Source organism: Corylus avellana, chromosome 7 (assembly GCF_965113065.1).
Source record: "Corylus avellana chromosome 7, dhCorAvel1.hap1.2, whole genome shotgun sequence".
Taxonomy (NCBI): Eukaryota; Viridiplantae; Streptophyta; class Magnoliopsida; order Fagales; family Betulaceae; genus Corylus; species Corylus avellana.
In genome coordinates this window covers 18,340,117-18,481,774 of record NC_142496.1, presented here as the reverse complement: position 1 = coordinate 18,481,774, position 141,658 = coordinate 18,340,117, and the positions used below count along the sequence as shown (strand labels likewise).

Here is a 141,658-nt window from a genome sequence, read left to right as displayed (position 1 = left end):
TTATTTGGTTCCAAGAATTATAACTATTTGAAAGGTACCATTTATTATATTTCTATCGACCCAAGGTTTTGAGTTTTGACTCCTATAAATCAATGTGAGGAATTATCTTCTAGTTATAATAATGAATCACATGCAATTCATCGGTTCTTACATGTTACAAGTACACTTATTAAGATTCTAGACTTTAACAATTCTCCATTACTACACCTTACAAAATTTTCTACTTCAAGTGATTTATTTTTAAACTCATCATTAGATCAAAATTTAATAGTGATTTATTACAAATTTAATAATAATAATATATATATAAAAAAAGACATCTAGTATATTACTCGTTTTGATAAGGTAGGAATAATTAAATATTTAAATACATGCACAACCAAAGAGGAAGAGATTCTACTTAGTCAACGAAGCCCAATATTTAATAAATATATCTAGGCAAATTAGTCTACTGCATCAGTCATTTGATTCTAGAGGTTAGAGAAGGTGCATGTGTAAGTGTTACATATGCATGCATGTTCCATTACGATGGCATGGAACCATGCATACATTGACCATTATTCTAAGGGTTAAATACTAAATTAGTTCTTGGGGTTTCTCCACTTTATTTTTTTCTCTAGAGTTTCATTTTTATCACAGGAGGTCCATGGGGTTTTGATAATAGACCAAGTTAGTCATTCGTCAGTTCACTTAACAGAAAGCCACGTAAACCAATCAAATGTTGACACGTGGCACCTATTTAAATTTTTTTTTTTAAATTAAAAAAAAAAAGTATTTTCTAAAAAAAAAAAGGAAAGCTCCAGTGGGGTGGCCGAGCCACCCCCAGTGGGTACTGGAGGTGGTTTCGGCCACCCCCATCAGGCCACCCCCATGGCCAAAGGGGGTGGCTCCAAATGGTCGAGCCACCCCCAATTTTATTTTATTTTTTTTATTTTTTTTTAGGAAAATACATTTGTTTTTTTAATTTTTTAAAAAAAAATTAAGTAGGTGCCACGTGTCAACATTTGATTAGTTCACGTGATTTTTCGTTAAGTCAACTAACGGTCAACTGACGGAAGACTAACTTAGTCTATTATCAAAATTACAACGACTTCCTATTATAAAAATGAAACCATAAAAAAACTAATAATAATAATAATAAAACTCATAAATATCCTTACTCTAATTCCAATCTTCTTCCTGATATCGAGGACGAGGCTGACGTAAATAGATACCATTTGTCTGCATGTTGACAACAATATTTGATTCGTATCTGCGGAAAATCAAAGTGTTTGTCAAAATTCAGTGATTTGATTTGATTTTATTTTATTTCTTCCAGTCTTTACGAAACTGGGGGTCATTGTCAATGCTCCATGCTTCTGCAAGTCTTATGTAAAAGATTGACTTGAAAGGTTCAATTTGAGAGTCGGAAGACTTCAAAAGTCACTGCGCAATTAGATATTATGGAAGAGAAAAATAACGACGTTTCTTGTTGATATTTTTCTGTATACTCCAAAATCAGCTGCAAGGTTTGAATATATTTCCCCCCTTAAAATTAGAGTAACCGTGCAATAAAGACGGCCTTATTTTTGATATTTTGGAAAATTTTGTATCCAATGAATGAGATGTGTTTCACTCGAGTGATGCTAAAAAGAGGGCTAGAGTTCTCATTGTATCGTTTCAAATATAACATGATTTTAAAATTATTAATAAATTAAAATTTAATAATAATAATTTTAAATTTAATAGTAATTTTAAAAGTCCGCCAAGTCATATTTTGGAGGAATCAACAAAAACTCTAATCTTCCTTAAGCATTAATTAATTACTCGTTTCACTGACATACAAGGTACATGCCTTTCCAAGAATGGAGATGATCATCAAGAATTTCTTATTTGGTATAAGTAAGAATTATGTAAAGGAACAACATAACTCTAAAGCAATGAGTAAAAAGTTTTCAACAAATATCTATTAAAAAAAAGAAGAAGTTTTCAACAATCATTTTCTCCGTTTCAATCTAAATAAAAGAAGACAAAAATTAGTATTTTCTCTAGATTAAAAATTATATAAAGATCAAATCATTTTATTAGAAAGCTCCAAAAGGCCTTTCATTCTTTTTATCCTAGACAATTCTCTTCCTCTTTTCTCACGTTATACTCATATTAGGTGAATTTCGAGTTAAGAAAGCCTTATGGCCACTTGCCCCATAATGGGTTTATATAGAGTTAGGGAAGGGCCTAATTAATGAGATATAATTAAACCCTAACCTCTGCAATGGACTAGGCTTACCTGCAGTAAACCAAACTGCCGCATATCTGTAGTAGTTTGGTTTGAAGGCTGGGATTTCACGTTAAAGTCTTTTAACCCCAAAGGAAGTGCCGTCAAGAAATTCCGTATAACTTCTGTCAAGAAATACCCAAACCGTCTTCTCCTGTTTTCCCACTTACCCAAAACCGACAGACTTGGTCTTCCACCTTGGGAGGTTCTACAGTTTTCTCTTCGGTTTTGAGAGTTCTAGTTCTTTCGCAGCAAAAGAAGAAGCAGGAGGAGCTAATTTTTTTTTTGGCGGAAAGAGATCCTGGGTCTGAATATCATTTCGGTAATCTTCAATTTCTCGGCCTTGGGCTTCTCCGGCTCCTCTACCACTTCGGCACTTCCTCAACTAGACCCGGCTTCTCCACCTCCGGCTTCAGTTTCAGAACCGGCGGCTCTTTCTCTGTTGTGGGTCAGACACCCACCACCTCCTCCGTCGCTGGCTTTCGGTGTTCTTCGGCCTGAGTCGGCCATGAACAAATAACAAGGAAGACTCTCTCTGTGTTTGCGTTATTGCTCGAGAGAAAAAGAGACAAACAAACAGACAAACTACGTGCTTGTGCCTGTGCTTATGCTTGTGAGTGTGTATATAAAAAGAACCGAGGTTGTTGGCGGACAGTGGAAGGGATTAGAGAAATGGAGGCGATGGTTGTTGATGCATATGGGAAGAACCAGTCTTCTTTCTCTGTTTTTCTTTAATTAAGTAAAATTAGTTATGCATGCTACATTGCCAATTTTTTTGGGCCACCATGCTGCTACTACCATTTTATCACCTCCATTTTTCCACTGCCCGTATGAAGCTGCTGCTATAGCTTCCCCGTTAACTACTGCACCCTAATCACCAACCTGGTGATAGCATTGCCACTACAAACAATTTATTACCTGCATCATGAGGCTGCCACCACCACCACCCATTATAATTGCACATCGATTATCATTTTTCAGAAGATAAATTGAGAAGACATTTTGGATAGAAAAGAAGAAGAGAGAGGTTTGAGAAGAATTTATTGACGGCACTTTTGGTTTCACGTTAGCCTCTGAGGGGTTAACAGAATTTTTTGACGGGAGTTAAACATAATTTATTGACGGCACTTTTTTAAAAATTCACGTGAAATCCCAGCCTTCAAACCATACTACCGCAAATATGCGGTAGTTTGGTTTACCGCAGGTAAGCCTAGTCTCTTTGGTTATTAATTTCGACACCAATATTTGCATATCCCCATAAATGAGGCTGAACGAAATAATCACAAATTCCACGGCCTCGTATCGAATCGAAATGGTAATGGTGACGATATTGAGGGATTACACTGTGACGTACATGTTTGATAACCCCTTTCTTTATTAAAAATATTTTGATATAACATAAATATAAAAGTTCATTTGAATTTTTTGTGAGTGTTTCGTAAACTGGCCTCAGAAATTTATTATGTCATGTGAAAATTTAGTACATTGTGATAGTTATGTGGAATTCTTATCAAGAAATAAATGCACAGCTAATTATATTCCTGCTAGCAAATTTATTGGCGCACACATACCTCTCCACACATGAACTTTTGCAACCACTTTGCCTAAAACTGGTAGACATATATGTGATTTATGAGCCTAGTAATAAATCATTCTTCGTATTAAATTAGATTCTTTAAAATTCTTAAGATATTAAGGGTCTGTTTAAGATTGCGATTTCAATAAGTATATTTTTAAAAATTGTGTTTTGAAATCGTTACTTTTTAAAATCGTAAAAGCATTTGGTAAAACATGTTAAAAAATACTTTTTATTAAATATTTGTAATGAGAAATGGTGATTTTGGTTTAAACTTGCGCATTTTTAAATAAGCACCCCTAGCCTATTTATAGAGATTGCAGATTTTTTTTTTCTATTTTAAATTAAAGTGTTTTTTAAATCGTAATGCCAAACACTTATGTTTTGCGATATCTTTTAAAAACGTAGATTATTCTTGCCAAATCACAATCTCAAATGCACCTTAAGAATTCGACATTTAACTCCCACAGCAATAGCTATCATATCCATTCATATTTTAATATCGATAAGCTGATATGATAAAATTCAAATCATTTAATTTGAAAATAATATTTGAAATTTGAAGAAATATACTTGATAGGGATTAATGCTTGTTAAATATATTGAAGATGAGAGAAAGGAGAGAGAGAAGAGAGTGGAAGTTTAAAGAGAGTTTAGGGCTACATCTTTACTATATTAAATTGCTTTAAAAAAAAAAATTGTGTTAAACAATATTATATGAGCTTTTATTTATAGAGTAACAATAAGTAGTGAGAAAGAAACCCAAATAAACCTTAAAATACATAAGAAGGGAAAATAAACTAAGGAACATATAAAATATTATAACAAAGGAAATAATATATTTTAAAGATTCTAATATATTCTAACAATGCTTACCCTTGCTGCCTAGCTAAAAGTTCATCACATTACAATGAATTTGCTTATTATACTATAAAACAATTTTCGTCTTTCAACTTGCCTGAACTAGCAGCAAATTGGGCAAGCCTCAAAAGACTAGTTCAAACTACCCCTATGAAAACAAATTGTTCTCTGTTGATGCTCCACAAACTTCCATAGTACAGGAAATATAAGATTACAAATTTGACATTTTATTCATCATTTGTTCAAACTATCTTTCCTCGGAAATGTATGTTAAAATATCACCGATTATTTCAAAAGGTTAAGCTTATAAGAAGAAGTCAATTTAATTATTCATGACATCCTCACAACTAGAGAGAATCTGATGAGGAGAAAAATTGTGGATGATTCATGGTGTCCGGTTTGTGGATTGGAGCCGGAGACGAGTTTTCATATTTTATGGGCATGTCCTTCCACCAAGGATGCTTGGGGGGCTAGCTGTAAAAAATTCCAAAAGAGCACTTTGATGGGTCCCAATTTTTTTAATATAGTAGAGGAGGTATTGCTTAATGGTAAGGAGGAGGATATAAAACTGTTTGCTGGTTTGTCACGGCAATTATGGCTGAGGAGGAACATGTTGCTTCATGAAGGAGTTTTTATTCACCCCAACACGCTGGTCCAAAGGGCTGTAAATGGTGCGGCTGATTTTGGTAAGGCCATGGGCAGAGAGTATCGCGAAGGGGAGCCAACGGGGAGAATGGACGTGGAAAAATGGAAAGCACCTCCTGCTGGCTGCCTGAAGGTAAACTGGGATGCTGCATTAAATCTCACAAGGGGAAGGATGGGGATGGGTGTGGTCATACGGGATCATGATGGGCGTGTAAGGGCTGTCAAATGTAGTCTCAAACAAGGACACTTTGACCCCACCGCTGCAGAGACAATGGCAGCCATTCATGCTTTGAAATTCTGTATGGCACAGGGTATGCTTAATATATGTATGGAAGGAGATGCTAAAAATGTGGTGGATGCTTTGAACTCAAGGGAGGAAAATTGGAGTAGGACAGGACATCTAGTAGATGAAGCAAGGAATTTGCTCAATGGGTTTAATAATTGAGACTTCAAATATGTAAATCATAACGCCAATTGTGCCGCTCACCATATTGCAAAAATGGCGGCGAACATGGGTATAGAAAAGGAATGGTTGGGAGAAATCCCTGATTGTATCTCGGAGATCATCTGAGAAGAGCAATCTGTAACTATTTGATTGATTGATTAATAAAGCCTTAAATGGTCTTTTCAAAAAAAGAAAAGTGTTAGTTCTTGCGTTGGCTTAATTCAGTTCCAAAATGAAGAGGCTACTGTTCACTGACTCAAACACTGATATAGAATGCTCAGAATCAAATCTCCACCGTTCATAATGTAGATTCGTGTGTCATGAACGTCTCTACAAAATTTCAACTCAATCGGACCATCAAGGCCCATCGATCGGAGCTATTAATTAAGACTGGACAACATTTTCAAAATGCTGTTTCACTCATTGCATGCCGGGTCCGGACCGGCCTTCCCCGTGTCCGGACCGCAATTCCAGAAACCTTATTTTTGCTCCGCAAGGCCGTGTCCGGACAGCCCATTAACCTGTCCGGACACCCCGTACCTATTATGCCCAAAAACATGATTTTAGTGGGCCTAGGTTTAGGGTTTAATGTATTGATATATATACATCATTATAGAAGAGAGAGGCACGGATTTTCACCCCTAGAGAGTTCCTCGACGGTTGTGCTAAGAGAGATCATATGTGGTGAGCGTTAAATTGAATCTCTTAGAGTTTTAGTTATTTCTTTGATAAATCTACGGTTGAGAAGTCTATCGGAGTTCCGGTAAAAGGAAATCATATAGAAGAATTGTGCCAGATGTTCTCGAAAGGGCTACTGTGGTAGAAGTCAAGTGGGTCGCTTGTCGTGTAGCACCCCAGATTTTTAAAGTCTTATTTTAGAGATATTAAATTGATGCTATGATTATATCAATATTCATATTAGGTAATGGCATTTACTTTGAGGTTGAGATATTTATTGATGATATTAGGTAATAATATTTATTCTTGAGGAATTTATTAAATCTTATGAATATTATTGGAATGAATATTGATTTGAGGTTATTATATCATGATGATGATTTTATATTGATTATTTTATTGGGAGATTTAAGAGATATGATAATTGATGATTGATTGGTATAATTTGGAGTATGATTGTAATAATTGGTGAAATAATAGGATAGTAAATGGTAGGTATAAGGATGGTAGAATGAGAAGGTAGAATAGTATAGGGTTGGTAGAATAGTATAGGGTTGGTAGAATAGTATAGGGTTGGTGAAATAGTATAGGGTTGGTAGAATAGTATAGGGTTGGTGAAATAGTATAGGGTTGGTGAAATAGTATTTGATTTTCTCCTATAAATAGAGCTCTTTTCCTTCAGTATTTTCACCACTCATCTCCTCTCCCATCTCTTGCATATATTCTTACTTCTTCCGCTTTTTACTCGGTCTTTCTTCTTTCTAAGAGTGTTTACTCAGAACAGAGAGAGAAAGGGCGAGACCAAGCGCTACAAGAAAGAAAGAACACAAGAGATAGCGGACTTTAGAAAGTAGTTTCAAAAGATATACTAGTGGTGTTAGTCATATTGGAGCAACTGGATTCCTTCATACCACTTTTTCAAAGCTATTTAAATAGATTATTTTGATAATGATGTTATTTTAATATCCATTGTAGCTAAGGATTTTAATTCTTGGGAAATTTATGAGAGTAGTAATTAGAGAATGGTAATTGGTGAAATAATAGGATAGTAAATGGTAGGTATAAGGATGGTAGAATAAGAAGGTAGAATAGTATAGGGTTGGTAGAATAGTATAGGGTTGGTAGAATAGTATAGGGTTGGTGAAATAGTATAGGGTTGGTGAAATAGTAAAATGAGGGTATAATTGTAAATTGAAGGTAGAATAGTATTTGATTTTCTCCTATAAATAGAGCTCTTCTCCTTCAGTATTTTCACCACTCATCTCCTCTCCCATCTCTTTCATATATTCTTCCTTCTTCCGCTTTTTACTCGGTCTTTCTTCTTTCTAAGAGTGTTTACTCAGAACAGAGAGAGAAAGGGCGAGACCAAGCGCTACAAGAAAGAAAGAACACAAGAGATAGCGGACTTTAGAAAGTAGTTTCAAAAGATATACTAGTGGTGTTAGTCATATTGGAGCAACTGGATTCCTTCATACCACTTTTAGCTTCAGTCTAGAGGTAAGTAAATTCACTACCCCTTCTAAAGTTACTTCATGTCATGCTATTTATTCATTCTTTATTAAATTGTAAATGATTATTTTATTTACGTATTATGAAGTTATGTTGCATGCATGAAGGATTTCTAAATGAATTATCTAGAAAGTTTCTATTTCTTTAAACGCTTTCTAAGTACAACAAGTTTATATTTGAAAAGGTTTTCATTTTGAGAAAAGAAAGTTGAGAAATGATGATGTTTATAAGAAAGAAAAATGATGATAAACCCTCCTACATGTTGCCCTAAGATGCATCAAAAGAAGTACAAAGAAAAGTACAAGAGATGAGATAAATGTTTATGAAATGAGGGCGCATGTATGGAGGAGAGTATTTTTGGCCCCAAGATAAGTAAAGATGAGAGGAGTTCGGTACCGATACTCGGATGGAGGCGAAACCACTGAAGGAGGCTATGCCAGAAGGTGGTATTCCATCAACAAACCGTTGAGTGCACCAAGAAAAAGAGTTAATTGACGGTCGGGCATGGCTGAGGCCACAGTTCAGTGCCATGGTCACAACGACCCGCAACCCTCGTGCACAGGGGTAATAGTGTACATGGGCCCTATTATGAGAAAATGATACTATATTTTCAACGATGATATGCTATGATGATTTACAAAGATTATTTATAATGATGCATTATGATGATGATTTATAAAGATGATTTACAACGATGATCTATTACTAGATGTAATAGTATGTATATGTTACGGGAGATGCAACCGTACATACAGATATTATTATGGCTAGAATTATATTTATTTGCGAAAACGATTTTCAAAACTGAGAACAAGGAGTAAAACTATTTATGGTGGTGGATTTTACTTGCTGGGCCCCCTTTGGGCTCATTCAGTTTTATTTCTTGTTTTCAGGTAGAAAGGATGCTGGAATAGGAGGCCGGAATGGGGTGGGAATAATTATTAATTTTCAAAGTCTTTTCATATAAGTTATTGTAATGATATGATGTTCCGCAACTAAAGTTTAATGTTTTCTAATTTCGCTTGTAATAAAATCTCTTGAATAATGTTTTATACATTTTTTCGTATCCTTTAAAATCAAGTACTTTGATAGACCTTATAGATCTTTGCAATAACTTTTGTTGTAAAAGAAGAAAAGTGGCAAACTCAGCCTTAACGGGCTGGGGATGTTACAAGTAACTTTTACGCATTTATTGTATCAGTAGTGAAAGTCTTGTAGAACAATCACTCAACAGAGGAAGCTTCATGGGAACTGGAAGAAAGCATGCGTAACAAATACCCTCATTTGTTTGAATAAGTTTCCTGTAAAGTCTTATTTTATGGTTGAAGTACGTAGAATAGCATAATTATTAATTGATTGATGAATATGATAGAATCTAAATTCATGGATATAGTGATAATTAAAGTTTTAATTTCGAGGACGAAATTCTAATAAGGAGGGAAGATTGTAGTGCCCCAGAATTTTCAAAGCTATTTAAATAGATTATTCTGATAATGATGTTATTTTAATATCCATTGTAGCTAAGGATTTTAATTCTTGGGAAATTTATGAGAGTGGTAATTAGAGAATGGTAATTGGTGAAATAGTATAGGGTTGGTGAAATAGTAAAATGAGGGTATAATTGTAAATTGAAGATAGAATGAGGGTATAATTGTAAATTGAAGGTAGAATAGTATAGGGTTGGTGAAATAGTATAGGGTTGGTGAAATAGTAAAATGAGGGTATAATTGTAAATTGAAGATAGAATGAGGGTATAATTGTAAATTGAAGGTAGAATAGTATAGGGTTGGTGAAATAGTATAGGGTTGGTGAAATAGTATAGGGTTGGTGAAATAGTAAAATAAGGGTATAATTGTAAATTGAAGGTAGAATAGTGTTTGATTTTCTCCTATAAATAGAGCTCTTCTCCTTCACAATTTTCACCACTCATTTCCTCTCCCATCTCTTGCATATATTCTTCCTTCTTCCGCTTTTTACTCGGTCTTTCTTCTTTCTAAGAGTGTTTACTCAGAACAGAGAGAGAAAGGGCGAGACCAAGCGCTACAAGAAAGAAAGAACACAAGAGATAGCGGACTTTAGAAATTAGTTTCAAAAGTTATACTAGTGGTGTTAGTCATATTGGAGCAACTAGATTCCTTCATACCACTTTTAGCTTCAGTCTAGAGGTAAGTAAATTCACTACCCCTTCTAAAATTACTTCATGTCATGCTATTTATTCATTCTTTAGTAAATTGTAAATGATTATTTTATTTACGTATTATGTAGTTATGTTGCATGCATGAAGGATTTCTAAATGAATTATCTAGAAAGTTTCTATTTCTTTAAACGCTTTCTAAGTACAACAAGTTTATATTTGAAAAGGTTTTCATTTTGAGAAAAGAAAGTTGAGAAATGATGATGTTTATAAGAAAGAAAAATGATGATAAACCCTCCTACATGTTGCCCTAAGATGCATCAAAAGAAGTACAAAGAAAAGTACAAGAGATGAGATAAATGTTTATGAAATGAGGGCACATGTATGGAGGAGAGTATTTTTGGCCCCAAGATAAGTAAAGATGAGAGTTCGGTACCGATACTCGGATGGAGGTGAAACCACTGAAGGAGGCTATGCCAGAAGGTGGTATTCCATCAACTAGACCGTTGAGTGCACCAAGAAAGAGTTAATTGACGGTCGGGCATGGCTGTGGCCACAGTTCAGTGCCATGGTCACAAGGACCCGCAACCCTCGTGCACAGGGGTAATAGTGTACATGGGCCCTATTATGAGAAAATGATACTATATTTTCAACGATGATATGCTATGATGATTTACAAAGATTATTTATAATGATGCATTATGATTTATAAAGATGATTTACAACGATGATCTATTACTAGATGTAATAGTATGTATATGTTACGGGAGATGCAACCGTACATACAGATATTATTATGGCTAGAATTATATTTATTTGCGAAAACGATTTTCAAAACTGAGAACAAGGAGTAAAACTATTTATGGTTGTGAATTTTACTTGCTGGGCCCCCTTTGGGCTCATTCAGTTTTATTTCTTGTTTTCAGGTAGAAAGGATGCTGGAATAGGAGGCCGGAATGGGGTGGGAATAATTATTAATTTTCAAAGTCTTTTCATATAAGTTATTGTAATGATATGATATTCCGCAACTAAAGTTTAATGTTTTCTAATTTCGCTTGTAATAAAATCTCTTGAATAATGTTTTATACATTTTTCGTATCCTTTAAAATCAAGTACTCTGATAGACCTTATAGATCTTTGCAATAACTTTTGTTGTAAAAGAAGAAAAGTGGCAAACTCAGCCTTAACGGGCTGGGGATGTTACCATATGAGATTATTTCAGCGTAACATTCGTGTTTATCTACAAGATAAAAGAAGAGAAATATCGGGATGTTACAAATGGTATCAGAGCCACCTAGTAACGCCAGGTCATGTGGTATTAAAGCACTGCATGATGAGAAGAAGCCCACATTGAGTGGGTAGTTTATAGAGATAGTCATGGGTGCTAAGTCCCACATTGCCTAGTTACTAGGTGAAACTGGGCTTTATAATGAATTCTAGGGAAGCTCCAAATTGACTAGTCCTTTTGGGGTAATAGCGCAGATGTGGCTAGCGCTTTTCCCTGGGATGTTACAAATGGTATCAAAGCATTACCTAGCCTGAGATGGTGGGAATGTGCACAAGCCTATGAGGGTCGCTAGTGGACACACGTTGGTGATGCCAAAAGTGGGTTATATTATAATGGTGTCAGTTAAGACACAATGAAATGTATAAGGGCCAAAAGTTAAGGGCCGAGAATGAAGAAATTCCCTGAGGATTGCCAACGGTGACACTGGTGCCCAAGAAGAGTGCTTGTAGAATCTCACATCGCCTGGGTATGGAATATGTTATGATATTTATTTATGAACAGATTGAATTTAAAAATTTTTATAGTAACTTGAGTAAGTTATGATTCAAGTATGATTTGTTTTTAATTTGGGTTGCTCAATTTGAAGATAGGTGGTAATTTATGGTCTTTAATTTCGAGGACGAAATTCTAATAAGGAGGGAAGATTGTAGCACCCCAGATTTTTAAAGTCTTATTTTAGATATATTAAATTGATGCTATGATTATATCAATATTCATATTAGGTAATGGCATTTACTTTGAGGTTGAGATATTTATTGATGATATTAGGTAATAATATTTATTCTTGAGGAATTTATTAGATCTTATGAATATTATTGGAATGAATATTGATTTGAGGTTATTATATCATGATGATGATTTTATATTGATTATTTTATTGGGAGATTTAAGAGATATGATAATTGATGATTGATTGGTATAATTTGGAGTATGATTGTAATAATTGGTGAAATAATAGGATAGTAAATGGTAGGTATAAGGATGGTAGAATGAGAAGGTAGAATAGTATAGGTAGAATAGTATAGGGTTGGTAGAATAGTATAGGGTTGGTAGAATAGTATAGGGTTGGTGAAATAGTATAGGGTTGGTAGAATAGTATAGGGTTGGTGAAATAGTATAGGATTGGTGAAATAGTATAGGGTTGGTGAAATAGTATTTGATTTTCTCCTATAAATAGAGCTCTTCTCCTTCAGTATTTTCACCACTCATCTCCTCTCCTATCTCTTGCATATATTCTTACTTCTTCCGCTTTTTACTCGGTCTTTCTTCTTTCTAAGAGTGTTTACTCAGAACAGAGAGAGAAAGGGCGAGACCAAGCGCTACAAGAAAGAAAGAACACAAGAGAAACCGAGAGTGAGATGGGAAATTTAAGACAGAGAGCTGAAGAGGAAGAAAGAGAGTTTAGGCGAAAGAGAGAGAGAGAGAGAGAGAGAGAGAGAGAAAGTCAGTGAAGGGATTGTTATGGGTATGGACCAACTGCAGCAGAACGGGTTTCAAGTAATTACCTTTGATGATCCATTCATGTAATCCACTGTAAGTATTCTTACTTACTGAGTATGATATTGATATCCAATAATACGGATTTTTGTGGTTTTATAACTTGTCTAGCATTTTGATATATATGATTCAACAATGATTTATATTGTCGGAAATCAATTGACTCACTACTTCACAGTTTTTTGTAGTGCTTGCAGGAATGGAAAATCAAGGTAATTATGCAGTTGTGATTAGAGATTCATATTGAGATGTACAGAGAATCCAAGTTGGTTAAGTTTTGTCTAGAGTTTAGACTGTCGGATAGATTTGTATAAATGCCTTGTACGACATAGCTTTGGGTATTTTTGTATAAAGAAAAGTATTTTAACAGTATTTTTTTGTATTGATAATTACAGTTTTTCCGCTATATGAGATCGTTACATGTCGTGTGCAAGGAAGTGTCAATTGCAAAGGTTTTGTAATCCTTCTTGTATTCCTTATTCTTCTTATAGTGGATTGATTTCCTAGGTTTGACTGCCCTGGAGAGGTTTTACATTTAGAGAGTTCTCTAAATAGTTTCCTCTTCGTAACCAAATATCTGCGTTCTTGTTTTTCATTACATATTTGTATTTGGTTGATTATTATTTGTTAGGTCAGATCTTATTTCGCTTAATATTTGTGAATCACCTAGACATTTGAATAGGTGTCGTTTGAAGTCGTATTTTAGAATTTTCAAAAAGAAAAAAAAAAGAAATGAGGGTAAATGACTGAGTCACGATTCAATCTTGAGACATTTAGCTTCGATACCATGTTAAATTACTAGTTATCCAAAAAACTTAAGGTTATAGGACGAAATAAATTTACAACTTCTATTTCCTCTAACTTTTAATTCTTTTGCTTTCAATTTTAAATCTTAGAAGTTATATATCTTAATCCCGACACAAAGCCTCGATGCAAAAGGATTAATTAATGCTTCGACGATCAATTAATAATTAGGGAAAAATATAAAATGGCCCCCCAAACTACCAACCATTTGTAATTTAGCCCCCCAATGTTCAAAATGTAATAAACTAGCCCCCCAAACTACCAACTAGTTACAATTTGACCACTCCGTTAGTTAACACCGTCAAAATGGATGGAAAATGCAAAACGACGTCGTTTTATTGAGGTTAAGTTACTAAAATACCCTTTTTAAAAAAAAAAATCAAATTAAAAACAAATCCGACTAAACGTTGTCGTTTTGCTTCCAAAAGAATCTATTGCACGCAGCATATCGTACTTCCATCCATACTGTTTCTCACTTCATTTTCTTCGTCTTCTTCATTCCAGTTCGTCACTTCTAGCTCAAAACGTTCTCCTCTCCGGCTCACAGCTCGTCAACGATGGTTTTCAAAATTTTGGGTTTTACGAAATAAGTTTCTTAGGGTTTATTTGTGAATCGCGGCCGTTCAATCTCTCGATTCCAAGTATCTCTCTATCCGTCTCTTCTATCTCTCATCTCTCGCCCTCTCTCTGTATTTTTATCTCTCATCTCTCTGTTTTCGTTTGCTAAAATCTGCTGAAATCTGAAGGAGTTGGCCTATTGAAATCAAACTGAAATCTTGAAAGGAACAAATTGCACGTGAAAGGAACAAGTGGCTAACGAAAAAGATCCAATACCTGCTGGACAGGGGATTCTTTTTGCTGGACGGGGGTTATTTGTTGGATGGGGTTCTTTGCTTGAGAAAGAAATCAACACGACGACGTTTTGTGCAAGGGGGTTTGTTGCTCGTTTAGTGGGCTTTTTTTTTTTTAATTTGACGGCGTGATGAATTGAAATCTTGAAAGGAACAAATTGCACATGAAAGAAACAAGTCGCTGATAAAGAAGAGGAAGTAGCTGCTGGACGGGGGGTTATTTGCTGAAAAACTTGAAGCCGTGCAACATATCCTTCTACATAAGCGGTAAAATCTGGACTAGCTTTAAGATCTACACACCTAGAAATTCCAAAACAAGAACAAACTCAGCAGGGACCACCAAAAGCACTACAATCCCCAATAAAAGATTCTTGTGAAATTCTTTAAGAGGGATACAGTCCACCAGATTCTGAAAAGGTGAAGTCCACGGCAAAACTTGATCAAGCGACTGTAAATAAGAAACGGGGCTCTTTGCTTGAGAAAGAAATCAACACGACAACGTTTTGTGGAAGGGGGTTTGTTGCTTGAAAGACAACGTTTAGTGGGTTTTTTTTTTTTTTTTTTTTTTTTTTTTTTTTTAATTTGATTTTTTTTTTTTTTTTTAAAAAAAAGGTATTTTAGTAACTTTACCTCAACAAAACGACGTCGTTTTATATTTTCCATCCATTTTGACGGTGCTACTTAACGGAGTGGCCAAATTGCAACTAGTTGGTAGTTTGAGGGGCTAGTTTATTACATTTTGAACATTGGGGGGCTAAATTACAAATGGCTGGTAGTTTGGGGGGTCATTTTATATTTTTCCCTAATAATTATTATTGACTTTGCTGCTACAAGAGATGTTCTGTTTCTAGTTGTTAATTTTAGGGCATTACCTTAAACCTTCTCAATGCGAAATTATCACTATATGTTGGGGAAGAATATAGTCTTCTTGAGTGACAAGCTATCAGGAGATTGAATGTTTAGCCCCAATTCCACTGTAATTTTGTGTTTTCCGGTGCTCAATTTTTATTTCAGAGCAACTTAAAACAAAAGACTTTAGAACAGACTCTTTATATGTGGTTTCTTTTTTTAAATTTAGAAAAAAAATGTTAAAAAAATCACAAAAAGCCACTCACAACGGACTCTCTATATCTCCCTTAGACATTAGGATCGCTATAGTATAACTCAATGCATAGGGTTGCACTGTAACAATCCTTGTGCTTATTAAAAAAAAAAAAAATCATTGTCTCTCCTGAATCATTAAAAAAGTAGAGAAATAAAGAACAAAAAAAATAAATAAGAGTAAAGAAATGAAATTTAATTAGTATAGGAAATGATAAAAGGAAGCTATTGTGTAGTATATATAAATAGAAAAGTAAAATGTAGTATTGATCCTTAAATGTTGGGAAAATATCAAGAAAACTGCTGGGAATGCTATTAATGATTAAAACATTATAAACTTAATTGTTTAACAACCATCTTCTTTCTAATTAAACATTTCAATTCGAACCACTGTTTATAAAATCTTATTAAAGAAACAAACTATGTGCCACTCAGCACTTATTCTACTCTTACCGATATCCGATCTCCTCATTGGTTACAACTTAGTACTCTGACTGATTAAGTATTGCTCAACAACATCTAGAAAGGGGAAGAAAAATGGATGAATTTGAAAAAAGTTAGTAAATAAACACACAAATAAATAAAGAGAATTGTTAGAATATATGAAAAATATATTATATTTTATGTATATTTAATATTAGGTTGATATTAAATATTATTTATTTATGGGCTGATTGTAATCAAATATTGGGATTGTAATCAAATTAAGGGGATTTGATTACTATATTTGTATTTATGTAGTACCCTATAAATAGAGACATTTGTATTGTAGACAAATTAAGTTAATGAGTACAATGTAGTCCTTATGAGTTATTCAGTGTGGTGGACGTAGGTGTCTAATACCAAACTACCCATAAATTCTTTGTGTTCTTTCTCTATATTGCTTCCGCTATTATTTTCACCTCATCATTATTTCCATGAAAATAACTCTGAACTTATCTAAAATACTTGTGAAAACATCTTATCAAATCCTATGAAAAAAAGTTCTTGTACCTTTTTAAGTTTCAGATGATGTGACGCAACGAAAGACTAAAGTAACTAACTAAAGAATAGCGTCTTTGATTCTGTAAGGAGAAACGTCTTCGTCTTCTACCCAAAGATAAGATCTTCATCTCTGATTTGATAATAATTCAATTGAGTCTTATATCATAAGCTAGCCTATTTATAAAAGAGAAATACTTGTAGATAAAGTAAACATAATCCTAGTAGTAATAGCAAACCTAATCCTAATAAAGAAATAAACATAATAAGAAAAAATAAAAATTCTATTTCAAACATGCATATGAATAATATTTAACATTGAAGATTTCATCTTAATCATCTTAATCATGTAGGTCATTGAAAATTGTCTTTAAAAAATAAACAAAAGAAATAAATTGAAACTAACTATTCCACATTAATTTAAAAGATACTTTCATAACTGACCTCACACCATAAGCTGGGAGATTGAGATTGGTTTATGTTAGGTTTACAATTCAATTCTGGGTGATAAAAAGGGTTGTTTTTTTATTTTTAATTATTATTGTTCTGAGCCTACATTAAAGAGTTTAGTTGGCATGCATATCCAAACAGGAAGGAAATGAGTTTGATCTGAAGCAGAACTCCAGAGAAAGGAAGCCAGTCTATACAATTAGAAAGTCACCTATAAACCCGATCTATCCAAAAACAGAATCAACTAGTCATAGTTAGGGAAGGGAAAAAAAGATGAAAGAAATAACAAAGCTAAGAAACTTCGATTTTGTGATTTAGTTTCCGATTTCAAGAATAAGGTGTTTTATTTTTTCAAATTTCAAACAGGTCGTATGTCACTTTACTTTTAAATTATCCGTTTCTTATGTATATCTCATTTGACATGATGATGCAACTAAAGTACCATTCTACACGTTGAAATTGTTCAGGGCCTGGAGGCTTTTTGGTAAGTTTGATTAGGTTCGTCCGTCAAATGGGTTAAAATTGACGGTCAACGGTCATGTTCAAGTTATGTGCTATTTTAAATTTTTTTCTTTTACTTTTACCCTCACTTTAGACCAAGAAAATGACTCTTATATCCTCCTAAACCCTAATCCAACACATGAAGACAATTTAAAATGAGGGCAAAAGTGGAAGAAAAAGAATTTAAAATGGCACATGACTTGCACATGACCATTCACCGTTAATTTTAACCATTTTGACTGACGAAATAGGACTTTTTGTCATAAGATGATAGTTTGATGGAGTCAAGTGTCATAGTTGATAGTTCATGAAGAAAAAATGTTAAGAGCATCTCCAGCAGTGTAGCTAAAAGAGAGATATTAGCTACATTTAGCTATTTTTGTCATTTTTTTTGCTCTAACAGAATAGCTTCATATTAGCTATTATACCTTAATTGCTACAGTGAATAGCTTCATATTGCTATTCACTGTAGCACACTAGATTGTTAAATATAATATTATTTTCACATTATTTTCTCTCTCTCCCTCAACGTTTCTCTCTCTTCTATCTTCTCTGTTCATGAATTTATGATACAAATTCAAGTCTTTTTTGAATCACTAAAAACTCCCTCAAAAAAATTGAATAGCATGCATATTGACAAACTAAAAATGGAAAAATAAAAATAACATACAGGTATGCTGCGTGAATCAATTCTATTGCGATTTACAAGATGATGCAAAAACGGTCGTGGATCAAAAAAAATAAAACGAAAGATTAAAAAATAATTAATAAAAAAAAGAATGAAATAAAGAATCTGCTGAAGTTAGTATTAAAAAATGAGTAGCTAAAATAGAGAATTGTGCTTTTTGACTAAATAGAATACCTCTTACTGCTGGAGATGTTCTAAGGCATGTAGTTCATGGGGCAAAATGTAATTACCCCTAAAAATAAAACATAGGATAGGATTATAGATTTATAGGAACCCCAACACCATAAAAAGGACCAGTGAATACATTATCAGTATCAATAAAAAACAAAACAAATGAATATGTATCAAAGGTTTGGTCCAATAAAATTATCTCCCTATTTGGGATTGGGTTAATGAATTTAAAAAAGTGTTTTTAGTATTAAAAAAACTCTTAGACAAAAATTGTTTTATTTGTTAAAAAAAAAAAAACTTCTTTGCTCTAAAAAGTTGATAAAAAAAGTTTAAAAATGAGGTTTTTTTGTTGACAAAAGCTTTATTTCTCAATGGTAAACAACCAATAAGAATGGTTTTTTTTTTGTTTTTTACCATTAAAAAGTTGATTCTGCTTACATTTAGAAGAATGATGCGACTCAAAAAAAAAAAAAAAAAAAGAAAAAGAAAGAAAGGATGATGCGTGAGGTACATGTATCAACTTATTTTCGTGTGAAAAATGATTGGTGTCAATATTTTGCTTATATTTTTTTCATATCATCTTATAAATTAACTATTAAATTTGTAGACTTATGTAAACTCCATATAAGTCAAAGGTGGACTCCACAAATCTAATAGTTGATTTATTGAATTGTGAACTTATATGAACCACATATAAGTCAATAATAAATCCCATAAATTTAATAGTTAATTTATTAAATTTATAAAAAAATATAAAAAATATATATATGTATATATTGACAAATTATTAATACTAATCATTTATCTTTTTGTGTGCACATATGCGAATTCCAGTTGCATTTGCGTGCAAAAGGTATTGTCATTGCTTTATGTGTTGGATCATATTATGCATTTAAAAACTCAATATGAACACCTTTGAAAATAAAATCATTCTCTTTTTCTATTGAGTAATTCTCAGCCATACGATATTTACGTTATTTATAGAGATAAATAAAGTTTAATATGAAAATAAGCGTAACAAGCAACCAATTGTCCCTAGAAGGAAGAGACGTGTTATAGGTTCTATAAATGGATCATACGAATGATTTTGAAAATTGTAACGATGAGGGACCAAAAGAGAAAAAGAATCAACTCAGAAGATTTGGAGATATTTTCGAGATCCTATCATCACAGAATGAATGCTAATTCTAGTATGTTGCAAAATACAACTCGTTACAATTTTTTTTTTATTTTCGAGGAAATACAACTTGTCGTGTAAATCTAAAGGAAAGTCGGAAACTGCCGCAAAAGTACATGAATTTTAATTTTGACCAAGTGACTAGTTTTTCTCTAAAAAAAGAGAGGAATAACTATTTCTTGAGCGAATAAGTTTTCCAAAAAAAACTCATTATTATTATTATTATTTATTTTTCTGCAAATAAAAAAAAAAAAAAAAAAACACCTGAAAAAGAACTTATTTTTAATTTCTAATACATAGTAAACAAAACAAAATCATTCAAGATCCGGTTGAACTAATATATTCAAATAAAAACCATTTTAATTTCTAAGTTGAAACTAGAACTAGAAGGACCCGAAACTACAATAAAACATATTGCTTTTTAATAGGGAAGAACATCGTTCCTCACGTCTATTTGCAAAGACTCTGCTAATTAGCCCAATCACGTAGAGAACATTAAACAAGAACTATTTTAATTTATAGGTTAAAACTGGAACTAGAAGAGCCTTAATTTACACCGAAACATATTGCTTTTTAACGTAGATGAACATCATCCCTCACATCCATTCACAAAGGCTCCGCTAATTAACCCAAAGAAAGAATACCGAAAATAAAGACATAAAACCATGTTGAAAGCAATTTTTCCAATTTTTTTATTTAAAAATTATGATTATTACTTTATTATATATATTTTGGGTTTTTTAGTAATTTTAGTACAATTCTAATGAGAGAAAATGCATGTGTTGTCACCAAATTAAAGAATAGAATTAGATATTCCATTCTATCTTCTCTCATTACCCATAATTGCTATTATTTTTCCATGTCAAAAAAAAAAAAAAAATTGCTATTATTTTTCTTAATATAATAGTCATTTCGCGTACCAAACGAAGCATTAATAAGGCATTGTATATATATTTTTGGTCCAATTTTTAACAGCATAAATGCCAATTGACATTTCATCATGTAAGTTCAGTATGAATTTCATCGGTTTATCATCATGCCACATATGCAAAGTTATGCCTAAAAGATTCAAAAAATAATAATAAAGAAGTGAAAAGAAACTAAACAGACTTCCACCGCCCTTGTCTTAGTCGTCCCTTAAAATGATTATTTACATGTATTTTATTTTAATCAATTGCTTACAATTCAAAAAAGGAGCACAATCGGAAGAGGGATGAGCCAAGAAATTTTCCAAACACAGTAAAGAAGATGGCGACGAAGGTTAAGCCAACGATACAGTTGGCAATGGCAAGATCAAAGGAAGACATTACCACAGCATATGTGCCCGTGACAAATGCAAGTACCATTGCTACCATTGCCCCCAAAATGAGGATGATGGCCAGAACGACAAGTTTCATGCGACGCTTTTCATCATTAATATCCTTGTCGAAAAGAAATGACATCAATAGGTGAATGAAGAGAGCAGAACTTGACAGCACCATCACCACAAAAAAAACAAGGTTTAGCGACATGGTTATTTGGGGCATTTTTTGCCAAAAAAATGTCCCTATTGATTTCGCAACGCTTGATTAGGGGCACTTGGGACACGTCGGTTTTTATGGCGACTAGAATTTAAGATTGAGACATTTTTTTACTAAAGAGCGCCTCAAAAAGGGGACGTTTGGAACAAAGCGCCCCCTTTTTAAAAGGGGGCGCTTAGTTGTGAAAAACGCCCCCTTTTTAAAATGGGGACGCTTCCTAGGCAAGCGCACCCTTTTTTAAATGGGGGCACTTCCTAGGCAAGCGCCCCTTTTTTTAAATGGGGGCACTTCCTAGGCAAGCGCCCCCTTTTTTAAATGGGGGCACTTTCTAGGCAAGCGCCCCCGTTTTTAAATGGGGCGCTTCCTAGGCAAACGCCCCCATTTAAAAAAGGGGGCGCTTCCTAATCAAGCGCCCCAATTTTAGAATGAGGGCGCTTCCTAGGCAAACGCCCCCCTTTTTTAAAAGGGGTCGCTTGCCTAGGAGGCGCCCCTTTTTTAAAAGGGGTCGCTTGCCTAGGAAGCGCCCCTTTTTTAAATGGGGGCGCTTGCCTAGGAAGCGCCCCCTATTTTAAATGGGGGCACTTGCCTAGGAAGCGCCCTCATTATAAAAATGGAGCGCTCAGGTGGGCAAGAAAGGGGGCGCTTGTGTGTAAAGGGCCCCTATTTCTATATGGGAGCACTTCCACGCCGCAAAGCGCCTTCAATAATTAATATATAGAGAAAATATTTTTCCCATGCAATCCATATATATTTGTTATATTCTCCTGATATACAATACGCAATACAATATTGTATTGCGTATTTTCTCCATAAATATTGAATTAATCCATAAATATTTTCTCCATTCATCAATCTCATACAATCTTATATATATATATATATATATATCTCACAATACATATCTAATCCATATATACAATCTCATATCTCATAAGACATCTAAATCCAAAATGATGATGTCATAAACACAAAGTGTACCACATCTTAAAGAGTTAACAAGAATTGTACCATACATATGAAATAAAATAACCAAAACGATATCATAAACACAAAGTGTACCACCTCTTAAAAGAGTTCACAAAAATTATATATTGCTCGTAAACGGCCAGTGTATTCTGCATTTTCCATGACCTTGTCATAAGCGTCGTCAGTTGCCCAATTTATTGATCCATGTGTCAAGCTTGAGCTTACTACAGTGTCTTGTGAACTCAGAGCCCTCATCTTTTCCTATATTTATATAGAATATGGAAAAGTGTTAGGCACCAACTAATCGACTCATAAAGACTTACAATATTATAGTGTTTTTGAAAAAATAAACACATGCATACACAAATTAAATATACAAGTTAATCACATACAACTTTGTCCTCAATGTTTGTATTGAGGAAACTGCTATGTTACATGGTGAAATGCTTAGAATTTAATTTTTTGGAGCAAATAACTTTTTGGGAGGCATGTCTTACTCTTACTAATTATTATTTGAGACACCTTTTCCTTAGATTGCAAGATTGATGATTAGCTAAGAGTTTAGATTTGCCTTATTTGGTTTTGACTCTAAAATAAATTTTCTTTACTGTTTTACCTAGTGCCCATAAACAAATTTCAAAATGATACAATAGTCAAAATTTAGCAGTAGAAAGGGACTTCAATGGAGTAGATCACTATTGATGATGCTATATATTTTTCTACCCTTTTCAACACATCCGTGCAAAGTATTTTCTCCTAATGAAAATATTATTTGATTTCAAATTTCTAGCTAGTATGTGTGAAAAGATTTTTATTAGTTGAAAGTGGCACCTTAATTATCATGAGAAAAATACTTTAAAACTTATTTTTTTTCGAAAATCAGATGATTGACTAATAATTTCCTGATGATAAGATAAATTTTATGGCAAAGATAAGATCTATCTGGTGGATAAGACAATTAAAATTCAAAAAATGGCACCAATCTCGACGAGTAATTTTGGATAGTAAAGCAGACTATTTTGGCACTACCAATGAAGAGGAAAAACAAAGGAACATGCTAATAAAGGATAAGGAAAAACAATAAAATAAAAGAAAAAAAAGAAAAAAAAAAAAAAAAAGAGAAGGTATTACGAACGAACTGCACAGTGAAATCAAAACTGAATTAAATCTGAAAGAACACTACAAGACAACCACGGAGATTCTTCAAAATTGTGATTGCTGCATTCAACAAACCAACTACACCCTAAAAGCAGAGAAAAAATTGCTGGATTTAAAATCTCTAATTCTCCTAAAAATCATAATACATCAAAAATCTGACTATTAGAATCATAACTCGACAACTTAAAGAGATAGCAGATACAAAGAAAAACAGAGACAGAGAGAGACTCACTAGTACAGGAACGTAGAGAGAGGCAGGCCGGTTTCGACTAGAGAAGATGGCCGGTGGGTTGGCCAACCGTGCGAGTCACTGGGCGCCGGAGAGAGAGATAGGAAAATCGAGATTGAGAGAGGGGCAACTGGCGCTGTAGAGAGAGATATGGATCGATATATATTGAGGGAGAGGGGAGAGGCTAGGGATCAAAAATATATATCAGGATATATATATATCCTGATGCAGAGAGGGGGGACTGGCGGGCCACTCAGGGAGAGGTTAGGGAAAATATATATTGAGGGAGAAATTAAGTCTTAGAGCGGGAACTGAGGAATCAAAAGGAAAATTAAGTTCCCACTCGCAAAAACAAAAAATATGAATATATTAAAATTAAAAAACACTTATAAATTTATTTATAAAAATAAACAGTAAATACAAAAATTAAAATACATTTAAAAGAGACTTAAACTAAAAAATATATAAATGCAAAATCAGTTAATGTGGTTGTCTAGATTAAAAATGCATCTATGTGATATGAAAACAAAAATAATACTAATTCAGAAATTATCGGGATAGGCCACAATAATAATTTAATTCCTGTAATCAATTAAATTCTGTCAAAGTAGTTAACAGATTCCATTAGTGTATCACATCATTACCAATAAATACATGTCATTCTTATTTAAAAGTAAATAAATATATTAAATATATAAATTAATTTTAATATTAAAAAAACAATGAGGGCAGGGATCGGAGGGGGTGGCCAACAAGCCACCCCCAGAAATGGCCGAGAGTGGTGTGCGGCCACCCTTAGCCACCATGGGGTGGCCCGCGTCCCACCCCTTAGGTGGGGGTGGCCTTTGGGCCATCGTTGATTAATTTGGTTGGGGGCTGGGGGTGGTGCACGGCCACCCCCAGCAAAATCTGGGAGTGGCTCGACGGCCACCCCACCTGCGGAGTGGCACGCAAGGCACCCCAGGGTGGCCAAGGGTGGCTGCGCGCCACCCCAATGGGTCGAGGGTGGCGGCAAGCCACCAGGATGGCTCCTTGGCCACCCCTGTGGCTACCAACCGGCAACCAACCCATATTTAAAAAGAAAAAATAAAATAATAATAATAATTTGTAAATTTTATGGGTATTAATTATCATTTCCCCCCAATGAACTACGACCACTCGATTACCATATACCCCTATCAACTACCAACTTTACATTACAACCCCGACCATCAAATTAAACTATATCCTTTCGCTACTAAAACCCACATTCCGTCCGCCAAGGTTGTTTAGTCGGACGGGATCAGCCGGCCATCACGTACGTGCTACTAGTTCATAGGTAGGGATTCGGTGGTGAGTGGGTGGGCGTTGGGTTAGAATTAACGAAAAATTTCATAAGATTTATTTGAATTAAAGATACTGTACGGGGAGAGGGAAAATATTGAAGGGAAAATTAAGCTCGCGCACTAACAAAAATAATTTCGGTGCACCTACTATCTAGGCGCCCTTATTTAAGTGCGCCGGCTGGCAAGTATCCCTAATTAGGGGCGCCTACCAGCTCGGCACCCTTAGCAAAGGGCGCCTAGCTGGCAGGCGCCTCTAATTAAGGGTGCTTAGATGGCAAACTCCCCTAATTAAGGGTGCTTGCCAGCCAGGTGCACTTAATTAAGGGCACCTAGTTGGCAGACGCCCCTAATTAAGGGCGCCTAGATGGCAAGCGCCTCTAATTAAGGGCGCTTGCCAGCCAGCTGCATTTAATTAACGGTGCCTAGCTGGCAGGCGCCCCTAATTAAGGGCGTTTGGATAGCAGGCGTCACGAATTAAGAGCGCTTGCAAGCCAGGTGCCCATAATTAGGGGTGCTTGCCAGCCAAGCGCACTTAATTAAGGGCGCTTGCCAGCCAAACGCACTTAATTAAGTGCGTATAGCTGGCAGGTGCCCCTAATTAAGGGCGCCTGGATAGTAGGCATCCCGAATTAAGGGTGCTTGTCAGCCAGGCACACTTAATTAAGGGCGCCTAGCTGGCAGGCGCCCCTAATTAAGGGCGCCTGGATAGCAAGCGTCCCAAATTAAGGGCGCTTCCCAGCCAGGCGCCCTTAATTAGGGTTGCTTCCCAGCCAGGCGCACTTAATTAAGGGCGCCTAGCTAGCAGTCGCCCCTAATTAAGGGCGCCTGGATAGCAGGCGTCCCGAATTAAGGGCGCTTGCCAACCAAACGCCCTTAATTAGGGGCGCTTGCCAGCCAAACGCACTTAATTAGGGGCGCCTACCAGCTAGGCGCACCTAATTAAGGGCGCCTAGATAGCAGGCGTCCCGAATTAAGGGCGCTTGCCAGCCAAGCGCACTTTATTAACTAAATTGGGGCATGTCCTATTGGAATGTCCTGAATTAAAGGGACGTTTTTCTGCGCAGGCGTTGCTAATTTTATTTTGTGTCGTTTACACAATAAAACGTCCCTATAAGGGGATGTTTTATTAAAGCGCCTCTATTCCAAGCGTTACTAAACCTTGTTTTTTTTGTAGTGCATGGATATGGTATCCGTAATAACAAATGCATTAAAAGCAACACTTCTCCTTAAAAGTGCAGAGCCTGAGTCTGAGCATTCTCCTCCAACGAATCCAACAGGCATGGTTATACATGTTGCAAAGGTTACTGTTGCAATCAGTGCAGCTACTACCAAATGGACTTCCGTTGCTTTCTGCAACATTGATAACATTGATTTCCTCTCTTCTATTTTTCTGTCCCTTAACCTCTGTGTCCACGAAGGCCAGCTTGTGGTTTCGGCTTCGTAATTTATTACTCGTCGAGGTAGTTTACCCAATGCTTTCGAAATTTCAACCATCTGTGTAATATTTATACTGGTATTATTAGGAATTTTTATATAGCTTGTAATAAAAATAACATGTATAATTTTTTTTGTTTATTTTATAAGGAGATTTAGTATGAATTTTTTATTTGGGTGAATTTTCTTTTGATGATTTATTTTGGATTTTTATATGCCTCATGTTCAATAATTTTTTTTTTTTTTTTTTTTTTGTCATAATATGAAATTTGTTGCTGATTTATGTGTCAGAGTTTAATTTATTTCTCAAAACTATTAGTTATCGTAATTCAATTTTTGGAGTTTTAAAACATTAATCGATGATGTGGTAGATATATGTTATATAAAGATTCTCTTATAATGTTGATGCAGCAAATGAAGCTATACAGTATTAAAGCCTCTACTCTAAATATAGAAAATGAGAATATATATGTAGAAACATGTTATTTAATCAATAAAAAAAATAGTAAAACAAGTAGAAACTATTATAGTCCCCAATGTACATTATCGATCAGTTGTTTTCATAGATTTTTTTTTTTTTTTTTAAGACCAACAAATTAACATACAGTCATAGCCTAACCGTTAATATTAATCAAACATATGAAATGATTTTTCATTGTGGAGATTCGACTCTACACCCTAATACATGCCTTGATCACTTGAAAATTTTCTTAAACTATTGAACCACCGCCCTATATCCTTTATACTTTTACATTTTTACTCTTAAAGGTGAGGATGCTTAAGCCATTTGACTTGTGTTGGTTCATGACATGCGCCTTATGACAAAGTCAATTATACTTCTCAAATGACGCAATCATCCCTTTCTAATTAAAATTATGAAATTAGCCCTTAACAATTCCACCCTTTATCCGGTATAAATGGCAAGCTGAACTGGACTGCCAGTTTGGAATTGGAAAGGGTTGGAAAAGGGGCCCACGACTCAAATTCTTTTAAGCAATGGCCCAATGGGACGTCCATCATCGTGAGTAGCCCATGGGCCAACCTAATCCAACTTTCTTTTAGGGCCCATTGGTAAAGGCTCATTGGTAAAGGCCATGTCACATGGAAGCTGGAAAACAAATGTTTTATTGATATAAATTTTACGGTGCATTTGATCCAGTAATTTCACTCATTTCTAAATAATATTGTAGTCTTGTAAATGTCCAGTTTTGCAGTGCGTTAAAAAAAAAAAAAAAAAAAAAATTACAAAGGTGAAAAAGGAATGTTTGATAAAGTTTTTAAGAAGTGTTTTGACTTAAAAACAAATAATAAAACAAGTGTATTGGGTTTTGGAAAAAGTAAAAATTGAGAATTAATTTAGTGGGTGTTATACTTGAGAAGAAAAAAAAAAGTTGAGAATTGGTTTGGTAAAGTTTTCAAGAGTGTTTTGTAAAAATTAAAAATTGAGAAATATTTTTTAAGAATAAAAGGTAAAATAATAATTAAAAAAAAAAAATGGTGTTGTACCATGATAGTAGTGTTGTCACAATGATGGTAATTTGGCAGCCACTACGGAGCCGCAACAACTGTGTGGCCATTGCGCGGTTGGCAAAATCGTTGGTAGCCACTGCACGGCCACCAAACCAAATCACAATTTTAAATGTGATTTTAATAAAAGGTTAACTGTATTTTTAAAATTTTCATTTTTATTAACTGTATTTTGAAATTATTATTTTTTCAAATGGCAGTTTTTGAAACCACTAAACTCAATTGACACTTAATTTAGTAAAAAAAGACAGACACGCTATTCAAGGAAGAAAAATGATTATTTAGAATGTGTTTGGCAAACAACATTGCACTGTTTTTGTTTGGTGAGGAAAAAAAATGAGTATAATAATTAGTATAGAAAAGTAAAAAAGTACTATTGAAAAATGAAAAAATTTTGTTTTGTAGTAATTTTTTTATTTAAATAGTAGTAAAAAGTATATGATATAATATAAAAAGTGAATGATGTGATATAAAAGTGAGAATGTTTTTATGTTGATTTTTTTTTGGGAATGAAATGAATTGTATTTGGGAATGTTAGTGTTGTTTAACAAACAAGGCCTTAGAGTTAAATTAGATAAATTTGTAAAAATAGTTTGACATTTACTAATGTTTCTTTAAATAAGATCGCTAGATAAAAAAATTATGTTTAGAGATTTTAAAATACATTAAATTTGTTTAACAATACTTTGATTTGAAATTTTCATGTATAATAATTCTATATCGACTTAATTATGGATTTGTTTTTTCTTAATTAATTCATAAGAAACTAAAATTTAATTCGTGTTTGAGCCCACACGTGAGGAGGAGTGTTAAATTAATGGTTAAGTAATTAAATTTACATCTTCCTATCAACTTAAGTTTTTGAGATTACTGGTAGTTTAACATGCTATCAGAGCCAAAGGTTCAGAAATTGAACCTTGACTCTGTCATTTCACCCTCCATTTTAATTAAATATTCTTGGACCTCTCCTATTAAAAGAAAAAGGGAGTTTGAGCCCACACATGAGGGGGAGTGTTAAAGTAATGGTTAAGTTATTAAATTTATTTCTTCCAGCTTTTGGGATAACTGGTACTTTAATATCATGTAAGAAAAATGAGAAAATTAATATTGAATATACGTACAAATTTTTTAGTTTTCCCCTAAAAGCACATAGTTATATATGCTTAATCAATAAATAAATTTGAACTATATTTCTGAGAGAGCATATAAATGAGTGATTTTATCCATAATAATTTAGAGGTTATTTCATATTCTTTTATAATTTTAGATGTAATTGAACACTTATAGTAAATTTAGAAAAAGAAAAAGGAGACTGATTGTGATAGAGGAAGAGAGGCAAAAAGTGATAGTTAGTTACCAGTTCGATGGTCCTCAAACAAAAACTAAAGAGATTTGCTTGGTGATAAATTGACGAATACAATTAGGTAAAGGATTTGGTACCGTTTGTTAGTGATGGTGGTGTTGCCCTCTCTTGGGATGGGGGTCGGTACATTGTGACAAATAATTAAAATAGAGGGGCCGGGGTTTTCAAAACTTAGATTGCCCCTCCTCAATAACCAAAAACGCATAAAAATAAAGCAATATGTAATTTTTTTCTTTTTTTTTTAGATGCAAGATGAAATTATGTGTTACCTCTTTATGTGAACGTTTTATAGGTTTTTTGGATCTCCCACGCGTTGAGGTGTTGTTTGTTGAGGGTCATCTTGTCGACTCGAGGGTGACTAACCAACTTCTTTAACTTTAATAATGATTTCGAAGAAGTGGCATATTTGGAATAGAAATGAAGAGATGTATCCCCATCCGCATTCTTCTCATTCAAAAGGTTGTTGAAAGACTAATTTTCTATTATAATTGTCATGATTTTCTCTAGGAACCATTTGTCCCCTCCTTTGATAGCAAAATGGAGTACATTCCAACCTCTGTTATCAACCAGTTCGCAACAATCTGGACACCTTCCTACAATTGTCTCCATCATCCGATAAAAACCACTTTGGGCTGCAATATGAAGAGTTGTCCTACCCTTTGTGTCTTTCATGTATGCTACTTCTCTATCTTTATCCAACAATATCTCTATTGTTGAGCCTGAATAGTAGTAGTATGCAGCCAAGTGAAGTGGAGTCCATCCGTTATTGTCCACTTCTCTACTTATACCTTCAATGTTTTCAAGAATTCTTCTGACCATACCTAAAATAATTTAAATATGTTAAATTTAATGATTCTCTAAATGACACAATTAATCCGCAAGACTTGTGAGGATATTGAAAAAGGTACTTTATGATGATAATTGAATCTCAACGTAATTTATTAATGTTTAGTTTCTACTTTCTTCATAAATTCAAATTAACAATATCCTCATATATAGTCACATGCATTATTGATCAGTCCTTATGCAAATAACTTGTATCTACTCCCTTCCATTATATCTTTTTCATGAGTTGAACTGTAACAGGCAAATGCAGAACATGGATTACATCAAGTTTCCATTTAATCTCCTAGGCCTTAATTTAATTGATAAATAGTATTAAATAATTTCTCTACAGCTAACTAATGTGGCTTTCGTAGCAATTATATATATATATATCATTTGGGTTATTCTCTCAATTTCAATAAAATGCGATCAGAACATATATGGATAGACCTTATAGTGGGGTCTCGAAAAACAAGTAATTTCTGCTGGGCCTTTATCCTTTTTTTAGGTTCATTAGGGTTTTTATTTATTGGAATTTCCAGTTATCTTGGTAGGAATTTTATATCTTTATTTCCGTCTCCACAAATAATTTTTTTTTTCCACAGGGGATCGTGATGTCTTTCTACGGGATTGGGGGTATATATATATATATTAAGTGGAGAGGTAATTTCTTCTTTTAATAAAAGTATATATAATTAATCTGTTTTTCTTTTTTCATGTTGATTCATCAATTAATTAGCAATTACCAAATGTCTCTAGTACTTGAAGCTAATAAGGTTGTTTCGTCATTATTGTAGAATGACTTTTCGTTAGATATATAGGTTTATACTCAAATCACCAACAGTCTTAGAGTTCAAAGGAAGATAATTTAGATTGAGCCGATAGAGTGAAATAATAAGGGAAAGGAAATTCTCATTTGTTTTTCACATTTATCATATCCTAAGCACACACAAAAATCCATAATAAAGTACACTAATCTCATTGTTTATAAAAAAATTATTATAAAAATAAGTTAGTTAAAAACTTATAATTAAGAGGGTTGAATTGTTATTCCACACAAATCAAGCGTCCTTATTTTCTTTAATTTTTTTATTTTGGTCCACCACATAATTTTTATCAAAATTATAACAAAATTTAAAGAATTAAAGCTGCATTACTCATTAATTACTAAATTAACCATGCAAGTAGAACATTGAGAAAATAAATAGGTAATACCTTCATCACTATGTATCACGGCAGCAAGCAAAGCCGTTCTACCAAGGGGACCCCCATGCATTGGTGATTTGCATTTGTCTAAAATTTCGAACAATACATCTTTAAACCCTCCCTCAGCAGCTATGTAAAGTGGAGTCTCATCAGCATCATTAGCAGAATATGAAAAATCTGGGTCTTCTTTAATCAACAATTCCACCACCTTAAGGTGATCATAACGTACAGCCTCGTGTAAAGCCGTGTCTTTTTCTTTGTTTGTCATCCTGAGCATTTCCTTTATTGGTTCAATCCCACCTTCAAGGTCTTTATGGAGAGTTTTGACTATAACTTCCATTATGTCATCATGTCCATACCTTGCCGCAATATGCAATGGAGTTTCACCTTTGGCATTGGCTTGCCGGAACAATGAGGGACACATGTCAATAATTTCTTTCACAAAGTTGGTTCTTGATTCTGATTGTGCAACGAGGGTTTTTGATTCTTCTCCGGCGGCCTTGAGCGTTGTTGTTGATTCTGATCCTGCATTGAGAGTTGATTTCGATTTTGAATTGAGAGTTGTGAAGTAAATATGGAGGATTGTGTTTTTATTCGGAGTTCGTAGGAGGTCAAGAGGGCGATCGGTGATAGCTAGCTTTGAAGAAGTCGATATTTCCTTTTGCTGCCGCATTGTAGGAATCACAACTCATGCAAGTGATGGTCTCTGTTTGGTCAGGTTGATTAGTATTAACAAATGCTTGAGATTCCAACTAATTGGAGGGATCCATTCTTTTTACCGAGTCTTATAAATATCTCTCCACACAAGTGATGGTCTTTGGACTAATAGTACTTTCTATATATGCCTCGCCGTATACTCTTTGTTCTGCATTTCACAAATATCATGAAATAAGCAATAAGGTCACGTGAAACGCAACTAGTAATCCAAGGAACTTAGAAAAGAAGAAGTGCACGGAAACCATAAGTTTTGTTCATATTACTTAATGACGTCTAATTTGTTCATCTAATTCCTATTCCTCTTGGTCCAAATGTCGCCGGTGTAGCACATACTCCAAATAGTACCATTCGTTTGCTCTCATGACAACTGGTGATGACACAAAGTATATATGCATATTAGGGAGTCTTTGACATATTTGAATGAAAAATATAACGGAAAATGTACAACACTATAATATAGAAAGCCTAACACTGCCACCGATCTGAATCAGGCATCATACTCTTATTATTTGCAAAATTTTCACACCTAAACCCCAACAACCAAATGAGAGAAAAAGCTCAAACATTCTAAGTAATTGAGTAAAACCAGTGAGATATGGTGAAATTACCGAGTTGAATCCACCGTGAAAATGGCGGTGATGACAGTGTCGTAAGTCACGGCTTCTATCGAAAAAGTAATTAACTTCAGGTGGATATGTCCAGATAGAGCAACTATGTGAGAGAGTGAAGAGTGAAATTGGGAGATGAAGATGAAAGGTAATGAGTGTGGAGTGAGGCAACGTTCCCAAATATATATATATAGGCAAATGCTTTGAACTTTGAAGATTAAGACTCGATAATTAGGCAAAAAAGAATAAAAGAAGTATATATATATATATATATATATATATATATATATATATATTGTTGGCATCAACATTAATTAATATGTTACTTTGCTATTGATCATGATATATAGTCTTCCAACAATGTCCTTGCATGCGGATCCAATCCCCATGGATGGTTGCATGGATTCACTCTCCAATTAAGTGCAAGAAACTCACAAGCCAAAGCCAAATTCGTCTATAATTTGTATCCCCTCCCTGTTTAAACATCAGTTCAATAACATTAATTTGAATAACACATATCACATGTTGATCAAAATAATTCAACTCAATACTTTATACTCTTCATTATGCATTTCATGAGTTCATGTGAAACACAAAATAGTATTTCAACAAACTTTAAAAAGGGTAAGTGTTCATTGTCCCCCCTTTGTCAGACAAAGCATAAATTGATCATATGATTGGTATTTTTTTATTTTTTTATTTTTTATTTTTTTTTCAAGAAGACACTGTAAGTTGCGGTCATCTTAAAATATAGTAGATAGCTTGTTAAATGACCATTTTTGTGAGCTTTTTTCAAATTTTTAGAGAAAAGCCAAAGTTGAAGAGATCAATAAGAATGCTCTAATTTGCTTATAGTTGAGACAAAATAATTGTAGGGATTCCCAATTAAGTAGAAAATAGCATAATAGAAAATAACATAATTATATAAAACATCAAGATTTATGTGGTTTGGTTTAACAAGCCTACATTCATCGGCGGAAATAACCTCGATAAAATTTACTATCAAATCTCACATAAAAAAGAATTAAATGCACTCAAATCTTGCATAAAAAAGAATTAAATACAAAAGAAAATATACTCTCTTAATTCTCTAAACTTTGATGCCCCCCAAAAGCGAGATAACTCAAAAACAGAAATGGTGTACGTATCTCTCTAGATCTCTCACTCGAATCCATGTTGCCACCTTCTTTCTTTTATAATGACCAAATGTCTTCAATATAAAGTGGCCAAGTCGGTCAGAGCTTTACCATGAAGTAATTAAAGTGAAACAAAACTTCTCCATCAAATATAATAAAGAGACAAAACTTGGCTAAAGGAAAAAACCACAAACCTGCAGCCAAAAATAAAAGGGGCCTACAACACTTATTTAACTCGAGCAATGTTATAAGTCTTTTGGAGTCTTTTAAAAAATAGCATTCTTCTAAAAATTCTGTGAGCCTTATTTGTCTGGGCCCGGCCATGTGGATTACGCGTATGTCATCCTTTTCTTTCTTTCATTTTTGCAGTGCCAATCGATGAATCACATCAAGGTGGCTTTTTGCTTGGTGAAACATGTATATAAGAGAAGTGAAAATTGATTGTGGAACTCACCAAATGTGCCCCCCATCTTTTTGCTTTTTTCATTTTTGCACCAACCAACCACAAATTACTTTGCTTGGTAAAACGTAATCTGGCAACTGGAAAGCGTAGCAGAAGTAATGAATCAAAGCAACTGCGAAAAAGATGTTATACAGCGAAAGACATTGTTATGGTCCTACAGTACACGGGTCACGGGGCTTTAATCCTTGCACATCTTAGGTATTGCGGGGCCTACACGTACACCACTTTTGTCCCCTTGAAATGAATAGTTTTAGACTTTCTTTCCACCACTCAATACCGTTTTAGTTAGGATTTTTTTTTTTTTTTTTTTTTCTTAATAAGGAACATTTGGAATTTTAAGATTTGTATCTTTTAAAATAGTCTAAATATTACAGGAATTTCAATCTATTTTTTGGATTGAAAGTGGACTCAACTCAAATATGGATCTTAAATTTAAAAGACGCGTGCAATTATGGTTGTTTTGAGTATTTGAAGTTTGCACTGAGTGTAAATTTTATAGAAAAAGATAAAACTTTGAATTTTTTAAAGTAATAAAATTCTAAATTTTCTTTTGAATTTGTTAAAAAAAAAAAAAAAAAAACACACACACACACAAAATTGCTTCCAAAACTAGTGGTAAGGCTAATTTGACTTTTAAAAATTAGCCTTACCCCTAGTAGAACTTTTTCGCATATCCTAGTTGCCCACCCTCAATTAATCATTAGGGGCATCAACATTACTATGAGGGCAAGCGAAGAGAATGTTTACTCGTTTCAAATTTCAGACTTTTGGTTGCATAAATGAGTTTTAGAAAGTTAGGTTAAGACACATACTCAATGGAGAAGACAATTAAAATGGGGCATTTAAATTGACAAAGAAAATGATTGAAAGTCTAAATATGATGTTTCATTAAATCATCATTTAAAGGCATCATTTTATTAAAACTTGGAAAAAAAATAGAAGGTAAAACATTTTAAAGGCAATCTTCAGCTATTTAGCGTCAGTCATAACTCTTTTTTTTTTTTTAAACAAATGCTTTATTTATCAATGCAAACCACCACTAAGAATGGCTTCTTCTTTTCTTTCTTTTCATTTTTTTTTTTGGTATCATTAAAAAGTTAATTGTGCTTACATTTAGAAGGATGATGCGACTCACAAAAAAAAAAAAAAAAAAAAAAAAAAAAAAAAATAGAAAAGAAAGGATGATGCGTGAGGTACATGTATCAACTTATTTTTATGTGAGAAATGATTGGTGTCAAATTTTGGTCATATTTCTTTCCTATCATCTTATAAATCAACCATTAGATATGTAAACTTATGGACTCTATATAAGTCAATGATGAACCTCACAAATCTCATGATTAATTTATTAAATTTGTAGATTTATGTAAACGTCATATAAGTCAATTGTACATACCACAAATCTAATAGTTGATTTATTGAATTTGTAAGAGAATATAAAAAAAAAAATATCGACAAATTACTAATACTAATCATTTCTTTTTCTGTGTGCGCACATGCAAATTCCAGCTGCATTTGGGTGCAAAAGGTTTGGTCATTGCTTTATGTATTGGATCATACTATGCATTTGAAAACTCAATATGAACACCTTTAATTGGAAACAAAATCATTCTCTTTTTCTATTGAGTAATTCTCAGCCATACGACATTTACATTATTTATAGAGATAAATAAAATTTAATATGGAAATAAGGGTAACAAGCAACCAATTGTACATAGAATGAAGAGACATGCTATGCGTCCCACGTATGGATAATATAGATTTAATAGTGATTTTGGAAAGTGTGAAGATGAGATAAGGACCAAAGGATACAAGAAGGTTTGGAAATATTTTCGAGATCCTATCATCACATAATGAATACTAATTCTAGTATGTTGCAAAATACAATTCGTTACAACTTTTTTTTTTTTTTTTTTTTTTTGAGGAAACACAACTTGTCAGGTAAATTTAAAGGAAAGTCAGAAACTGTCTCAAAAGTACATGAATTTTAATTTTGAGACAAATAGGGCTCAAGTTTTTAATTTTGAAAGGATCTAAATTTTGACCAAGTGATCTAAAAAAAAAAAAAAAAAAAAGAGAGGAATAGCTATTTCTTGAGCAACTGAAAAAGTTTTCCAAAAAATCTCATTATTATTATTATTATTATTATTATTTCTGCAGACCTTAAAAAAAAAAACCAAAACAAAAACAAAAACAAAAAACCTGACAAAGAACTTATTTTTAATTTCTAGTACATACACTACAAAAAAATTATTGTTTATTGACGGAGGTTTACTGACGTGTCAGGTGACCTGACACGTCAGTAAACACTCCTGACGGGGCTTTCCTGACGCGTGTAAGGCGTGAAGAATGTGGGTGTCAGGAAATGAGAATTCCTGACGTGCTAGGGATGGCACGTCAGGAATTCCTGACGTGTCAATTTTTGACACGTCAGAAATTCTCATGCAGTAAACAAAACTAATCATTCAAGACCCATGCAGTTGAACTAATATATTCAAATAAGAACCATTTTAATTTTTTAGTTAAAACTGGAACTAGAAGAACCCAAAACTATATTAAAATATATTTCTTTTTAATAGAGAAGAACATCGTTCCTCACGTCTATTTGCAAAGACTCCGCTAATTAGCCCAATCACATAAAGAACATTAAACAAGAACTATGTTAATTTATAGGCTAAAACTGGAATTAAAAGAGCATTAATTTACACTAAAACGTATTGTTTTTTAACAGATGAACATCATCCTCACGTCCATTCACAAAGGCTCCGCTAATTAACCCAAAGAAAGAACACCGAAAATAAAGATATAAAACCATGTTCAAAGCAATTTTTCCAATTTTTTTATTTAAAAATTATGATTGTTACTTTATTATATATATTTTGGGTATTTTAGTAATTTTGGTACAATTCTATTGAGAGAAAATGTGTTGTCACTAAATTAAAAAATAGAATTAAATATTTCATTCTATCTTCTCTCATTCCCAGTAATTTTGCTATTATTTTTCCTAATATAATAGTCATTTCGTGTACCAAACGAAGTGTTAATAAGGCATTTTATATATATATATATATTTTTTGTCCAATTTTTAAGAGCATAAATGCCAATATAATTAACATTTCTTCATACAAGTCCAGTATGAATTTGATAGGTTTATCATGCCACATATGCAAAGTTATGCTTAAGAGATTAAAATAGTAATAATAAAGAAATGAAAAGAAACTAAACAGACTTTCAGTACCGCCCTTGTCTTAGTCCCTTAAAATGATTATTTATATATAACTTATTTTAATCAATTTCTTCCAATTCAAAAAAGGAGGAAAATTGGGAGAAGGATGAGGCAAAAAGTTTTCCAAACACAGTAAAAAAGATGGCGAAGAAGGTTAAGCCAACGATATAGTTGGCAATGGCAAGATCAAAGGAAGGCTGCCCGTGACAAATGCGAGTCCCATTGCTACCATTGCCCCCAAAATGAGGATGAAGGCCAAAACGACAAGTTTCATGCGACGCTTTTCATCATTAATACCCTTGTCGAAAAGAAATGGCATCAATAGGTGAATTAAGACAGCAGAACTCGACAACACCGTGGATATGGTATCCGTAATAACAAACGCTTTGAAAGCAACACTTCTCCTTAAAAGTGCAGAGCGTGGGTGTGAGCCTTCTCCACCAACGAATCCCACAGGCGTGGTAATACATGCTGCAAAGGTCACTGTTGCAATAAGTGCAGCTACTACCAAATAGACTTCGGTTGCTTTCTGCAACATTGGTAACATTGATTTCCGCTCTTCTTTTTCCATGTCCCTGACCCTCTGTGTCCACAAAGGCCGGCTTGTGGTATCGTCTTCGTAATTTATTACTCGTTGAGGTAGTTTACCCAATGCCTTCCAAATTTCATCCATCTGTGTAATATTTATACTGGTATTATTAGGAATTTTTATATAGCTTGTAATAAAAATAACACCTATAATATTTTTTTTATTTCATAAGGAGATTTAATATGAATTTTTTATTAGGGTGGATTTTCTTTTGATGATTTATTTTGGATTTTTATATACCTCATGTTCATTAATTTTTTTTTTCTTTTGTCAAAATATAAAATTTGTTTGAGAAAAAAAAAAAAAGTTGGAGAATTGGTTTCGTAAAGTTTTCAAAAATATTTTATAAAAATTAAAAATTGAGAAATATTTTTAAAAAAATAAAAAAGTAAAATAATAGTTAAAAATAAAAAAGTGTTGTACCATGGTGGTAGACTGGTAGTGTTGTCACAATGGTATTAATCTGGCGGCAACTGCGGAGCTGCAATAATTGTGTGGCCATTGCGGGATTGTCAGAATCGTTGGTAGCCATTGCAACGCCACCAAACAACGGTCGTCGCCATCATGTAGTCACAGCACCACCTCAATTTTTAAAATATTATTTTAACTCATTTTTTATTGGTTTATAAAAAATAAAATAAAAATAAAAAATAAAAAATAAAAAATTGTACATAGACAATTTGAACCCTTGAAAAATACAATATTTAGTTATTTTTTTTGAGAAAATTGTGTGTTTTATTATCGCGAAGAGTGTTTTGAAAAGTTTGCTAGGGACCACATCTGAAAATTCATGTGGTAGAGTTTGACATTTACTAATATTTATTTAAATAAGATCGCTAAATAAATAAAAAAATATATATGTTTAGAGATTTGAAAATGCATTAAATTTGTTTAACAATACTTTGATTTGAAATTTTTATGTTTAATAATTCTATATCAACTTAATCATGGATTTGTTTTTTCTTAATTAATTCATAAGCAACTAAAATTTAATTCGTGTAAGAAAAAGGAGAATATTAATATTCAATATATGTACAAATTTTTTAGTTTTCCCCCCAAGGCAGATAGTTATATATAAATAAATAAATAAATAAATTTGAAGTATGTTTATGAGAGAGCATATAAATGAGTGATTTAATCCATAATTTAGAGGTTATTTCATATTCATTTATAATTTTAGATGTAATTGAACACTTATACTAAATTTAGAACAAGAAAAATGAGACTGATTATGAGAGAGGCAAAAAGTGATAGTACTCCATGGATGGTCCTTAAACAAAAACTAAAGAGATTTGGTTGGTGATAAATAGAAGGAGAATACAAGGTAAAGATTTGGTACCGTACCGTTTGTTAGTGATGGTGATGTTGCCCTCTCCTGGGGTGGGGGTGGGTACATTGTGACAAATAATTGAAATAGCGGGGCCAGGGTTTTCAAAAATTGTTAGATGGCCCCACCTCAATAGCCAAAAACACAGAAAAATAAAGAAATATGTATTTTTTTTTTTTATTTTTTTATTTTTGAGATGCAAGATGAAATTATGTGTACATTGAGAAAACAAATAGGTAATACCTTCATCACTATGTATCACGGCAGCATGCAAAGCCGTTCTACCAAGCGGACCCCCATGCATTGGTGATTTGCATTTGTCAAAAATTTCGAACAATACATCTTTAAACCCTCTCTCGGCAGCTATGTAAAGTGGATTCTCACCAGCATCATTAGCAAAATGTGAAAAATATGGGTCTTCTTTGATCAACAATTCTACCACCTTAAGATGATTATAACGTACAGCCTCATGCAAAGCCGTGTCTTTCTCTTTGTTCGTCATCCTAAGCATTTCCTTTACTGGTTCAATCCCCTTTTTTAATGGTCTTGATCATGGCGATTTTGGGCACAATATTTGGTTAGAACTTCCACTATGTCACTATGCCCGTACCTTGCCGCAATGTGCAATGGAGTTTCACCTTTGGCATTGGCTTGCCGTAATAATGAGGAACGACACATTTTAAGAATTTCTTCCACAATGTTGGCTGTTGATTCTGATCCTGTATTGAGAGTTGATTTCGATCCTGAATCGAGAGCGGTGGTGTAAATATGGAGGATTGTGTTTTTATTTGGAGTTCGCAGGTGGTCAAGAGACTGATTGGGGATGTATTTGAAGAAGTTGATATTTCCTTTTGCTGCAGCTAGCATTGTAGGCATCACAACTCATGCAAGTGATGGTCTCTGTTTGAGATTCAAACGAACTGGAGGGTTGATTAGTTGATTCAGATCCTGAATTGAGGGTTTTGATGTGAATATGGAGAACTTTCTTTTCATTTGGGGTTAGTAGGAGGTCAAGAGACTGATCGGTGATATCTTTGAAGACCACGATTTTGCCCTCTGCTGCAGCGTAGTAGGAATTACGATCCATGCAACTGATGGTCTCGGTTTGCTCGAGTTTATTAGCATTAACAAATGCTTGAGATTCAAAGGAATTCGAAGGATCCATTCTTTTTATAGAGTATTATAAATATCTCTCCACTCCACACAAGTGATGGTCCGTCTACTAATAGTTTCTATGCCTCGCCGTATACTCTCTGTTCTGCACTTCACAAATACCATGAACTAAGCACAAGGTCATGTGGAAAGCAAATAGTAATTCAAGGAATTTAAAAAGGAGAAAGTGCGTACATATCTTCCCCTTGAAGACATTGCATAAATTGATCATATGAAAAATAATAATAATAAAAAATTATTTGGGCGTCTATAGATAGGCTATATATAGGAAGCCATAAGTTTTGTTCATATGACTTAATAACGTCTAATTTGTTCATCCAATTCAATTCCCCTTGGTCCAATTAATGTTGCAGGTGTAGCACATACTCCAAAAAGTATTGTCTGTTTACTTTAATGTAGGGGCCGGGTGAAAATTCGGTTAACAATAATCTCCAGTATCAACTCCCTTCAAAAGCGATTAGTAGTTAGGGTGGTTGGCCTGCCCGCTATTTCAGCTCTACTCTAATGACAACTCATGATGACAAAAAATATGCATATTAGTACGGGTGTACAAGCGGTTGCAGTTAGCTTACCTTTAATTGCTAATTGCAACTGCTTTAAAGAGTTGTTCAATTTTCGTAACTATAACTGTTCCGCCTTAGGTGCAGTTATAAATAACCATCAGTTAGTGGCAATTGAAACTTATAAGCGCACCGCATAATTTCTTTTTTTTTTTTTTTTTTAAAAAAAAGGTATTTTTAGCCTATTTTGGTGCCTCGGGCCTTAGTTGAACCTTTTTTTAAGACTTGTTTTAGATGATTTTTGGCATTTTCTATATAATTAGATGGCTTCAAAATAATCTAGCTTAAGAATATTATTATTATTTTGAATAAAGATCAATATCATTAAACTTAAAATGGAAACATTACATCAAACGCATGAAAATGAAGTCGTTTTGTATATGATTTATATATATATACGGTACGGTTAGCAATAATTAACTGTCCCGCCCTAAGTGATTAACGATTTTTTACACCTAACACTGCCACCAATCTGAATTAAGCATCAAACTCACATTACAAATTCTTTTGCGAAATTTCATAGCTAAACGGCAACAACCAAATGAGAGAAAAAGCTCAAACATCCTAAGTAATTGAGTAAAAACGGTGAGATATGGTGAAATTACCGTGGTGGCGATGACAGTCGTAAGTCGTGGCTTTTGGCGTGAAAGTCACTGGTCGTTATGTCCAGATTGAGCAACTACGTGAGACAAAGAAGAGTGATATGGGGAGACGAAGATGAAAGAAAAACAAAGAAATGATCACCGGAGAAAGAAAAAAGAAAAAAAGGCGGGTAAGATGGTTATGAGTAGTGTGGAGTAAGAGCATTCCCAGCAGACTTCCTATAAGGGAGTCTATTCCCTAAGTTTAGAGAATATGTCTAAAAAATCGCAAAAAACATCTCACAGCAGACTCCCTAAATGAACCTGAATATTATGATTACTACAGTAGAACCCAATGTTTTGATTTCCACTATTAAAATCCTTATGATTATTAAAGAAAAAAAAAATTTCTCTCTCTTCTCTACTCTCTCATCTCTCCTCTTTCCTCTTACAATTCTCTCTCCTCTCTCCTCTCATATATATAATATAATTTTAAAAAATAAATATTTTAATGATATAGTGTTAGAGTATATTTGAATGACCCTAAAGTTAGAGATTTGATGAAGATTAGATTAGCCTAATTTAGGAGATTTGATTATGATTTGATCATCATAAATTAAGGGATTTGATTAAGATTACATTTATGTATAAGCTCTATCAATATAGCATTCTGTATTGTAAACAAATCATTTAATAAGAGCTTAATGTAGCCCTTTGGACTTTATCTGTGGATGTAAGTCGTTGACCGAACCACGTTAAAATCTTTATCTCTCATTTATTTTATTTCCGCAGTTTATTTATATTTCTATTTCATTATGAATTCTATCATGGTATCAGAGCAATAGGCTAACTCCATTGTACGATCTAATTGTCCTGGGAATTTCTTTTTCCTTCAATTTATTTTTATTTCTTGAAAAAAAAAAAAAAAAAGAAGATTTGCACAGCTGCCACTTTGCCGCTGCCCCTTCTCCAACATGAGGTGAACGCTGCCAGCCACCGTCTTCCATTCCCACACACAGCCCAGCGGTTCCCACGTGTAAAAGATAAAGACTCTCACAAGATAATCTCCAGTCTTATCTCAACAGACTCAAGATAACAAGCTGCTATTGAAACACTTTAAATTAGGATAATTACACATTTGAAATTGTATAGATAGATTACATTATCTCAAAAGAATTTGTATATTTGAATTTGAATTGTAACTCTTCATATTATATATATCATCAGCCTATGCTAGATTACAGTAAGGTGGAAAATATTAAATTCTTTGAATTTACATGATATCAGAGCTACTGAAAGACTAACGTCAAAATCTCCTTCCGCATAATTTTTTTTCTTACATTTATTTTTTTTCTTTCTTTCCCTCATGTCATTCACTTGCTGCTCATCAATGGCTGCCGAACCCACTCCTTCTCAGCTTGTTACCTTCTCCAACTTCAACCTCAACAAACTCACTCAAGACAATTACCCTACATGGTTGCCCCAAGTCATTCCCCATCTCAAAGGAGGTAATCTTTTTGGGTATGTTGATGAATCTATTCCATGCCCACCGCCCTCCATCACCACCGTGAAGGAGCACATCTCCTCCACTACGACGAATACGGCCTGTCTCCACTGGGAGATGCAAGATCAAATCATCCTTGGCTTCCTTACCTCCACCATATCGGAAATGATGATATCTCATGTTGCAAACTGCAAAATGTCCAACCAAGCCTGGACCAAATTAGAGACCCTCTTTGTGTCTCAATCCAAAGCACGTATTTTAAACATGCATTTTCAGTTGGCCACTTTGAAGAAAGCCAACCTATCCATTGTTGATTATTTCCACAAGTTTCAGACTCTTATCGATGCCCTTGCAGCTGTCAATAAACCTCTCAGTGACCTTGAGAAACAATCGTTTCTCCTTGCGGGACTTGGTTCAGAATACACCCCTTTTGTCACCTCTGTTACAACAAGACCTGACACCCTCTTCATTGAAGAAATTTATGGTCACCTATTGGCCCATGAGCTGCGTCTTGAACATACTCAACCAGCCATGGATGTCTCAGATATAGCCGTGCATCTTGCCTCCCGAAATACACCTCACCGTGGTGGTCGTAGCAATCGTGGGGGCTACTACAACAACTCCGGCCATGGCTCCTCCTTCAACCGTGGAGGCTACCGTGGTCGTGGTCGTGGCCGTGGCTCCTTCCCAATTGGCCGTGTCTCCTCCAATCGTGAATCTTCCTCCACACGTCCTATTTGCCAGATCTGTAATTGTTTGGGCCATGTTGCAATTGATTGCTACCAACGCTATGAAGAGCATACCCCTACCCAAGAGCCTCATCCCCTCATGGAAGCCAACTTCTCCGCTCCATCAGGCGGCCTAGACCAAAATTGGTATCTCGATTTCGGCGCCACACACCACCTCACATCCGACTTACACAATCTTAACCACCGCTCCATCAACTACACCGGATTTGACCCAGTCCATATGGGTAACGGTACTGTTTAACCATTCAAAACACGGGTGACACCCTTCTATCCTCTCCTAATATCTTTTTCCTATTGCACAATGTTTTACATGTTCCTTCCATTACAAAAAATTTACTGTCTGTTCATAAATTCACTAGTGAAACCAATACTTTTATTGAGTTTCATCCTTGGTATTTTTTTGTGAAGGAACAGGGGTCAAGGAAAATTCTACTTCAAGGCCTGAATGATCGTGGGCTATACAAGCTCCCAGTCAAGGTCTCTCCTAGTCATCCACCTTCATGTGTCACTCCGTCCGCCAACCTATCTTATTCATCTTTTGTGTTGCCCAAATCTACTTCTGCTCATATTGGAGAACGCACATCTCCTCAAAATTGGCACGCACGACTTGGACATCCAGCTTTCCGCATTTGTTTTAATGTTTTGTCTAGATTTAATTTACTAGTTTCGTCGAATAATCAACTTTTGACATGCTCGGCCTGTCACATGTCAAAAAGCAAACAGCTTCCTTTTTCTTTGTCATCAACATGCGTTAATCATCCTCTTGAGTTGACATACACTGATGTTTAGGGACCAGCTCCTATGTTTTCCACAAATGGCAATAAATTCTATGTTTCTTTTTTAGATGCCTATAGTGGCTATACGTGGTTATTTCTAATCTCTCACAAAAGTGATGTTTGTTCTATTTTTCTGCAATTTCAAAAATATGTTGAACGGTTTTTTAATTCAAAAATAAAAATCATTCAATCTGATTGGGGAGGCGAATATCGCTCCCTCAATAAAATTCTCACAAAATTGGGTATTTCTCATCGTCTCTCTTGCCCACACACACACCAACAAAATGGTGTTGTGGAGTGCAAACATCGACACATAGTCGAAACAGGCTTAGCCCTACTCACTCATGCCCATGTTCCATTTGAATATTGGGAACAAGCTTTTCAAATTGCATGTTATCTCATTAATCGCATACCTACACCTCTTTTGAAAAATTCATCTGCATATGAAATTTTATTTGAAACTTCTCCGGATTACACACTATTACGTATTTTTGGGTGTGCATGTTGGCCAAATCTTCGTCCATATAATTCTCATAAACTGCAACCTCGATCTGTGCAGTGTATTTTTTTGGGTTATAGTATACGTCATAAGGGTTATCAATGTCTCAATCTAAAAAATGGTCGTCTTTACATCTCAAGAAATATTGTTTTCGAAGAAACCATATTTCCCCTCCAAACTCCTCTACCCAATGAAACACAAAATCGTCTGGATAATACCCAAACCTACCCAACACCTCATCCTATTATCCCACAAATCTTATCCCCATTTCCTATGCATGACACACTCTCTCATGCACACATCTCTCCAACTAGAATCCAAAACTCACATGACAATGCACCCCTAACTAGAATCCAAAACTCACATGGAATGCACCTCTAGCTAGAATCCAAAACTCACCATCAAGTGAAACACTAGTTGTACCCTTATACTCAAACACACCCACGTCACCTATAACTTTATCTCCTACCCATCAATCCTCATCTCTCACGCCACACTCTCACATGCTGCCACCTACACAAACCAACAATCAAGCCTCCTCTAGTCATATTGTCCAACCCATCAGAAATCCCACACCCCAAGTACCTGTGCCCCCTACACACACGTCCCCATTGTCTTCTCCAATAGCCGAAGCTCACCCAAAGCCTCAATTTGAAAATTTCCAGATTTTCTTCTCCTTCATCTGAATCACCCATACCCATCAATACTCACCCCATGCTCACATGAGCAAAAAATAATATCACCAAACTAAAGCTTTTTCCTGATGGATCCACAAAATACCCCTCTCCACATGCTCTCATGGCTGATAGTGCTCTCAATATTACAGAACCCACATGCTACACTCAGGCATCTATGGACCCTCATTGGAGAATAGCTATGAATTCTGAGTTTGATGCACTCTTACAAAGTAATACTTGGTGTTTAGTTCCTGTTTCCACAGCCAAGAATTTAGTTGGATGCAAATGGGTATTTCGCATAAAAAGGAAGGCAGATGGTTCAATTGATCTCTACAAGGCCCGATTAGTGGTGAAAGGATTCCACCAACAAGCTGGAATCGACTACTCAGAGACCTACAGCTCGGTAATTAAACCAACAATGGTACGTTTCGTATTGTCTATTGCAATTTCATCTGGTTGGTCACTTAGGCAAATTGATATTCAAAATGCATTTCTACATGGTAATTTATTTGAGGAAGTTTACATGTCACAACCCCCTGGTTCTACTCACCCTCAGTTTCCTAACCATGTTTGTTGTCTTAAGAAAGCCCTCTACGGTCTTAAACAGGCACCAAGGGCCTGGTTCTCTAGACTGAGCAATAAATTACTAGAGTTTGAATTTAGAGCTTCAGAATCAGACACCTCTTTGTTCATATATAAATTTGCTGCTTGTACTATATAGGTTCTTATATATGTTGACGACATAATTATTACTAGCTCAATTACTTCAGAAATTGTTAATTTACTTCATAGTATGGCATCTGAGTTTGCAGTCAAGGATTTGGGCGAGTTAAATTTTTTTTTGGGCATAGAAGTGGCAAGGCTACATGATGGTATTCATCTTTCTCGGCATAGTTATATGCTAGACATTTTACGGAGAACAAAAATGGTTGATGCAAAACCTGTTTGCACTCCAATGTCTACTTCAGTTATTTTATCTGCCTTTGATGGTGAGGTATTTTCGGATCCCACACTGTACCGAAGTACAATCGGTGCTCTACAATATCTGTCTATTACCTGACCTGACATAGCCTTTACAGTGAACAGATTGTCACAGTTCATGCACAAACCCTTACTACCTCACTGGCACGCTACCAAAAGGCTATTGAGATATCTAAAAGAAACTATTCATTTTGGTCTTAAATCTGCAGTCCACATCTAATAGACTGCAAACATTCACTGATGCCGACTAGGCTGGGTGTCAAGACGATCGTCGGTCTACAGGAGGGTATTGTGTCTTTCTTGGGAAGAATCTAATTTCTTGGAGTTGTAAAAAGCAAGCAACAGTGGCTTGGTCAAGTACGGAAGCAGAATACAAGGCACTAGCAAACACAGCAACAAAATTCTCATGGCTACAATCCCTTTTATGCGACCTGGGGATCACTATCTCACATCCTCCAGTCTTGTGGTGTGACAACATAGGCGCCAAGCATCTCTCATCCAATCTAGTCTTTCATGCTCGAACCAAACACGTGGAAATTGACTTTCATTTTGTTAGGGATATGATAGCCTCAAAATCTCTAGACGTTCGGTTTATCTCATCCAAAGATCAAGTTGCAGATATCTGCACCAAGCCTTTATCCTCAATCCGGTTTTCAAATCTATGTGACAAGCTCAGAGTTGTTTCTCCCCCACTAAGCTTGAGGGGGAGTGTAAAAAATAAAGACTCACACAAGATAATCTACAGTATTATCTCAACAGACTCAAGATAACAAACTGCAATTGAAACACTTTAGATTAGGATAATTACATCATGCTATGTCTGGCCTTCCACGGCTCCATCCAGCTCATTGCCACCAAGCTAGTCGAAGACTAGCCCGTCGCCGCCCAGCCGTCGCACCTTTCTCAGCACCAAACATAGCCTTGTAGAACTGCACGACATCATTCGCCTTTGGAGTCTCCACCAACACCCAGCAGTCCAGCGGCCACCGTTACTACCGGATCCGGCATCCCAGCCCCGTTTCCTGTTCGCCCCATCCAGTCACTGCCGCCATCCAAGCCCGTGAAGCCCTTACTCTCTTTAGCTGCACAACAGCCTTCCAACGCCGCCTACCACTATTCCAGCCACACTGTTGATCTTCCAAAATCCATTCCGTTGATCTTGGTTTAGAGAGAAAAGAAGAAAAAGGCCCTATTGTGAGATAAGAATTTGAAGAAGATGAAGTGTGTTTGGTTCCAGGTGTGAGTTATCCTCACTTTAGTGCGAAGTTATTCATATTCTAGTTTAGGAATATGATATTCTTGTTTAGTTGTTATATCAAGAGCTGTTTAGTTACGGGAATAAGGTTATTCTTATCCCAACTTATGTAAATAGAGTCCTTTTCAAAAAAAAAAAAAAAAGAAGCCTAAGTTGCCCACCAAAAGAGGCCCAAGTTGCCCATTTTTCTTTCATATTTGGCCATTGGCCCATTATTTGTAATTTGACATTTGTGGTATTGCCCATTCCAAATGTTGGTCTTTGTGGTATTGTTTAAAACCCAGGCCCGGCTTTTGTGATATTGTTTCAAACCCAGGCTCATTTCAGCCCATTGTTGGCTTTCATATTTGGCCATTGGCCCATTACTTGTATTTTGGCATTTGTGGCTTTGACCATGCCCATTCCGGCCAAAAGTTGCCGATGTTCAAAATCCGATCTCGGCCTTCGTCACTGATCAAGATGTAAACTCAAGGTTTCACAAGTTCCCACCTTGAGTTTGAGGGAGGATGTTAGAGTATATTTGAATGACCCTAAAGTTAGGGATTTGATGAAGATTAGATTAGCCTAATTTAGGAAATTTGATTATGATTTGATCACCCTAAGTTAGGGGATTTGATTAAGATTACATTTATGTATAAGCTCTATAAATAGAGCATTTTGTATTGTAAACAAATCATTCAATAAGAGCTTAATGTAGCCCTTTGGGCTTTATATGTGAATGTAGGTTGTTGACCAAACCACATTAAAATCTTTGTCTCTCATTTATTTTATTTCCGCAATTTAATTATTTATATATCTTTTTCATTATGAATTCTATCATAATGATATAGAGAATGATTAAGGGAAGTTATTGGGGTGTATTTTGACATAAGAAAGTAAAAAGTAATTTAGATCCTTAAATGTAAAAAAAATGACAAAAAAACTGCTAGAATGCTCTAAGGCAATGTTGTTACCTTTATAGGCAAAGTCGATAACAACTTGAGGATAAAATTGAATTTCGTACTAGTTTCAGAGAGTTTTACCTCGGTAAATAATTTGAGCAGGTACGAACAAATTGAAGGAAAAGGGAAAAAGTAAAAGAAATGATAGGATGTAAGACAAAGACAGTGGCGTACAAAAAGATTATCTACAACGTGTTACGTGCAGTGGGGAATCCCGTCTAGGGGTGTCAAGGCAGTTACGGTTAGCGGTTATTGCCAATAACCGCTAACCGTAACCGCCTTAGCGATTAGTAGATTTCACTAACCGCAACCACTAACCGCTTAGTGGTTAACGGTTAGCGGTTAGTGAAATAGATAACTGTCCGCTAATCGCTTTTTAAAAATTGGGCTTTTTTTTGGGCTTTTGGGGCATTCTTTAGGGCTTTTTGGGCTTCTTCTTTTGAGCTTTTTAGGCCTTTTAAAGCTTTTTTTTACCTTTTTTTTTTTTTTTTTTTTTGGTATTTTTAGTGTCTTCTTGGGTCCAATTGCTATAAAAAGAGCCCATATTGAAAAATCAAAAATATTTGACCCAAAATTTACATTTACTTGTACTTTAAAAAAATTTCCTTAAATATTAAATTATAACCGGTTAACTTTTTTTTTTTTTTTAAAAAAAAAAAAAAAAAAAAAACAACAACATATAAAAAAAAAACCTTCAACACAACATATAAAAAAAAGTTAAGAATTCAGACAACTGTCACAACATATAATGATAATATTTGGTTTATAAGTAACACATTGGTCATTGTTTAATCCAATGTCAATTACTTAATTTGATATTATACGAATCATATCATCATTGTACATTAATAATATGATTCACTTGAAGTCTTGAATAAAGTATTTGAATTGTCATTGAATCATATGATTAAGTATTGATATTATACATTGATATTATTCATATGCATATGTAGACTTATATAGACTTATAACATATATAGACTTATAAGTTTATAACATACATTGAAAATAAGTCTCTAGATACTTAATTGTTGTATTAGTATGAATTGGTATACTTATGAGTTATGTCATATTATATATGTATAATTTGTTATTATATAATCAAATGATTTAATGATTAATTGATCATGTGATATAATCATATAAATTATAGTGATAATATATTAATACTCAAATTGTGATTTAATTATTTTTTAAAAAAAATTGTGATTTAATGATCAAGTGATTATATGATATAATCATATAAATTATAGTGATAATATATTAATACTCAAATTGTGATTTAATTATTATTTTTTAAAAAATGTGATTTAATGATCAAGTGATTATGTTATTATATAAATATTTTTATAATTATAATTATAAAAATATATTATATAAAAAAGCGGTTAGCGGTTACGGTTAGTAAACCCAATAACTGCTAACCGCTAGGCGGTTATAGCGGTTAGGCAGTTAGCGGTTAATACGGTTAAGCGGTTAAATAGTTAGCGGTTATGGCGGTTAGCGGTTAGCGAGCGATTTTTAACCGCTCGCATTGACATCCCTAATCCGGTCGAGGGCATTCGTTTTTTTTTACCACATATTGCTTTTTCTTTCGACGTGTTTCATGTAGATTTTCGTGTCATACACTACTTTATTGATGTCCTCTGTAAATAATTTGAGCAGGTATGAACAAACTGAAAGAATGGAAAAAGTAAAAGAAAGGAATAGATGTAAAGACAGGAGACAAAAGACAGTGGTGTATGAAAAGAATATCTACGACGTGTTACGTGCCACGTGCAATAATTTGTATCATCCAGTACTTTCTTTCAGACTTTGTCCCAAACTCCTTTGGTTAGAGACCTAGGCTTTGTTTGTTAAACCCCTTTCACATTTATTCACATTCCACCACACTATTCACTTCATTTTTTTTGAAAAAAAAAATTCTTACTTTTATATAAAATCATTCATTTTTTATATCACATCATTTATTTTTTATTATTATTCAAATAAAAAAATCACTACAAAACAAAATTTTTTACTTTCCAAACAGTACAGTGTGGTGGGGTGTTGTTTAACAAACACCCCCCTAACCACAACATATTGCACTGACACTGTCATGTTTCAGATTTTTTTATTTTTTTCTTTCAAATTCCACATGTTTCATATTTTCATGTCATCCATTACTTTATTGTCCTCAGGCCTCATCCATTACTTTATTGTCCTAACGCTCTGCTTGATAATTGGTTTTGTCATGATTTTGGCTCTACACTATTCATCTCACTTTTTTATTTTTTCAATATTCTCTTACTTTCTTACATCACATTAATCATTTTTTTATTATTATTCAAATTAAAAAATCACTACAAAACAAAAAAATTTTATTTTTCCATACCAAACATTCTTACTTTTCTACTTTAAAAAAAAAAAGGAAAAATATAAAAAAGCCCCCCCAAACTACCAGCCGTTTTCGATTTAGCCTACTAATGTTCCAAAAGTGATAAAGTAGCCTCCCAAACTACCAAACTATTTCATTTTGGCCACTCCGTTAGTCAAAACCGTCAGTTTGGATGGAAACTGCAAAACGACGTCGTTTTGTTATGGGTAAGTTACTACAATGCCCTTTTATGAAAAAAAAAATTTGGGGAAAAATATAAAAAAGCCCCCCAAACTACCAGCCGTTTTTATTTTAGCCCCCTAATGTTCAGAAAGTGATAAAGTAGCCCCCCAACAAAACGACATCGTTTTGCAGTTTCCGTCCAAACTGACGGTGTTGACTAACGGAGTGGCCAAAATGCAATAGTTTGGTAGTTCTGGGAGCTACTTATCACTTTTGAAACATTAGGGGGCTAAATCGAAAGCGGTTGGTAGTTTGGGGGGCTTTTTTTATATTTTTCCCAACAACAAAAAAAACATCACATCAATCACTTTTTGCTATAGTATCGAACCAAAACTAAAACAAAATCGTTTATCAAACGAACCCTTAATGAGCTATTAAGTGTTGTAGCATGGACCAAGTAAGAACTCATTGTGCTAAGAAAAATAAATAATAATGGTAGAAAGTGTTAATATAAAATATAGGAGAATCAAGAAAATGTAGAATTTTGGGTTGGTTCTACATTAAACACTTACTTTCACCATAAGAAAGAAAGAAAAAAAAGGTGTCCTAACAACATGTTGAAAATATTAAAATATAAAATAGGTAAAATATAAGAAAGCGAAAGTAAGAGAAAGAGAAGACACAACTTTAGAGAGTGATTCAAACTTAAGAAACCGGCCACTAGAAAGTGATCCATCGAACTACATCTTGTTTGTATTGAGTACTTGTTTGATAATACAATAAAAATGCCTATTTATAGGCCATGTAAATGTACAATATAAGAGATGTAAACCACATGATAATTATCAGATTTTGGCATTATTGCATAATGATTAGATTCTGATATCATATGATAAGAAAAATATATAATTTTGATATCATAAAAAGGCTTAAAACTGCCACTAAGAATGGCTTGTTCTTATTCTTTCTCTTCATTTATTTGGGGGGTTGTCATTGAAAATTTGATCGTACTGACATTTAAAAGGATGGCAAGTGATTAGGTAAATATTCGCCGAATTGATCATCAACTCATTTTTGTGTATACACATGCGAATTCTATGCTGTATAGTATTATATATGTATTGGATCATATTGATGCATTTGAAAACTCAAGATAATTAAACACCTTTGGATACAAACAATAGCATTCCTATTTCACCTCTCTCTCCCAAAAACTAAATTTAGAAAACACAAGTAAAGTAAATATCCTGAGTTTATGTAGTTTTTGGCTAACTTGTGACCCACCCCTTAAAAGGCCATGCTTTATTCATCTTAGGAATAAAGCTTCGAATTCGAACACATATTGAAAAAAATGTAAAATTTCTGGTATTGGCCGGTTTTCTGGAATTTATGGAAGTTGAGTGAAGTACCAACAAAGGAACAATTTGTTTTCATTCACTGGCGAGGTTCAGTTTTGAGGCCTACAAGGTTGGTGGTTCAGGCAAGCAGAAAAACAAAAATATTTGTTCGATCATGCATGGGCCCAAACAAGTAATTCCTTAGATATCAATATCCATAATACGGATAAATATTTTCTAAATGAGAAAATGATGATTATTTAGAATAAATGAGATAGATATGTAATAATGTTCATTTAACTAAGATCACTAAATAGAAAAAAAAATATTTTGAGATATTTTAAAATACATTAAAACTTGTTTAACAATCTCTAATTTGAAATTTTCATGTATAATATTCCATATCAATAAATTATGGATTTGTTTATTCTTAATTCATAAACAACTAAAATTTAATTCTTTTAACAAAAAGGAGAAAATTAATAATCAATATAAGTACAAGTACTTTTAGTTTGCCCCAAAAGAAGATAGTTATAAGTGCTTAATTAATCAATAAATCAATTTGAACTGTTTTTCTCAAAGCGCATAAAAATGAGTGATTTTATTCATTTCATATTTTTAGATGTATTTGAATACTTACACTAAATTGAGAAAAAGAAAAAGGAGACTGATTATGAGAGAGGAAGAGAGAGGCAAAGTCATGCTACAGAGAGGCAAAAAGTGATAGATACTAGAAGTAATTCTAAATAATTATTTTTCATCCTACTCTCATACCATAGAGTCATATTAGCTTAGTAGTGTGGATGTGTGACAGAAGATGAGTATTAAGCATTACTAGCTCAATTACCAAATGGTCCTTTAAGACGACTTGTTACACAAATTTATTAAATTTTAGAAGCACATGGGAGAAGAAAGCAATGAAGGTTAAGCCAATAATACAGGTGGAATTGGCTAGATCCGAGGAAGGTACTAACACAGCATATGTGCCCGTGAGAAATGCCAGCGCCATTGTTACCATGGCCCCCAAAATGAACCAAAAAGCCAGAAAGAGAAGATTATCGCGATGCTCTTCGTCAGAATTCTTGTCCAAAAGAAATGGCATCAATAGGTGGATAAAGACAGCAGAACTCGACAAAACCATAGATATGATATCCATAAGAACGAATGCTTTGAAAGCAAAACTTCTCCTTAAAAGTGCAGAACCTGCGTGTGAGCCTTCTTTACCCACAAATCCTCCGGGCATAGTAATACATGTTGCAAAGGTTACAGTTGTAATGAGTGCAGCCACTACTAAATGGGCTTCAGATGCTTTTCGCAATGTTGATCTCCTCTCTTCGCCGTCCTTGTCCTCTGGTTTGTTGTTATCATCTTTGTAAATTATTACTCGTCGAGGTGCTAAACAACCCAGTTGATCCACAAATTCATTCCACTGTGTAATATTTACATCCATATAATTAGGGATTAATATATAGCTCGTAAGAAAAAGAATATGTATATTAGTTTTTATTTCAAAAGGGGGTTTAATATGGATTTTTTTTATTAGGGAGAATTTTCTATTGATCATTAATTTTCTAGGGAATTTTATATACATCCAAGAATGATGTAGCTCTTAAAATCACTATTGGGCTTGTGATTATTTATTATTGAATTTTGATCAAATGGTAATTTTAAGAGCCACATCATTCTTGGAGTGACACAAAGTGACTTCTAGAATTACTCTATATTTTTAGATGCAAGATAAAATATGTGTTACCTTTTTGAATGACATTACTCTATCAGATAAAACCATTTGAGCCGTGGTGAGGTTCCGTTTGTTGAAGGCCATCGTGTCGACTCGAGGGTGACGAACAAATTTCTTTATTGATTTCAAAGAATAAACAGAACAATAATGAAGAGGTGCATCTCCATCGGCATTCTTCTCATTCAAGAGGTTGCTGAGAGATGCATTTTCCACGATAATTTTGATGATATGCTCTAAATGGTCGCTGCCTCCTTTCATGGCAAAATGGAGTACATTCCAACCTCTATCATCAACCAATTCGCAACAATCTGGACAGCTTGATACAATGCGAGACATTGCAAAAACATGACCACGTTGGGCAGCAATATGAAGAGGTGTTCTACCCTTTGTATCTTTCATATATGCTACTTCTCTGTCTTTATACAACAACATTGTTGCTAAGTCTGAATGGCCCAGGTATGCAACCAAGTGAAGTGGAGTCCAACCGTTATTGTCGACTTTTCTACTTATACCTTCAATTTTTTCTAGAATTCTCCTGGTCATAACTAAAATAATTTAAACATGTTAAATGTAACGATTTTCTAAATGACACAATTAAGCAAGATTTGTCAGTAGATTGAAAAAGTTGTCACAATTGAATCTCAATATAATTTATTATTAATATTTAGGAAAAAATAGTTTTTATCCCCCAAAGCATGATATTTTAGATTCAACTGATAAGAGTGAAATAGTAACGAAAAAGAAATCACCATTTATTTTTCCTATTTATCATCTCCTAAGCAGACAAGCAAATCCATAATAAAATACACTAATCTCATTGTTTATTAAAAAAAATTGTTATAAAAATAATTTGGTTAAAAACTTATTTGTTGAATTGTCATACCATACATATCAAGTATCCTTTTATATTTTATCTCAAAAAAAAAAAAAAAAAAAAAGTGTCCTTATATATATTTCATGAATTTATTATTTTTGGTCTACTACATAATTTTTATCAAAATTATAATAAACTTTAAGAATTAAAGTTGCATTACTCATTACTAAATTATTTGTGCAAGTACAACGTACATTGAGAAAATAAATAGGTAGTACCTGCACTGTCCAACATTATGGCAGAATGCAAAGCCGTCCTGCCAAGGGGCCCCACATGCATTGGTGAGTTGCATTTGTCTAAAATTTCAAACAGCACATCTTTAAACCCTCTCTCGGCAGCAATGTAAAGTGGAGTCTCACTAGCATCATTAGCAAAATATGAAAAATTTGGGTCTTCTTTGATCAACAATTCTACCACCTTAAGATGATTATAACGCACAGCTTCGTGCAAAGCCGTGTCTCTTTCTTTGTTCGTCATCCGGAGCATTTCCTTTACTGGTTCAACCCCATCTTCAAGGTTTTGATGGAGAGTTTGGGAACAATGTTTGATTAGAACTTCCGCTATAGCAGCATGCCCGTACCTTGCCGCAATGTGCAGTGGAGTTTCACCTTTGGCGTTGGCTTTTCGTAACAATAAGGGACACATTTTAAGAATTTCTTCAACAAACTTGGTTGCTGAATCCAATTGTTTACTGAGGGTTGTGATGTAAATATGGAGGATTGTGTTTTTATTTGGGGTTAGTAGGAGATCAAGAGACTGATAGGTGATATCTTTGAAGACCTCTACTTTTCCTTTTGCTGCAGCATTGTAGGAATCACGATCCATGCAAGTAATGGTCTCTGTTTGGTCGAGCTCATTAGAATTAACAGATGCTTGAGATTCAAACAAACTGGAGGGATCCATTCTTTTTACTACTCCTATAAATATCTCTCCACACAATAAGCTCTTTGGACTACTAGCTCCAATGCTCGTCGTATATATACTCTTTATTCTGCACTTCATGAAACCATGACTTATGCGCAAAATAGTAATCCAAGAAATTTTAAAAAGGAAAATTAAAGTACATAGAAATTAACAAGTCCTCTCCTCAAAGACGGTTAAATTATTAATTAATTTAAAAGCTTAAGTTGATAAAAAATTATTTATTTAATCATTTTAATTAATATTTTAACACTCCATTCACGTGTTAAAATATTTTTAATTAAAATTAAAGATAAAAAATGGAGATGAGATTTTGACCTACTTGAATGAAAAATGTAATGGAAAAGAACATGATAATATAGAAAGCCTACCACTAACACTTCGCATGCAGACATCAAACTCCCTCTATCAACGCACCCCAAAACCCCAAAAATAAATACTAACAACTGCATCCTAAACCCATCACAAATTCCTCTGCAAAATTTTAACTGCTAAACACAAACAAACATCCCAAGTAAAAAGGAACATATAATCAATAGGTAGTGGAGTAAAACAGGTGAAATATGACGAATTAATTACTAAGTTGAATCTATCGTGAAAATGGTAGTGATGACAGTCGTGAGTCGTGGCTCTCGTTGCGAAAGTCACTTGAAGTCGATATTTTCAGATTGAGCAATCGACTATGTTTGTGTGTGAGAGAGAGAGAAGAGTGTAATGGGGACATGATGGAGACGAAGGGAAAAGAAAGAAATAAGCATCAGAAAAAAGAAAGGAAAAGGGGGCGTGTGAAATTGTTATTAGTGTGGAGTGAGGAAACGTTGCTCCCAAATATATAGGCAAATCACAAATGCAGTAACAACTTGAAGATAAATTTGAACTTCGCATGAGTTTCAGAGTTGACTCTCAAATACAAGGAAAAATAAATTAAAAAAAAAAAAAGATAAAATGTAGAATGAAAAGCCACAACTTTTCTTTCCTTTCTCTCTCTCTCTCTCGCTTTTAATTCTTTGTCTTGTCTTTGTCGCGACCAAGTCAAGAAAGGGCTGCTGCCATAGGAGGACCACTCAATAAGACCGACTTTGTCAAACTGTACAAGAAAGGGCTCTTATTATTGGACACAAATTTCTTCCAAGCTGGGGGGAGAAAATTTCCTGTCACCTACAAGAGTCTCTTTCCTTAGTTGTTCATATCTCTCCTCTCCTTCACACATGGTCTGAAAAATTGGGCACGTATCTTGTTTCGTGGAAATGTTGTAAGTGGGTCTCAAGCTTAAGATTTGCTGAGGTACGTCAGTTTGGGAAGCAAAAGGTTACTCACCTGAAAAGATTTTGGTGGGAAAAAGTTGTGTTCAAGTGAAAAGGCTCTCCAAAAACTATCGATTCCTAAAAAGGTCTTGAGTTTTTTATTTTATTTTATTTTATTGATTTGATGTTGGTAAATGAAAATTTTCACTGGTTATATATAGTACGATCATAAAGAAAAAGGCGGGTGCATGAAATGGTTATGAGTAGTGTGGAGTTAGATAATTTTCACCAGACTCTCTATAAGGGAGTTTGTTCGCTAAATTTAGAGAATATGTCCAAAAAATTACAAAAAACATTCCACAGCAGATTACCTAAATGAACCTTAAATATTAGGATTGCTATAGTAGAACCTAATGTTTTGGATTCCACTATTGCAATCCTTATGATTATTAAAATAAAAAAATAAAAAAGGTTTCTCTCTCTTCTCTACTCTCTCATCTCTCCTATTTCTTCTTACAATTCTCTCTCCTCTCTCCTCACATATATATGATATAATTTTAAGAAATAAATATTTTAATGATATAGAGAATAATTAAGGAAGCTATTGTGGTGTATTTTGACATAGAGAAGCAAAAAGTAATTTAGATCCTTAAATGTAAGAAAAATGACGAGAAAGCTGCTGAAAATGCTCTAAGGCAATGTTGTTCCCTTTATAGGCAAAGTCGGTAACAACTTAAGGATAAAATTGAATTCCGCACTAGTTTCAGAGAGTTTTACCTCGGTAAATAATTTGAGCAGGTATGAACAAATTGAAGGAAAAGGGAAAAAGTAAAAGAAATGATAAGATGTAAGACAAAGACAGTGGTGTATGAAAAGATTATGGGGAAACTTCAGAAAGCCCCCCTGAACTTTCAACCGTTTTAACATACCCTTCCTGAATTTTCAAAACTCTCACTTAGGCCCCCGGAACTTTGGTTTTTTTCTTATTTTGGACCTTTTTAACATTAAAGTCAAATAATTTGACTTCTTATACCCATTTTACCCTCCCAAAACTACGTCGTTTTGTGTCCTAAAACTACAACACCTACCCAGCCCAAAACGACGTCGTTTTAGACATTAATTTTTTTTTAAAAGAAAAGCAAAATAAATAAATAAATAATTTTTTTTTTTTTTTTTAAAAAAAAAAGAAATCGGGGGTGGAGCCACCCCCTTAGCCAAAATGGGGTGGCCGGACCACCCCATTTTCGGCCAAGGGGGTGGCTGGAGCCACCCCCTGGCCGATCTGGGGCTGGTCGAACCACCCCCTTGGCCAAGGGGGTGGTCCGGCCACCCCCCCCCCCCCCCCCCTTGCCCAAAAAAAAAAAAAAAAGGGGGATCGGGATGTTTTTGGGGTGGTCTGGGCTGGGGTGGTTTCGGCCACCCCATACCGGCCGTATGGGGTGGCCGAAACCACCCCCAGCCCCTTGCGGGTAGTCCGGCCACCCCCAAATGCACCCAATTCCCCCCCCTCCCCCCCCCCCCCCCCCCCCCCCCCACTAGTTTGTTTTTTTTTTTTTTGGGCCTTTTTGGGGTGGCTCAGCCACCCCCTTGGCTCACAAATGGGGTGGTTCGGCCACCGCATTTTGGCCTTTAGCCACCCCCGATTTCGTTTTTTTTTTTATTATTATTATTATTTTATTATATTATGCTCAAAACGACATCGTTTTGGGTTGGGTGGTAATGTAGTTTTGGAGTCCAAAATGACATCGTTTTGGGTTGGGTGACGATGTAGTTTTGGAGTCCAAAACGACGTAGTTTTGGTTGAGGGTAAAATAGGTATAAAAAATTAAAAAGGTCCAAAATGAGGAAACCAAAGTTCAGGAGGCCTAAGTGAGAGTTTTGAAAATTCAAGGGGGGTATGTCAAAATGACTGGAAGTTCAAGGGGGTTTTCTGAAGTTTCCCCAAAGATTATCTACAACGTGTTACGTGCAGTGGTGATGCAGCTTGACTGGATCCCGTCAGGGGCATTTGCACTCTGCATGCAGGCACCAAACTCCCTCTATCAACGCACCCTAAAACCCCAAAAATAAATCCTAACTGCATCCTAAACCCAACACAAATTCCTCTGCAAAATTTTAACAGCTAAACACAAACAAACATCCAAAATAAAAAGGAATATATAATCAATAGGTAGTGGAGTAAAAATGGTGAGATAAGACGAATTAATTACCAAGTTGAATCTACCGTGAAAATGGTAGTGATGATAGTCGTGAGTCGCGTCTCTTGTTGCGAAAGTCACTTCAAGTCGATATGTTCAGATTGAGTGATCGACTATGTTTGTGTGTGAGAGAGAGAAGAGTGTAATGGGGAGACGACGGAGACGAAGGGAAAAGAAAATAAGCATCAGAAAAAATAAAGGAAAATGGGGCGTGTGAAATTGTTATTAGTGTGGAGTAAGGCAAACGTTACTCCCAAATATATAGGCAAATCACAAATGCAGTAACAACATGACGATAAATGTAGAATGAAAAGCCACAACTTTTCTTTCCTTTCTCTCTAACTTGACGTTGCTCTCTCTCTCTCTCTTGCTTTTTATTCTTTGTCTTTTTTCTCAAAAAGTCACGCATATAAGCATGACTTGCTTTGTCGCCACCAATTCAAGAAAGGGTTGCTGCCATAGGAGGGCCACTCAATAAGACCGACTTTGTCAAACTGTACAAGAAGGGGCTCTTATTTTTGGACACAAATTTCTTCCAAGCTGTTGGGAGGAAATTTCCTGTCACCTACAAGAGTCTCTTTCCTTAGTTGTTCATATCTATCCTCTCCCTCACACATGGTCTCAAAAATTGGGCACGTATCTTATTTGGTGGAAATGTTGCAAGTGGGTCTCAAGCTTAAGATTTGCTGAGGTACATCAGTTTGGGAAGCAAAAGCTTACTCACCTGCAAAGATTTTGGTGGAAAAGTTGTCTTCAAGTGAAAAGGCTCTCCACAAACTATCGATTCCTAAAAAAGGTCTAGGTTTTTTTTTTTTTATTTCTTGATTTGACGTTTGTAAATGAAAATTTTGACTGGTTATATATAGTACAATCATAAAGAAGTTAACAAGGATTAATTGCAGCTGAATTTCCAAACACTACTGCATATAATTACAAATCCAGTCGTGATGAATTAATCACAAATGTGAAATGAAGACTCTTGGTCTCGAGATATATGTGACAGGTCTTTATTGAAAAAGTAATCACGAATTAGTTGGTCTTTGATTGACTAGTGTTATTAATTTCAACACCAATATTTCCATACACTCGCTTCTGACGTAGTGCTCCTGGACTTCCCTAGCGTCCAACGAAGACTGAGTCCTTAACAATATTGTTTTAAACTTAATATAATAACTTTTATATTTTGTTGGTGTTGTGTAATAGACCAAAAAAATAATACAAACCAATCATATATGAGAATACAAAATAAAGTATTTAAGTGTTTGATAACCCTTCTTTTTTAGAATGTATTTTTTTTTTATTGAAAACTTATTTTGATATGACATAAATGTGAAATTCATTTGACTTTGTAGTAAATGTTTTGTGGTTAAAATTAATGTTTATTTATTTTTTTTTAAAAAAAAAAAAAAAAAAAAAAAAAAAAACTTTCTTGATAGCAAAAAGAAAAGACATGGAAGAGGTTAGCAAACGGCCTTAAAAATTTCCATGACTCATCCAACCTCAATAACATTATTATGTCATGTGAAAATTTGATAAACATCAACATATATAGATGGTCATGCCTTTTCTCGACAAAAGACTACCTTTGTCAGCGATGCAATCCTATTTTCCTCGAAGAAAGCAAAACACGACCGGTAAAAAAAAGAAATAAAGTCTTAATTAAAATAAAATAAAATAAAATAAAATCTTCAGTAAATAAGATCTTAACTTATTAACATATTGAATTCAAGTAATATCTAAAGGAGTGAAAGTCTCCTCTAGGGTTTCTCTGGGAAACGGCTAGGTTGGGAGGTTTTGTCTTCTACCGGCTACAGCAGGGGAGAAGGTTGAAAACGGTTGTCAACTAAGACGGCGGGACATCGTGATCGTTCCTATAATGGCGGACGAGTTGGAGAAACTGTGTGGCAAGTTTAACTTGACTGAAGGGGAGAGGAGGGGTGTGGTAATCTGTGAGGGGGAAATAGCTAATGGCCGTGTAAAAGGGGAGCGGTGCCTGGTGGGAAGGATTGGTGGGGAGCGTAGGGTCAACAAGGAGGCATTCCGTTCGGTCTTATCCCGGATATGGCGCTTGGCTGGTTCGGTGGTTTTCAAGGAGGTGCTTGATAATGTTTGGGTGTTTGAGTTTGAGGAGATATCGGACAAAAGACGGGTACTAGAGGGCAGACCATGGTCATTCGATCGACAAATATTGGTATTGCAAGAGTTCGATGGGAGCACACCACCATCGCAATTAGTGTTCTCTCACTCGCCGTTTTGGGTTCAAGTCCATGAAATGCCTTTATTATGCATGAACAAAACAGTAGGGATCAAAATTGGTGAGTCACTGGGCTCCGTTGAGGAAGTCGATGTAGCTGGAGATGGAGAGGGATGGGGGCGTTGTTTACGTATTAGAGTGAATATAAACCTCCATGAGCCACTGGAACGAGGCCGAGCACTGCAGTTGGGAGGAAAATCATATTGGGTGATTTTCAAATATGAAAAACTCCCTATGCTCTGTTTTGACTGTGGGAGGATCTTGCATGGTGTGAAAGGGTGTCCGATGCAGGCTCATACCAAACAGACTAATGATGGCAGGGCAAAAGAGTGGGGAGTTTGGTTGCGGGCTGAAGATTCACGACGGAGCAATGGAGGTTCTCGGGAGGGCGGAATAAATTTCTCGGCAGAGCAGGCCAGAGACGGCGGTTCCTCGTTCAAAGAGTGGGGCAACACGGCAACTCATTACCCACAAGGAAACCCTAGCCGTTACAATTATGACAGTGAAGAAGCCAGCAGTCAAAGATCAGATTCTTGCCATAAGGAGGAAGCGAGATTGGGGGAAAGGAAATTAGGGGCGGAAATCAGGGGACTTGATACGGTGCAATTGGGAGGGATGAGCAAAATAGATAATTTGGCGCCTCAAGCAGAATGGGATGTCAATGTGGAAAAAGAAGGGGCCAAGAATAAGGGTAAATTTGGAGGGCCCAAGCAGGTCCCTGTTGCGAAACCTAATATGGGATTGACAGATATGGAAAGTCCGCAAGGTGGGTCCACCCTGCCAAAGGAAGGTGACGTGGAAAAAATTTTTATCGGCAGAGTTACTACGGACGTGCGTTCGCATAGAGTGGACCTTGAGGACGATTGTGATGTAATGGAGGAGGTATCACCGACCACAATGGTGAGGACTGAGGAGCCGAAAACAAACCTGAGGAGATGGAAAAGAAAAGCTAGGACTCCAAAGGATGGGAGAGAGGGTGCATCACAGTCAGTTTCAGAGAAAAGAAAAGCCAAAAACCAAGAGATAAGGGACGATGGAGACAGGAGCATTAAAAAAATCTGCCTTGTTGAGGAGGGAACGAACAGTGAGAAAAAGGGTGTGGCGGCGGCTGCTCTGCAGCCCCGCCAATCTCAATGAGTCTCCTTAGTTGGAACTGCCGAGGGCTTGGGAACCCTCGGACAGTTCGAGACCTTGACCAAATGGTCAAGGAAAAGAAACCCAGTTTTTTGTTTCTAATGGAAACTATTAGCAACAAGAAACGCATGGAAAGGTTAAGAGTGAAGTATGGTTTTGAAGGGTTGTTTGTGGTGGAGCCGGTGGGGAGGAGTGGAGGTTTGGCTCTTCTTTGGAAGGTGGCGGGGGAATTAGAAATTCAAAACTATTCTCGTCGCCATATCAATGCAATTGTTAAGATGCCGGACAATGAAGTGCCCTGGAAGCTTACGGGGTTTTACGGTCACCCTGATCCTACTAAAAGAATGGAATCGTGGTCCCTCCTATCAAACTTAAAAATTTTTGCTCCGGCCCCGTGGTTGTGTGTAGGAGATTTCAACGAGATAGTTCACCAATCTGAAAAAGCTGGGGCGAACCGACGACGTGAGGGACAAATGAAGGCATTCCGGGTAGCTTTGGAGGATTGCAATTTGGGAGATTTGGGGTTCTCGGGCCCGAGCTTTACATGGTCAAATAAACGCCAAGATGCCTCTTTCACGCAAGAACGATTAGACCGAGCTATCGGCAATAGTGGATGGTGCAATATGTACAAAACAGCTGGGGTATATGTCTTGGCAGCACGTGCTTCGGACCACAATCCACTATATGTTTCGTTCTCTAACACACAGCCGCGGAGTTTACAGGGCAGGAGAGGTTTTAAGTTTGAGGCGAGCTGGATTCCCGATGAAGATTATGGAGCTATTATTCGTGAGGCTTGGGAGGCGGGTGGAAGTGGGGAAGAAGGGGCAATGATGAGGGTGAGAAGGGGCTTGGACCGGTGCAGATCACGACTAAAGGGCTGGAGCAGGGAAAAATTCAAGCATAATGAAAATATCGTGAAAGAAAAAACTGAATTGTTGGCAAAACTTCAAGGCCAAGAGGGACCCGGTCAAAATGAGGCCATTAAACGGCTTCAAATGGAGATTGATTCACTGCTGGATTTTGAGGATACTCGGTGGAAACAGCGAGCAAAACGGAATTGGTACCGGAATGGAGATAGAAACACAACCTTTTTTCATGCCTGGGCCAATCACAGACGGAGAGTAAACACGATAAAGCGGGTAGTTGATACTGAAGGACGGGAGTGGTCCGAGGTGGATGAAATCAGCCATGCTTTCGTGGATTTTTACCAGGATTTATTCACTTCTGGAGGGACGAGGGGAAAGGAGATGCTCCTAGAAGGGATGCAAGCCAGGGTTACAAATGAAATGAACTCTCGTTTGCTATTTACTTTTGAGGCGGTGGAGGTGGACAAAGCATTGTCGCAAATGCATCCGCTAAAATCGCCGGGCCCAGATGGTTTCTCTGCTTGTTTCTATCAACACTCGTGGAGTACGGTACGTAACGAAGTTTGCAATGCTGTTCTTGATTTTTTAAATAATGGGGTTTTTGATGCAGCTATAAATCTCACCCATATAGCACTTATTCCCAAGGTTAAAAATCCTTCTCGGATAACGGAATTCCGCCCCATCAGCCTATGCAACGTTATCTATAAACTAATTGCAAAGGTGCTGGCCAATAGACTGAAAAGGGTGTTGGGGGAGATAATCGCACCAAACCAAAGTGCTTTTGTCCCGGGGAGACTCATCACGGACAATGTCCTTATTGCATTTGAAGCTTTACACACCATGGACTCTTGTATGGTGGGTAAGGAGAGTTATTTGGCCTTGAAGCTCGACATGAGCAAGGCATATGATCGAGTTGAATGGGACTTCTTGGAGTTTGTGATGAGAAGAATGGGGTTTGCTGATAGATGGGTGTTTTTGGTGATGACTTGTGTCCGAACGGTAAAATACTCGGTCCTTATAAATGGGCAGGCATATGGGCAAGTAATTCCGACACGGGGTTTGCGACAAGGGGACCCTCTTTCGCCATATTTTTTCATAATGTGTGCGGAAGGGCTCAGTTTTGCCCTACATAGTATGGAGAGCAGGGGAGGATTTTCAGGTTTGCCTATTACTCGTGGGGGCACGCGGATAAATCACCTTTTCTTTGCAGACGATAGCCTTCTGTTTTGCAAAGCAAAAGAGACCGAATTACGAAGTCTGCAAAAAGTGTTGGAGGATTATGAGAGAGCGTCGGGACAGAAACTAAATAAGGAGAAGACCTCCATTTTCTTTAGCCGCAATACTTCGACAGGGGATCGAGAATTAATTTCACAAGTTATTGGGGTTCCGATTACACAAAGATATGAATCTTATTTGGGTTTGCCTGCTCTTATAGGAAGATCAAGACTACGGTCGTTTGAAGGATTAAAAGCTCGTGTCTGGGATAAGGTTCATGGTTGGAAGGAGAAGTTCCTGTCCCAAGCGGGTAAGGAGGTGCTCCTCAAATCAGTGATACAAGCAATCCCGACATACACCATGAGTGTTTTCCAACTGCCAAAGTCTTTGTGTCGGGAGATTAATACTATGATGTCAAAATTCTGGTGGGGGCACAAGGACAATGGAAATAAAATAGCATGGATGAGTTGGGAGAAGTTAGGGCTGGCAAAGGAAGCGAGGGGATTGGGTTATCGCGATTTGGAAAGTTTTAACTTGGCACTGTTAGCTAAACAAGGTTGGAGGATACTAAACCATCCGGATTCTTTAGTGGCGAGAATTTTTAAAGAAAAGTATTTTCCCCACAGTTCTTTTTTGGAGTCCCCGGTGGGAAAGAGGCCATCTTATGCGTGGCGAAGCATTTGGAACGCAAAAGTTCTTCTCCGGGAAGGTTTAGTGTGGCGGGTTGGTGATGGAAAATCCATTTCCATTTGGGGTGATCGTTGGTTACCCGTCCACTCCACTCATGCGGTACAAACCCCCATCTGGCTTTTAGAGGGAAACGCAAAGGTGGAGGCACTCATTGATAACACTACTAGGTGGTGGAATGTTCCTTTGGTGGAAGCCATTTTCAATCCTGACGAGGCTAGCTCGATTTGTGGCATTCCTATATGCCCAAACACCCAGGCAGATAAAATGATTTGGGGCCCAACAAAACATGGGAAATACACTGTAAGAAGTGCTTACCATGTTGCGGTGGAGGCCAAGTCTAGGCAGGTGGGAGAGTGTTCGGAAAGGGGTCCAAATCGGGCCTTGTGCAGAAGATTATGGCGTCTAGGAGGCCCAAGGGTGGTGAAGATGTTTATGTGGCAGGCATGCAATAACATTTTGCCAACAAATGAGAACTTGCACAAACGAAAAATTATGAAGGACCCGCTATGCCCTATCTGCCGATTGGAAGCTGAGACTGTAAGCCATGCTCTGTGGACATGCCCAGCGGCACAGGATGTCTGGCATGGGAGTTTGAAAAAGCTTCAAAAAAGTATTACGGCTGAAAGTAATTTCCTGGATATTGTGGTTGGATTATTGAGTCGGCTGGATGAAGGTGAAGTAGATTTTTTTGCATGTACTGCCCGGCAGATATGGCTACGGAGGAACAAATGGGTTTTCGAAGGAAAATTCTCCCCCCCTGATTATCTGTTGCAAACGGCTTCTGACCAAATTGAGGCAGCAAAATCTGCAGACACCGGCAGAAAAGAGGAAGATCAGCGAGGCTATCAACGACCACTGGTCCGTTGGAGATTACCACCTTTAGAATATGTGAAGTGTAACTGGGATGCAGCGATTGATATAGAAGGGAAAAGAATGGGTGTGGGAATCGTAATAAGAAATCATGGTGGGGAGGTGATTGCAGCCAAATGCTCCTCTAGGCCACATATTGTTGATCCCATGACAGCATAAGCTATCGCAGTGTGGACAGCAGCTCACTTCATTCGCAGTCTAGGCGTGGAGAATGCTATACTTGAAGGGGATTCCCTTGGGGTGGTAACGGGACTGCAAGGTGATGATATGTGTTGGGCAACGGTGGGACCATGGTTGGAAGACACGAAGTTGATGATGGGAAGCTGCAAGTCCTGGCAAGTGGTTCATGTCAGGAGAGAAGCAAATTCAGCAGCGGATAAGTTGGCAAAGGCGGCATTGCAGTTGATCGAGGAACATCAATGGCGGGGTTCCACCCCTCTATGCATTCGTGATATTGTATCGGATGAAAAGTGTTTTGATTATTGAATGAAATTTCTGAGTTCCACTTCAAAAAAAAAAAAAAAAAAAGATCTTAACTTAGCGGTGATTCTCATCATTAATGTGCCAGTTGTGCTTTTTCATCTTGGGCTATGCATGTTAACCTTTGGTATGAACTTTTGGATTGGAATGGCTCGGGTTACCTTTTGGCGATCATCCATCGGATTTGGATTCTCGGGAATGATCTCTCGAAAAAATCTCTAAGGATGAAGTCTCAAGAATTATTTCTCGGAAACTCTTCCTAGAATAATCTCTCCAAAACTCCTCCCCGGACTAATTTCTTGGGTGTGTCCTACATCATTATGTCATGGGAAAATTTGGTACAATGTGATAGTTATGTGGAATTCTTATAAATATGATTGAGAAATGCAAAGCCAATATACCTCGTAGCAAATTGAATATTTTTTTATTTTTTATTTTTTAATCAAAGCGAGAGAGAGGAAAAGGGGAAAAAAGTAGAAAAGTAGCAAATTGATTGGCACACATATATACCTCTCGACACATTAACTTTTGCAACAAATTTTGCCTAAAACTGGTAGACATCTATGTGATTCATGAGCCTAGTTATAAATCACTCTTCGTATTAAATTAGGATTCTTTAAAATTCTTAGGATGTTAAGAATTCAACATTTATTCCCTCAACAATAGCTATCATATTCATTCATACATTAATATCGACAAGCTGATCATGATAAAATTTAAATCTTCTAATTTGAAAATAATATTTGAAATTTGAAGAAATATACTTCTTGTGTTAGATTCTAATTAAACATGCATGGATAACACGTCGTTCTTCCAAGTTGATGAACTTTGGCTGTCAAGAAGTTGGAGCAATTATCACAATATATAAGTCAGACCTCGTCTTGACAGCCTCCAAAACCCTGAAATATCAACCTTTTGTTTAAAAAAAAAAAAAAAAAATTGTTAAAAAGATTTTGAAATCTTTAAATTTGTTTAAAAAAATAGTTTGTCTTCTTTTTTTGGCCATTACATTTTTTTTTTTAATTTGAATTTCTAGTTCCGTCCTTACAGCTTATCAGTTTTATTTTGAAATTCAAATGTTTTGATGTTAACTGTTATTTGATTACTCTGTAATTGTTTACAAAATCCGAGCAATTCAATCAGCTGCATCGTATCGTTTTCTAGCCTTTTCAATTATTGTTTAACTATCTCTATCTTTTACGTTGTCTCTTTAATTAATTGGGTATGGAGTATTTTTAATGGGTATCATGTTGTCGGTTTGAATCTATTACTTTTTAGCTCTGGAAATTAATGTTTTAGAATATATATGATGAAGTGACGAATTATTGTATTTGTCAGTTGCCATTCATGTGATACGTAATACTTGTCTTATTCTTGAGAAAAAGGAGTTCATAATGCAAGATTTACCTATTATGGGGTTCACTAATTAATCAAAATACTAATATAATTGAAAAGATTAACATAATAGGATTATAGAAGAGAACTGTCTTTCCTTCTGTATGCTTTCTTTGGCTTTGTTTCTACCATCACTCACTACAAGAAAGTTACTCATCAGGGGCGACTTATTAGTCGCCCCTAATACTCAACTATTAGGGGCGACTTTCAATAGTTAAGTATTAGCGTCCACATGAAAGTGGACGCTAATAATGGGTCGAAAAGTTGACTATTAGCGTCCACTTTCAAGTGGACGCTAATAAGTCGACCCTAATATACATGCGGGAATTATTCAAGGGGCGGGAAAAATTTAAGCGGCCAAAAAAAAACTTTTAGCGTCGACTGATAGTATACCAATAGCGTCCACTTAAGTGCATGCTAAAAGCTGAAAAATAAAAAATAAAAAATAAAAATAAAAAAAATCAATAGGGTCGACTTTGAGAGTCGACCCTAAAGAGTACGTAGAAAAATTAAAATAAAAAAATAAAATTGATGCCAAGTATTAGGGTCGACTATGAAAGTTACTCCTAATAGTTAAGTATTAGGGTCGACTTTGTCGACCCTAAAGAGTAGGTAGAATCGACTTTTAAAGTCGCCCCTAATAATTAAGTATTAGGGTCGACTTTTGTCGACCCTAATGAGTAGGTAGCAAAATAAATTAAAAAAAAAAAAAAAAAATTGATGCCAAGTATTAGGGTCGACTTTCAAAGTCGTCCCTAATAGTTAAGTATTAGGGTCGACTTTTATTGACCCTAAAGAGTTGGTAGAAAAAAAAATTAAAAATAAAAAATAAAAATTGATGCCAAGTATTAGGGTCGACTTTTAAAGTCGCTCCTAATAGTTAAGTATTAGGGTCGACTTTTGTCGACCCTAACGAGTAGGTTGAAAAATAATTTTTTTTTTTTTTTTTTTTTTAAAAAATGATGCCAAGTATTAGGGTCGACTTTCAAAGTCGCCCCTAATAGTTAAGTATTAGGGTCGACTTTTGTAGACCCTAAAGAGTAGGTAGAAAAAAAAAAAATTTAAAAAAAAATTGATACCAAGTATTAGGGTCGACTTTCAAAGTCGCCCCTAATAGTTAAGTATTTACCCTAAAGAGTACGTAAAAAAAAAAATTTTTTTTTTTTTTTTTTTTTAAAAAATTGATGCCAAGTATTAGGGTCGACTTTGAAAGTCGCCCCTAATAGTTAAGTATTAGGGTCGATTTTTGTCGACCCTAAAGAGTAGGTAGAAAAATAAAAAAAAATTGATGCCAAGTATTAGGGTCGACTTTCAAAGTCGCCCCTAATAGTTAAGTATTAAGGTCGACTTTGTCGACCCTAAAGAGTAGGTAGAAAAATTAAAAAAATAAAAATAAAAAAATAATAAAATTGATGCCCAATAGTGTCCACTTTGGTAGACGCTAAAGCTCTTCTAAAATTTTTTTTTTTAAAAAAAAGAATAAAATTAAACTACAAGCTCAATAGCGTCCACTAAAGCTTTTTGAAAAGTAATGTATAACATAGATGGACTTATAACATACATTGAAACTAAGTCTCTAGAAACTTAATTATTGTATTAGTATATATTTGTATATTTATATCATATTATATATGTATAATTTATTATTGTATAATCATATGATTTAATAATTAGTTGATCATGTCATATAATCATATAAATTATAGTGATAATACATTATACTTAAATATTATGAAACTTAATTCATGAAGAATAGGACAAAGTTTTCTAAAAAAAAAAAAAAACATTATTAGATCATGTTCATATGTATTATCATTCTAATTACACTAGAGCATACTTAATTAACTAATTAACTATGATCTAATGTAATTAGAATGATAATACACATCATCATGTCATTGTTTTTTGAAAATAGTTAACTTACTTAGTAATACTAAGTTAGTATATATTAACGAACAAGTATGTATAATATATATATATATATATATATATATATATATATATATGTTAAGTAACATATAATTTGTTTTTGTCAAAATAACCTATAGTAAATTATACTAGGTTAGTAATTTAATATATTAACTTAGTTAATATGTTAGTTTATTAAGTAACTAGTTATTAAGTCTCTGGGTACTTAATTGTTGTATTTGTATGAGTTTGTAAATACTTCTGACTTACGTCATATTATATATGTATATTTTGTTATTATATAATCACATGATTTAATCATCAATTGATCATTTTATATAATCATATAAATTATAATGGTAGACCATATGACGAAACATCTAACTTATAATGATATCTACAGCATAATACTCTAAACATAACAACAACATATATCTCTAAACAAACACATTGTTGATTCTAATATTAATCACTTAATTTGTGATATATATGATCATATGATATAATAATTCACATAATCTTTTTTTTTTTTTTTTTTTTTCTTTCTAATTACAATTCACATCATCTTTAGATCATGTGATCTACCACTTAACTTAATAGTAATACTAAGTTAGTATATAGTAACTAACAAGTATGTATATAATATATATTCATATATATAATTAATTGATCAAATGATCGATCGAACATCCGATGGATCCTACTGAATTAATTCGATTGATCGTGATAGGATCAAATGATCGATCAAATAGCCGATCGATCCCACTGAATTAATTTGATTGATCGTGATAGGATCAAGTGATCGATCAAACATTCGATTGATCCTAATGAATTAGTTCGATTGAGATCGATCTTAATGAATTAGTTCGATTGATCGTAATAGGATCAAATGATCGATCAAACATCCGATCGATCCTAATGAATTAGTTCGATTGATCGTGATAGGATCAAATGATCAATCAAATGTTGGATCGAAAATCCGATTGATCAAACATCCAATCGATCCTAGTGAGTTAGTTCGATTGATCGTGATAAGATCAAACATCTGATCGAAAATCTAATCGATCCTAATGAATTAGTTCGATTGATCGTAATAGAACCAATCGATCAATCAAACATCCGATAGATCCTAGTGAATTAATTATATTGATCACGATAAGATCAATTGATTGATCAAACTGGATACAATTGAAGGTTCAATCGAACATTCAATTGAACTATAAGCTTTTTATATTATCTTAGTGCATTAGTTATATTAATCTTATATTATCTTTGGATTTTGTATTGATCTTATAATTAATTATAAGATAAATATCAACTTAATGATCTTTATCATAAAAATTTATTAAACGGAAATTATTAGTTAATATTATAATAATAAAAAAAACATATTACAAGAGAAAATAAAGAAAAACAAAAATTAAAAAAATTGTAAGTATAATTAAAAAAAAAAAAAAAAACCCTCAATAGCGGCGACTCCAGAGTCGCCACTATTGAGTGCAAAAAATTAAGCGCCATTCTGTGGCGGGGTTTATGAAATTTTCGGACAAAAAATTTCATAAACCGCGTCTGTTTTTCCCCAAACCTTCAAAACACAAAAATCCCTAACACCCCTCTCACTCACCTCCCTCATCACTCCCACTCTCGATCTCTCTCCCACGGCTCTCCCAACTTTCCTTCCCGCTGCTCTCCCTCCCTCCTATGATGGATCCGATGGCTTTCAAACCTAAAAGATTCTTGAGTGGTGGAGGAGGGGAAGTGTTTGATATAACGGGAAACAGGGAAATAAAGATGATGCCTTTTGGGGCAAGGAGGAGGATTTGTCTTGCTTCTGGTTTGGCAAATGCTTCATTTGGCAATGCTTCATTGTTTTTGGCATGCCATTTCTCAGGTTGTTAAGGATCTTGGGTTTGAGCTTCCACCAGCAGGGGAATATGCTGTTGGCATGTTCTTTTTGCCCAAATCGGAGAGTAGAAGGGAAGAAAGCAAAAATGTGTTCACAAAGGTAATTTTGAGGATGAAAGTTTTGCTCTGTTTGCATTTGTTTGTGGTTCGTGATTGCCCAAGGGTCTTTGAGGGATATTCTTGGAGATGGGGACGAAGGACGGTCTTGGAGATATATAATAACGAAGAAATTTTTGATCTTTTGTCCAGCAACGGTGGAGGAGGATTAGGCCTTGGATGGCCTAAAGGCAGTGCATCCAAGGTAATAAGTCTGTTCTCTATTTTCTTGGCTTCTTGACTTTATTTGAGATAATTTGATTCTTGGTGATTTTTGGGAAAATAAGTGTTGTCGTCTTTAAAGGTTTAGTTGCTTCCTGATTTCTGGAGTTTTGGTTTTGGATTTGTTTTGTTGGGTTCTCTTTGGGTGCGTATTGCAATCTAAGTTATCTTTTTCGTAGTATGTATTTGTATAATTAAGTTATTTTCTTTCGACAGAGAAAGGGTTTCATGGTTAATTATCTGGAAAATAGAGAAATATATATATATATATATATATATATATATATATATATATATATATATATATATAGCATGAAAGTAGTCAATTGGCTACTGTTGTTTGAGGTTTTAAAAATACAGGGTGTATTTTGGTTGTAATTTGCCAGACAAAATGAGATCAGGGGTACAAAGTGTGTGCATATATGATATGAGATTAGCCGACTCTGCAATTTTGGGTTCAAATGAGTACACCAAGTGTTTGTTTGTTTTTTTGTTTTTTACTTTATCTGTTTGGAACCAATAATTAAGGAGTAGGCTGATGTTCAAATTGGTTTTGTAACAAAAGGGGTCAACTTTTTATCAGAATGAGGGACTTGGCATGACCAATTCTAGTTTCCCATCTAGTTTCCCACCGCAGCAGCAGCAACAACAAAAATAGTGAATTTCAGAAGGTCCAATTGTGTGATGACTCTTATGTTATATTCCACAGTTTTGGTGACTTTTTGTTGAGAAAGAAAATGGATAGATAAAAATTTACCTTAATGAGGTAGAGACGTAGTATATATGTATGTTGTATTAAAAGTTAGAACACAGTGTTGTGTTTGTTAATAGTTGAATTGTGTTTTTGGAACTTTCGTTTGTACTTTTTATCATTCCTGATACCTGATCTTGTTTCTTTTGGCATTGGCAATGGATATTTGGCATCTCCTCCTGTGTTGCTTGTGGCATTGGCAATGGATATTTGTTGGAGGAAAAACAAGCAGGGCGTCATTTGTGATGACACGACTCTTTTCCTCGTCCCCATGAGGCACTGAGAGAGAATGTTACAGTGGACTTACGTCCTCTATTAATGTTATGTTTTTTTTATCGCAGATTTGTAAAAAAAACTGCGATCGATCGCACTCCAAGTGCAATCGATCGCAACGTCAGTAGGTTTTCGGCATTTTGAGATCGATCGCACTGCAGTGCGATCGATTGTAGTTTTTTTTTTTTTTTTTTGATTTTTTAAGACCATTAGGGTCCACTTTTAGTGGACCCTAATGGTTAACTATTAGCGTCCACTTTAATTTGAACGCTGATAGTCAATTTTTTTAATTTTTTTTGGACCATTAGTGGACGCTAATGGTTGACTATCAGCGTCGACTAATTCTTTCGTTTACATCATCTTTAGGGTCCAAACATTGCGCCTTTTAGAGTCGATAAAGTGGACACTAAAAGTGGTCATTAGGGTCGACTCTAAGTGGACGCTGACAGTTAATTTTTTTTTTTTAATTTTTTAGGACTATTAGGGTCGACTTTGTGGACGCTAATAGTTAACTATCAGCGTCCACTTTGGTTTGGACGCTGATAGTTATTATTATTATTTTTTTTAAAGGACCATTAGGGTCGACAAAGTGGACCCTAATGGTTAACTAAAAGTGGACGTTAATGCTTGACTATTAGGGTCGACTTTCGCTTTCGTTTACATCATCTTTAGGGTCAAAACATTGCGACTTTTAGGGTCGATAAAGTGGACGCTAAAAGTGATCATTAGGGTCGACTTTTAAGTGGACCCTGATAATCAAACATTTGATCATTAGGGTTGGACTATTAGCGTTGACACCTTTAGGGTCGAAAAGTCGACGCTGTTGACAACGACGTCTACTTTAGGACCTTTAGGGGCGACTTTGAGTCGCCCCTAAAGACCTAATTTCTTGTAGTGACTACAAGAATTTAGGCCTTTAGGGGCGACTTCTAAAGGTCCTAAAGTGAACGCTGTTGACAACAGCGTCGACTTTTTGACCTTAAAGGTGTCGACGCTAATAGTCCGACCCTAATGATCAAATGCGTGATTATCAGCGTCCACTTAAAGTTGACCCTAATGATCACTTTTAGCGTCCACTTTATCGACCTTAAAAGTCGAAATATTTCGACCTTAAAGATAATGTAAACGGAAGCCATAGTCGACGCTGATAATCAACCATTAGCGTCCACTAAAAGTGGACACTGATAGTTAACCATTAGCATCCATAAAGTGGACCCTAATGGTCCAAAAAAAAAATTAACTATCAGCGTTCAAACCAAAGTGGACGCTGATAGTTAACCATTAGCGTCCATAAAGTGGACCCTAATGGTCCTCAAAATTTTTTTTAAAAAAATAAAAAATAAAAAAATATATATCAGCGTCCAAACCAAAGTGGACGCTGGTAGTTAACCATTAGCGTCCACTTAGTGGACCTTAATGGTCCTAAAAAAAATTTCTTTAAAAAAATCTGCGATCGATCGCAGTACCAGTAGGTTTTCGACATTTTGCGACCGATCGTACTTGGAGTGCGATTGGTCGCAAAATATAAAAAACCTACTTGAAAACCCTCTGGTACTGCGATCGATCGCACTTAGAGTGCGATCGATCGCAAAATATAAAAAACCTACTTGAAAACCCTCTGGTTCTGCGATCGATCGCAGAACCAAGGAACACTGGTATGAGTAACATATATCGGCTAACTCTTAACCACAATATTTCTAACATATATCAATAACAGTCCCACCAATACATGTTAATTATGAGCAAAAGGAGAGGAGCAACATAGCTAGTTGTGTATGTCAAAAGCAAGCTGCCTCCTATAACTGGATCCTGTTATTTATTGAACGTGTCCTGAACAATTTATCTATTAATCATGACAAGAGTAAAAATATTGTACTCTGTTTTGAGTGAAACTAAAGATAAATGTGGCTAAAAAAATTCAAAACATCAATGTACATATAGACCGTTTAAAGCTTTCTTTCTTTCTTTCTTTTTTTTTTTTTTCCTTCTGACATGCTTGTTCACATGAAAGCCTCCTCTTTTATTGAACTCTTTGAATTGATTGACAAATTGTTAAGGTTGGTTGTCTAAAATAGTAAGATTTATCTTCCACACACTAAGCAACCAAGGAATAACTAACTAGAACAATTGGTTGATGAAATATCTGCAAGGGCATCATGAAAACAAAACTCCAACCAACAATATTATCAAATGTTTGGATGAGCATATTAAATGGATTGCAGGATGGCTTAGATATGTGATCTTAAAGGGTCATGGCACATAGCTCTTGTGCTAGATAGAAGTACTATATATCCTTATAAGGTAAAGAAAGGTAATGTTCTCAGCTTCTCGCCTCCACCTAGTTTTATTATTTTCCTTTTCCAATCTATGTATATAAGAAATACATTATATTTAGAATGTTTTAGCAGAGTTATTTGTAAGAATTCCTTTAGAAGCACTAAAGGAATCCACACTTGACTTAATAGGACCCCAGCTCAAACTTTTATAATTGCCTGGACTAGTAATACTATTTATGTAACAAATGTCACTCGAAAAGCAAGTGCTGGATAAAGCAGTGGAGCTGGTCTCGTCTTAAATACAGAGACGACAAAATAAATACACAATGTTACTCACTTCCTGAACTAGTAATGGTATAATTATCAGGGAGAATGAAAAATCATGAAAACACAAAATAAATACATTTTTATTGCATGCTTCTTACCATAAATGGTGTTTCATTCTTTTCATTCCTAATTAGGCGGTCCATTAAATCATATATTTGAAAAGAGAAGGCAATAACATATTTTAAGATGAAATTATCAATAATAACATAGAAAAATAGTGATAAATAATGAAATGAGACTACGATATAGAAGGGACTTAGAGCACTCTCTGCCCTTTTGAAAATGAGAGAAGGAAAAAGTTATGAGTTACAACTTGCTCATTGGAATCACGAAATACTCATAAATATTGATACTGATATTTAGAACATATAGATCAGTCGATCAAAGGGAAACAATAGAAAGTTCAGGATCTTTTAACAAATGAATATTGCTCAAGAAGCATTGCTATTGACCAAAAATAGAAAAGTTCAACCTAGTGTTCTACATATCACAGAAACCATCTCAACTAGAGTAAATCAATAAAGTCCTAGGTGTCACAATATGCATAACCGCAATGATGAAAATTCTGTGAGGTAACAGTGAACAAACCGCAGAGTCTTTAACAGAGCCATCTTCATCTATAACTTGCTGTATCAACTTAACTAATGATCAATTTATAACCAATCCCATTATCTGCATGCAACGTCCAGAAGAAGTAAGGGCATGCAAGAATTCAAAAAATATGGAGCAGTAGGTTCTCAGATTCAATCTTAAAGCTTTACTTACCTCTTATGTGAGAGGCATGAAACGTCCGTACCAATCTGCATCTTCCTTAATTGCAGCTTTTAGATTAAGCTGCAAAGTCTCGACAAGCTGTAGCAAAGCTGCAACAGCCATTGCCTCATTCCTATTGACCGCCAAACTTCTCTGGGCTTGTTGGATAGCAGATTTCACCTTCAAGGACAACATAACAAACACTTACAGTGCAAGGCCATGAATAATTTCAAAGTGCAAACATTCAAATAAGTTTTTTAAGAGCAAGACAATGAATCTTCCATGTACAAATGTTGAAGAGTCAATTCCTAGAAGATAAGCAACACACTCAGCAACATCCAAAACCATGTGACAGTTTCACAACAAATTACAATGAACCCAATTATAGATAAGAGCAAATAAGACCGTGCACATGGTGATTAAAGCCTGAAACTACATATATGACTGAATGCCGCAATGAAATCCGTGGGTTCCCAACGCCAAATTAGAATTACCCAATTCAGACTTGAGATACTCAACATAAATCACCAAACACAAATCAAAGTCAACTACAAAATCTAACCCAACAAAATGAGAAATAATAAAAATCAAGGTCACACCACTCTTCTCGGCAACCGAAATCCACCTCAAGCAAATTCAATATTATCAAAAACTAATCCAAATCTTCTACAACAACAAGAACACCGGCCACAAAAATTGCAAAAATTTAAAGTTTAAAGAGGTTACCTCGAGGATTTTTCTCCCCTTCTTTTTCTTTTTCTTCTCTGGCTTCCCCGAACAATCCACCCTCTCTCTTTCTTTCTCTCTCCCTCTCTCTCTCTCTCTCTCCCTCTTTCAGCTTCTCAGCAAAGCCTTGTATGAAAGCTTTTGTCAGTCAAAGTTTGGGAGAGCAGCGATAGAGAGATTGAGAGTGAGAGTGATGAGGGAGGTGAGTGAGAGGGGTGTTAGGGAGGATTCTGGTGTTTTGAAGGTTTGGAGGAAAAAAAGAAGCGGTTTATGAAATTTTTGGTCCGAAAATTTCAGATACCCCGCCACTGGATGACGCTTATTTTTCGCACTAATGAGACTCAATTTTTTTTTTTTTTTTTTTTTTTTTTAAATTATACTTATAATTTTTTAATTTTTCTTTATTTTATTTATTTTTGTTTTTCTTTATTTTCTCCTTTAATATGTTTTTATTATTATAATATTAACTAATAATTTCCGTTTAATAAATTTTTATGATAAAGATCATTAAGTTGATATTTATCTTATAAATTATAAGATCAATACAAATCCAAAGATAATCTAAGATCAATATAACTAATGCACTAAGATAATATAAAAAGCTTATCGTTCAATTGAATGTTCGATTGAACCTTCAATTGTATTCAGTTTGATCGATCAATTGATCTTATCATGATCAATCTAACTAATTCATTAAGATCAATCGGATGTTTGATCGATCAATTGATTCCATTACTATCAATCGAACTAATTCACTAGGATCGATTGGATTTTCGATCAGATGTTTGATCTTATCACGATCAATCAAACTAATTCACTAGGATCGATTGGATGTTTGATCGATCGGATTTTCGATCGAACATTTGATTGATCATTTGATTCTATCACGATCAATCGAACTAATTCACTTGGATCGATCGGATTTTCGATCGAACATTTGATTGATCATTTGATTCTATCACGATCAATCGAACTAATTCACTTGGATCGATCGGATTTTCGATCGGATTTTTGATCGGATGTTTGATCCTATCACGATCAATCGAACTAATTCACTATGATCGATCAGATGGATGTGAAGTAGTGGGTGTAAGGAAGTGGGAGCATATGTGGGTCCTACAAATTTAATAGTAGTTTTTTTTAAAAAAAAAGTTCGACAAAAAATGTGTAGGAGAATAACATCAATTAATGGATCTCCGCTTGATATAATATATTACTATTGGTGCATTATGGTGTGCTATTTGAGTAGCGATATTATATATGTATATGCTTACATATTATCACTTTATTTATCAACCTATTCAATGATCCGTATATTCAAATCCAAATAACTAAAAGAAAAAAAAAAAAAATTAAAAAATCATTTAAGCTTGATGGAATTAGGGCAACTGCCGTACTATCATAAAAATTAAAGTTTAAAGAATCTTCAATAGTATAAGAACAATGTAATATTGGACCAAAAGAGATATAAATACTAGTTGAAAGAGCCAAAACAGAGAAAGAAAGTAATGGAACAAAAGATTTCTCAAAATCTCATTTTGGTGACACGACTAAAAATAAACCTGTAATTAAGTATATATATGATACATAAAAATAATAAGAAAATATTTGCATTGCTAATCATTTGATTGGGGCATTAAATGCGCAGTTTATATGTAGTATATAATTTGTAGCAAAAACAAAATATGAAACATTGAAAAGTAAATATAAAATTAATTACTAGACTAAAATAATCTACAAATGAAGTACACTTATTTCAACTTCACAAAAAGCTCCTGCCATGTGGTTAATATTTATGTAATCATGAACTGAGAATGTGACCCAGTTCTGCCACGTATGGATGCCTATTAGTAGTATGGGTAGCCAGGATCAACTATATGTACGATGCTTATCAAAATTACCATAAAACACATACTATTTCGAGAAACTATACAACAGCTATATATGTCTTAGGCAAATTAACACACATCAAATGTCAGTTATTATATATATATATATAGGATGCTTATCAAAATTACCATAAAACGCATCTATTTCGAGAAACTATACAACAGCTATATATTTCTTAGGCAAATTAACGCACATCAAATGTCAGTTATTATATATATATATATATGGATGATGGATCATCAATTCATAACATGCCAAATTAAGTAACTAGATTGTCGATCAGACTACACTTCTTACTTAATATGATTGTCAATCAAATGTCGGATCCATATATGGCATCCTTTCTCAATTTTCGAAACACAAGGAAGATGATAACGAAGAAGGTTAGGCCAATGATACAGTTGGCAATGGCAAGATCCAAGGGAGGCATTAACACAACATATGTGCCCGTGACAAATGCTAGTCCCATTGTTATCATGGCCCCCAAAATGAGGATGAAGGCCAGAATGACAACTTCCCGGCGATGGTATTCCTTGTAATCCTTCTCGAAAAGCAATGGCAACAATATGTGGATAAAGACAGCAGAACTTGACAACACCATTGCTATAGTATCTGTGATAACGAATGCTTTGAAAGCAGCATTTTTTCTTAGAAGTGCAAAGCCTGAGTGTGAGCCTTCTCCTCTACTCGCGAAATCCCTAGGCATGGTAATACATGCTGCAAAGGTCACAGTTGTAATAAGTGCAGCTAGGGCTATTAAGTGAGCGAAGCGTCTCGCGAGCAAGCTCAGGCTCGGCTCGTGCTCGACTCGAATATTAAATGAAGCACTTCATGAACACAAATCCTAGCTCGAATATTAAACGAAACAAGCCCGGCTCGACTCGGTGAGGCTCGTAAGCAAGCTCGTATAAGCTCGTGTGTGTGTGTGTATATATATATATATATATATATATATATATATATATATATAAACTAAGTAATACATAATTAATTATAAATCTCATAATTATTAAAATCTTAAAATTGTACTTATATTTAAGCGTTAGAGAATGAAAAATTCTAAACCCTTCGTGATCAAAGAGAGAGAGAGAGAGCAATCATTAAAAAGACCTCGATTAAATTAGAGCAGACCCAAACAAAAGGAAGAAGAATCAAGCAGAAACTATTGAGAAATTGCAAAAGGCATAAACTATTGAAGAATCATACAGACCCAAACACTATCACTACCTGTTTGATGAGCGAGAGTGAGATAGTGGGAAATGAGAGTTCAGGTGGAAGATGCGCTGTGACTGGTGAGGGGGATTGAGAGAGAGACGTTGAAAAAATAGTTTTTTGTAAGGGGCGTTGTCCTAATGCAATCTGAATGCAACCTATTAACTTCTCCCACATTGTTAAGAAAATATTAATCTCCAAGTTTGCTTATCTATAAAAGGATGCATATCCTCTCTCTTTGAAACCAAATGCCTTGCTGTATTGACTCAGGCTCCATACTCGACTAGCCAAGTTAAGCAAATACTCATATGCAAACTAACTTCTTAAGCCGTTTAAGAGTACTTGAAGTTAATTTTTTTTTTAAAAACAAAAACATTAAATATAAGAGCCAGCTCGCGAGCTGGCTCGGCTCGACTTATTATTAGCTCGAGCTCGATTTTTTTGGCTCGCCCTTGAGCTCGACTCGAGCTCGAGCTCAAGTAAAATTTAAACGAGCCAAGCCTGAGTAAGGGAAGCTCGCTCAAGCTCGGCTCGTTTGCACTCCCCCTAAGTGCAGCCACTACCAAGTGGGCTTCGGCTGCATTCCGCAACAAAGATGTCTAGTCTTCGTCCATCTTGTCTCCACCCTTGTCCCCATCCTCGAAAGTTATTACTCGTCGAGGTAGTCCATGCAATTCATTCCGAATTATAGACCTCTATGTAATGTTTATAACGATATTATTAGGGATTTTTATGTAGCTTGTAAGAGAAAGAGCACGTAAATATTTTTTATTTTAGAAAGAGATTTACCATGGGATTTTTTTTTTAATTTTTTTTTAATTTTTTTATTAGGGTCAATTTTCTATTGATGATTTATTATGGATTTTTATATACCTCATGGTCACTATTTTTTTTTTTTTTTAATTTTTTATAGCCGCTAGTTAATGTAATTATGAAAAATGAGAATATGTAGAAACATATATCATTTAATACATAAAAGAAAAATAGTAAAACAAGGAGAAACTATTATAGCACCTAATGTACATTGTCATTTGTTTTTATAGATTATGATTTTTTAAAACCATCATGTAATTAACATGCAATGTAAGACTTATAATTAAGAACATATATCCGAAAAAGGTTATATATATATATATGATAACCTGTTTCGTATATATGTTCTTAATTATAAGTCTTACAAATTGAAACGCTCAAATCGTTTAAAGACAGAATTGGAATTTAAAACAAGAATATATATATATAACCTTTTTCGTATATATGTTCTTAATTATAAGTCTTACAAATTGAAACGCTCAAATCGTTTAAAGACAGAATTGGAATTTAAAACAAGAAAAAGAAAAAATTTGCTGCGTGTTATAGAAAAAAAAAAAATGGAAGTGAAAATATGCAATGGCATTATTTATTTTTTTCTTTACACTCTTACGTACTCTTAAAGCTGAGCATGCTTAAGCCATGTTGACTCCTGTATGTTTTACATGACACGTGCGTTATGACACAGTCAATTAAACTTTTTAAATGACACAATTATCCCTTTCTAAATATAACAGACCCTGCGCTTACATTTTCAAAAGTGCAATCAAAATGGTGCATTTTAAGAAGATTATTGCTACACATACTTATATTTTTTTACATTAATTTTTTCAAACATATTGGTTGCTTTTAAAACCACCATTAAATTTTAGATAATTAGATTTTAATCCAATTATGATTTTAAAAATTATCTATGGATGTGAAGTAGTGGGTGTAAAGAAGTGAGAGTATGTAGCATTACTTTTACAACACACAGTTTAAAAAGTCAATCCATGATTTTAACAAATGCTTAGTTACATTTTTAAAAATTGTATTTTTATTAACTGCATTTTAATTTTTTAATTTTTAATTTTTTTTTCAAATTGTATGATTCGAAGCCGCTAAACTAAATAACACTTAATTTAGTTGAAAAGACAAACATGCTATTCAAGGAAGAAAAAACGATTATTTAGAATTAAATGAGATAGATAATGTAACATAGTTTGACATTTACTAATGCTTATTTAATTAAGATTGCTAAATATAAAAATTATTTTTAGAGATTTTAAAATACATTAAAAAAATTTAACAATACTTAATTTGCATGATTTGAAATTTTCATGTGTATTATAATTCAATATCAACTTGATTATGGACTTGTTTTTTCTTAATAATTAAATTCATAAGCAACTAAAGTTTAATTCGTGTAAGAACAAGGAGAAAATTAATATTGAATATAAGTAAAAAAATTTCAGTTTTCACTTTTCCCCCAGAAGCAGATAGTTATATATGCTTAATAAATAAAAAAATTTGAAGTATGTTTCTGAGAGAGCATACGAATGAGTGATTTTATTCCATAATTTAGAGGTTAATTATTATTATTATTTTTTTTTAATGAATTGTGTTGATCAATATTATTGATGGATCATTGACAAAGCAATTGCTCTGTCAATACAATGTCTCTAATACAAGGAGGTTCCTCTTCCAACCATACAATATCATTGGCTTGTGTAAGAGCCAATTTAGCTAGTCTATGAGCCACCTTATTCGCCTCACGATGTACGTGCTCTACATTCCACATAGGAATAGCATTAAGCCCAATCCTGACATCCTCAATCAACTGGCCTAACAGACTAAGATTTTGGCCTTCGTCTTTAATGGCTTCGATAATTTGCTTTGCATCTCCTTCTAGAATTAGTTGCTGTACTCCTTGTTCATGACCAGATATGCCGCCAAAATAGGTTGCTAACGCCTCCGTAGCTGCTGAGTCCCACGTTCCCAACCGCACAATGCTTTTAGCCACTACGACTCTACTTTCATGGTCACGCATGACTAGCCCAAAGCCCATTTTGCCTTCTTTCTTGTTGAGAGCTGCATCAACATTCACTTTCATCCATCCTCTAGTTGGTTTACCCCACCTGGGAGGTTGCTCCCGTCTCTCCAGAATTTTTTTGTGTTCCACGGCATTCGCTTTCTCGTAGTCCTGCACTGCTATTTCCGCATCATGAGAGATCTGGTTCGGGTGAGAGAAGGTTTTATCATAAATCCAACCGTTTCTTCTCAACCAGATCCTTCTTGATATTTTTGAGAAAAGTCGAAAGAGCTTATCGCCCCCCATCTCAAAGACACCTTCGGCCACCTAGAGGAAATTTGGTCCTCTAAGGGAGCATTTTTGGAAGAACATCCGGCTCACTCCCCAAACGTCTCTTGCGGCAGTGCAGTCCCAAAGAACATGCAGCGTAGACTCAACCTCCAAATTACAGATAGGACACAAAGGATCCTCAATCACCTTTTTCCTCATTAGATTCTCCCTTGTTGGGAGTATGTTCCTGCAGGCTCTCCACATAAAACTTTTCACCACATTTGGAGAGTGCATCTCCCATATTCCTTTCCATAAGACATTGTTCCCTCTCTGGCTAGAGCTTTCTGGTTGGTTCCCATTTTCTTGTTCCTTCATCATATGGTATGCACTTCTTACCGTGAACACTCCATTCTTGGTTCCTCGCCACACCAACTTATCCGGTTGGTTCGTGAAACTAATTAGAACGGAATAAATTGCTTCTCGATCCGCCTCATTAAAAATTCTCTCGATAAGTGTTATATTCCACCCCTTTCGATCTTGGTCAATCAATTCCTCCACCTTTGATTCAGCATTAAGTATCCTTGGAGGAGATTGAGCCATATAAGTGGATGGGTTATTGAGCCATTTGTCTCCCCATATTTTGAACTGGGATCCAGACCCAATACGCCAAAACAACCCATCATTGACAACCTTGCAAGCTCCTTGGATACTCCTCCAAGCAAATGAAGGTTTAGTCCCCAATTGTGCCTCCAAAATTGAACAATTTGGATAGTATTTCGCTTTAAGAATTCTTGCTGTTAAGCTATCCGGTAAGACCCAAAGGCGCCAACATTGTTTGGCCAAGAGAGCTTGATTGAAGACGCAAAGGTCTCGAAATCCCATACCGCCCTGTGTCTTTGACATCCCCAATTTCTCCCAACTCATCCAATGAATACGGTTGTCATTGGAGCGATGGCCCCACCAAAAATTTTGCATCAAAAAAATTTAAATCATGACACAAAGTTTTTGGTAGGAGAAATACGCTCATACTATAGGTTGGGATTGCTTGAATAACCGCCTTGAGCAAGATCTCTTTTCCAGCTTGGGATAAAAAATTCAGCTTCCAATCTTGCAGCCTCTTCCACACCTGTGCCTTAATGCCTTGGAATTCGGCCATTTTTGCCCTCCCTACAAAAGCTGGAAGCCCCAAGTACGTGTCAAATCTCTGTGACTCAGGGATGCCTATCACCTCTAAAATTTTCTGCTTCACCCGGGGCTCAGTGTTCCTACTAAAAAAGAGAGCAGTTTTGTCTCTATTTAGTCTTTGGCCAGAAGCCCCTTCATAAATACTTAGAACTTCCGAAATCCGATGCCAATGTCTCAAATCAGCTCTGCAAAACAATAAGGAGTCATCTGCAAAGAATAGGTGGTTAATTCTAGGTCCTCTACGAGAAGTAGGGACTCCTTCAATGTACCTACCCTCTTAGACCCGCCTTTTTAAGGAGAGAGCTTAAAGCTTCCGCACATAGTAAAACAGGTACGGGGAAATAGGGTCACCTTGTCGTATTCCCCGAGAGGGAAAAATGTGATCAGCTGGGATCCCATTCAGCAAAATGGAATAATTGGCCGTACGAACACATGCCATGATCAGATTAATCCATCTCTCTGTAAAGCCCATTCGCCGCATAATAGCCTCCAAAAAATTCCATTCTACTCGGTCGTACGCCTTGCTCATATCCAATTTTATGGCCATGTACCCCTTCTTACCCCACATCCGGGTATGCATCGAGTGCAACGTCTCATACGCTGCTACTATGTTATCCGAAATCAATCTCCCCGGTACAAACGCACTTTGATTCATAGAAATCAAACTTGGCAAGACCACCTTCATTCTATTAGCAATAACTTTGGAAATAATCTTGTAAAAAACATTACATAGACTTATTGGCCTAAACTCCGTCACCCTAGATGGGTTTGTCGTTTTAGGAATAAGCGCTAAGCTCCTTATCTACTATGCCAGAGTTCAAAATAGAAAGAACAGATTGACATACCTCCTCGCCCACTACCTCCCAGTTATCTTGGTAAAAATTCGCAGAGAAACCATCAGGTCCGGGTGCCTTATGAGGTGGCATTTGATTCACAGCAGCCACAACCTCGTCTCTAGAAAACTCCTTCATCAGAGCTTCATTCATGTCATGAGTCATGCGGCATTCCAACTCAGCCAAACAATTATCAAAATTGGAAGGGGCTGTAGACGTGAATAAGGACTGGTAATAACTGATAAACGCCCTCTCCACATCCTCCTAATATTGCTCTTGAAACATCCGCAACAAGAGGGCAACCTCTTGGGAAGACGTACAAGTCATTAAAAAAGACCACAACAACAAAAGAAGAATTTCCATGAGAAACTACATGCATGCAAGAGTATCTGCATAAACACACATAAAAGAAATGAGACAACGTTCGAAGCCAAAGCCATCAGTTTTGTATATTCATGCAACCATGGTATACTCTAAGCAATATTGTCCTAGAAAAAACTTCATGTAAGGGATTTCATCAAAAATAGTAGCTATACCACCATTTGCACTTCCATTGGACAAAAGTTCATTACATTGATCTGTAGAATTATATTGTCGAAGCCTACTTGTTTGAAAGTTCATTTCTTTTAGGATTCCTAAAACAAAAGAACCTTCTTGGTATCCGACATACTCCTGATTCTTTAGAAGCTGGTGGACATCAGTAACATTTGGTTGCAATTGTTGTACTGTTAAGAGTGACGTCAAACTTGCAGTATAGCTTTGAGTGAGCATGAGCACCACAAAAGCCCATACAATCACCACAAACCCAGCGCTATTGCTTAACACTAGCTCCTCTGTAAATTAAACTCAAATGGGTTTTAGGAAAGAACATAATTGCATAATCCAAGTATACTTGTCAAGCCATGAACAGAACAATATGAGATAGGCACATAAGAAAGGCCCACAACTATAAAGCTTCGGCCTCACTAGACAATCAACACTTAATCAAGCGAAATAATTCAACAACAAAAAATATCTATATTAATCCATTACAACAATATATCAACTTTAATTCATGAGGTCAGTAGGGGGCCTTCGCTTTTCATGTGCTAACTTTTGTCATGTTAGGTTTAGATATGAATATCGCATGTGGCATCTTTTGAATTTTGTAAAACAATGTTAGGATAAGTTAGATAATGACATTAAGTTTCATATAGGAAAAGTAGTAATGCTACATGGAATATGTGAGTATTCCATTTGTTAACTTATTTAAAAGTTGGAGCATTATAATATGTGTGAAAAACATAATTTAAGAAAAATCATACGATGCTGGACATTAATGGTGTCGTGTGTATGTATGGATGGGTGTTAAGAGGTGTGTGTGTGTGGTGTGTGAGCGTTTGTGTTGTGTGTATCATAGAGAAGAGAAAGTGAGTGTATTGTGTGTCAACTGTGAGTGTTGTGTTTAGCATTACTCAAGAAAGAGAGGGTCTTATATTACAACTTAAGAGAGAAAAAAATGTGTGCTTGCAATTAAGAAGTTTTTTTGGGTTTTTCATGATACACTTGTATTATCCTTCTGTATTTTGTTCCACAATAACCCACCTAAATTAACAGGCAAATAACTAGATATTTTACCCACAGGTGCACGAGGTCAACATAGTAGTATAGTGTGCAAATACAGGGTCATTCTCACGAGGACTGCTGAATCTTGTCTTAAAATCAATTCTCAAAGTAAAATCAAACAAGAGATTGGTTTTAAATTGATAATGATAAAAAGATAGGGCTTTGATATCCATCACTAATTAAATTTAGCTAATATATCAATATGCCAATGTTTTGATCATGTTATGAATATCTAATGTTTGTCAACCTAAGGGCATTAGTGTCTACTCCTTAAGCTATTGATTTCCCTAAGCAATGAATTAGGCATGGGTGTCTACTCTAATTCTTTTCTTTCTTAAAGTATTTAGCATGGGTGTCTACTAAGTTGTTCTTTAAGAAAGCATAAAATTGTGAAAATCGACAAACACATAAGGCCTAAGGCATGAGTGTCTACTCTCGGTTCCCCATGTTGATTAACCCAAGAACCCGGTGTGGATATCTTTTGTTACTTATGTTAAACCCAGGACTCGATCATCCAAATTGATTTAACTAACTAGTCCATACCACATGCACATGTTGATCAGGCACACACATATGAGGAATTCATGAAACTAGGTATTAATCAAGTGAGACATCATAACAAGATCATCACAAAGGCGCCAATATTGAATATTAACAAAACATAACTAGGGCTTCAATCTAGCCCTACTAAATAAATTAGTTACACATAAAGTTGATGTTAAATATCTTCATAAAATAAAAGAAAAGAAAGGAAAAGAATAAACTCGAAACTTGAACTTAAAGAGCTCCAATTTTGCTCCTTACAAAGCATACCTATTCTAGAGGCTTAAGGGTCTATTTATAGGCTTTAGAAGTCCTTGACAAACTAGTAAACCTAGGAATTTCATAAGGTTTCAAAACCTATTACAATTGGGAGTTGGAAAACCCTAATATGGAAAGAATGACACTCTGGCCGCAGCTTTGATGTGTCTCCTGCGCACTGGTGCAATTGATCGTAGCCCGTGTGCGCTCGATCGCAGGTCTGCGATCGAGCCTCTTCTGTTGTACGCTCAATCGCTTGTGGCTTGCTTCGTGCTGTGTCTTCTCTAGTACTGCGCTCAGTCGCAGGGAACCTGTTATCGATCGCAGCGTCAGGGGCTCCCATTTTTCCATCTTCTCTCTTTGAGCCCAAATCTTCCAGATTTACTTCATTTTCTTCCAAAAGCTTACAAAAGTATGGAAAATACAAAAAGGAATTAAAATGACCTAATTAGCTAAAACCAAAGGATTAAAACATGTAAGTTAAGGGCTGAAAATATGAATATTTTAGCACTTAACACACCCCCAAACTTACATATTGCTAGTCCCTTAGAAATACAAAACTAAAAACAAAAATGAAAATCAGAGAACAAAAAGATAAATCCATCTTTGGTGGGATGTACGATTGCATTTAGCGTATGCAACAAGCCTTTTAAACCTCTAGGAATTCCCTAGAGACGAGTGAAGTCTCCTGAGGGTTTTTCAGAAATGTTACCCACAAACATCATGCACAGTTCATGTTACCCCAGAGATTAAAGTATCACTTCAAGATTATGATTTTCATTCATAAGCAAGCTTAAAAAGATGAACTCCATCTTCACAGTGAATTGGAACCTCAAAGTGCAATTACTTACAAAGGACATACTAAATCATCACAAGTTTGAAATTTGTGTATAGTGAATTAGCACAAAATTATGAGGCTTCCAAATCTTTCCAACATGTAATGTCTTCATCTCTCAAAATTCATTGAAATCCCTATTATAATGAACAACCATGGTAAATTTCTTTTTCTCTCTCTCTCTCTCTCTCTCTCTTTTTTTTTTTTTTGGTCAGGTTGTGCAATGCTTGGTTCCTTTAAGCTTTCTAATTGACCCTTGTAGCGAGTGTTAAGTCAATGACTCCCAAGCCAGATGGTTTTAGGGCATTAGGTGTAGAGACACCCCTAAGGACCTACTAACTCGAGTCAAAAAGGCTACAAAACCAAACTAACCTTGACATTGACCAATTCAACATTTTTCACCTTTTGACGTGAACACTCAATGCTTTGAGGCAAGAGGTCCAAGTCATCCAATTTCATCCAAGATATAGAAGCACACATATCAGACCTCATGTCATACCTCACAAATTATGTGCTAATGTGCTTGTGTGATCAGATCAAACATGTGATTTTTCAATTGTCCTCAACAAGTAACCAAACTAATAGATTCACTCATCAGATCATGTGTTCAAAATTTTAAGCTCACTGATGAATTCAAGCCACAATTCTTTTAGATTAACTTAAAATTTTAGGGCAAACATGAACATGCATAAACCTTTTTTTTTTTTTTTTTTTTTTTTGAAATAAACAACCAAACACACAAAACAAATGACATGAAAATTGGGACAGAGTGTGTGTAAAAAACACATGTGTCCATACCCCCAAACTTAAAGGACACATTGTCCCCAATGTGTCTAAATCAAAGAAAGAATGTACCCGAGAGATGGTCGACATGATCTTGGAAAGCATGGCTCATAGCACACCCCCAAACTTGAAGTGAAGCACACTTGTCCCTTCAAAATAAGAAAACACACAAACAAGTAAAAAGAAACGAAAATAAAGATAAAAAAATTAACTTAAAACACACTAAACAAAATAAAAGGATAGACTATAGGGTGCCTCCCATGAGCGCTAAGTTTTACGTCTTCAGCCAGACGGTGGTCTCCACTTAGTGTTGTCCAGAAGTAGATGCTCCAAAAGGATGTGCTATATATTGCACAGACTGAAGTGCCAAATCTTGATCTCTTGGTGCAAAGTTTGTTTCAATGTATGGCTTCACTCTGTGTCCATTCACTTTGAATGACTGATTTGTCTATGGGTTGTGGACTTCCAAAGCTCCATGAGGGAATACTTGTGTAACAAGGCACGGTCCAGACCATCTTGACTTAAGCTTCCCAGGGAAAAGTTTCAATCTTGAATTATAGATTCATTCCTTCTGGCCTACTTAAAACTCCTTCCTCACCAGTTGCTTGTCATGGTATGCCTTTGTTCTATCCTTGTAGAGCTTGGCATTCTCATATGCATCACTCCTCAGCTCCTCCAATTCATCTAATTGGAGCTTCCTTTTGTCACCAGCTTGCTTCATATCAAAGTTAAACTTCTTGATGGCCCAGTACGCTTTATGTTCCAATACCACTGGTAGATGACATGCTTTTCTAAAAACAAAACGATATGGAGACATACCGATAGGTGTCTTGTCAGCCGTCCCATAAGCCCATAGTGCATCATTCAAGTGTAGTGACCAATCCTTCCTATTGGGGTTCACTGTCCTTTCAAGGATACCTTTCATCTCTCTGTTGCTGATCTCCACTTGGCCATTGGTTTGGGGATGGTATGGAGTGCCAACCTTATGAGTGATGCCATACTTCTTTATCACGGAGGCAAAGGAATAGTTGTTGAAGTGGCTTCCCCGATCACTGATTATTGCCCTAGGTGTCCCAAATCTAGCAAAAATGTTTTACTGCAAAAACTTCACAACCACTTTGTGATCATTAGTCTTTGAGGGAACAACCTCAACCCATTTAGACACATAATCCACACCCACAAGAATATATAAATAACCGAATGAGTTAGGAAATGGTCCCATGAAGTCAATACCCCAGACATCGAAGAGCTCTACAACTTGAATATTTTGCAGTGGCATTTGATTTCTGGATGAGATGTTACCTGACCTTTGGCATCTATCACAAGAGCTGCAAAACAAGAAAGCATCTTTAAACACATTGGGCCAATAAAAAACAGATTGTAATACTGATGTGGTATTTTTGTGACCAAAAATATCAATTATAAAATTACCACTCGCAATAGAACGAATCCTGTAGGATAGGGCTATATTGAGGGTGTCAAACCTCAAGGACTGCAGGGGTTTAATTATCAAAATTAAAAGATCAAAATTAACTTAATTAAAAGAGAGTGAATTGTTTGTGTAAATTTAAAGTGCATAAAATAAACGAAAATAAAATGGAGTAAATTTATGAGAGAGAGAGTAGGGTATTGACTTTACCACGATTCGCACATCAATGGTTAACCATATTTAATTCTAGCAATTCATTCTATGCATGTTATAATTTCAACAAGAAGACATAAAAATAATCTCATACAATCAACGGAATAGCATAACCCATCTTCGGTTGGCACGGACCGTCTACCTAAATTACACTAAACTAGGGTGTAGTACGATCCGTTTTCCCTAGGTATGGTCTATCTAATCCTATTGATTGCATGCCAATTAAGTACCATTGTATAACCATCATTCTTATAATCACATAAAATAAGAATGATTTGAGTTCAATAATAGTAAAATAATTTCTAAGACAAGATAAGAATTTTACTATATTAAATTGGAATTTAAAGAACAACTGCATTTAATATGAAGAACAGAAATCAACTGTAGCAATCCTCAGGGTTATACAATCAACATGCATAAATTGAAAGACTAGAAATTAAATACAATCAAACCATTGTCCTTCGAAAGGGCTACATCAATACCCCACAGTTGGGGTTTAGCTGCTCATGATCTTCTAAGTTCCACAGACTATTTTACTGAATTTTTGCTCTAAAAGTGGTGTGTCTGTTTACAATGTTTAGAGCCCTATTTATAGGAAATTGGAAAACCCTAAAACCCTAGAAATCCTAAAAAAGTAGGAAGTCAGTCTCCGAATCCAATTGGGAGACTGAAATCCAAGTCCATGCTAGAGAGGGATTCTTGCCGTGCACTATACGCTTGTATGTGCTCGATCCAAGATTTGGTGCGCTCGAGCCTAGCTAGTGTGCGCGCGAGTGCAGGCATGCGCTCGATCCTTGGCCGCAGATGCTCGAGCACAGGTGCGCTCGATCCCAGGAGTGCTGCGCTCGATCCTAGATCCAGAATGCTCAACTTTTTGATATTTTAAGCCTAATTTCCTATGGTTTGTCAAATAAGTCCTGAAACACAAAAACAAAACAAAATCAAACAAATAAGAATGATAAGGAATTAACATATGTAAATTAAGGGGCTTGAATGTGCAACATTTGGCGCTTATCACACCCCCCAACTTAGATATTGCTAGTCCCTTAGCAATACAAAACATAAAATAAAGTGAAAGCTAAAAAGATAAATCCAACTTTTGTGGGATGTACGGTTGCATTTAGCATATGCAACAAGCCTTTTAAACCCCTAAGAGTTCCCTAGAGGACGAGTGAAGTCTCGTGAGGGTTTTTCAGGAATGATACCCACAAACATTTTATACCTATGTTGTTCTCAAAAATACAATATCATGACCATCATGGTTCTCAGTCATAAACAGGCTTAATCATGGCAATCACAACTTAGCTTCAATCATGGCAATTTTAGGCAATATCTTCACAATTTCAGGCAATCACAACTTAGCTTCAATCATGGCAATTATGAGATATTACAAGATTCAACTCGTGTATGTGAACTCAACAAATAGTCAAGGGATTTCAAAATTAATCTCAATCATGCATGGATTAATACTCAAAATTCATTGGACTTCCTTTTGGATGAACAACCAAGGCAAAAATTCCCTTTTTTTTTTTTTTTTTTTTTTTTTTTCACTTAGCTCCCTTAAGCTTTCTAATTGACCCATGTATCGAGCGTTAAGCCAATGACTCCCAAACCAGACGGTTTTAGGGCATTAGGTGTAAAGACACCGCTAAGGACTTACAAACTCGGGCCAAAAAGGCTACAAAGCTAAGCTATTATTATTATTATTTTTTTAAAATTTTTATTTTATTATTATTATTTTTTTTTTATCAACCAATCCAAACTTCTCACTTTTTGACGCAAACACTCACTGCTTAATGAGGCAAGAGGTCCGGTTACTTGGTGGAAAGTTTAAAATGATCATTTTTTTTTTTTTTTTTAAATTGAAATTTATGCCAAAGTCGTTTTCCCAATAAGATGCCCAACTACATTCCGAATATTAAAACCAAACATTCTTGATTCCAGATTTTATACCCCACAGACTATATGCTAGTGTGCTTGTGAAAATCAAATTGAAATAAGTAATATTTCATGCTGCCAATGAGAGTAACCCAGTTTTAATTCCTTAATCAAGTGATCATGTGTTCGTCATATTAAGCCCATCAATGAATTTCAAACTACAACAGTAAAATCAATTGCATGCTCAGAACTATCATGTATATGCCCAGACCCCCCAACTTAAAGTGCACAATGTCCTCAGTGTGTGGACAAGAACAGGAAAGCAGTGCAAGGGTTAACAACACCTAACCTGTCACTGTGGCGCAGAAGAAGATGCCCCCGGAGCAAGTGGCAGCCGTGCTACAACGGCGTGCAGCAGTTCTTGCTGGGCTTCAAATCGTTCATCTGCCTGGCGCCTATCCTCCGCTCTCTGGGTCGCAAGCTCAGATCGAAGATCTTGCAGTTCTTTGTGGAGGGACTCATATTGTGACATGGTCATAGTAACGGTTGCTGCCGCTCCCATGCTATCGACCGGCTCAACTGGAGGTGGCGCATTGTGGACAGGCCCATCAGCGTCCCTAACGACCTCCGCTGCTGCAAGCACTCGACGTCGTCTCGGCATGTGGGAATAACTCTGATTCCGCAAGATCAGGCCAAACTGAGGATATGTGGAAATAGGTCCATCAGCGGGGGAACCCTCTATGCCTCGGGTTTGAAAGATCTGGGTGAGGAGAAAAGGGAATGGAAGTCCCCATGAAGCCGAACCCTGCGTGCACCTCACAATCGCCCCATCCCAAAACTTGTGTATCTGGTCCCAAATGAGCTGGGGGATGGAAATCCAATAGCCTCTCTGAAAGGCATAGAGGGCCGCAAGAAAGGGGCCGCGCAGCTGAGTCTTATGTCCAAAGGGGCACACATTCCGCTGCAGGATGAAGTTCACGAACCACAGGCGGGAAGGTAGAAGGACCTTGCTTGTAGAGTTGCGGAGGTCATCGGTGTAGCGGCCGCCGCACATGTCATCCACAATAACTTGCGGTGTGAGGTCGGATGGCAGCTCTAAGTTCCGAGGGGAGCCGTCCCGAGCCAAGATATCTGACGGGCACTCATGGGAACATTGCAAAGCAGCAGCAATGTCGTCTGTGGTCAACTCAATGTCTAGGCCCACCACCGAAGAAGAGAGGATGCCCGGCCGAGTGCAGTCGAAGGTAAGGTGGGCATAAAATTCCCGGACCAGCCCTTCGTAAGCGGCGGGGCTGACAGGCTGGAACAAGGCAGTGAGGCCGCGGCGTTGACATTCTTTGACCGCCCACTTTGTTGCGGGGAGGCTTCGGAGTACGGTGTCGACAGCAAAGGAGGTTTCCAAGATGAGTTTCCGTTGCTTCCAACGGCGTGGTAACGGCTGGGATGGGGCCTCTGGGGTGGTATCCTGAACAGGGAAAGACCGGGATGTGGAAGCGGGGGACCTGAAGCATGATGTAGCTTGGTTGAGGCCTTTTGTCGAGCACCTAGCGTGCACCTCAAAATAGAGGTAGCGAAGAACCATCCTACTTGGCTACCTAACCCCCTGCAAAACAGAAAAATCCCAACATAAAGCAGTCCGTGGACCCACGGACTGCTGATTTCCACAAAAAAAATTGAAAAAAATGGGTCACGGTGGGGGTGTTAGGGAAAGTGGAATGGGGGAGAGAAAGATGGATGGGGGAAGGAAAACAGGGAATGTGGGGCGCCGTTTGGTTTGTCGGCGGTGGTAGGGGAGGGCGGTGGTGGCGGGGAGGTGTTTGGTGGCGGGGACAGAGATGGTGGGGGCGAAGTGGGTGTTGCAATGGTGTGGGTGGGTGCTGGTGCTGCGGCGATGGGATTGGGGAAATGGGGGAAATGAAGGGGTCGTGACCTAAAAAAGGTCACGTGAGACCTCTGAACGAGTGCGCTCGAGCGGCACTAACGTGCGCTCGATCGCACTCGCTCAGGGAGGGGACAAGATGGGCAGGGGTACGCTCGAGCGCTCCTAGAGGTGCACTCGAGCGCATGCGTGCAAGTGTGTATCAGTGTAGAGCTTCTGCGCTTGATCCCATTTAGGGTGGGCTCGAGCGCAGGCCTGTGTTCTCAGATCGAGCGCATAGGGAGTGCGCTCGAGCCCAGGGTGTCAGTGCCTTAATCAAAAAGATAGACGGGATCCGTCAAATCGACGGATTCCACGTCTGTACCTGGCTTGAAGTTCTGGATGCAGGGCTTCAACCTTTGACCATTGACCTTGAATAGAGAGCCATCCTTTGGGTCCCACAATTCAAAGGGCGCCATCGGGAGACACTGAGGTGACTATGAAGAGGCCGTCCCACCTTGAACGGAGCTTCCCAAGGAAAAGCCGAGTCTGGAATTGAAGAGCCATACTTTCTGGTCCGGCTCAAACATCTTGGGCAAGATATGTTTGTCATGAAAAGCCTTAGTCCGCTCCTTGTAAAGGCAAGCACTATCATAGGCATCTCGCCGCAGCTCCTTCAACTCTGTCAACGGAAGTTTCTGGTGGGGACTGGCTGCCTACATGTCGAAATTGAACTGCTTGATTGCCCATAGAGCCTTGTGTTCTAATTCCACAGGGAGGTGACACGGTAGGCCCATAATGCATCATTGAGGTGCAAGGACCAATCCTTGCGGTCTGGCCTAACCGTCTTCTCCAAAATATGCTTAATCTCCCAGTTAGAGACTTCCACTTGGCCACTTGTTTAAGGATGGTAGGGAGTGGCTATCTTATGTGTGACAGAATATTTGTGAAGCAAGGCCTTGAAAAATCGGTTGCAAAACTGTTTACCTCCATCTCTGATGATAGCCCGAGGAGTACCAAATCTGCTGAAAATGTTGGCTTGGAGGAATTTCACTACAACCTTGTGATCATTGGTCTTGGTGGCAATGGCTTCTACCTACTTAGAAACATAGTCTACTCCTACCAAAATGTACTCATACCCGCAAGATGGTGGGAAGGGTCCCATGAAGTTGATACCCCAGACATCAAAAATCTCGACAATAAGGATGGGGTTCAATGGCATCATATCCCTCCGCGACATAGCTCCTAGGCGTTGACATTGCTCACAAGCTCGGCAGAAGTCATAGGCATCTTTGAACAAGGTGGGCCATGTGAATCCGCATTGTAGAACCTTGGCTGCTGTCTTCTTGGCACTGAAGTGTCCTCCACAAGCTAGGGAATGACAAAAGGTAAGAATGCTAGAAAATTCACTCTTAGGGACACAACGTCGGATGATCTTATTAGCACAATACTTGAACAACTCTGGATCTTCCCAATAATAGAATCGAACTTGCTTGAAGAAGCGGTCCTTATCTTGCTTAGACCAATGAGAAGGAATCCGACCTGTAGCTAGATAATTGACAATATCGGCATACCACGGCGGATTTCTTGGAGTAATTTCCAAGAGTTGCTCATCTGGGAATAAGTCATGAATAGGAACCGGCTGGGGTGTCTCAAATAAAATCCGTGACAAATGGTCAGCAACAACATTTTCAGTGCCCTTCTTGTCCCGAATCTCAATGTCAAATTCTTGCAGAAGTAATATCCAGCGGATCAACCGAGGCTTTGTTTCCTTCTTGGCCAGCAGATGTCGCAAAGCAGCATGATCAAAAAAAATAATCACCTTTGATCCCAGAAGATATGAGCGGAATTTATCCAGAGCAAATACCACAGCTAGCAATTCTTTCTCAGTGGTTGTGTAATTGACTTGAGTATCTATTAAAGTCTTGCTAGCATAATAAATGACATGAGGAAGCTTGCCTACCCGTTGTCCCTAAACTGCACCCACAACATAGTCAGACCCATCACACATGATCTCAAAGGGCAATGACCAGTCAAGCGGCTGCATGATGGGAGCAGAAGATAATAGAGACTGGAGCTGCTGGAATGCCTTGTGACATGCTTCATCAAAGTGAAAAGGGGCGTCCTTAGCAAGCAAGTTACATAAGGGCTTTGAAATTTTACTAAAGTCTTTGATGAAATGACGATAAAACCCGGCATACCCTAGGAAAGAGCGGATCTGCTTTACTGAAGTGGGTGGTGGTAGATTTTCAATTAGCTCAACCTTAGCTCTGTCCACCTCAATACCTCTTTTGGACACTATATGGCCCAAAACTATACCTTCTTGTACCATGGAGTGGCTCTTCTCCCAGCTTAAAGTCAGGTTAGTTTCTTTACAATGTTGAAGCACAAGTGAAAGATTATGGAGACAGTTATCAAAAGAAGATCCAAAAACAGAAAAGTCGTACATAAATAAATCCAAAAATTTTTCCACCATGTCGGAGAAGATAGACATCATACATCTTTGGAATGTGGCAGGTGCATTGCATAAGCCGAAGGGCATGCGTCGGTAAGCGAAGGTGCCAAATGGACATGTGAATGTCGTCTTCTCTTGGTCTTAGGGATCAACTACAACCTGATTATACCCAGAGTAGCCGTCAAGGAAGCAATAGTAACTTTGGCCAGCAAGACGCTCCAAAATTTGATCAATGAATGGGATCGGGAAGTGATCCTTTCGGGTATGGGAATTGAGCTTCCGGTAGTCAATGCAGACATGCCATCCCGTGGTTGTGCGCTGTGGAACCAATTCGCCAGCAGAGTTCTCAACGACGGTGATGCCTAATTTCTTTGGAACCACTTGAGTGGGGCTCACCCATTTGCTATCTGAGATGGGGTAGATGATGCCTGCATCAAGTAACTTGACTACCTCTTTCATTACTACCTCCTTCATGTTGGGATTCAACCGGCGCTGTGCTTCACGGGAGGGTCGAGCATCTTCTTCCAAATGGATCTAGTGCATACAGATAGAGGGGTCAATGCCTTTCAAATCTGCCACGGTCCAACCAATAGCCTCTTTATACTTTTTTAACACTGCGAGCAAACTGTCTTCTTGGTCTTTTTGTAAGTCGGAAGCAATGATAATCGGCAGGGTGTTGTTAGACCCCAGAAATGCATACTTGAGCTTTGCTGGCAAGGGCTTCAACTCAAGCTTCGGCGGAGACAGTAGAGATGGAACAGGAGGAGTTCTTGATGTCACAGGTAGGGGCTCTTTTACTACCCTCCATGGATGGAAATCTGCACTTGCAGCTGTTTCTAGCAAATCATGGACCTCTTGAATGTACTGGTCGGTGTTGAATTCTTCAAGGTCGAAGTAATTTAGGCATGCTCCACTGGATCCTTTGTCAGGAGACTGGGTAGTGAGTCTTCTACATATTCTTCAATGCTGTCCAAAAAGAAACACTCATTTTGATCGGGAGCATGCTGAAATGCAGTAAAGATATTCAACCGAACCTTCATATTGCCAAATGAGATCTCCATGACTCCAGTTCGACAGTTGATACATGCATTTGTTGTAGCTAAGAACGGACGCCCAAGGATGACAGGAACCAGCTTCTCCGGATTGGGCACAGGCTCGGTATCAAGCACTATGAAGTCAATTGGGAAGAAAAATTTATCCACCTGGATGATCACATCGTCGATAATCCCTCTAGGCTTCTTAATTGACCGGTCAACTAGTTGCAGAATCACAGTGGTGGGCTTCAGCTCCCCTAGGCCAAGCTGCTCATATACTGAATAGGGAAATAAATTCACACCAGCTCCCAAATCTAAGAGTGCCCTATCAATCTCTCTTTTTTCGATGATGCATGAAATTGTAGGAGCCCCGGGGTCCTTGAACTTCGGAGGAGTGTTGTGCTTAATCAGGGAACTCACTTGCTCAGTTAGAAGAACTTTCTTAGGGATGTTATTTCTGGTCTTCCTCTTTTGAGTACACAAGTCTTTTGAGTACACAAGGAACTTGGCATAGGCAGGCACTTGTGCAATGGCATCGAGAAGGGGGAGATTGATTTTGACCTGTTTGAACATCTCCATCATTCCTTGTATTTTCTTTCCTTGTTTCCCAAAGTGCGAAGGTGCCTTGAGACATTCTGGGAAGGGGGCTCGTGGGGATATGGGATCTCTGGAGTGGGTGCTGCTAATGACGAAGAAGCCTCATTGCTTGCTTGCTTGCTTTTATCATTCTGCAGATTCTGTGCAACCTCCGTGTGCTCATCCTTCTTCTCCTCCACATGATTGTCAACTATTCTGCCACTTCTCAAAGTGGTGATGGCTTGAACTTGCTGATGGTATGAAGTGCCCTCATCTACCATGTAGTGCCCTTTGGGGTTTACCATCGGTTGACTCGGAAGCTTCCCTTCGTCCCTTCTGTTGATGGTGTTGGCAAGTTGTTCGACTTGAGCTTCTAGCTTGGCAATGGATTGGGAATGTGAGTTGACTAATTCTTCTTGAGATTTGATTGACTGCTTGATCTCGCTGGTCAGCTCATTCACTGCTTTTATAATTCGATCCTTAAAATTAGACTCTGAGGGAGCCTGGTAGTGCTGCTGTGGAGCCCGGTAAGTGGAATGAGGTTGGTAGGGCTGCCTGTTGGATTGAGCTTGATTGTGTGGCCCTGGGGCTGAGTTGCTTGAGCTTGAATTCTTCCATTAGAAATTTGGCTGATTTCTCCACCCGGGGTTGTAAGTATTGGAGTATGGATCATTACCCGGTCTAGAGAAAGCTGCATTAACCTGCTCATTTGCAATATCAGTATAATTTCTAGTAACAGGGCAGTTATTTACATGATGCATAGGACTGGAACAGAATGAGCATGCTTCAGTGTGTGTATGAGCAGCATTAGGAGCAAAACCAACAGTCAACAGAACTTGCTCTAGCTTCTTGGTGATAGCCTCAACTACTTGGTTGGCCATGTTTGGGGAATGGCCGGTTTCATACAAACTCTCCGTCTTGAGTGCTTTAGGTGCTGGTGCCCTTCGTCTGGCGGAAACCAGCTGAAGAGAATTGTTACTCAAGTTTTCAAACATAGACCATGCTTCATCTTCGCTTTTCAACATGAATGTCCCCCCACATGATGCATCCACCATTTTTCTATTGGACTCGGTCAGGCCATCATAAAAACACTGCACTAGCTACCATTTTGGGACTGCGTGGTGTGGACATGATCTAAGCAGGCTCTGTAGTCTATCCCAAGTCTCATGGAAATCTTCTCCCTCATACTGGGAGAAGGTAGTAATGGCTCTCCTAGTATCATTGGTCATTCCTATGGGAAAGTACTTCTTAAGAAATTCTTGTTGCAATTGAGCCCAAGAAGTAATGGAGTTAGGTGTTAAAGATTGGAACCAATGTTTGGCTTTTTCCTTGAGGGAGAAAGGAAAAAGACGCATCCTTAGGGTATCCTCAGTGAATCCATTCATTTTAGTGGTATCACAAATTGCTTCGAAATCGCTGAGGAAGTCATAAGGATTTTCAGTGCTAAGCCCTAGCAAAGAAGGTAAACTTTGTATAGTGCTGGGCTTAATTTGATAATGGGTTGCCGTAATTTCCGGCAACCGAAGACATGTGGGAGTAGTGTAAGTGGTAGGAAGATAGTGATCTTGCAATGCTACGTGGTTACTGTCCCCCATGGTCTCAGTGGAACACTCTTCTAGCAAATTAGAGTTCTTTTGGGATCTAATTTGTCTAAGGGTGCGTTCAATTTCAAGGTCGCAAGAAATTAATGGAAAAGACAAAGAACGACGACCTCTCATAAACTAAACAGAACAGTAAAAAGAACAGAAAGAAATAAGCTAAAAAAACAAACAAGCTTACAAATGGCCTTAGGTAGCACTCAGGGTTCTGGATGCAGGCTGCCGCAAGTGCGCTTGATCGCATGACAAGGTGCGCTCGAGAGTTTTACAGCAGATGGGTGCGAGCGCACGAGGAGAGGCTCGAGCGCTGCTGGCCTGGTGCTTGCTGAAATGCGTCCGTGCGCTCGATCGCACGCGACCTGCGCTCGATTGCAGTTACAGTGAAGGCAGCTACGGACCTATTTGCAAATTCTAAAATAAAACAAAAACAAAACACAAACAGAATTAAAATTAGCAGAAAACTAAATTATTAAGCTAAAATCAATCCTTAAATTGTGACAATAAAACCGTTAAGTAGTCCCCGGCAACGGTGCCGAAAATTGATGTGGTATTTTTGTGACAAAAAATATCAATTATAAAATTACCACTCGTAATAGAACGAATCCCGTAGGATAGGGCTATATTGAGGGTGTCGAACCTCAAGGACTGCAGGGGTTTAATTATCAAAATTAAAAGATCAAAATTAACTTAATTAAAAGAGAGTGAATTGTTTGTGTAAATTTAAAGTGCATAAAATAAACGGAAATAAAAGGGAGTAAATTTATGAGAGAGAGAGTAGGGTATTGACTTTACCATGATCCGCACATAAATGGTTAACCATATTTAATTCTAGCAATTCATTCTATGCATGTTATAATTTCAACAAGAAGACATAAAAATAATCTCATACAATCAACGGAATAGCATAACCCATCTTTGGTTGGCACGGACCGTCTACCTAAATTACACTAAACTAGGGTGTAGTACGATCCGCCTTCCCTAGGTATGGTCTATCTAACCCTATTGATTGCATGCCAATTAAGTACCATTGTATAACCACCATTCTTATAATCACAGAAAATAAGAATGATTTGAGTTCAACAGTAGTAAAATAATTTCTAAGACAAGATAAGAATTTTACTATATTGAATCGGAATTTAAAGAACAACTGCATTTAATATAAAGAACAGAAATCAACTGTAGCAATCCTCAAGGTTATACAATCAACATGCATAAATTGAAAGACTAGAAATTAAATACAATCAAACCATTGTGCTTGGAAAGGGCTACATCAATACCCCATAGTTGGGGTTTAGCTGCTCATGATCTTCTAAGCTCCACAAACTATTTTACTGAATTTTTGCTCTAAAAGCGGTGTGTCTGTTTACAATGTTTAGAGCCCTATTTATAGGGAATTGTAAAACCCTAAAACCCTAGAAATCCTCAAAAAGTCGGAAGTCAGTCTCCGAGTCCAATTGGGAGACTGAAATCCAAGTCCATGTTGGAGAGGGATTCTTGCCGTGCACTGTATGCTCGTATGCGCTCGATCCAAGATTTGGTGCGCTCGAGCCTAGCTGGTGTGCGCGCGAGCGCAGGCATGCGCTCGATCCTTGGCCGCAGATGGTCGAGCGCAGGTGCGCTCGATCCCAGGAGTGCTGCGATCGATCCTAGATCCAGAATGCTCAACTTTTTGATCTTTTAAGCCCAATTTCCAATGGTTTGTCAAATAAGTCCTGAAACACAAAAACAAAACAAAATCAAACAAATAACAATGCTATGGAATTAACATATGTAAATTAAGGGGCTTGAATGTGCAACATTCGGCGCTTATCAAATACCTTAAGCGCTGTTCTTTTGGCCCCAAAGTGTCCACCATAAGCAAACTAATGACAGTGCTGCAAAATACTCAAGTTCTCTTCTTTTGGGACACACCTTCTAATGATTTGATCAAGGCAGAATTTGAACAAATAGGGGTCATCCCAATGGTATTGTCTAGATATGGATATTAACCTCTTCCTTTCTTGGCTAGACATACTTGAAGGAAACACCGTGGTAGTGATATAATTCACTATAACTGCATACCATGGGAGTTGGATATCAACTGCAAACAACTGCTCATCTGAAAAATTTTCATTCAATGGGAGCTTATCTCCTTCCTTCTCGTGGAGTAATTTGGATAAGTGATCCACCACCACATTCTCATTGCCTTTCTTGTCTCTAATCTCAAGGTCATACTTTTGTAGTAATAATACCCATATGATCAATCTAGGTTTGGCATCTTTCTTGGCAAGCAAATATCTCAACGCAGCATGATCAATGAATACAATAACCTTAGAACCAATTAGGTACGACCTGAACTTCTCCAAAGCAAATATGACAGCTAATAATTCTTTCTCAATAGTAGAATAATTTAGCTGAGCATCATTCAATGTTCTAGAAGCATAATAAATGGCATGAGGTACCTTATTGATTCTTTGACCCAAGACAGCTCCCACGGCAAAGTCACTGGCATCACACATGAGCTCAAAGGGTAGACTCCAGTCAGGTGCCCATATTATTGGTGCAGATGTGAGCAGCTTTTTCAGTGTGTTGAAGGCAGTCATGCATTCTTTAGTCCATTCAAACTTGGCCTCCTTCCCTAGCAATGCACAGAGAGGTCTAAAGATCTTGGAGAAATCGTTGATGAACCTTCTATAGAATCTGGCATGTCCAAGAAAACTCCTAACCCCCTTTACTGTCAGAGGTGGGGGAAGTTTGGAGATAATATCTATCTTGGCCTTATCCACCTCAATGCCCTTGCTTGAAATAGCATGACCCAATAGAATGCCTTGTTCAATCATGAAATGGCATTTTTCCCAATTGAGCACTAGGTTGCATTCTTCACACCTCTTGAGAACACTCTTCAAATGGTGGAGGCATTCATCAAAACTAGACCCAAAAACACTAAAGTCATCCATAAATACCTCAATGGTTTTCTCCACCATGTCTGAAAAAATGCTCATCATGCATCTCTGGAATGTGGCTGAGGCCTTGCATAAGCCAAATGGCATCCTTCTATAGGCGAATGTGCCAAAAGGACATGTTAAGGTGGCCTTCTCTTGATCTTCTAGTGCTATTGCAATCTGATTACAGCCACTGTACCCATCCAAGAAACAATAGTGGCTATAGCCAGCTAACCTCTTTAGCAATTGATCAATGAAGGGTAATGGAAAATGGTCTTTTCTGCTTACCTTGTTCAGTTTTCTATAATCGATGCATACCCTCCACCCAGTGGTTACTCTTGTGGTATTAGCTCATTATCTTCATTCTTCACCACTGTGATCCCACTCTTTTTTGGCACTACTTGGACTGGACTGACCCATTTATTGTCTGAGATGGGATAGATGATGCCCACATCTAGCATTTTTAAGACTTCTGCCTTAACTACCTCCTTCATTTGAGGATTGAGTCTTCTCCGTGCATCCCTGGTTGGCTTTCAAGGAAGATCTGATGCATGCACTTAGCTGGACTTATTCCTTTGATGTCAGCAATGGTCCACCCCAAAGTGGTTTTATGTTCTCTAAGAATTCTCAACAGCTTTTCTTCTTCCCCACAACTCAGATTTGTAGCAATTATGACTGGTAGTGTCTTGTTCTCTCCTAAGTATGCATATTTTAGATGTTCTGGCAATTGCTTCAATTCCAGCTTGGGTGCCTGGACAATAGAAGGAACAAGAGAGGTATTAGTAGGGTTAAGAATCTCAAAGGGGGGAGTATACTTACTTGAGTATTTTGGAGAGGCCTTAAGTTGGTGCACTGTTTCAATGATGCCATCAGTAACATCTTCATGTTCTGGCTCAATGTCCTTTCTTATGAGACTATGGGTGAGGGTGGCCTCCAATGGATCTTTATATTAGTCTTGCAAAACTGTCTCACTAACATCTTGGATCATACAAACATCAAAACATTCTAAATCTTCTTGAGGTAATTTCAATGCATCGAATATTTTGAACTCTATTGTCTCACCATTTACCTACATGCTCACAATATCTTTTTTCACACCTATTGTAGTATCAGCAGTTCTCATAAAGGGTCTTCTTAAGATAATAGGTAAAGGTGATGGCATAGGGGATTCTTCCACATCCAATACAATGAAATCAGCAACTAAAATAAATGTCCCTACCTTTACCAAAATATCTCAAGTATACCTCTTGGTCTTTTGATGCTTCTGTCTACCAATTGTAAGGTGATAGAGGTTGGTTGAAGCTCCTCCAATCCCAGCTTTTCATATACAGTGTAAGGTATCAAATTCAACCCTGCTTCTAGATCCAGTAGTGCCTTTTTAAAAGAATGGTCTCCTATCCTGCTAGGAATAGTAAAACTACCTGGATCTGTTAGCTTTGGTGGTAATTTTCTTAACAAGACTGCACTTACCTCTTTTGTTAAGGCCACTATCTCATACTCCTGAAACTTCCTTTTGTTAGTGCAACAATCCTTTAAAAATTTAGCATATGAAGGAATCTGTTTAATTGCATCTAATAAAGGAATGTTGATTTCTACTTTCCTCAAGTTCTCAAGATATCCATGAGTTGCTTTCCTTTCTTTGGTTTGACTAACCTTTGAGGAAAGGGGGCTGCATTTACCTTCTCCATTTTGTTTACCTTAGAAGTTGATGGTCCTTCTGGAGTTGCTTGAGGTGGCTCTTCAGTTCCAATGACTTTGCCATATCTGAGAACTGTGACTGCTTTCAATTGTTTGGGCTGGGATTTCGTCGTGCTTTCTTTCACTCAGCTCATTTGCCATTTGTCCCATTTGTACTTCCAATCTTTGGACAGCTTGCTCGGTCCTTTGAATGGACTGCTCATGCTTGGCATTGGTTTGTTGTTGCTCATTCAAAAATTGCTGTTGTGAAGTCACCAGGGTGTGTATCATACTCTCAAGTTTGTTCAAATATGCCTCTTGAATTGGTTGGCTTGCTTGTTGGGAATTCCTCTGCTGCCCTTGATGGTTCTGATTATTACTCCATGAGAAATCAGAGTGGTTTTGCCACCCTAGCTTGTAGGTGTTGGAGTACGGATTGTTCTTGTAGGGGTAATTGTTTTGTCCCACATAGTGCTCTTGCTCCTGACCTGCAAATGAATATAAAGGGCAAGTTTCAGTAGTATGACCTACTTGAGAACATATGACACATACCTGGAATTGGGTGGGTGACTGATTGGGAGAGATGTTCTGAGTAGTCATGGAGTTTACAAGCATAAGTAATGCCTTCTGCATGGCAGCCATTTGATTTTGCACTCCGCTATTTTCTTCATTCCTGCCTTTGCTCCTTACACCTTGCCTCCTTCTAGATGGGAATTGTTGGGTGTGTTCACTCAACATCTCAAAGATCCTTATGGCTTCCTCACTGCTCTTTTCCATCAGCATACCTCCACAAGCTGTATCCACAATACCCTTTTAAGTATCATCTAAACCTTCATAGAAAATTCGTACCTGATCATCTTGAGGGATGTTGTGATGTGGGCACTTTAGAAGCAATGAATTGAAGTGATCCCATGCCTCGAAGAACAGATCTCCTTCTCATTGTTGGAACATTTGAAGTTCCCTTTTAAGGTATCTTATCTTTTGAGCTAGGAAAAACTTATTCAGAAACTTGGTGGCTAATTCTTCCCAAGTATGGATGGAATCTGCAGGCAAAGAATTATACCATAGTTTAGCATTATCTTTCAAAGAGAAAGGAAAGAGAACTAACCTAAGTCTCTATGGAGTTAGGCCTTGGACATGTTGCAACTTGCATAAATCAAAGAATTCTTTAAGATGCAAGTTGGGATCGTCAGTAGCTATGTCGCTGAAGTGAGTCAATGCATTAAGGATTTGAGGAGAAATATAATAGCTGCCTTTCACCTCCGGTTGATATGCTATGCATGAGGGTTGTTGGAGGTTTGCTGGAACGAATGCTTGCTTCATTGGTCTCCGGACCGGTGGTGGATTTGCCTCTAATGGTCTTGGCCCAATTGGATTCTCTTGAAAATCTTCCATCTCAATTTCTTCCTCTTCTTCTTTGTCTCTAGGTCATTGTCGAATTGTCCGCTCAATTTCAGGATCGAGAGGAATAACGGTTGAGTCTTGAGATCGACGACCTTGCATCAATTGAATTGCTTCTTCATTCAAGTAGCTTCAGTGCTGCTGGTCTGGATGCTCCCTGGAACTGTGCTCGATCGCAGGTTGATGCGTTCGATCGCACGTGGCTCACGGTCGATCGCAATCACAGAATGCTAGTCCGCAACCTGAAACATAAAAATTTAAGAATCAACATAAAATATTTTTGATAAAAACAAAATTGAAAATTAAAGATTAAAATAACACAACTAAAGGAAAATAATTTTAAACAAAATTCGCCGCTATCCCCAGCAACGGCGCCAAAAACTAGTTGTTCCACAATTACCCACCTAAATTAACAGGCAAATAACTGGATGTTTTACCCGCAAGTGCACGAGGTCAACTGATAAGTGCTAAAATATTCATATTTTCAATCCTTAACTTGCATATTTTAATCCTTTGGTTTTAATTAATTAGGCCATTTGAATTCCTTTTTGTGTTTTTCATACTTTTATAGGCTTTTGGAAGAAAATGAAGTGAAACTAGGTGATTTGAGCTCAAAAGAGATAATGGAAACAATTGGAGCTCCCTGGTACTGCGATCAATCGCAGGGTACCTGCGATCGAGCGCAATACCAGAGAAGACACTGCACAAACCAGACCAGGAGCGATCGAGCGCATGCCAAAAGAAAGAATGATCGCAGACCTGCGATCGAGCGCACACGGGCTGCGATCGAGCGCACCCGTGTGCAGGAGGCTTATCAAGTGGCGGCTGGATTGACATTCTTTCCATATTAGGGTTTTCCAACTCCAACTTGTAATAGGTCTCAAAACCCTACAAAATCCCTAGGTTTACTACTTTGTCTAGGAGTTCTAAAGCCTATAAATAGACCCTTAAGCCTCTAGAATAGACACATTTGCAAGGAGAGAATAGGAGCTCGTCAAGTTCAAGTCTCGGGTTTATTATTTTCCTTTCTTTTCTTTTATGAAGATGTTTAACATCAACTTTATGTGTAGCTAATTTAATTAGTAGGGCTTGATTGAAGCCTTAGTTATGTTTTGTTAATATTTCAATATTGGCGCCTTTGTGATGATCTTGTTGTGCTATTTAACTTGATTAATGCCTGCTTACATGAATTCCTCATATGTGTGTGCCTGATCAACATATGCATTTGGTACGGACTAGTTAGTTAAATCAATTTGGATGGCCGAGTCCTGGGTTTAACATAAGTAACAAAAGTAATCCACACCGGGTTCTTGGGTTAATCAACATGGGGAACCGGGAGTATATACCATGCCCTAGGCCTCATGTGTTTGTCGATTTCCATAGAACATATGCCTTCCTAAGGAACAACTTAGTATAAATCATGCTAAATCCCTTAGGAATGAAAAGAGTTAGAGTGTACGTCATGCCTAACTTGTTGCTTAGGGAAATCTATAGCCTTAGGGGTATACGCCATGCCCTAAAGTTGACAAACATTAGATATGCTTAACTTGATCAAAGCATTGGCATATTGTTATATTAGCTAAATATAATTGATGGTGGATGTCAAAGCCCTACCCTTTATTATCATCACTTCAACAATCAATCTTTGTTTTGCGTAAGGAATTTATTTTTAAATATAAATTCAGCAATCCTCGTGGGAATGATCCTGTACTTGCACCATATACTACTATGTTGACCTTGTGCACTTGCAGGTAAAACGTACAAATTATTATCTATTAATTTAGGTAATATTTTGCACAACATCAACATAGTAGTATAGTGTGCAAATAATGGGTCATTCCCACAAGGACTGCTGAATCTTATCTTAAAATCAATTCTCAAAGTAAAATAAAACAAGAGATTGGTTTGAAATTGATAATGATAAAAAGGTAGGGCTTTGATATCCACCACTAATTATATTTAGCTAATATATCAATATGCCAATGTTTTGATCATGTTATGAATATCTAATGTTTGTCAACCTAAGGGCATTGGTGTCTACTCCTTATGCTATTGATTTCCCTAAGCAACGAATTAGGCATGGGTGTCTACTCTAATTCTTTTCTTTCTTAAAGGATTTAGCATGGGTGTCTACTAAGTTATTCTTTAAGAAAGCAAAAAATTGTGAAAATCGACAAACACATGAGGCCTAGGGCATGGGTGTCTACTCCCGGTTTCACATGTTGATTAACCCAGGACTCGGTCATCCAAATTGATTTAACTAACTAGTCCATACCATATGCACATGTTGATCAGGCACACACATATGAGGAATTCATGAAACTAGGTATTAATCAAGTTAGACATCATAGCACGATCATCAGAAAGGCGCCAATATTGAATATTAACAAAACATAACTAGGGCTTCAATCTAGCCCTACTAAATAAATTACTTACACATAAAGTTGATGTTAAATATCTTCATAAAATAAAAGAAAAGAAAGGAAAAGAATAAGCCCGAAACTTGAACTTGAAGAGCTCCAATTCTTCTCCTTACAAAGCATACCTATTCTAGAGGCGTAAGGGTCTACTTATAGGCTTTAGAAGTCCTTGACAAACTAATAAACCTAGGAATTTTGTACGGTTTCAAAACCTATTACAATTGGGAGTTGGAAAACCCTAATATAGAAAGAATGACACTCTGACCGCAGCTTTGATGCGTCTCCTACGCACGGGTGCGATCGATCGCAGCCCATGTGCGCTCGATCGCAGGTCTGCGATCGAGCCTCTTCTGTTGTGCACTCAATCGCTTGTGGCTTGCTTCGTGTTGTGTCTTCGCTGGTACTGCCCTCGATAGTAGGGAACCTGTGATCGATCGCAGTGTCAGGGGCTCCCATTTTTCCATCTTCTCACTTTGAGCCCAAATCTTTCAGATTTACTTCATTTTCTTCCAAAAGCCTACAAAAGTATGGAAAATACAAAAAGAAATTAAAATGACCTAATTAACTAAAACCAAAGGATTAAAACATGTAAGTTAAGGGTTGAAAATATGAATATTTTAGCACTTAACATTGTACAAACCAGTTTTTAATATAAATTTCTTATTTTATTGTGTTAACATTTTTTGGACTTTCCATGTTTAAATCAAAAATTTGGTATTAGAGTTAGACAACCAAGAATTGGATTGGACGTTATGTCTGTAAGATTCTTGTTTGAGTGTAGTTAGGGATTACGGGAGCTAGATGGATAGGGCTCATATTGATATTCTATTTGTGAGATTGGCTAAGCCTAGTGAGGGCTTGTAAAGCTAAGTAGTTAGGGACAATTAGAATACACCACATGAGGAGATTATTTTCGTGCACAATCTAGGATTGTGAACCCTGTTAATTTAAGACCAATCTTACATGGGATTGTGTAGGATCACATCAAGTTCCTATGAAAAATATCCAATTTTTTGGTGCAATGGAGAAGCTTAATAATTAGAATTATAGCATGTTGTAGACATGCATGAAGTCATATTTGCAGGAGCAAGATCTTTGGGAGATTATTGTGGTAATATCACCTCCTACATAGAATGTCAAGGAAGTGAAGGATCAAAGCTAGTAAATGTATGCTTGTGATTAAGATAATAGTTGAGAAAGAGATGCTGAAGTAGATTCGAAAGCCACCACATCTTGAGAAGCATGGGATATAATTGGTCGCTTGCTTTTCAAAGAAAAATTATATGCAACTTCAACTTCTAGAGAGCGAGTTAATATTGACGACCCAATAAGAGCTCACAATTAATTGGTATTTTACAACATCGAGTCTCTTTATTCTAAAATCTTTCAATTAGATCCTACTATTAAAATTAACGAAAAATGTATGAGAAGGATTATCATCCATGGATTGTCCTAAACGTCAAAGAATTATAACAACCTTTCATGGTTAGCCAACTGTTCTCTTGAGGAGATGAAAAATTTATTAGTCAAGCAAAAACATTTGGCTAAGCAATTGGCTCGGTCTCATTGAAGAACGAGGAAGAGACACTTTTTGGTGGTACCAGGATACGTCAACCTAGACGATAGAGATGCGCCATATTTAAAAATGAAAAAGACGAATGAAAAAGGTCAAGAAAAGAATTATCAATCAAGGGAAACTCAAAATAATCGGAAAAAAGATGATCAACATTCAAGGTAAACTAAACGTCTGAATCAAATTATTAAATACTTTAAATGTGGTCGAAAAGGACACTATCCATGAGACTATCAACTTAAGAAATATTTAGCAGAAGGAAATTTGGTGACATGGAATGATCACCAAGACGTATTATAATGAAGCTTAATGGGATTTTAAAGCATCCTTTGTCATAATGAATTTTGAGGATGAGCTTTCTCATAAGAAGAAGCCGATTTGAACTACGAAGCTATGAAACAACAATATATCATCGATGAAATAGCAACAAGTGCTATTGTAGTTATGTAAGAGGAAACACCATTGGTAGTGACCAAACACAGAGTAGTTAATTATGATTAAGACTATATCATTGCCTTTAAGGTGAACTCCAATCACATAAATAAAAGTAGATTGGAAAAACAAAAAAATATCATGTAATCCTATCTTCAAACCATAGAGGGACATATACCATTAATTAGTGAACTTGAGCAAGATTCAAAGATAGAAGGAAAAAATAGCCCATGGAAGATTGATGTGCATAGAACACTATATGTTGTACTTTATAGTATTGAAGAATAAAACGAGGAAGACAATATTGCACGTGAAGAAAATGCTAAAAGCACAGCATGGAGGAAAGTAAGGGAAGAAAAATTATTTTCATCCAAAATTAAGGGATGTTACACCTATTTCATGCCAATGGATTGATAAAGTGAAGACTTGTCCACATGGATTAAGTAAAACATATAAGGTGTTGCCAGTGGTTTTGGGATTCTGGCAACAATATGGATTGGATTTTTATAGTATTGCGAACTAGTAAATTATATAAGCTATGAAGAATGGATGTGAAGAATTCTTTCCTGAATGAATTATTACATCGAGGTGTCACTACACAATGAGTGTTGATCAATGGCAGCTCCACCACTCTCTCCAAAATTTTTCTCCCACTTCATCTCTGCTCTAGCAACCACATCTCATAGTCCAACACCACCCTTCCCATCCAATGAGTTTGCTTTCCTTCTCAATCTTACTCTTCTCTCTCCACTTCTCTCTCCACTTCATTCTTCCTTTCCTTTTCTTCACATCTTATCACCTTCCACTGCCTGTCTTACCTAATCTCTTTCTCACGTCTCTTCCCAATAGCTCATGGCTAGCTTAGTAAGTCGACTTAGTGTAACGCCCACAAATCTGGCCTTGACCAGTATAGTAAGGTTACTAGCAATTACCCCTATTCAACTAATTGGTGTCCAACTGTGGAACCGCCCTTCTAAGCATAATTAGAGTAAATGCATAGGAAAGTGAAACAAAGTTGAGGAATCTAATAATCATAATAACAACATACACAATTCTTGATCATAGACATGGAGCTACTAATAATAATATAGAGAATCTGATCAAACCTAATATCAACAAGTGGGTCTCTACTCAACTTAATCAATCCAATGAGGCAGTCCTGCCACTATCCACTTCCTAGAAAGAGGCTTTCTACAAGATGTAATAATTGCATAACTCTAAAGACTTAGTATGTAATAATCGTTGCTGTTCATAACTCTAGCAGCCCAACCAAGTTCGACTTCGAGTGGCCCACGTAACTAATGATGTACATCCTGTAGTGAGCCACCAATTATGGCTGGGCCGATCGTGAAATAACCATTGGATCCAAGGTCAATATAACACATCCACACACATTTGACCATAGAATCAATTATATATAGTAAGCCCATGACCATTATACCGCACGTACTCGTGTACTATGTCATACGATGAATCTTATCAACCAATTATTAAGACAGTTACCAAGTTATACAAAAGTAGGCATGCTCATATCATTTGCATGCTTAGTCAGCTCACATATCGAACATTTTTAAGGAAAGCAGTCGTAAGTGTTTACTTACCTCGTACGCCCGCTCGAGTCATCCGACATTTTGAATCCCTGCTATAACGAAACATGTATATCATTATACGCAGTGCTAGAGGGTTTACTGAAGACACAAAGAGGTCCTAGTTGATCACTCTTAGCTAAAAGGTCAAAAAACCCTATTTTCATGCATTCTAGGTTTAGAGCGAACGTTCTGTTGAAGAGGCAAACGTTCGAGCACAGGGAGAATGTTGAGCCAGAGTTGGAGAATGCTCGGGCAGTGTAAAAAATGTAGAGTTTTGGGCTTTTATTCGAAGGTTACCATGCTATAACTACACCCCAGGCTCTAAACAAGTTCATGCACATATAGTGAATCATAACTCGAGAAAACCAGAGATAGGTAAGCGTTTCTAAAACGTATTGAAAAGCTCTATTTTCATCCAAGGAAAATTGTTCACAAGTTATAACATCTTTAAAAACTTGAGGGAAGTAAAGATAATAAAAAGATAGCATGAAAACTTAGTGAAAGTTTAAGGTTTACATTGAAGATTGCAACATCTCCCCCAAAGCTTCCTTCTTCCTCTTGAGAACTCTCCTCTCACTTTAGGGTTAGGATTTCTAGTGTCAAGGGTGGCTGAGGGGTGAAAGGGGTGAGGGGGAGTGTCTTATGCTGCAGAGGTGGAGAATAGGTTAAAAATGCTTTCCAGACTATCACCAAACGTTTGGTACTATAGGCGAACGTTCGGTGTACTATTACATAGTGGTTCTAGGGTTGTAGGTGGAACGTTTGGTCAATACCCAGTGGATCAAGTTTTGGTCAACGAATGTTCGGTGTGGTCCCCTGCAGAACATTGACAATAAAGACATGGGAGAACGTTCGGTGGTCCCCACTCAACGTTCGGCCAGAAAGTTGGATTTGGGCTTTACTGCAAAATTTAAGTAAATGCTTGGTTTTTAGGTTAAGGCATAATTAACTCTCGGAAACTCGGGGCATCAAACTTAGAGACCAGTTGGAAAGTTTAGAAAAGTCGGCTAACATTGACTACTATATAAGGAAGCACGGATTATGTATGTTAGTATGTGTTAAAAACACAGCTTAAGAAAGAGTGTGATGCCATTAATGCATGAGTGGTGGGAAGTGTGGTCAGTGTGCGAGTACTTTGTGAATATTTGTGCTCTGTGTGTGTCATCGTATGATAGAAACTATATGCTATTTGTTGTTCGTGTGCCACAAATCATGAGAGAAAGGGTGTTGTGTGTGTCATGGCCTAAGAGAAAAGGTTTATACTGGTAATTGATAAGTTTCTTGTGTTTGGTGTGAATCTGATACACTTGTCTCATTCTTGTGTACTAGTGATTTCTTAATAGAAATATCTTATTTTATCATATATGTTATCCTTTTTGGATCTCTCCAGGTTTCATTCAACACTATTAAACTGTTAATTGACTATTTATCCCCTATATAATCACCTTAAGAGTTTATATTAATAACTCTAATATACTAATTAATCATATTTCATTTACTTATAATCTTCTATGACTCAATCTCATACCACAAAAACAAGTTGGCCATTACAAAACTACTTTTTGCTTTCAGAGATTATAGTAGAGAATGTAAGCAATACTTATATATATACACATCAACCCAGTAGCAAGCAGTTAAGTAAGTTAGATAAGTAGTAAATTATTCTAGAAGAATGGAAAATTCATTCATTCTGGTTTCTATGAAATACGTTTTTAGAGTTCTAATAGGCATACAAGTGTTTGAAGGTGGTATATTCTACATTGTCCTTGTATTGAGTATTTAGATCACTCGTTATTATTATATGAAAATAAATTAGAACACGATAACGGAAATACGATGTGTGGAAACCATGGTGGAGAAGCCTTACCCAAAACTTCTCCCAATTTGATGTGAGGGAGGCCCACGAAAATCGTCATTTATTCGATGTTCAAGAACCCATACCACAAAGCCTATGAAGAAAAAGAAACAACCACTTGTCATCCAAAGGTCCCAATTTAAAGGCTTCAAGAATACCCATGCATTTTTTGGTCTACTATCTTTGATTGGCATGACCATTGATACTCCAGATTTTGTGTTTGGCAATGTGAAGTCAACAAAGTTAGACCTATTCGCTATGATGGTTGTATCTGCAACCACAACGTCGAAGTTCTGTAAAGAAAATCATTTACTTCCATCATTTCTATTAATATAAGTGCCTTGTTCGGATAAAAAGTGCATTTAGGAGGGAAAATAATGTTATCTTAGTAGCTAAAAATAGTAAGATGATTTTTACCGACCCCAAAAAATACTTGGTAGACCAAATCATTATATCTACCAGTGCTTCCACCATTTGGCTTTGCGAAGGGAATGAACTCGTAACTAACAGTGTATGGCAATGTTTCCATTACAGCATTGAAGACGTCTATGCAGTACCGAGTGACCTTTGTTGTGTTAATGTTAGGATCAGGCGTCACGTTAACAAATTCTCTATAACCATGACTCGGAACTCCTTTTCGTAGCTTCTTTCCATTTGTTGGAATCTCCCATCCTTTAGGGACAGAGCTTGAATCACCTGGCTATATAATAGGTCCTAGATTATTCTTTGAAGTGGAATATGTGCTTGTGTTCGCCAAATTCAATTTCCTTACCAATCCAATGTCTGCAGCCCATAATGCAATTTTTCTTTCTCCATTACTATTGAAATTAATTATCTCAAAAGTAGATGATTGTAGTTGCCTATTAACTAGACCGAAGTCTCCAGTAAGGCCTGTAAATCTTACCCCAATAATGCTTCGCACAATTTTGGGCCATTTTGAGAGACACTAATGCTTTCGAGATTAGTTTAGTTACTTGAAGAATTTGTCTTTTTAAAGCCAATATTTGCGAACCAACTTCCTTGACTGCCCTAGCAAGTGCGAAAGCAGCATCATAAGCCCATAGGCCAACAACATCGAGTTTACCGTTGGTAATGTATGGATTATCCTGTTGGAATTTCTTTTTCCATTGAATAGTAAAATTTTCAAGCTCTCTGGTTTTTGGAACATAAGTCTTTTTACCCAATACCCCTTGCATTGAGTCTATTATTGAAGCTTCTATCGAACTAAATGAATTGCTTATCCCATTGGTAATGATCCATACATAACCTTCTCTCATCATTCCAATCTCTTTTGCCTTGAAGAAAAGTTGAGAACTCAGATTGCGTGACATGTGCACAATGAAGACTCTTGTTTGCATCGTTATCAACTTGTAAAGTTTTTGACTAATCATGCCATCCGTGGCTAATGAAGGAATGACACTTTGATAGGGGACATGAGCATCAATCTCTTGCAAGGCATCAATCAGGTAGGGTATTATACCTTTCCCATAAGTCTTGTCTACATAGATTGGCACAACTTCTCTCCATCCAAAAGCTTGAATAATTGTACTTATAGCTTTCACTTGAGATGAGTCATTTTGAGCGATGTGAAAAAAGTATTGACTCTGAAGGGAAGTAAGAGAAGGGCTTGTTGCTGAAAATGATATGATGGGCACTTGAGCTTTCTTCCCTAGATCGATGACAAATTTAGCCTGCATCGAGTTTTGTGGCCCTATGATGGCTTGCGCTTTTCTATTTTTTTATCAGGTATAGAGCTATGTTTCGAAAACAAAGAGAAATCTAATTAAATGCCAAATGGAACTCTAAATGATCAGCCATCCAATATCCATCACTAGATCAATGCATAATTGGCGAAGTGCTGTGGTCTTGATAAGCAATCATAAAGATTAGAAATTTAATGTAATGATATGTTATATAAAACATCAAGTCAAACACATCCTCCTAAATTCTCATGTGATCTGAATATCAAACTCAAAATGTGGTACACATTATCATCTTGAGTTTCCTGGGCGATATTAGAATGTTTTGCCATATTCAAGGTGATAATAAGTCAACATGCTATCTTGCTATATTTTTCCATATCACATGCAAGAAGATCCTTGCCATAGTTACGTATACAATATACTATATACATATTGTACTATAAGCTTAGTAGGGGTGTACATGCGGATGCAGGTTCAGTTATTTGCAAGACCCGCAGCAAAATGTGGATATCTTTTTTAGATATCTTCATTTACATCATGTTTTTTCTAATTGCATCCGCACAGTTATTGCGGTTACTATATACATATTGTACTATAAGCTTAGTAGGGGTGTACATGCGGATGCAGGTTCAGTTATTTGCAAGTCCCGCAGCTAAATGCGGATATCGTTTTTAGATATCTTCATTTACATCATGTTTTTACTAATTGCATCCGCACAGTTATTGCGGTTATTAAATACGGTTATTATCGACTATCCGCATATTAGATAATGGACCTTTTTGTTCTATTTTAGTTTTTTGGGCAATCTTTGGGTCTCTATTAAGGCCTATTTTATACAATTTTGGAAATAATTTGAACAGATTTTTAGTGTTTTGGGCTTGTCTTAATTTTTTTTTTTGAACTCCTAATGTTTTGAAAATATAATGCGACACCAAAAATATGTAGAACTAAGAAAAAGAAGCAGACAATGGATACGACCTCAAAATATTCGTAGTAATCAATGCTCACAGTAAACATCCTTATATTTTTCTATCCGTGATTTAATGAGCATAACAATCAAACCAGCAAAAGGATGGTAAATGTTGCGATGAGAGTATGAGATACGAAAGAATCAGAGATGAGACACGAGTGCAAGAAGATGGTGGCTTTGGGCTCTAGCATAGTCAGAGTGAACTAGTGAAGTGAATGAGTGAAATGTGAAGAAAAAACGCTAAACCAATGTAAACATAAGTTATACCTAACCTAAAACGACGTCGTTTTGGGGAATTTATTAAATATAATATATATATAAAATATAAAAAATTGTATATTATATATAAAGGGTATGGGGATGCGGTTAACAACAGCTATCGAGCGGTTAATATGCACCCGCATTCACACCCTTAATAAGTTATATTGTATGTTGTATATTTTTGTGGTCATATATATGCATTATAGATAAGCCTTACGACTATATTCATTTTGACTCACTTAGAAGTAACAAATTTTTTTCATACTTTGGTCTTTTGTCTCTATGTTAACAATAACCCAATTAGATGTTCCCAATTGCATCCACATAATAAAAATTCTAAATGTATGTTTGGTGCAAGGATTAAACTCATACAATGAAATAGTTATTTCATTGTTTAGTAAGATTTTTTAGCCCTGGAATAGCCATTCCCATGAAAATGCTAATCCTAAAATTGAGGAATAGCAATTTCTCTAAAAAAAAGAGTGAAATCGTTAAGCTATTCTTTCAGAATTAGATTATATTTTTCAAAAAAGAAAAAAATAAAAAAGTCACAATCTTTTTTTTAGAGATTTGTCACCGGCAGCTGGGGTTCCACCTTCTTAAACAAATGGAGCCTCAATTTTTTTAATAACAAAATGTTGGTATTTTAGTAATTTTGGTTTAGTCCCAGTAAAAGCGCATTAATGTCACCAAACTGAAAAATATAAATAGCTATTCCATTTCATCTTCTTATATTTTCAAGAATAGCTATCCAGTTTACTTACTGAAATAGCTATTCCGTGTACCAAACGCCTCTTAATTAATTAGATAAATTTCAACAAGAATCGAACGTTTATGAATTGCGTTTCAACATATAGTTGAACTTTTTGTATAATCCAGGCTTTACCAAAACTCTCTAAAAAGAAAATGGCGGGGTTCCTTAGTCATACATTTCATAAAGTAATGACAAGTACAGTTCTTAACTTTTACATTCCAATTTTGTGATTTATCGCACATAAAATTAGCTAGTTCTTATGATGATAGTAGAACCACCTAAGCTCTTTTCCATTATAAAATGCTAGATAGTATAATTAAGGGTGTGCATGCAGGCGAATATTAACCGTCCACATCTGCTTTTCATAGCTATTTTAGGGTGTACAAATGTAGTTAATAACAGTATCCACATACTGACATACCCTTTATATATAATATATAATTTTATATATATTATATTTAATAATTTCACCATAACAACGTCGTTTTGGATTAGGTATAGGTTATGTTCACATTGTTTTAGGTTTTTTTCTTCACTGTTCACAAATTCGCTTGGCCAAAAAGATAAAAGTAATTTGAAAACAATATATTTTCAAAACATTAAGGCTTAAAAGAAAATTTAAAAAGCCCAAAACACTAAAAACTGGCCCAAATTATTATCAAAATTGTTTAAAATATGTTATAAGCCAAAGAAGGCCACAGAAACTAAAATATGTCGAAAGCACCAATTACTTAATTTGCAGATAGCGAATAATAACTGTACTAATTTGGTAACCATAATAATCACGCTAATATGGTTAGTAAAAACATGATGCAAATGTAAATACAAATATTTAAAAGTAATATTCACATTTTGTGAATGTGGGTGCAGTTATAAGGAAAACGAACTATTAAATCTAATCTATGATATTATTGGAGGAGGTGAATGAAAAAACAAAAACAAAAGCTGTCATTTATCAATCGTTGGTTAATTGTTGTTCGAAATGATAACTAAAACACAGAGAGAGAGAGAGAGAGAGAGAGAGAGAGAACCAAGTGAACCTACTCCAACAACATCACGTTTGGAGTCCCTTATGTTAAGCCTCAGCCTAGTTTTGTAGTAAGTATGAGAAGCATAGAAGTGAGAAAAGACATGACTAGAAACTCGTAGTGTCCATCACAAGTCTTGAAGGCTGTTTTTGGAATGTCCTCTTCCTTCACCCTAACTTGTTGATAGCCAGATCGTAAGTCAATCTTGGAGAATACATGCGCTCCTTGCAGCCGATCCAACAGATCGTTGATCCTTGTTGGAGGATAATTGTTCTTAATCATAACATTATTCAGCTCGTGGTAGTCGATGCACATTCTCATTGACCCATCCTTATTCACAAACAACACCGGTGCTCCCTACGGTGATGATCTAGGGCGAATAAACTCCTTATCCAGCAACTTCTACAATTGTTCCTTTAGCTCCTTTAACTCTGTCAGCGTCATCCTATACGGTGCCTTCGATATAGGATTGGTACTCGGTACACATTCGATTTCGAATTTGACTTCCCTTTGGCGTGGCAATCCAGCATAGTCTGTTGAAAATACATTTGGAAAGTCCCGCACCACAGGGACATACACGACATTGTGTGTTAGTTTCAATGAGATATTGTGTATTAGTCTAATTGGGCTTCATGTGAATATATAATGATCACTATTTATTTTATTTGTGCTTTATTAGTCTCAGTGGGCTTGCATTTTATTTTCTTGGATCACATGATTGTAAGTACTTATTATAGGTCATGCATCCTATTGGTGTATTAACTTGTTATTTGTAAACACATTTGGACTAGGTTAGGATTTGGAATGCTTATTTGCATTTGTTTTGTGGTTAAAAATGAGCTGTCCAAGTGTGAGATTGTTGGTTTTATTCCTTTTGGGTTGACTAGCATAGCCATTTATTTAGTTTTAGGCCCATAATGGGATGGACCAATTTTTGTGAACACATGAGCAAGCCCTTTACTCTCACCCTATGCATAAGTGAAGTTGGCCCATTAGACGTCATTCGGTCAATAGCGAAAAATTAGGGTTAAGAGTAATAGTCTCTCACATATAGAACACTATTTTCTTCTATATCTTAGGACATCTACAGGTGAATCATAAGGTAGATTTTTAAAGCCTGTCTCAAAATTAATGAAGATATGTGATTTTCATGCTTGGTCTACGCATGCAATGGAGAAAGAACATGATAATTATTAGAATATTCAAATAACATGTGCTATTTCATTGCCATGTTAGACTGAAAATACATATATATTAACTGCTTTCATGAACTATTACTGGAATTCTTGATGCCTCTTGATTTGAATGGCCAATTAGCTCAATAGTTGCTGGGGGTTGAGGCACTTGACCTGGTGTTTGAGACACTTGACCCTTTGGGCTGTTATTTGCGTATTCTCTAGAAGGTGTTCCTAAATCTCCTAAGACAAGTCTGGAATGAATTGATGGAGTTGGTGGGAAATTAGTATTTGGTGAGGGTTCACTTGCGCTTATACCATGAATACTATTAATACCACTTTTGTATTCAAGATATCTCCTTATAAAATTGTGCGAGCTAAAGTCTCTTTCGTCAAAGATTTTCAATGCATGTCGAATTCTTCTCCCTAATGAGATATTTTCAGAAAAACGCCTCAATATTTCTTGCCTCTGTTTGTAAAGGAAAATGCCGATGGAGACGATGATGGCCAATAAGGAAGCAACACTGGCAATAAGGAATAGGCCCCAAAAGCTAGTGAGACTAAGGCTATTAGAAGAAACCTGGGTGTTGAATTCTGGACAATTGGTTTCTATCCCAAGCCATGCCTTTTCAATCACTTTCATTTTCTCTCCTTCGGTCACACTTAAGATTGCTCTTGAAACATCAGCAACAAGAGGGGAACCTTTTGGGAAGACCTACAAGTCATTAAAAAAGACCACAACAACAAAGAAAAATTTACATGAGAAACTACATGCATGCAAGAGTATCTACACAAACACACATAAAAGAAATGAGACAACTTACAAAGCCAAAGCCATCAGTTTTGTATATTGATGCAACCATGGTATACTTTGAGCAATATTGTCCTAGAAAAAGCTTCATGTAAGGGATTTCATCAAAAACAGCAGCTACACCGCCATTTGCACTTCCATTGGACAAAAGTTCATTACATTGATCTGTAGAATTATATTGCCGAAGCTTATTTGTGTCGAAGTTCATTTCTTTTAGGATTCCTAAAACAAAAGAACCTTCCTGGTATCCGACATACTCCTGATTCTTAATCAGCTGGTGGACATCAGTAATAGTTGGTTGCAATTGTTGAACTGTTAAGAGTGATGTCAAACTTGCAGTATAGCTTTGAGTGAGTATGAGCACCACAAAAACCCATACAATCACCACAAACCTAGCGCTATTGCTTAACACTGGCTCCCCTGTAAATTAAACTCAAAAGGGTTTTAGGAAAGAACAAAATTGCATAATCCAAGTATACTTGTTAGGCCATGAATCCAACAATATGAGATAGGCACGTGAGAAAGGCCCACACCTATAGAGCATCAACCTCACTAGACAATCAACAATTAATCAACGAAATAATTCAACAACAAAAAATATCTATATTAATCCATTACAACAATAGATCAACATTAATTCACGAGGTTAGTAAGTGGCCTTAGCTTTTGATGTGCTGACTTTTATCATGTTAGCTTTAGATATGAATGTCGCATGTGGAATCTTTGGAATTTTGTAAAACAATGTTAGGATAAGTTAGATAATGACATGAAGTTTCATATATGAATAGTAGTAATGCTACATGGTATATGCAAGTATTCCATTTGTAACTTATTTAAAAGTTTGGGCATTATAATGTGTGTGAAAAACATAATTTAGGAAAAAGTGTACGTTGCTGGACATTAATGGTGTCATGTGTATTTATGGATGAGTGGTTAGAGGTGTGGTGAGTGTGTGTTGTGTGAGCGTTAGTGTTGTGTGGATCACAGAAGGGAGAAAGTGTGTGTATGGTGTGTCAACTGTGAGTGTTGTGTATAGCATTACTCAAGAGAGAAAGGGTTTTATATTACAACTTAAGAGAGAAAAAAAAATGTGTGCTTGCAATTAAGAAGTTTTTTTGGGTTTTCTATGATACACTTGTATCATCCTTCTATCCAAACTAGTTTTTAATATAAATTTCTTATTTTATTGTGTTAACCTTTTTTGGTCTTTCTATGTTTAAATCAACAATTTGGTATTAGAGTTAGACAAGCAAGAATTGGATTGGAAGTTATGTCTGTAAGACTCTTGTGTGAGTGTAGTTAGGGATTACGGGAGCTAGATGGATAGGGCTCATACTAACATTCTATTTGTGAGATTGTCTAAGAATAGTGAGGGATTGTAAAGCTAAGTAGTTAGGGACCATTAGAATGCACCACGTGAGGAGATTCTTTTCTTGCACAATCTAGGATTGTGAAGCTTGTTAATTTAAGACCAAGTTTATGTGGGACTGTGTCGGATCACATCAAGTTACTATGAAAAATCTCCAATTTTTTGGTGCAATGGAGAAGCTTAATAATTTGAATTATAGCATGTGTGCATGAAGTCATATTTGCAGGAGCAAGATCTTTGGGAGATTATTGGTGGTAATATCACCTCCTACATAGAATGTCAAAGCACTCTGGAAGTGAAGGATCAAAGTAGTAAATGTATTCTCTTGATTAAGATAATAGTTGAGAAAGAGATGTTGAAGCAGATTTGAAAAGCCACCACATCTTGAAAAGCATGGGATATACTTGGTCGCTTGCTTTTCAAAGAAAAATTATATGCAACTTCAACTTCTAGAGAGCGAGTTAATTTTGACGACCCAATAAGAGCTCACAAGTCTCTTTATTCTAAAATCTTTGAATTAGATCCCACTATTAAAATTAATGAAAAAAAATATGAGAAGGATTATCATCCATGGATTGTCCAGAATGTCAAAGAATTATAATAACCTTTCATGGTTAGCCAACTGTTCTCTTGAGGAGATGAAAAATTTATTAGTCAACCAAAAACATTTGGCCAAGCAATTGGATCGGGTCTCATTGAAGAACAAGGAAGAGACACTTTTTGGTGGTACTAGGATAGGTCGACCTAGACGACAGAGATGCGCCATATTTAAAAAAGAAAAAGTAGAATGAAAAAGGTCAAGAAAAGAATTATCAACTCAAAATAATCGGCAAAAAGATGATCAACACTCAAGGTAAACTAAACATTTGAATCAAATTATTAAATACTTTAAATGTGGTCGTAAATGACACTATCCATGAGACTATCAACTTAAGACATATTTAGCATAAGGAAATTTGGTGACATCAAGTGATCACCAAGACATGCATTATAATGAAGCTTAATGGGATTTTCAAGCATCCTTTGTCATAATGAATTTTGAGGATGAACTTTCTCATAAGAAGAAGCCGATTTCAACTAGGAAGTTGTCAAACAGCAATTTATCATCGATGAAATAGCAACAAGTGCTATTGTAGTTAAGTTAGAGAAAACGCCATTGGTAGTGACCAAACATAAAGTAGTTAATTATGATGAAGACTATATCATTGTCTTTGAGGTGAACTCCAATCACATGAATAAAAGTAGATTGGGAAAACAAAAATATATCATGCAATCCTGTCCTCAAACCATAGAGGGACATATGCCATTAATTAGTGAACTTGAGCAAGATTCAAAGATAGAAAGAAAAAATAGCCCATGGAAGATTGATGTGCATAGAACACTATATGTGGTACTTTATAGTATTGAAGAATAAAATGAGGAAGACAATATTGCATTTGAAGAAAATGCTAAAAGAACAACATGGAGGAAAGGAAGGAAGACGGTATTTGCATCCAAAATTAAAGGATGTTACACCTATTTCATGCCAATGGGTTGATAAAGTGAAGACTTGTCTACATGGATTAAGTAAGACGTATAAGGTGTTGCCAGTGGTTTTGGGATTCTAGCAATAGTATGGATTGGATTTTTATAGTATTGGGAGCTAGTAAATTATATAACCTTCGAAGAATGGATGTGAAGAATGCTTTCCTGCATGAATTATTACATTGAGGATATTCACTACGCGATGATGAGTGTTGATCAATGGCAGCTCCACCAGTCTCTCCAAAATTTTCCTCCCACTTCATCTCTGCTCCAGCAACCACATCTCAGAGCCTAACACAGCCCCTCCCATCCAATGCGTTTGTTTTCCTTATCAATCCTACTCTTTTTTCTCCACTTCGTTCTTCCTTTCCTTTAATTCACCTCTTGTCAACTTCCACCGCCTGTCTTCCCTAATCTCTTTCTCACGTATCTTCCCAATAGATCATGGATAGCTTAGTAAGTTGACTTGGTGAAACTCTCCCAAATCTAGCCTTGACCAGTCTAGTTGGGTTACTAGCAATTACCCCAATTCAACTAACTGGTAGCTAGTGTATGCTACTGTCCATAATACTAGCAGCTCAACCAAGTCTGACTTTGAGTGGCCCACGCTACTAATGATGTACGTCCTGTCGTGACCCGCAAATTAAAGCTGCGCTGGTCATGAAATAACCATTGGATCCTAGGCCCATATAACACGTCCGCACACATTTGGCCATAGAATCAACTATATATAGTAAGCCCATGGCCATTATACCGCATGTACCAGTGTACCATGTCATACGATGCATCTTATCAACCAATTATTAAGATAATTATCAAGTTATAAAAAAGTAGGCATGCTCATATCATACGTGTGCTCAGTGAGCTGACATATCACACGTTTTTATGGAAAGCAGTCATAAGTGTTTAGTTACCTCGTACGCCCTCTTAAGTCGTCCAACATTTTGAATCCATACTATAACGAAATATGTCTATCGTTATATGCAATGCTAGAGGGTTTACGAAAGACACAAAAAGGTCCTAGTTGATCACTCTAAGCTAAAAGGTCAAAAACCCTATTGTCATGCATTCTGGGTTCAGAGCAAATGTTTTGTTTAAGAGGCAAACGTTCGGACACAGGGAGAACATTCGGCCAGAGTTGGAGAATGTTCAGGCAGAGTAAAAAATGTAGATTTTTGGGCTTCTATTCTAAGGTTACCATGTTATAACTACATCCCAGGCTCTAAACAAGTTCATGCACATATAGTGACGGATGACACACAAGAAAACCAGAGATAAGTGAGCGTTTCTAAAACTTTTTGAAAACCTCCATTTTCTTCGAAGAAAAATTGTTCACAAGTTATAACACCTTTAAAAACTTGAAGAAAATAAAGATAATAACAAGACAACATGAAAACTTAGTGAAAGTTCAAGGGTTACCTTGAAGACAGCAAAATCTTCCCCAAAGCTTTCTTCTTCCACTCTAAAACTCTCCTCTCACTTTAGGGTTAGGGTTTCTGGTGTCAAGGGTGACTGAGGGGCGAAAGGGGGTATTTATAAGGGTGAGAGGGCGTGTCTTATGTTGTAGAGGTAGAGAATGGGTTAAAATGCTTTTCAAACTATCACTAAACGTTTGGTACAATGGGTTCGATGTCCTATTACATAGTGGTTCTAGGGTTGCAAGTGGAACGTTTGGTCAATACCTAGTGGATCAAGTTTTGCTCAATGAATGTTTGGTGTGGTCCCCTGTCGAACGTTCGCACTAAAGACATGGGAGAACGTTTAGTGGTCCACACTCAACGTTCGGTGAGAAAGTTGGATTTGGGTTTTAGTGCTAAATTTAAGTAAATGCTTGGTTTTTAGGTTAAGGCATACTCTAGGGGGTTAAAAATGATTTTATAGGCTTAAGTACAACAGTTGATTATTGGGATAATTAACTCTTGGAAGCTCGGGGCATCACACTTAGAAACAAGTTGCAAAGTCTAGAAAAGTCGGCTAACATTGACTACTATATAAGGAAGCACTCACTATGTATGTTAGTATGTGTCAAAAGCACAGCTCAAGAAAGATTGTGATGCCATTAATGCATGAGTGGTGGGAAGTGTGATCAGTGTGCGATGATAGAAACCATGTGCTATTTGTTGTTCGTGTGTCACAAATCACGAGAGAAAGGGTGATGTGTGTCATGGCCTAAGAGGAAAGGTTTATACTGGTAATTGATAAGTTTCTTGTGTTTAGTGTGAATCTTATACACTTGTATCATTCTTGTGTATTAGTGAGTTCTTAATAGAAATTTCTTATTTTATCATATATATTATCCTTTTTAGGTCTCTCCAGGTTTCATTCAACACTATTAAACTGTTAATTGACTATTTATCCCCTATGTAATCACCTTAAGAATTTATATTAATAACTTTAATATCCAAATTAATCATATTTTATTTACTTATAATCTTGTTTGACTCAATCTCATACTACAAAAACAAGTTGACCATTACAAAACTAGTATTTGCTTTCAGAGATTATAGTAGAGAATGTAAGCAATACTTTATATATACACATCAACCTAGTAGTAGGCAGTTAAGTAAGTTAGATAAGTAGTAAATTATTCTAGAAGAATGGAAAATTCATTCATTCTGGTTTCTATGAAATGCGTTTTTATAGTTGTAATAGGCAGACAAATGTTTGAAGGTGGTATATTCTACATTGGCCTTGTATCGAGTATTTGGATGACTCATTATTATATAAAAATAAATTAGAACACGATAAAGGGAACTTACGATGTGCGAAAACCATGGTGGAGAAGCTGTACCATAAGCTTGTCCCAAATTGATGTGAGGGAGGCCCACGAAAATCATCATTTATTCGATGTTCAAGAACCCATACCACAAAGCCTATGAAGACAAAGAAAAAACCGCTTGTCATCCAAAGGTCCCAACTTAAAGGCTTCAAGAACACCCATGGGTTTTTTGGTCTACTATCTTTGATTGGCACGACCATTGATACTCCAGATTCTGTGTATGGCAATGTGAAGTCAACAAAGTTAGACCTATTCGCTATGATCGTTGTATCTCCTACCACAGCGTCAAAGTTCTGTAAAAAAAATTATTTACTTCCATCAATTCTATTAATATAAGTGCCTTGTTTGGATAAAAATTGCTTTTAGGAGGGAAATGAACAAAAGAAAATAATGTTATCTTAGTAGCTAAAAATAGTGAGATGATTTTTACCGACCCCAAGAAATACTTGGTAGACCAAATCATTATAACTACCGGCACTTCCACCATCTGGCTTTGCGAAGGGAATGAACTCGTAACTAACAGTGTATGGCAATGTTTCCATTACAGCATTGAAGACGTCTATGCAGTACCCAGTGACCTTTGTTGTGTTAGTGTTAGGATCAGGTGTCACCTTAACAAATTCTCTAAAACCATGATTCGGAACTCCTATTCGCAGCTTTTTTCCATTTGTTGGAATCTCCCAACCTTTAGGGACAGAGCTTGAATCACCTGGCCATATAATAGGTCCTAGATTATTCTTTGAAGTGGAATATGTGCTTGTGTTCGCCAAATTTAATTTCCTTACCAATCCATTCTCTGGAGTCCAGAATGCAATTTTCCTTTCTCCATTACCATTCACATTAATTATCTCAAAAGTAGATGATCGTAGTTGCCCATTAACTAGACTGAAGTCTCCAGCAAGTCCTGTAAATCTTACACCCAATAATGCTTCGCGCAATTTCGGGCCATTTTGAGAGACCCTAATAGTTTCGAGATCAGTTAAGTTACTTGAAGCATTTGTCTTTTTAAACCCAACTTCCTCGACTGCCCTAGCAAGTGCGAAAGCAGCATCATAAGCCCATAGGCCAACAACACTGAGTTTAGCGTTGGTGATGTTTGGATTATCATGTTGGAATTTCCTTTTCCATTGATTAGTAAAATTTTCAAGCTCTCTTGTTTTTGGAACATAAGTCTTTATACCCAATACCCCTTGCATTGAGTCTATGATTGAAGCATCTATCGAACTAAATGAATTGCTTATCCCATTGGTAATGATCCATACATAACCTTTTCTCATCATTCCAATCTCTTTTGCCTTGATGAAAAGTCGAAAACTCAGATTGCGTGCCATGTGCACAATGAAGACTCTTGTTTTCATCGTCATCAACTTGTAAAGTTCTTGACCAAGCTGGTCATCTGTGGCTGATGGAGGAATGAAACTTTGATAGGGGACACGAGCATCAATCTCTTGCAAGGCATCAATCAAGTAGGGTATTATACCTTTCCCATAAGTATTGTCTATATAGATTGGCACAACTTCTCTCCATCCAAAAGCTTGAATAATTGCATTTATAGCTTTCACTTGAGGTGAGTCATTTTGAGAAATTTGAAAAAAGTATTGACTCCGAAGGGAAGTAAGAGAAGGGCTTGTTGCTGAAAATGATATGATGGGCACTTGAGCTTTCTTCCCTAGATCGATGACAAATTTGGCCTGCATCGAGTTTTGTGGCCCTATGATGGCTTGTGCTTTTCCATTTTTTATCAGGTATAGAGCTGTATTTCGAAAACAAAGAGAAATCTAAATAAATGTCAAATGGAACTCTAAATGATTAGCCATCCAGTAACCATCACTACATCAATGCATAATTGGCAAAGTGCAGTGATCATGATAAGCAATCATAAAGATTAGAAATTTAATGTAATGATATATGATATAAAACATCGAGGCAATCTTTTATTTACTTTTCGTCATTACAATCTATTCTCTAATTTAGTTTTCTAGAAAATAAAAGTTTTCATATGCATGTATTCACCTTAAGCTTGGCATGTGTTGTTTTAGAAACTTATTTTCGTACAAAAACAAAAATTAAAGATATTTTTCAATTTTTTTAAAGCTTCACAAATTAGTATTTTGTAAGAGAAATACTACACACACTCTCACTCCCACACTCTTAAGTGCACACTTCTTGACGTGGCAGTGAAAATCAATATTGAATTTTGGATAGATCACAATTGTATTTTGAATCTAATAGTAATTTTTTATTGCCCAGCATTTCTTATTTGGTAAGTTGAGATAAAAGTGATTCTACATTAATTTTCAAATCTAGGATTGAAGCTAACTATTACGGACTCAAACCACTGGCTCACCCATTTACTACAACAGTCAAAGTGCCATTTAGATCGATATTAGAATGTTTTGCCATATTCCTGGTGATAATAAGTCAACATGATCTCTTGCTATATTTTTCCTCACATGCAAGGAGATCCTTGCCATATTTAAGTATACAATATACTATATAGACATTGTACTATAAGCTTAATAGGGGTGTACATGCAGATGCAGATGCAGTTATTTGCAATATCCACATCAAAATGTGGATATCATTTTGAGTTTAACTTTGGTCAGGAGCCTCCTTGAAACCCCAGTTTTACAGCCCCCAATCCCTAACTGACACCTAAGCAAAAACTCAAAAAATGCACCAAAATAACCTAAGTCCTAATACACTAGATTTGCACCAAAGAAAAAAAAAATTAAAAATTAAAAATTAAAAAAAAAAAAAAAAAAAAAAAAAAGAAGAAAGATGAAAGAACTGGTGAAGGGGTCTGGCCAGACCCCTTCGTGCTGTGGTTTGGCGAGACCCACGCCATGGGTCTCTTGTGGGTTTCGCTGTGTGTCTGGTAGAAACCCACCCACGCCATGGGTCACCTCTTTCCGGCATCGGTTCCCGGCCTTTAGGGTGATAAAATCCCTAAAGGGTTAACAAACCTCTAGGTTTTAGATTTGAATCCAAAAACGAATTTTGAGGCATTAGAAATGAGTTTTGAGCATTAGAAATGGGTTTTGAGGCATTAGAAACGGGTTTTAGGGCATTAGAAACAGGTTTTGAGGCAGGTTTCAGCGGGTCACGGCGGGTTTTGAGGCGGGTCACGGCCAGCCAGACCTGCAAGTCATGGCCGGCGAGACCCACGCCGGCGATGGGTCTAGCTGTGGGTCTGGTTGGGACGGCCAAGGGTCTTTTCGGTATTTTTTTCACTTTGATTTGTTATGTATGTTCTCATTTTGATTTTTTGCAATTTTCATGAAATGATTATGTGTCACATGCTGATTGGGTGCTGTAAAAGTAGTAGTTTGTAGATGTTCTGAATCATAGGGGCTCTCTATCATTTTTAGATATCTGCATTTGCATCATGTTTTTACTAATTGTATCCGCGCAGTTATTGTGGTTATTAAATACGGTTATTACCGACTGTCCGCATATTAGATAATGGACCTTTTTGTTCTATTTTAGTTTTTTGGGCAATCTTTGGGTCTCAATTAAGGCCTATTTTATACAATTTTGCAAATAATTTGGGCGGATTTTTAGTGTTTTGGGCTTGTTTTAATTTTTTTTTTTGAAGTCCTAATGTTTTGAAAATATAATGCAACACCAAAAATATGTAAAACTGAGAAAAAAAAAAAAAGTGGGGGACAATGGTTACGACCTCAAAATATTCGTAGTAATCAATGCTCACAATAAACATCCTTATGTTTTTTTATCCATGATTTAATGAGCATAACAATCAAACCAGCAAAAGGATGGTAAATGTTGCAATGAGAGTTCGAGATACGAAAGAATCAGAGATGAGACACGAGTGCTAGAAGATGGTGGCTTTGGGCTTTGGCGGAGGCGGAGTGAGAGTGAACTAGCTAGTGAAGTGAATGAATGAAATGTGAAAAAAAAAAAAACATAAACCAATGTAAACGTAACTTATACCTAACCTAAAACGATGTCATTTTGGTGAATTTATTAAATATATTATATATAAAATATATAAAAAAATGTATATTACATATAAAGGGTATGGAGATGCATGCGGTTAATAGCCGCTATCGAGTGATCAATATCCGCCCGCATTTACATCCTTAATTAGTTGTATTGTATGTTGTATATTTTTGAGCTCATATATATGCATTATAGATAAGCCTTACCACTATATTCATTTTGACTCACTTAGAAGTAACAAAGCTTTTTTCAATCTTTGGCCTTCTGTCTCTATGTTAACAATAACCTAGATCGATGTTCCCAATTGCGTCCACATAATAAAAATTCTAAAGTATGTTTGTTTCAAGGATTAAACTCATGCAATGAAATGGTTATTTCATTGTTTAATAAGATTTTTTTGCCCTGGAATAGCCATTCAATTCCCATGGAAATGCTAATCCTGAAATTGAGGAATAGCAATTTCTCTAAACAAAAAGAGTGAATCGTTAAGCTATTCTTTTATAAATAGACTATATTTTTCAAAAAAAAAAAAAAATTCACCATCTTTTTTTTCGAGATCCGTCGCCAGTAGCTTGGGTTCCACCTTCAACAAATGGAGCCTCAATTTTTTTAATAAAAAAATGTTGGTATTTTAGTAATTTTGGTTTAATTCTAGTAAGATCGCATTAATGTCACCAAAGTGAAAAATATAAATAGCTATTCCATTTCATCTTCTTATATTTTCAAGAATAGCTATTCCATGTCCCAAATGCCTCCTAATTAAATCAATTTCAACAAGAATCAAACGTTTATGAATTACGTTTCGACATATAGTTGAACGTTTTGTATAATCCTGGCTTTACCAAAACTCTCTCAAAAGAAAATTGGGCGGGGGTGTGTTCCTTAGTCATAAATTTTATAAAGTAATGACAAGTGCAGTTCTTAACTTTTACATTCCAATTTTGTGATTTATCATACATAAAACTAGCTAGTTCTTATGATGATAGTAGAACCACCTAATGAGTTCTTTTCCATTATAAAATGCTAGATAGTATAACTAAGGGTGTACATGCGGGTAAATATTAACCGTCCGCATCCGCTATTCATACATGTGGATGCTAATGCAATTAACAAAAAGCACTATCTGCATATGTTGATTTAGATAGCGGTTTTAGAGTATATAGGTGTAGTTAATAACAGTATTCACATTCCCTTTACTTAATATGCGGGTAGCAAACAATAACTACAATAATCACGCTGATATGGTTAGTAAAAACTTGATACGGGATGCAAATACAAATATTTAAAAGTAATATTCTCATTTTGTGAATACGGGTGCAGTTATAAGGAAAACCAATTATTAAATCTAATCTATGGTATTGGAGGAGGTGAACAAAAAGACAAAAAAAACAAGAGCTGTCGTTAATTACGCATAATGACCTTAACAGCTGTTCGGAATGATAACTAAAACACAGAGAGAGAGAGAGAACCTGCAGCAGCTGCTCCAACAACATCACGTTTGGAGTCCCTGATGTTAAGCCTCAGCCTAGTTTTGTAGTAAGTATGAGAAGCATAGAAGTGAGAAAGAGCCATATTTATGCAACTCCACCCCATCTTCGCATTCCATGTACCCATGTCAAGAACCACACCCACATCAACTGGGACTGTCGTGTTTTGTGCCATGCCCAAAAACATGCTTTCAGAAATAATAATGAAGAAGAAAAGAGAAAAACCAAATCTGGTACTATTCCTCTTCATGATTATGTTTGAATATCTTGGAATTGAAGCTTGATGGCCTTAAGTCACAACAACTCCTATTTATAGGATATATGCTACATGACTAGAGGTAGGACTACAAAAGTAAGAACACTAAGCGAATAAAATGAAAGCAGTTAACCAGCTATACTAAATTATTGTCGCTTATTAAAAAAACAAATACTACTAAATCATTATTGTCAACACCAGAAGCAGAATGGTACAATGACAATGGTTGTAGAATAATTTTAAGCGATTATCAAAAATATCAACAACATGTACTAGTTGACAACTTGACACTACTGTCTACCTCAAAAAAAAAAAAAAATTATAAAAAATCAGCGACACTGGTGTCTTTTACGGCGTGGGCTGAAGAAGTATGCGAGTGTTGTAAGTTGTTCTGACATCATGAGGTTGGGGGTTTCCCAAATTTGTAATGGAAAAAATAATCAAGTTGCATCAGAAGATTTAAATATAGGGTTCCTTTGACAAATGGCTTTTGAAATGAGTTTACTTTGTTTTTTTTTTTTTTTTTTTTAATTTTTTTTTTTAGTTATAAGAATTAAGTGATTGATCATGTGACATAAAGGTGTTGATTTTTATGAAATGAAATGAAAAAAATAGTTTTAAAAATATATTTACTTTCTTTTTTTTTTTTTTTTTTTTTTTTTTTTTGAGAGAAGTAAAAATAAGGCAGAAGGAGATGAAAATCGTTTGCCAGAAGGTGCCACGAATCTCAGTTGATGTACCAACCATTACGGTGGGCAGCATCATTCTTGATGAAACGGTTCGTATTCATATTTGGTAGGCGCATTAAAGCATTCAAATAGCGTAACGCGACGCCCTATATTGTACCAAATAAGAGCTAGGTGATATTAAGTGAGTGATATGACGTTTTTCCCATTTATTTATTTTTCTTTTTGTTGAAATTAAGGAGGTTTAGAGTATTCAGATACACCTAACCATAAAAGAAAAAATATAGGGGTAATTACCTTTTGCCCCCATAAATTACAGTGCCTTGTTACTTTCTCCCACGAACTATCAACTATGACACTTGACCCTATCAAACTATCATCTATGACAAAAGTTTCATTTTCATTAGTCAAAGGGGTTAAAATTGACGGTCAACGGTCATGTGCAAGTCATGTGCCATTTTTAATTTTTTTTCTTCCACTTTTGCCAACATTTTAAATTGTTTTCATGTGTTGGATTAGGGTTTAGGAGGGTATAAGCATCATTTTCTCGGTCTGAAGTGAGGGCAAAAGTAGAAGAAGAAAAATTTAAAATAGCACATGACTTGCACATAACCGTTGACCATTAATTTTAACCCCTTTAACTGACGGAATGAGACTTTTTGTCATAAGATAATAATTTGATGAGGCCAAGTGTCACAGTTGGTAGTTCATAGGAGGAAAGTGCCAAGGCACTCTAGTTCATGAGGGCAAATGGTAATTACCCCTAAAATATAAGTAGCTTGTTTTATAAACCTCTCATTTTTCCATATCCTTTGTATCTAAAAAATGATCCAAACATTAATAAACAACTTTCCTCCCTCTTCACTCAAAAAAAAAAAAAAAAAAAAAACACTCTTAAAACCCATCCTTAACACTACAATAAAAACCTAAAAAAAGGAGAAAAACTTAAAATCCTAAATTATAGCAAATTTTTCGCACTACAACTCTAGCTTCCCAACCATTAACCCATAATTATCTCATCTTTTCTCAAGTAAAAAAGAAATATAAGAGATCGGAAAAGTACCCCACATGCAGTCGGCTAATTATAGTTATAACTATTGTCACCATCATCCTCATCATCCTTAATTAATATTATTTTCACGAATTATCATTTCTGTTAATATATTTGTTGTGTCAACATCACGTGGGCCTTGCATTATATTTTTCTTTCTCGTTGAATATGTTTTCTAATCCAATTTGGAGTATATTTAAGTAGCCAACTTGGAGTCTATTATAGCTGTCATCAATACTTAAAAATTTTATAGTCGAAACAATTAATTTATGAAAATTTTTATTTAATAGTGTTATACGATTGATTATCATCATCGTCATCATAGAATTATTACTATATATATATATATATATATATATATATATATATATATATATTTTTTAATGTGAGAAAGTCGAATGCTAATAAAGAATATTAAGAAAGATTTGGATTCACTTGAAGATGACAGTCCAACCAAGAACCCGATTAGTTTACTTTGTTCTCTCTGGCATGAACAACTTGCAAACTCTGAAAGCTTTCCAAAGTCTTCTTTATTAAGATCAGCAAAGTTGGAAAATTTTGTTACAATTACACAGGCTTCCTTCACATTCTAAAACACTGCAAAAAGTAATATTCGGATCCTATACCGGGAAGATGAGTAGCGAGTGATTTATAAAAGACATTCATGGATGCTAGCTAGGTCCCATATTCCTTATTAATTACTAAGTGAAACTAAGCTTTATAAGTGATTTTAAAGCAGTTCTAAATCGACTAGTTCTTTTAAGGTAATTTATAAAAGACCCTCATATATAGATGTTAGGTCTCACATTTCTTACTAAAAGAAATTAGGTTTTATAAGTGATTCTAAAGAGACTCAAAATTGACTAGTACTTTTAAAGTGATGGTTTAGGTGTGACTAGTGTTTTTCAGTGGGTCACTATATAGCATTAATTTACTTAAATTTATAACAAAAAAATCTTTAAAAATATATTCTACAAATTCTAGCCCCCATCCTTTGTTCACTGAATTATGCAACATTGTCCACTTTGTAAAATGTCTGGTTCCTAGGATTCATGGAAGTCTCCCTGACTTGGTTATGTAAAAGTGAATGAGGATGTTGTTGTGAACAAAGTAAATGGGTATAGGCGTTGTAGTCAAATCTCTAACAGGCACAGCGGACTTGGCAAAAATTTACCTTCTCTATCACTACCAAAAACAAATGACCCCTATACAGGCGCATTTTTTCCCGGAGCTTGTGTGAGATGCATGGCCGAGAAAAAAGCGTCAGTAAAAAAAGAAGCGTTGGTATTTTAATATAAGCGCCGAAAAATAAGCGTTGGTATACATAGGGTTGATTTTGTATTTTTGCTATCTACTTTTCTAAAGCACCTACGTCTGGTTTAACATTTCTAGTCATCAACTTTTCGTTTTTTTCTTTCTTTTAAAATATTATTTATTAATCTACTTTCATTAGTCCCAAAGAAGGGATAGAACCATATTGATGTTTTTATTAGTATAAATTATGCATTGTTGAGATACCGAGCTCAACAAATTGTAGAATCTCAACAAAATTTTAGCTATTTTGACTAACTGAATGTGAAATTTCTTTTAAAAAATTTTGATGCAGGGCTAGGGAGAATTAATATATAATCTTTTAACTATTTTGGATTGCCCAATATAATATAAGTACTCTTAGTAAAAAACACACATGTTATTAAATATATAAAGGCAAATTAGTGTATTGCATCGATTATGTGATACTAAAGTAATTAAAGAAGATGTATGTTCAATTTGCGAATATCAAGAGAAACAAGGGTGATATGATCCGGTATATATATGTATATTCCGTTAGTGTAATTTTTTTGTTGACACAGGTGTCGTGTTAATGAAACCTAATTCTAATCCTTCCTCGTATCAAGGACGACCCTAACACAAAAACATACCATTTGTCTGCACCTTAATTCGTTTACCTTGACCAAATCAAACTACGTACTTATAGCCGTTTACCTAACTGGCAGCAAAATTTGAATCATGATATCGTATTCGTGTGCCACCCTGTATCGATCTGTAGAAAATGGAAGTGTCTCATTGTCAATATGCTCGATGGTGACACTCCAGAAATATCTTCTCTTGGCAAGCAATCTATGAAAAAAAATATATAATAGACTTACCTATTCGGTGTATTATTGTTTACATGTAAGCATCAATTGATTATTATTTATCGTATACAGGTAAGCTCTTAAGATATATTGAATATGGTTTAAGGTGTGTTAATAGAATTATCATACAAAAGATCTTAAACCATAAACAATGTAACTTATGAACTGTTGTTCGCAGTCGTTAATATAAGGGACAAATGCAAAATTGGTCCATATGGTTGGCTTAAATTATAAATTACTCCCTGTGGTATAACAAATATTTTATAGGGCGCCTCTGTAGTTGGCCTAAATTACAAATCATTACATGTGGTATAAAAAATAATTTATATGTCTTTAAGGTAAGCCAAAATAACAGTTTGCTACATGAAATCAATTTTCGTTAAGTAATTTAACATAATTCATTACTTTGTCACGTCATACCCAATAAAAATACGACACTTGATATTATGAATTTTTAACTTTAAAAAATGACGACTAGGATTTTCTACACCATTTTAGAACACCAGCTAAGATTACACTTCATCCCTCACTCAACGTCATACTACTACAGTAAATTAACCTATTCTCTTTTATCCCCAAAATTTTACTCCGTGCGTAACCCTCCGTAATTTTCATCTTCCTCGCTACAATTTGGGAGCATTTTGAGAGAATTTAACTGTCGCACTCTGTGAAGCGACTGACGAGATTAGGTTAATTTACTATAACAATATGACGTGGAGTGAGAGCTACAATATAATCTTAGCTAGAATCCTAAAATGATGTGAAAATCATCATTTTTGAAAGTGTAACAGATTTTGTAAAGTTATTAAACAAAAATTGATTTCAGTAAGTAAACTGTTATTTTGACAAACCCTAAGGACCTATAAATTATTTTTATACCACAGTGAGTGATTTCTAATTTAGGCTAACTACAAGGACTTATAAATTATTATTTATACCACACAAAGTAATTTGTAATTTAGGCCAACTACAGAGACCAATTTTGCATTTATCCCTTAATATAATTGGATATTACATTTGATAAGACTATAACTTATCAATCATGATGATTTATCTTAATCATGTGAAGTACTGGAGATTTGATTGATATGTTTGTGTGATTATAATGTATTGAACAAACCACATGAGTTCTTGTTCTATCATAACGATTGTCAATATTAATAACATGAACTCATGACTACTTATAGCATTGATTCTCAATCTTGAGAGAAATGTGAAGTGAAGTTCACTTCGACACTGTTGTTACGGTGCACAACAATGATGAATAATATGGAATTCAAAATTGTGAGATGAAGAAAAAAATCAAGATACAGATTTACATGGTTCTGCCATGTGCCTACTTCCACAAGAGAATGCAACTATATTTTACTATTCAATGATTTAGGATTATAACTTAACAGTCTTATTGGAAAACCTAATTATAAGTATTTTGAAAAACTCCAAAATACCCTCCACAACCTATTTGTCCCCAGGCCCACATAAACCTAATTACCTCCAATGGGCCAGTAGTTTCAATATTACACTCTATGCCTGAAAGCATATGAGCCACTTGTTCGAACAATTTCCACCTTGGCGAGTATTCACCTCTTCGAAGATAATCAAGTATTGGGCCTTCACATGGAACTGATAGGTTTGGGGATGCCGCCTTCTCTCATCTCCTTTGTAGCACCTAGAGACATTTGTCAAGTCCAGGCAATGCTTGAACTTGTCTATGGTAACAGGCTTCGTAAATATGTCTGCTGTATTCCCAGAAGTGTGAATCTTCTCAAGAAATAATTCACCTCTATCAACTAATTCCCTGATCTTGTGAGACCTCACATCAATATGCTTGGTTCTCGTATGATACATCTGGTTCTTTATCAAGTAAATGGCACTCTGATTGTCACAGTACAATGGGACTCCACTCTGATTGTCACAGTACAATGGGACTCCACTTACTGAATACCCAGCTCCCTGACAAACCTTGTGAGCCACAAAGGTTCCTTCACAGCCTCAATTGCTGCCATGTACTCCGCCTCAGTCATGGACATCGCAACCGTGGACTGGATCATAAACCTCCAACAAATGGGTCTTCTTGCAAGAGTGAACATATTACCTGTGGTCAATCCCCTATCATCCAAATCCCCTGCATAATCTGTATCCACGTACCCCACAATTGACAAATCACCCTTATGTTTGACAAAAGTGATGTCATAGTCTGTAGTATATTTCAAGTATCTGAAAATCCATTTGACTGCATCCCAGTGTTGTCTCCCTGGATTTGCCATGTACTTGCTCACCACACTGATTGTATTAGCAAATCTAGCTTGGTATATAACATAGCGTACATCAAACATCCCACTGCACTGGCATATGGGACTTTAAACATGTCTTCAGTTTCTTCAATTGCCTTCAATTGCCTTTGGACACTAGGAGGTAGACAAATAGAAGTGATTCGCTGAAGGTGTACTCACTGGTTTCGCATTATCCATTCTAAACCTCTCCAACACCTTCTTCAAATAGTCAGCCTGAGATAGCCACAATCTCTTGGCATCCCTGTCCCTACGAATCTCCATCCCAAGAATCTTTTTGGCTGCATCCAAATCCGTGATGCCAAATTCTCTACTCAAGAAAACCTTTAGCTTGTTGACCTCCACTATACTCTTAGCTTCAATAAGCGTATCATCCATATACACTAACAGAAAAACAAATGACCCATCATCAAGGCTCCTTACATACACACAACAGTCATATTCACATCTCTTGTATCCAATTCTAATTATGTAGGAGTCAAACCGCTTATACCACTGCCTTGGAGATTGCTTCAGCCCATAAAGTGACTTCTTCAATTTACAGACCAAGTTCTCCTGTCTAGGTTGATGTGGTCTTTTTGTCTGCAAAAATATCAATAATAAAAATACCACTCATAATACAATGAATCCTTGTATGATAGGATTATATTGAGGGTGTCGAACCTCAATGACTGCGCAGGTGTTGTTATTAAGCTTATCAAGATCAAATATAACTCAATTCAAAAGATGATTGTTTTGTTTTTCTTTTATAAAAGTGAAGATAAAGATAAATAAAATGAGAGAAAGAATAGGGGTTGATTCCACCATTAATCACATAACAATGGTCAATTATAAATTAACAAGGAAAATTGATACATGCATGGTATAGGGCTTGTCTCACTCGAGTAATCAAGAAAATACCATAATTAAGAAATAAGTATAATCTAACTTCGATTGGCACGGATTGTCTGTCTAACCTCTAGATGCGGTGCGGTCCTTCTTCCTTAGGTATGGACTATCAAATCGCTTAATCAGTTACACGCAATCAAGGAATAAGCAAAACTCATCTTTGGGACGTACAAATTGTCTACCTAAATTACACTAACCTAGGGTGTAGAGTCATTTGCCTTCCCTAGGCATGGCCTATCAAACCCTTATGATCATGTGTTAGTTAAAACTGTTGTATAACAATCATTCATATAGTCACATAAAATATGAAGGATTGAGAGTTCAACCAAGATAAAAAGTTTTTTAAGATAAGAGAAGAATTTCATAATGATTGTGTATAAACTTTAAAACCAAATCTCTAAGTTATATAACCATCATGCATATAGAAAATTCTTAAATTAAAAATACAATTAAATCACTATTACTTGGAAAGGGCTACATCAACACTCTATTATAAATTTAGCCGCTTATGGTGGTGCTAGAATGGCCTCCTGCCATGTTCACCTTCTCGTCAACTCTTTAAACTTCCAAGAAGATATTTTCTGTCTAAAACTAAGCACACATTCTCTGCAAAACCTAGAGGCCTCTTTATAGGGTATAAAACAAATCCTAGAAGCCTTAGAAATCACAAAAAAAATCATATTTCAGTCTCCTAGTCCAATTATGAAGAAATCCTAGTACAAATTGGAATAGGATTCGTCCAGATTTTTGTCCTTACATTACAGGACAATTTTGGTATAGCAAACATCCAAATTAGGAAAATCTTATTTCACAATGATTTTATTATTTTTAGTTAGATTTCCAATGCCACTAATTTCACCTCAATCTGATACTTGAGCTGAAAGTTATGGTCAAAATACTGCGATGTTTGCAAAATCCAAAATTTAATCCAATCCGATTTTAAATCTAATTAGAGAAATTCCGATTTAATCATTTCCTTGATTTGATTAAACTTAATCACATCATATAAGTCCTTTCAAAATGTGCTTTAAGCCAAAAATCAATGGAATTTCTTGCATCTTTATTAAAAACTTGAAAACACTAAAACAACAACTAAATCAAATAGATAACAGTGCTAAGGAATTAATATATACGAGTTAAGGAGTTTGAATGTGCAACATTCAGCGCTTATCACACCCCCAAACTTACACATTGCTAGTCCCTTAGCAATACAAGACTGAAACTAAACTGAAAAACAACTAACTAATTCCTTCTTTCGTGGGATGTCTGATTGCATTTAATGCAAAATGAACTAACACATAATTATGAAGCTTGAAAATAATTCTAACATAAATAATTGAGCATCTCAAAATTTATTGGACTTTCTATCAAATGAAACAACCAAGGTAAAATTTTTTTTTTTTTTTTCTTCTTGTTTTGCAATGCTTAGCTCCCTTAAGCTTTCTAATTAACTCATGTA

General features: G+C 36.1%; 4 protein-coding genes, 1 long non-coding RNA gene and 3 pseudogenes across 5 annotated transcripts; 1 reads left to right on the top strand and 7 right to left on the bottom strand.

The window, feature by feature from the left end:
• Nucleotides 1-5,193: 5,193 nt before the first annotated feature.
• On the top strand, nucleotides 5,194-5,781 carry LOC132185160 (uncharacterized). Its single transcript, XM_059598971.2, has one exon. It carries the CDS (start codon nucleotides 5,194-5,196, stop codon nucleotides 5,779-5,781), a length of 588 nt encoding a protein of 195 aa, XP_059454954.2.
• A 15,008-nt stretch (nucleotides 5,782-20,789) lies between these two features.
• On the bottom strand, nucleotides 20,790-40,422 carry LOC148584610 (uncharacterized; annotated as a pseudogene).
• A 13,248-nt stretch (nucleotides 40,423-53,670) lies between these two features.
• LOC132185161 (uncharacterized) lies at nucleotides 53,671-56,285 on the bottom strand. The gene is made up of 3 exons (XM_059598972.2): nucleotides 55,636-56,285; nucleotides 54,556-55,088; nucleotides 53,671-54,231 (listed from the first exon to the last, which is right to left on the bottom strand). Exons 1-3 carry the CDS (start codon nucleotides 56,240-56,242, stop codon nucleotides 53,674-53,676), a joined length of 1,698 nt encoding a protein of 565 aa, XP_059454955.2. The 5' UTR covers nucleotides 56,243-56,285; the 3' UTR covers nucleotides 53,671-53,673.
• Nucleotides 56,286-76,748: 20,463 nt separating this feature from the next.
• Nucleotides 76,749-78,182, bottom strand: LOC132185612 (uncharacterized). Its single transcript, XR_009440617.2, has 3 exons — nucleotides 77,922-78,182; nucleotides 77,208-77,375; nucleotides 76,749-77,114 (listed from the first exon to the last, which is right to left on the bottom strand). It is a non-coding gene; the product is annotated as an uncharacterized LOC132185612 (long non-coding RNA).
• A 5,275-nt stretch (nucleotides 78,183-83,457) lies between these two features.
• Nucleotides 83,458-84,150, bottom strand: LOC132185163 (uncharacterized). Its single transcript, XM_059598973.2, has one exon. The coding sequence runs from the start codon at nucleotides 84,148-84,150 to the stop codon at nucleotides 83,458-83,460; it is 693 nt and encodes a 230-aa protein (XP_059454956.2).
• A 2,175-nt stretch (nucleotides 84,151-86,325) lies between these two features.
• Nucleotides 86,326-120,096, bottom strand: LOC132185168 (glutamate receptor 2.2-like; annotated as a pseudogene).
• LOC132185164 (uncharacterized) lies at nucleotides 90,737-99,904 on the bottom strand (annotated as a pseudogene).
• A 939-nt stretch (nucleotides 120,097-121,035) lies between the features above and the next one.
• LOC132185167 (glutamate receptor 2.1-like) lies at nucleotides 121,036-133,139 on the bottom strand. The gene is made up of 5 exons (XM_088518241.1): nucleotides 132,872-133,139; nucleotides 127,874-129,192; nucleotides 127,420-127,732; nucleotides 121,781-122,187; nucleotides 121,036-121,671 (listed from the first exon to the last, which is right to left on the bottom strand). Exons 1-5 carry the CDS (start codon nucleotides 133,137-133,139, stop codon nucleotides 121,036-121,038), a joined length of 2,943 nt encoding a protein of 980 aa, XP_088374367.1.
• Nucleotides 133,140-141,658: the final 8,519 nt, after the last annotated feature.

Coding starts and splice junctions, on each gene's coding strand:
- LOC132185163 (XM_059598973.2), bottom strand. CDS start 84,150: ATGGGGGGCGATAAGCTCTTTCGACTTTTCTCAAAAATATCAAGAAGG.
- LOC132185160 (XM_059598971.2), top strand. CDS start 5,194: ATGGGTCCCAATTTTTTTAATATAGTAGAGGAGGTATTGCTTAATGGT.
- LOC132185167 (XM_088518241.1), bottom strand. CDS start 133,139: ATGAAGAGGAATAGTACCAGATTTGGTTTTTCTCTTTTCTTCTTCATT. Junction 127,733..127,873: donor TCTACCAAGTATTTCTTGGG/GTCGGTAAAAAT, acceptor TTTTTTTTACAG/AACTTTGACGCTGTGGTAGG. Junction 122,188..127,419: donor CACCATGGTTTTCGCACATC/GTAAGTTCCCTT, acceptor TTTAATTTACAG/GGGAGCCAGTGTTAAGCAAT.
- LOC132185161 (XM_059598972.2), bottom strand. CDS start 56,242: ATGGATCGTGATTCCTACAATGCTGCAGCAAAAGGAAAAGTAGAGGTC. Junction 55,089..55,635: donor CATAATGTTGGACAGTGCAG/GTACTACCTATT, acceptor AAATTATTTTAG/TTATGACCAGGAGAATTCTA. Junction 54,232..54,555: donor GAGTAATGTCATTCAAAAAG/GTAACACATATT, acceptor AATATTACACAG/TGGAATGAATTTGTGGATCA.